We start from the raw sequence: 121,810 nt of genomic DNA on the forward strand, positions 1-121,810 counted from the left end.
GTCGTTCTTCTGAAACTAGCTCTTCTCCCCCTAACGAAGGAAAAATTGTCTCATTAAAATGATAATATGCACAACGTGTCATTCTACCTTTTAAGTATATAGGTAGACTAGTCACTAAATAAAAACTTATGGTTTTATAATGTACATCCATATGACCTTTTACCCTGGGGGACTAAGTTGGTCTTACAAGATTCTTCTGAATCTATCATCATATAAAGTGTCCTTCACATAGAATCAAATACTACTAGTGACATATTATAAGCTCTTTTGGAGCCTTTAATTAGGTTTCTATCACCTAATATAGTATTAACATTGTTTGTCATCAATGTTGTGCAATTAATGAGACAAAAGTTTCATCAAAGTAACAAGTCATAAAACATTGTCATAAAGATCTCGTCTTTATAGAGTTGAAGAAATATTATTATAAAGAAAGAGTTAAAATAAATAGAAAAACTGATTGTAGTGATCGATCAATAATTTTATTCCAAATATTATTATAATCTAAATCAATGTGCAAAAATTAATTCATAAATCAAAATTTCAAGAGAACATATCATGATTTAAAGCATCTTGTTGTCTCAAAACTTCAATTAAAATACTACAAATCCATGTGAACATATATGTAAAGATATAACATAATATATTGAGAACAATAGTTGAACCTATTGTAATTTCAAATTTGATTTGGATAATGAAATTATTGCATTAATAAAAATACCATATGTGACAACATGCAATAATCTATGTAAAATTTTCTACTAATGACAGTATGACTTCTAATAATAGAAATTTATAAAAACTATCAAACGCTTACCTAATTGTATAACTTTATATACAAAAATATTAATCTTTTGATAATATATAAATATTGTCTATATGCTTGTGATCATAGCCTCAGGCTATAATATATTTCATTATAACATTTGGTTATATAAATTTCATAAAGTTGTACAAAATTGTTAGTTAACAATTTTGTTCTCCATAGCTTCTAGCTATAAGAAAGTATATACTAACTACTTTGGCATAACCTTTTATTGGCACGAAGAATATTAATTTTCTTATTTTCATAACTTTGGGTTATGAATAATAATATTTATATAACTTCTAGTTATATAACAAAATTAAAAAAATTATGTATACATAGTTGTTCATTGACAATTTTGTTTTGTATAACTTCTGATTATACAAGATAATTATAAATTGTATGCATAGCTTCTGGCTATGAAACAATTGTTAATAAAAATTGTTTTCCATAATTCTTGTTGTGAAAAAAGAGTGAGTACAAAATAAAAATAAGAAACCAATATTTTTCATAACTTTGAGTTATGGTTATTTTGTCAAAATAAGAAAATATTCAAATTTGTACATAACTTCAGGCTATGAACTATTTACGTATAACTTCTAGTTACACAATATTATTAAAAGAAATTAAAAGTTAATATCTTTCATAGCTTTAGGCCATGATGATTTTGTCAGAACAATAAAATATTTAAATTTGTATATAGTTTCAAGCTATGAACTGTTTTTTTTTTATATAAATTTGTATATAGCTTCAAGTTATGAACTATTCATTGGGTAGATTTGTGCATAGTTTTGGGCTATGAACTTTCATTATGTAGATTTGTACATAACTTCAGGCTATGAACATATAATTAAAAATAAATAATTAGAGATCATATACATAACTTCTGGTCATGTATCTGTAATTCTGTAATTTTTCCTCATAACTTCTGGTTATAGGAATTGCACATATTTTTCATAACTTCTGGTTATGAATTTACCCCATAACTTATAGTTAGAGGGATTATACATATTTATGTATTTAAATAAAATAAATGAAAATAGAGATCAAAGGGTAATAAAATATAAAATCATGATATAAGTTTATCACTGAATAGAGAAAAATCTTTATATTTCTTCTGCAGAGACCATTCGTGCTGATAATGTGTTGTAAAATTATAAAGTGAAAGGAGAAGAAGACAAGAAAGATAAATTAGAATGTATGAAGAGAATATAATATAATTTTTACTAAAGGTATCTCCCTTTTATAGGGAGTCACAAAGAGATATACATCAAAATGGATGATCATCCATAAGTTCCCATAATCCGATAAATTCTCATATTTTATAACAAGTTGAAATATTTTTAAAATTTTTATAAATAGTAAGGGCAAACACAAATAGATGATGAAAATCAGTGAGTCTTCTAATTAAAATGTAGATTTATGAGAAAACAAAGGTTATGCTTAGTTATGAAAAACACCCAAAAGAGGGGGGGGGGGGGTGAATTGGGTTTTTAAAATATTTTCAATCACAACAAATTCAAACATAATATAGGCAAAATAAAGAGATAGAGTTTAGAGAATTCAAACTGAGGTTTATAGTGGTTCGACACTTCCTTACCGACGTCCACTCTCTTCAATCTCCTAACTGAGTGATGGTTCCACTAACTTGAAGCTTCAACCGAACTTCTAATTTTCTTACACTTGGATTCCGGCTCCAATGAGCTCTTACACAATCTTTTCAAGATTCAAACCTCTTAAAGGCTTTGACACTCAAATTTTTACAAGAAATGATCCCTCAACCCAGCTTAAGGATAGCTCAAATACAGGACAAAGCTAGGATGACACACAAGAGTGCATTAAAGGATATGCAAGTGGTGATTTGCACTATGAAAGAAATGAGAGCTTTTTGATCAATAACAGGTAGGTAGACTATTGAATGCAAATGTTCTCTTGTCAATAAATGAAGTGGAGCTCTCAATTTATAGGTTTCTAAGCTCGGGAGTCAAAAACAGCAAAAGGTAACCTCGTCCGATCGAGTTAGGGGTTGATCGGTTCACTAGTTGTTGGAGCATTTAATACATGACAGGTTACCATTGCCTCGACTAGACCTCGATCGGTCCTCAACCGGGAAGAGAAGACTATTGGGAGAGAGATAAACTTTTTGGCCTCCCTTGACCGGACGAACACAATCGATCGACCGGTTCCTCAATCGGTTGAGCCGGTTGGCCATAGCCTCAACCGATTGAGCCTTTTTGGCCCTAAAAACCTATTTTTTTTAATTCCTTTATTTTCTAACACTTAGGCAAGGTCTTTAGGTGAATTATTAAGCCAATTATAAAACATTTTGCCTAAGGTACATTAGTTAAAAACTCGAGTTTTAATGAAATCGAAGTTTTAAGGAATAAACCGAGTTTTATAAGTTGCATGAAACGTGTGAAAATCCTAAGTGCATTCATGCATTCATCTTACATTAGTTTCTTATGATCACAAGTCTTCCAAGCGTCTCGATTTTGTATCCATTTGGTCATTTGATGAATTTTCGAGTTTATACTTGAAATTCTTAATCAGTAAACCAATTAGTCACTTAACCATGGTTTATTATCATCAAAACCCGATTAGGAGAACCTTTGGGCTAACAATTTAGCTTATGTCTTTAAAAAAATTTAAAATTTGAGATGAATTTTTTTTTTATTTAAAATTTTAAAAACCATTACCTTCTTAATCTAAGTTTTTAAGAGTTATTTTATTTCAAGTAAAAATTATTACTATTTTTTTTATATTTTATTCTAAAAAACAGGAAGTATTTGTTTACAAAATTTTATTTTTATTTTTATTTTCTTTTAGTTTCACCTTGGCTCATTTTACGTGTATATTGATGAAGATTATCCATTTCCTTACTGGCCCACATGCTCGAGGCCCATTAAGAGCCCAGGCCCAAGAAAGAGGAGAAAAAACAAGGGATCAAAAGCCCCAAACGAAGAATCTCTCACTCTATACTTTCTCTCTCCATTTTCTCTCTCTATCCGCTTCCTTTCCCCAAATTGTCTAACAGCTCATTCTCTCTGCAAATCTCGTAAAAAAGAGAGAGAGAGAGAGAGGGCGCCCAAAAACCTTTGCGGTTTCGAAACTCAGATTTCAAATGAAACGCCAAATCTTCTGCTGTTTGCCCAACTGAGATTTCTACTGGAGTTAGGGTTTTTCAATTTTTCCTAATATATAAAATACATACATTTCTGGTGCTTTCTCAAGCGTTGATTTCTCGATCTGTCAATGGACTCGCGAGATACATCGCTATCATCCGCTGCCACCAGGGACGGCGCTTCTCCGGACGACGATGCCGGCCTCTCCGTTGCCGCCTCTCTAGCCAAGGACGCTGCGCTGCTCTTTCAGTCTCGGAAGTTCTCTGAGTGCCTCGATGTCTTGAATCAGCTCCTGCAGAAGAAAGAGGACGATCCCAAGGTATTTTTCTCTTTATTCATTTCTCTATATTTCTGCTTGTCTGTGTTGATATTGTTTGGATCTTTTGCTGATTGTTTTGGGGGTCTAGTGTTGAGCGTGTTCTGATTTCTGTTTTTCAGTAAACGAATCGATCTTTTTTGGCGGTGAGTTGTAGGTTTTTTAGTGTTGCGCTTTGATAGATAGGTTTGATTGATTTTAGCTGGGAAGTTCGGGTTTTTTTTTTGCGATTTTGCATATTGTGAGAACATTTAACTGGTTCTATATAGTTTTGTGGAATTAGACGGCGCCGATTTCTTTTTTTTTTTGGTGAAAAGACGAAAATGAGGTGCCATTTATTGTGATGAATATGTAATTTTCCACATGTCTCTGTTTGGCTGCCCGCGTCTTTTATCGCTTACATGCCATTGCAAGTCAGAGGTTATTTCCTAGTGAAGACTCGTGTTTGGGTTGGAAAGTGGACTGCAATGGACTGAGCTTAGTATTTTTCCGTGAAATGGCTATGATCGGATTTGAGTTTGCTTATTCATTTTTGGTAGCTTGGAGGAGTTGTTACTGCACCAAGCAATGGCCCCTGGGCATCTGCCAGTTTCAATGCAAAAAGAAAAGGAATGACATGGTTAAAGATATGTGAATAGTTCATAAAATTTAGGAGGAGCTTCATGGTTGAAAAAAATGAAATATTGAAAGGAAATACTGGTTGTTTAGATCTGTAGAATGATGGCAGTGTACAATATTGGTTGCAGAAGAGGATTGGGATAAGCTTTGTGCTCTGACTGAAGATAAGACTCATTTATATGTTGGAATGGAGGAGAATATCGAGGCTTTGTAAATGTGCTAAGTATACTGGAGCTTGGAATGGATCAAAGATCTATTTACTGGATGAGTAAACATCTTTCAGCACTGAGTATCTGCGTTGACAAGACATAGAATAACAGCTGATTTTGCATTGGTTTGCATGAAGCATGCCTAGTTCAGTCATGGAAATTTGTGAGCAAAATAAGTAAGGGTAGGTCTAGGGTTCTGATTGTGTAGTATGAGGGAGTCATTCTATATTCTAATTGATAACTTCCTCTATGCTCACTGGTGGAGCTAGCTTAGGCCCTGGACTTGGGCCTAAGACTCATTTATATGTTGGAATGGAGGAAAAAGTTAAGGCTCTGTAAATGATCAAAGATCCATTTACTGGATGAGTAAACATCTTTCAGCACTGGGTATCTGCATTGAGGAGACATAATAACAGCTGATTTTGCATTGGTTTGCATGAAGTATGCCTATTCCAGTCATGGAAATTTGTGAGCAAAAGAAGTAAGGGTAGGTCTAGGGTTCTGATTATGAAGTATGAGGGAATCCTTTTATATTCTAATTGATAACTTCCTCTATGCTCAACCTCCCCGGGCCCCCTAGCGCCCAGCCTCGAAAAATAAAATGAAATGGTGGGATAGATCCTTTCACCTCATGTACAAATGAAAAGCAAGCTTTCCATTGGATTAAATACCACAATCTCCCCACTTCTTACCCCTCCTCCCCAAAATATTTCTTCTATATGTGCCCCCCCTAGACTCCATTTCTGGCTCTTCCACTGTCTATGCTGGTGTACTAATAATTTCTTCCTTTCCATAGAAGGTGATCTTACGGATTATTTTGGAAATATGGGATTTTATTTTTAGTTAATTGATGAGAAGATCATGTTTGCTGCATTCTTTGTTGCATTGTCTTTGTGTTTTTCAAGAACTTGACTACTATATGATCAACTTATATGATGATGAAGGCATCAAATGGTTTCAATCTATTTGCATTCTGTCAGGTATTTCTCCTAGAATATGGCTAAAGTTGTGATTTGAAGATAAATGTCCCTTAAGACTCCCCATTTGTTCTAGGGTATGACAACAAATCAAAGTTGGGGCTGATGGGGCTATGACTAGGAAAATTATATCACTACTGAACAGGATTTGTGATAAACGTACATTTTAGTACAACATTACATGGAAATTGTTAGTTAGAATCTCCAACCATAACTTTAAGCACTTTGCACACACATTTCATTTGCCTCCAGGAACTATTTAAGCAATCCAAAGGACTTGATATAAAACTTTGCCTTTTCGTTCTGATTTTTGTTATAAAATGATTGAGATGTTTGTTTTGAATTATAATGTTTGATATCTGAAAATTTTAAAATACATGCAACATGCATCAAGTTAATTGGCATATAAATTATAATATTTTTTCTTTCTCTCTAGCATATCATTTAAAGCTTTGAATGTAACACAGGTTCTTCATAATATTGCTATTGTGGGATGCCTTTGGGATATAAATTTTATAGTAATTCAAGATATCAACATTTAAATTTTATGATAAACTTTCTTTTCTTTCTAGCACATCATTTAGAGCTTTGAACTATATGGGCATGTAATTCAGGTTCTTCATAATATTGCTATTGCGGAATACTTTCGGGATGGTTGTTCAGATCCCAAGAAGTTGCTTGAAGTCTTGAATAATGTGAAGGTATGTTATGTATATTTATATTGGATATCTACATTATGCGTAGGTGCATGTACCTGTATTCACATATACTCAATATCTTGCCACCTAATTTTCTTCTTAGAAATTAATTAAGCTTTATCTTATCAATAGTTATGAGACATTCCTTTGAATTTTACTTTTTTTCTTTTGAATTTTACTTGTTTTAGAGCATCACTTTTTTTTTTAAAAAATTGTTTGGTAATAATCTTACTTTATTGAGAAAGGTAAAGCAGAGATGCCCTCTAAGTGAACAATTTGTTAAGAATAAAATGAAACAATTAATAAGGGATGATGCTAGATAGGCTGCCTAAAAGCTTCTCAAAGCACTTTAAATAGTTGGCATAAAACACATTCTTATAGAGTTTTTTAACCAGTTTCCTGTCTCAGTCTTGTAATTTTATTTTATTTATTTATTCTTAAGATAGTGAGCTCTGATGAGTGAGTGGTGCTCTTCTGGGCTATTGATCAGAACACCTTTGTATAAAGGCAACTTACTCTTTGGTTATGAGACAAAGACAAGCTACTTTTTATTTTTATTTTTTATAAATCCTTGTTGCATAATGTAATATATTTTAAGCATGGTGCCTCACTCTGCACCTTATTTTATACTTGATAAAAAAGATATGTTTGATGCTTGTTTTTGATTGAAAAAGAAACACTTCCTATATTTTACTTTTTACTGATTGTTAAAGTAAAATATTTATGTAAAATGATTCTTCTTAATAGGCAAATAATAAGATTTTATTAGTTCCAAAGAAACAGTGTCCCAAAATACACAAGATGTATATAATGCGTGTCAAAGGTACAAAAAAAAAAAAAAGAAGGAAGAGAACACAAAAACAACTCTGTCTCTAGTGAGAACCCAACCAATCAACAAAATCAATTAAAGACATAAAACCTATATCTATCTACATCTTCACCATGAAAACAAATTTTTAAGCAAAGAACTTTTTAAGGCTTGATGCTATTGCTCTTTATTTTCAATCGACCTCCAATTCCTTTTTCTTTTTTCCATATGGTCTAAAAGATGCACAATAGAGTCACTCTTCAAACCCTCTTGTGTCTTTTGCCCACAGAGGATCCATGCCATCTTAAAGAAGTTTCTTGACCATGGTAGATTGCACTCGAAAAATACCAAACAGAGTGAAAAACAATTGCCTAAGGACCCATGTCTTGGCATAATGAAGAATAATGTGGTCTATGGATTCTTCAACCTTACAATTTTTTTTAATAGGTAATTCTTCAACCTTATAATGAAAACATCTATTGACCAACAACCACCATCTCCTTTGAAGTTGATCTAGGGTTAACACTTTTCCCTAGTTAGCTTCTTAGTCGAAATAACTTGCTTCAAATGACACTCATGGATTCCAAATTACACCTAACAGAAAAGAAAAATAGAAATCAATTCCCTTGGGCCAAGGCAATATTGACCAACAACCACCCTCTCTTTTCAAGTTGATCTTGACCTTTCTTAAGCTAGTATATGAAGAGCGCCAAAATGCAAGAGAGGTCTCCCAACTGACACAACCTTGTTCACATTTTGCTATCTGACCAGGGCTAACAAACCAACCAGAAAAACAAGCAAGAATAGCTTGCTTCTCCAAATGCCACACCCCCAAGCCACTACCTAGCTCACTTACCCACCACCCCTTGAAAAAACAAGCAAGCCAACTATTGTGAAGCCCTTACACATAAAGAAGAGAATGTAAATATCCTTTGACTCTACACCTCTCGTCCCCACAACTTATCTCTAGCCTAGGCACTTAGAGACCAAATCCCACCCACACTTCCTGCACCTTCTCCTTTTTCCCCTTGAAAGATTTTAGTTAATGGAGAATTCCAACTTTCAAAGTTCCCTTTCAAAGCGAGAAGCAGAGAAAGGCCTCCTCTTAGAACTTGAGCCCTCCAAACTACAACTCTTTTCGGCTCCAATTTTCTTGACCATAGTTTTAAAAGGCATGATTTAGGTGCGCCTAGGTGCAAGGTGGCGTATGCCTCACTTTATTCTTGGCATAGCTCGTTGAGGAAGGCATTGCTTAGGCACGAAGCTCCACAAAGGTGCACTTTTCCATTTTTTTTCTCTCTTCTTTTTCTTCTTCTTAGTTCTCAGCAATGTTGGTATCACAATTTTTTTTTTGATAAGTAAAGTATTTTCATTAAAGGCCAAAAGGCAAAGGAAAGAGTATACACGGAGTATACCAAGATACAAAGAAGCAAAACACCAAAGGGCAAACAAGCCTTACCCTTAAGTGGTGGCTAGCCAATCTACAAAATCTATCAAAGAGAAAGTGTGTTCCTTTATATATATCCTAGCCCAATTCACAAAAGTGTACAAAAAAATAGACTTAATATCTTGCTCGTTCCTCTTAATATCGTTGAAGACCCTCCTATTCCTTTTTTTCCAACTCCAAGCTTTCTCTCTTTTCTTGCCCACAAAAGAACCATGCCAACCCAGGAGGTTCTTTTTCACAGAGGAGTGCATCACCCATTGCACCCCAAAGAGTGAGAGAATCAAAAGCCATAACATTATGGTCTTTTCACAAAACAAAAGAAGGTGATCTATGGTTTCCTCCTGATTTTTACACAAAAAGCACCTGTTGGGAATGCTCCAATCGAATCTCTTCAGACGGTCAGTGGTGAGCAACCTACTCCAAGCCGCCTCCCAACCAAAGAAGCTAGCTCTAATTGGGACCCAAGGCGTCCAAATAGTTCTGGCCGGGAAGGGGGTTTTGATATCCCTTGAAAGAGAGCTATAAAAAGATTTAACTGAAAAGGTTCCATTCTTGTTCTCTTTCCACCGGAGCGAATCGTTCACACCTTTTCTAATGGTCATAGGGAGGAGCTTGCCTAACAATCTAGTTGCAAAGCCCAGGTTATGGTTTTTTTCTTTTTTCTTTTTTTGCTTTTATTTCATCCACAACACTACGTTTTAGGTGAAATAAAAGCGAAAAAAGCCCTAATTTGGGCTCTGCAACAATCATGATTCTTAGTTTTTTTATGCTTGAAACTTTTTTTTTTTTTTTTTTTTTATGTTTTTTTGTTGATTGGGTTGAAATTTTGGATAATATTTGATGATATGTGTGCTTAGGACAAATAAATGGATATTAAATTTAATCGTATTGTATAAAATTATGTATGTAAATTAGGGTGTGCCTTACTTCACTAAATCCTGTGCCTTAGGCTGCACTTTGCACCTAGTCTCTTAGAGGACTTTGCGCCTTAGGTGCGCCTTGCACTTTTTAAAAATATGTTCTCAATAGGGATTGCACTCCATTCTCAAATCCTTCCACATGCAAACCTAGGTACTCGCTGAAGAAGACAAAATTCTTGAAAGACAAATCAGTGAGGTTCTCGTCGGACACCACATCCTTCACACCCACCGAGTTTTTCTTGGGGCAACCCTTTCTTAAATCAACCTCTTCATTGCATGAAGCCTAACCCCATAGCCACTTTTGACTTTACAAGATTCCCAACCTCCATCTTCCCCCCTATATTTTCCAGTTATGACATGTTTCTGGAAAGCTTCTCTTTCGGTTGCGTATTGCCAGCTCCCTTTTACAAAAGCACCTTATTAAGTGAAGAATTAGAAATTTCAGAAAGTAGAAGTTGAGCAAACAAATAAGCAATTTCTTGAATTGTTGCAACTTTTAGGAAAATTATTTTTAGCTCTGCTAAAATAAAAATCATCAGTGACATAAAGTGAGCATTTGATATTCTTTAATTATGAGTCTCAAAACTTTCAAAAGTAGTACTTAAATGTTTGGTAAATTTTGTTACTAAATTTCTCTGAAAATATGTAGTGACTGAAATATGCATGTAAAATTTATTCATTTTTCTCTATTTCTATACAAAAATCGACCTCTAATTAAATTAAATCATTGAAATGAATATTTCTTTTTCTATTTATATCAAATTATTTATAATAATAAATTTTTTTCTTTTACATTTCATAACAAGGAGTGTGAGTGTCAAATGTAAGAAGGATAAGAAGAGAGAATTGGAAACATAGTGCACATGAAGATTGGAGCTTAAATCTGATTATTATCCATACAAATATTGAGGTGTTATGAAATGGTTTATGTTGATCCACATGCATGACCTTAAAGATGACAAGAGGGAAGAACAAAACCTTGTGCTTAAGGTATTGTGTGTGTGTGTGTTCCGTTTTGTTTTTTGGAAGTCTTTTCCCCTTTCAGCATTTAGGATCACAAACTTGAAAGGTTAGAACTCTGTTTTTTTTTTGATAGGTAAAGACAGGTATGTATGAATTAATAATAGGACTTAAAAGGTTAGAACTTTGGACAGTTGGACTTGATACAAACACGTCTATGTCAATAGCCTTACGACCATTGTTTTCTTGGAAATTGTGGCATGACAATGATTATTAATAGACTAGTTGGAACTTTTTTGAATGTTTATTTTGTGAAATGTCCCTAGACTATTTGAATGAAAACATCTGTTTTGTTAAGTTAATCTCATTAAAACTATAAGGGGTAGTTAATGCTTTTCCATCGCATGGCGGCTACCCATCGTAGAATCAATCATATGGACAGAATTAAGATAAATAGGATGTGGCTGACTGAGGAAAAGGATGTGAGAGAAGGGGTAGTTAATGCTTTTCAACACTTACTCACAGAAAATTCAGATTAGAAGGCAGATATAGAAATGCTGCAGTTAGAGCAAATTAGTCAGCAAGAGGCAGAGAATTTGGAGCACCCTTTCTCTGAGGATGAAATCCATAGTGCCTTAATGGAGATGAATGGGGACAAAGCCTCAGGACCGGACGGTTTTACTATGGCATTTTGGCAAAGCTGCTGGGCTCTAGTTAAAGAGGAGGTCTTGGATTTGTTTAAAGGGTTCTATGAGCAAAGTGCCTTCATCAAGAGCATCAACAATACGTTTCTGGTATTGTTACCCAAGAAGGGGGGGGGGGGGGGGGGGGGTTGTACAAATTATTGGCCAAGGTGTTGGTCAATAGACTCGAGAAAGTGATAGGGAAAGTGGTCTCCATTGATCAGAATGCATTTGTAATGGGCAGGCAGATCCTTGACGCCTCTTTAATTGCAAATGAGGTAATTGATGCATGGCAAAAAAGGGAAGAGAAATATAGAGAAAACCTACGACAGCTTAAATTGGCAGTTTTTGATGAAAGTCATGAGAAAAATGGGGTTTGGATCAAAGTGGTTGGGTTGGATGTGGAGTTGCATATCCACAACCAAATTTTTGGTGTTGGTGAATGGAGTGCCAACCGGTTTCTTCCCAAAGTTCTAAGGGGTTGAGGCAAGGAGATCCCCTTTCTCCTTACCTCTTTGTAATGGGAATGGAAGTGTTGAGCAATCTCATTAGGAGGGCTGTTGAAGGGGGATTTCTGTTAGGGTGTAGGATCCAAGGAGGAGGAAGACAGCCGGTGCATATATCCCATCTGTTATTTGCTGATGATACAATAGTTTTTTGTGAGGCTAGGAAAGAGCATCTAACTCATCTGAGTTGGATTTTGTTTTGGTTTGAAGCCGCGTCAGGGTTAAGGATCAATTTGGATAAAAGTGAAATAATCCCAGTTGGCGAGGTGGAAGAGATGGAGGAGATGGTAGCGTAATTGGGCTGCAAGGTGGGTTCTATGCCTTTTGTGTATTTGGGGCTGCCCTTGGGGGCTCCTAATAAGAATACCTCCATGTGGGATGGGGTGGAAGAGAAGATGAGGAGAAGACTTGCGTGTTGGAAACGCGAATATATTTCCAAAGGCGGGAGACTCATTCTCATTAAGAGCACGATGGCTAGTATGCCATTGTATCAAATGTCTCTTTTCCGTATGCCCAAGTCTGTTGCGCGGAGGTTAGAAAAATTGCAAAGGGACTTTCTTTGGGGAGGAGGAAATTTGGAAAGATATGGAAGTCTATACCGTTGTACATCTTTTGGACTCTTTGGAAGGAAAGAAATAGACTAGCTTTTAAAAGGGGAAAAGGGGGAGGGGGGAGGGGGGGGGGGGGGGGGGGGGGGGGTGATAGCTATTCAGAAATTAAAAAATTCTTCTGTTTGTAATTTATGGTGTTGGGCGAGACTGTATAGTGGAGAGAGTTCGCTGTCTCTTATAGGCTTCTTGGAGTGGATAGCCTCCAGATAAGGGCTGGTGGGGTTTTTTTGCTTTCCTTTTGGTTGTGAGGCTTAGCTAGTTTGTATACTCCCTATATACGTTGTGGCTTTCTGGCCTCTTTTCAATATATTTTTTGGTTGGAGCCTCTTTTCAATATATTCAGCGCTTATCTATAAAAAAAAATCTCATTAAAACTATAAGGTTCAATATTTGTAGATGGATGATACTGATTGACCATATTTACCTCTTTTAACCTTTCCATTGTTTCATGAAATTGGATTTGGTTATTCGTTTTAATACTTTATTCTTGCATATAGGCATGTTCAATGTATGATTTTGTGTACTTTGTACTTTTTTTTTTTTTTTTTAAATGTGTATGTATATACTTTCTACATGTTTTTCAAGATTTAAAAGAACTTAGGAGACATGATACTGAATAGGAAAAGGTATATGGTCTGCAAATATTAGTTGAAATCCATGAATAATATCCTTGATTTCTTAAAAAACAAAGTATGATTGTGGTTGATGATGTAGCAATAGGGAAGAAAGAATTGCAAGGCAAAATGTTTAATTAAATTTGAGTTAAAAGTGGGAGCTACTAATGGGATGGTCATTGGTTTCATCTTTTGTGGTTACTTAGTCTACTGCTGCAATGAAACACAGTTTTTTTTTTTTTGATAAATAAGCACAAAATATATTAAGGGGCAAAAAGCCACAAAACATACAGGGAGTATACATAGCAGCCTAAACCAAAAAACACAAAAAACAAACAACCTCACCAGCCCTTAAGTAGCTGCTAGCCACTCTAAAAAGCCTAAAAGCGACGAGGACTCCTCTCCGCAATGAAACACAGTTTTTATGCTACTCATATTGGAATTGTTACATGTCTCCATTTATGAATTGGATGTATTTGACATCTATGCAGGAAGAAGCATTTTTCTTTTATGATAAACAATTGTATTAGAAGCAACTGATAAGAAAACAGGGTCAACACCTCCTTTAATGAATTTTATTATTGCCTTATAAAAAAAAAAATCCAAGAAAACAGGGTCAACAGCCAGGTATACTAATGACAAAAGAAGATAATTACTCCCTGGAATACCAATGACACAATGAAAATAATTGCAATTTACGCTAAGGGAGTTTAGAAAACCCCGTAGAAGAAGTCAAACCCTACATCCTCTGCGACCCTTTACAAAAATGGGTATTTGCTATACAGACTTTCTGCTAGATTGCTTTCACCCTCAATTATCTGAAGATTCTCCTGGTTCTTTTCTTCTAAATATTCTGGAGATTCCATGTGCATCCCTTCTTCAAACACAACCAAATTTTTTAGGGATGACTTCTCATCTCCAACCCAAAAGAAACTTCATTTTTTGACATAGGCATAATCCACTGGATCCTCAAATCTCAGTGGAATTTTTTTGGAGTGGAGTGTTCTTAGCTGCTTTACAAAACAACAATCTTCTCAAGTCTCAGTTTTTATGATTGAGGAATTCATTGGTGGATGGGGAATTTGTCGCTTCTAATTTTATTGATAGATTGGGGATAGGGTTAGCCCTTCTTAGTGTCTGTGGTTTTTTTTTCTTGTTTGTTATTTCTTTCTTTCTTTCTTTCTTTCTTTTTGTTTTGGTTTCTTAGTGTACTTCCTATGTCCTCTGTTGCTAGGCTCTTTCTATTTATTTATTGTTCTTTCATTTTGTTTTGGTTTCTTCACATACTTCCTGTGTCTTTGCTAGGTGCTTTCTATTTATTTATTTATAAGAATCTTCTATTTATTTTTTATGGGAATCTTTTGTTCATTTATGATATTCTTCTTATTTGCCTATATAAAAAGAAATCTTTCAAAGCAAAATTGTGATGTAGAAAAAGGTGATTGGTCAATTCTGCTGCATTCTTATGCATGATACACCAATCAAGAATAACTCAATCCTACTTATTAAATGTTGCAAACTCAAAACTCTTTTCCAAAGTCCCCATGTAATAAAAGTGACTGTCAAAGGCATTTCGATGCCTTTTTAGTGGGAAAACCTCCCGCAGCACCATGGGTTAGCATCTCAATATTAGATCTTGCTGTAACCTACCATTTGTACTAACAGGTTTAACTTCTCTAACTTCTAATCCCTTCAATTTAACCTAGATCAAGCTTTGGATGCAAATTGATCTTTGCTGCCAATGGTGGAACCTTTCATTCAATAGATCCAATGGACTAGAGGGAGTGCTTCAAGGAAGTATATTAAGTGCTGGCATCTCTAACAAATAGATGTTATATGTGCCATGAGAATGAAGAGACCATAGATTACCTCCTTATTCATTGTGTTAAAGCAAGGGTTTTATGGGAGTTGCTCTTTATTATGTTAGGGGTGTCTTGGGTGCTTCCTTCGTTGGTCAGACTGACCCTACTAGGTTGGCATGATTCTTTGTGGACAAAAAGCACAAGATGGTGTGGAGTCTGGCTCCCTTGCACATCTTTTGGGCGGTGTGGAAGGCAAAGAATAAAATGACCTTCAATGATGACATGTTTTCGATCTAGAGACTAAAAAGTTTTTTTGTATACTTCCTTTGGTCAGAGAACAAAGTTGTTTATAGATGATTATCCTTTGACCTTAATTAGTTTTGTTGATTGGTTGAGTTCTTGTTGAGGTTGTTTTAGCCCCTTTTGTTTGGTTGTTCATTTTCCTCTTTATGTTGCTTTGGCCGTGGGTGTATAAGTATTGTATACCTTGAGTAGCCCTTTTGGCGTCTCTTCTTAATATATCTTCTCCTTTATCTATAAAATAATAAATAAAAAAAATACAATAAACACAAACATTGGTGTTTAGTGTTGATGTGAACTTGGGTTGCCTTACATGATGACTCCCAAAATGCAAAACTTGGGAACATGTCTGCTTGTGCGTGCATGCGTGCCCATACACACTTATGAATTCAAAGTCAGTGTAAAATCTAGTACGTGGTAAATTTTCACATAGTAAGAAACTGGAAGAATGCAGTATCCAACTAGAAGCATTCACATTTTCCTTGCATAATGCAAAAGGTAAATAATGCTATCAACATATAGAATGAAGGTTTTTTTAAACTTTTTATTTTTATTTTTTTATCAGAAACCCAATAGATCTTTCTATTAATTGAAAAGAACAAAATATAGAGTGAAGATTCTCTACACCAGAAATAACCAAACAGTGAGAGGTCAAAGCCAAATAGGTGCACTCATTTTTTTATCTCCATATTTAGATATTTGATGGGTGCTGCTGGAAAGGGTTCATGTTTAAACTGTAAGATGGTGGTTTTTTATGTTCATTTATAGGTAGTCACAATAATGGGACATATGCTTTTGGGCCCTCAATTTTATGGATTGTAAACTTGTGGTATGGTGGAGTTGGGAGAAAATGTTGTTGCTAATGTAGGATCAAGTGCTATTGTTATTGTTAGCTTCTGAGATATGATCTGGGCAAGTCTCTCTTAAAAGGGATAGTGGATATCCTAGGAGAATTTGTGATAGTTAAGCTGATAAATGGATTGCTAATAACTCTGATTTAATGAATCAATGAAGCTTGAAGCTTGTGAACAAAGACCTATGACATGACCATTTTTTGTGGTAAATTTCTCCACTTCTCATAAAAATAGTTCTCATTGGCTAAGGAGGATCTACTAAGGGTGTTCTCAGAGTTCCATAATAGTGGGGTCATCAACCAAAGCATAAATGCAACTATCATTAACCTAGTGCCAAAAAAAGACAAACCAACAAAATTTCTGATTTCAAACTTAAAAGCCTGGTCACGAGTTTGTACAAGATCATTTCTAAGGTCTTATCAAGGTGAATCCGAAGAGTTATTCCATGAAACCATACACTTCTTCAAAAGAGCTTTTGTTGAGGGTTGACAAATTTTGGATGCAGTTATGATTGCCAATGAGGTGGTGGTGGATGAGAAAAGACGTTCAAGAAGGGATTTGGTAGTCTTCAAAATATATTCTACGAAGGCTTTATGATCATATGGATTGGGGTTTTCTAGACCATGTATTAGAGTAAAAAGGGTTTAGTACAAGATGGAGGTCTTGGATGAAGGATGTTTGTCCTCAACAAGCTTTACGGTCTTGGTGAATGTAAATGCCAAAGGATGGATTAAAGTAACTAGAGGTTTAAGACAAGGGGATCCTCCTTCCTTTTTCTTTTTTATTTTAGTAGCAGATGTTTTAAGTTAGATGATGCTAAAAGCTAAGGAGAGTGGTCTTGTAGAGGGATTCCTAGTGGGTAGGGATAAGATTAGAGTTTTTGATTTACAATTTGCAGTTGATACCATCTTTTTCTCTAGAGCTTTTATAGAAGATCTACAAAACCTTAAACTAATCCTTTTGGTTTATGGAAAATTATCAGGGCTAAATATTAATTTAGACAAGAGCACTTTATCTGGAATTAACACAAGTCAAGATTTGATTATTAGATTTGCTTTAATGCTCGAATGCAAAGTTTCAGATTGCCCTTTAACTTAGGTCTTCCATTAGGGGGGAATCCAAAGGTAGTTGCGTTTTGGGACCCAGTGATTGACGGGTTTCGAGGAGGTTGCATGGATGGAAAAAGGCCTTGTTGTCTCTAAGAGGTAGAATTACTCTAATTCAAACTTGTTTGTCCCACAACCTTAACTGCTTCTTTATCTTTCTTCCATATCCTAGTCTCAGTAGCGTATAAGATTGAGAAATTGGAAAGAGATTTCTTTGATCAAGAGTTGGGGAGAGTAGAAAAGATCTTCTCATCAATTGAGACTTAAGTGTGTAAGCCTAAGGAGTATGGTGGTTTGGGTTTTGGGTTGATCTCTATGAGGAATCGTGCTATCTTAAGGAAATGGCTTTGGAGGTTCCAAGGGAAAGTTCTAACCTTTGGCATAAGTTTATTTTGAACATTTTTGGGGCACATCCTAATGGATGGGACGCCAACATTATAGACAAATGATCACATAGGTGTCCTTGGAAGGCCATTGCATTGGTGTTCTAGGTTTTTTTCAAGTTACACTTGTTTTTTGAGCGATGGGGGTGAAAATTCGCTTTTGGAAAGATTTGTGGTGGGGAGATCATCCTTTGTGTCCATAGTTTTCATGTTTTTATAGAGTTGTCACAATAAAAAATCTTACTATTTCAACTATCCTTGGTCATTTTTCTTCATTTTCTTGGAGTCTTAATTTTCGTCGCAACCTTACGGATTCATAGATTGAGGATTTTGAAAGACTCATGTTGTCCCTTACTTGTATGCACTTGTCTTCATCCACCTTAGATGCGAGAGTATGATCATTGACCTCTTCAAGATCATTCATAGTCAAATCTTTCTTTATGGCTTTGTCCGATACTTGAAATTTTGATATTTTCTCTTTAGCCAAATTTATATAAAATTCTAAAGTTAATGTCTTTGGTTGGTTAGTAAATCATAAGAAGGTAAGTACAAACGACATGTTATAGTTGAGAAGAACTTTCAAATCTCTTAGGCTTGATTGGTGTGTTTTATGCAAGCGGAGTGGAGAGTCTATTGATCATCTCTTTTTGCATTGTCTAGTGACTTTGAGGCTTTGGCACCATTTATTAAGATAAGTTAGGATTGATTGGGTTCCACTCAGGAGTATATGCGATATAATGATCATTTCATATAGGGATTCAGGGAGCTCCAGTAGAGGCAAGATCCTTTGGCAAATAGCTTGTCACACATTGCTTTGGATTGTGTGGTGAGATAGAGATTGCAGAATCTTTGAGGATAAGGGAGGGACAATAAAGGGGTTATGGGATTTACTTCACTTCTATTCCACTTTTGGGGCCTTTTGCGCCAAGGCTTTTAAAGGCATCCTTTTTAAGAGTTATCCAACTATATTGGCTTGTGGTGTGTAATTTGAAAGGGTGAGGGGATCCTTGAGAGGAATGACATTTGTAGCCTAAATCTTTTGTATGGACTCCTTGTATGGTAGAGGAGGTCAACCATATTATTATTAGTTTTTTTGTAATCGTAGGGACGACTCCTTATCCTTCTCTTGTTTTCATTAATATAAATATATGCATCTCCTATTTCTGATAACAATAAAAAAGGAGCAATTGGCAGCTAATGTGGAAAAACTTCACACCAGTTTTGTTTTGTGGTGCTTAATATATGCTATGGAGAAGGGGTTGGGATGGGCATGTGGGAGGTTCTTGGTTCAAGTCGCATTAGGGACCAAAAGAATAAATTGCATATTTGAACAAAAAAAGGTACCTGCGCTAGAGTAATTCAAGCTATCATAATTATTTGATTCCATAATTTTGCACATTAAACTTGCTTGGACTACATTATAATGTTTTGATTGTTGATTCATTTGTTTTTATACTTTGGTTAATGTTGTTTAGAAGAGAAGCGAAGAACTTGCTCATGCATCTGGAGAAAATGCGGAGGCTGCTACCAATCTTGGTAATAAAGTTGGATCTAAAGGAACTAATACCATGGCACTTCAATTCTCTGCTGCAAGTAGTGGCAGTATGGTTTACACTGATGAATTTGACACTTCCGTGGCAACTCTTAACCTGGTATGTTCACTTGGATTTTTGTGTAGTTTCTTTGAAGTGCAAGAATTTTAAGTTGAATTTTCTAGGGATCATTTCATGTATGGGCTGTTTGGATTGACACTAAAAATCAAACTTGATCATATACAGGCAATTGTCTGGTTCCATCTTCATGAATATGGAAAGGCACTGTCAGTTTTGGAATCACTATATCAAAATATTGAACCCATAGATGAGGTATAGTAAATGTTACTCTTAATTTGTTTTGATGTTTATGATCCTGTGTTAATTGTTTAGCTGTTTATCTATCTGCAGACAACAGCTCTTCATATTTGCCTTTTGTTGCTGGATGTTGCGTTAGCATCTCATGATGTATCAAGATGTGCGGTGAGTTCAACTTTTAGGAGTGTCACTTGTTCCTTCTGTTTATAATTTATTTGGCATCAGGAATTCTTTATGCATTTGCTTAAAATGTTAATGGTGGTTCACGTTTTATGCATTGAAGTCCTTATGCCATTTTTCATGCCTTCAAACCGTTGGTGGTGATGTACTGAGAATGACATATTCTCAATATACAGCAATCAAACAAAGGAATTGCATCTTTTGGGTGGTAATTTTGTTATTTTTCCTAGGAGATAGGGGAGTAGATTTACCTTCAGATAGTGGTATCTGGTGATATGCTATCTGCATTGAACAATTAAACATAGTAGGTTTTCATGTCAAAATATCGTACTCAGTAATCCAAACATTTTATCATTGTGAGAGAGCGGAAACTGAAAATTTTACAAATGATGTGAAGATATCTGTGGATTGTTTGACTCTTGAAAGGAGTTTGGCATGTGAATTTTGGCTGCCCATAGATCCCTTAGAGAGGATAAGGCTCCATGCTAGGATGAATTTTTCATGATCTTTTGGCAGCATAATTAAGAAATAACCAAAGAGGATATTATTTCTTTCTGTTTTTTTTTTTATTCTTTTCTTTCTGATAATCGAGGAAACCTTCCATAGGCAAGCCCTTAGGACTCTCCATGGGGACCCAAAGCTCGAGGTGCTAATCGCTTCGCAACAACCAACATCGGGTAAATTCAGGGTATCATTTGTGACAGGATTTGAATCTAAGACCATGTGCCACTTATTGGGACCACACTTCTTAGTGTTCACTCTGATCAATTGGGCTATCCCGACGGGTAGGATATTATTTATTTTTCTTATGGAGCTTCACTCTTTTGAGTGAAGCTTAATCGTACATTCTTAATTTTGGTTCCCAAAAAGGGATAGCTAATGCTACAAGGGATTTTTAAGCCTCTTGACCTTGGGGTTAGTGAGGGAGGGAGGGAGGGAGGCTCGTGCCCAATGTTTCAATCTTTGAATTGGAAATCGGTTTACAATTTAATGGTCGGACCATTGGTTGAACCATAGTCAAACCAATGATGTCATAAATATATAATTTATATATTATTAAAAATAAAAATAATTATACAAAATTAGAAAATATATAAGTAATTAAAAATTTTATATAGATTTCATCATTAATATTGTTAACTTTGGTATAAGTTATTCACGATGGCTAATATGGATTGGGTTTCCTTTAGGAGTATTGGAGGTATGATGGTTATTTCATTTAGAGGATTGGGGAATTCAATCAGAGGCCAAACTCTTTGGCATATTGCTTGCCTCACTGTATCGTGGATTGTGTGGTAAGAGCGAAATGTTAGGATTTTTTAGGATAAAGTATAGAACAAAAGGGATGTTGTGGGATCTTCTTCACTTCTACCCTCCTTTTGGGCCTCTTGTATTATCGCTTTTAGAGGAATCCCAGTTAATGTTATTAACTAAGTTGGACATCAGTTTTCAAAAAGGATGGATAACGTTTGATTGAGTTTGATTTTGATTTCTTGTGATATTTTGTACATATCTTCATCTGTAGTTATAAGTGTATAGTGGAGGAGTATAGTCTTACTTTGATCAGGTTTTGTATTTTGTAGGGAGAACCTCTCATCCTTCTCTTAAACTTTACTATTCTTATCAATATATATTTCGTTTTTGATTAAAAAAGAAAAATATTGATAGCTGAGATAAGGATAACACAAAAATTTATTAAATTATTATTATTTTTAATTTTATTATGTAACTTCTAAATATTAAGATAAAATGAGATTCTATTGTTTAAATTAATTTGAATTTCTATAGCTATATATTTTATCATCTTTAAAGTTATTAACTGTTTTATTTATATTATTTTGATATTTATAATAGATAAATCATAAATAATCCCACAGTGGGTTGCTCCTAAGTGGATTTTTGGAGTGATGAATATTTGTGAGAGTTTGAGGCTATGTTACATGGGTTCATGTACAAATGTCAGGTGTGGGTACGTGTCTAGGTGTCAAATCCTTTTGGATCCCAAAATCTTAAGACGAAGAGATTCAACTAAAAAAGATTTCAACTATGGGTGTAGGTACTTGAATCCAACATTAATGAAAAATAAATTAACACTAAATATAAACATGGTAAGATAAGTATAAGTTATCTATTGTACTACATGGTTAATTATAGTTACTAAATATATTTATTATATCGTTTCTATTTTAATAAGGTACCAAGTGTTGTTTTATTGTGATGTTACCACTAATTATACAAAAAGAATCTATTAATTATAGGCCTTTTAATTTAGTGGGATGCTGAGAAAAGTAATTAAGAAAATATTGTATCATATTATTCGTAAACCTTGATTAGTTTAGAACTTTAAAAAATTATACTAAATGTTAGTAAAATATAATTCATATTTAATTTATTATCATATGAAAATTTTGACTTTTTTTTTATAATAATTACTATAATTTATCTTTGTATTTTTTAAGATATTAATTTTGATATTTATATTTAGATTTTTTATGCTAGTAATTATTATATTTATCTTGAAATTTTGTCTATTATAATTTCAAAAAAATAAAAATAAATAAATAAAGCATTTCTTTAGTTACACAAGTTAGAAATTACTTCAAAAATTCTTTATTTTTTATTGCAATTTTTTTCATGCTATTATTTGATATAATTTAAAAAAAAAAAAAAGAGAAAGGGAAAAATAGTTGTATCTAATACAACATCTGATGTAAGTATAATTTAAAAAAAAAAAATTAAAGAAAGAGATAAAACACTGATAAGCTAAAGAGCTATATTTGATGTCATATAAGTGTATCAATATAAATCTCACACCCATAGCTGTGTCTTATTGTGTCAACATGAGTATTTGGCTGAAATTAATGTGTCCATATATCACAAGTTCCAAGGTTGCCTTTACAGCTACGGGGAAGAGGGTTTTTCAAGTAGAGGATGCCTGTGGTGGATTTTTAGTGATGGATGAAGATACATAGATGTGTCTAAATTTGTCGTGGGTAGGAATCCTAGTAAAATACAATGGCATGGAGGTGCTATGAAGGCTATAGGTGGTCATGGGTTCCACGTCCTTTTCTAATCCTTTATGGTGGGCAAACTCGAAGTGGTTCTCTCCATTGAAGGCTGTGGAAACAGTGAGATCCCCTTTGGATCCATTCCATTAAGAGAAAGGAAGTCTTGAGGTTGAAGAAGAGGCTAATTCACATGCCTTGATGTGTGTAGGGGAAGTGGATGGCTCAAGAGCATGTGTGGCTAACTCGGAGATGTTCAGTAAGATTGAGCTTTCTTTGAGCTTCTGATGGTGGGTGGGACTGAACAATTGCTCATTAGGTCTCTAAATGAGTTGGTAGGAGGGTGCAAAAGTAAGGTAGGTGCTATGCCCAATTTGGCAGATGTGCTGGTAAAGTTGGTCTATTGGGCTTGTAAAGGAAAATCTCTGGCTCACATCTGAGTTCCTTTGCCAATGATTCTCAAGGATGGGCAGGCAATATAATTCCTAGATAACTCCCTTGGACTTCATCTAAGTTCAAAGGTTATTAAGGAAGGATTGAGGGATGCCCATTCAGGGGCCCTAACAGTCCAGCAATCCATGGGGGATGGTTTTGGTGCATGGGGGTGGGGAAGGGAAATAGATGGTCTATCTTAGAGCTTTCCTCCTCACATAACACACACACACATATATTTGTGGTTTTGAAGTGGAGGTTTTAGTAGAAGCCTATGCAAATGAGATTATGAGGGTTCTTTGAGACATTAAGGCAAAAAAGGGTTTTAATAGCTCAATTAGTTTAAGAAAGAAGGGAGCTAGAATCAGATCTAGGAAGGAAAGGGAGCTTTGAAAATTATTCAGCTTTGTTAATTATGATGGGTAAGACAGGAAAACAAGTTGAGGAAGCAATTGATAGTTGGCCCATAAAAAAGGTTTACACATGAAGTTGTGAATTCTTACTTGGAATGTGAGGGGGCTGTGTCATCTGAGTAAAAAGAAGGTGATCAAATCCATTATGTGTTTATATAAATCAGATTTAGTTTGCCTACAGAAAATCAAAATCAGTTCTATGACTATTGAGATTATTAGAAGCTTGGGTGTGGACTGGAGCTTGAAATGGACTTCTCTTGATGCTAAGGGATCAGCAGGGGGGATTTCTCTCTTCTGAGATTCCAAAGTTATAGAGTGCATGGGTGCAGAGGCAGGGGGAAACTTCTTATCTTACTAGTTTAAAAGTTGTGATGATGGATTGATTTGGATTTTCTCTGGGATTTATGGTCCTTTGTGTGGGAGGGAGAGTAAAGAGGTGTGGGAGGAGTTGAGCTCCATTAGAGGTATGTGAGAAGAACCCTGATGATTTCCCATTTGAGAAGAGAGATTGCAGGCAAATTTATCAACCATGAAGGCTTTTTTTTATTTCATTGAGGAGTTTGAATTGATGGCTCTTGCCATCATGTAGAGGGTTTTATTTATGACTTAAGGGGATAAAAACATGAAGCTCTTCCATCGGATGACCAATGCCTACAAGAGAGCCATTCTTATAAAGCTTAAAGCAAATGAGATCTGGCTTTTAGAGGAGGTAGAGTTAAAGAGAGGTATAATAGGGTGCAATTAATAAGGAAGAAGGCTCACTGGGTAGGTGAATGTTCTTTGAGAGAGGCATTCCCTCATCTGTTCAGGATTGCCTCCGATGGGAAGGCAGCAATAGTTGACTTATGGGTGGCAAGGGAGGAAGAAGGCTCTTGGTCCCTCCTGTTCAGAAGACATTTTCAAGACTGGGAGTTGGGGATTGTGATGCAATTTATGGAGCTCACATAAGGTGAGAGTGCTAGCATCAGGGGAGGATAGTTTACTTTGGAGGCAGGGGAAGAAGAGGACTTTCTAGGTGAATCTTTCTATAAATCTTTACATGATGAGAATCAAGCCCTGTTTCCGGCCAAGAAATTTCGGGCACTTCTGTCCCTTTGAGAATTTGTTTTTCTTTCTTGGAAGGTTGCATGGGGGAGAGATCCTAACCATTGATGTTCTTATGAGGGGAGGATGGTCGACGACCACCAATAAATGCAACTTTTGTAAGATAAGTGAGGAATCAACAAACCTCACTCTTATGCATAGTGATAGAACCAGAAAGATGTGGGAAAGCTTGTTAGCAATCTTAGCGGCTATAGTGGGTATTTCCAGATTCTGTGAAAGAGGTGCAAGGCATGGACAAAAGATGGAGGATATTGTAGGGGATTGGATGGTCTAGATCCCTGTTAAGGAGGGAATGTGCTTCTTTGTTGGATTTGATGATTTAGATTGTGGATAGTGGTCTTTTGTTGTTCTTGTTTTTAGTGCCACTTTTGTTTTGTATTGATGGCTTCTCTTAAATACTCCCTATTTACATAGGCTGAAACCCCTTACTTGATTGACTCTTTTTAACATATCTTTTTGTTTGTCTATCAAAAAAAGCTATGGGAGGACTGCTTCACTATATACAATTTGGTGTATTTGGAAGGAATGAAATAGGTGTGTTATTGAGGGGTTGGAGATTTTGGGTTTGAATTTGGAACACACCATTTTCAGTTGTTGGTGTGGAATTGGAGTTTGTCTTGATTAACTTTGTTGATAGTTAAGATACTGCCTGTGGGGTTAGCTTGTCCTTGTAGAGTTGGGCTCCTCCTCCTCCTTCTTATCCTTGTAGAGTTAGGCTTGTACTTGTTTTGCTTTGTTTTGTTTTGTTTTGGTTTTTTTCTGCCCCCTTCTTAGTGCATTGATATTTATATTTTTACCTGTTAAGAAAAGACATTTGAGGTGCAATGATGTGTTAGAAGGGAATGCCTGTCTTGTGCTTGTTCAAACATCTTAGGGATCATTTGTATTTTTATTTTATTTTTTGTGGGTTTTCAGAAGGTAGTATAGAATTGATGAAATGGCAAAAAAGCGAGTTTTTGCACAATGTTAAGGAAAGGTGCTATTGTACTTGGTGTTTGAGGGCAAAACTTTAATGTGGTCTGGTTTCCTTTTGGAGAAAGGGGTGACACATTATTTTTTTTGGATAAATAAAAAGATTGTATTAAAAACCACCGAAGCAGTGGCTAAAAGTACAAGAAGGAGAAAAGAAAAAGAAAAACGCCCCACGCTCCCTAGCAGAATGCCAAGGATCGAAGAGCATCCCTACCCACACCCTTAACGGGAAGCCACCCACCCAATAAAATCAACTAAGGTCGAGGGACCATCTTTTATAGATCTCTTCGTCTCCGACCAAAGAAAATAAACAAAAGAAGCCTTAAGTCTTTGAATTGACAGCTCCTCTTCCTCAAAAGCAACTTTGTTCCTTGTATTCCTAACCGTCCAAAAAAGGCACAAAGGACTTGCTTTCCAAACACCCTTCCTCTTCTTTCCCACAAAAGACCCATTCCACCCCGAAAGCGTGTCCTTAACCTTGGCTGGCAGCACCCACTGCACCCCGAACATTGAGAAAAGCAGCACCCAAAGAGTTCTTGCCTTATCACAATGGAGAAGAATGTGATCAATTGATTCCCCATGCCTTTGACAAAGGTAACATCTGTTCGCTAGAGCCCAACCTCTCCTTTGAAGCTGATCCAAGGTGAGAGCCTTTCCCCACGTTGCTTCCCACCCAAAAAAACTCACTCTAGGCTGCACCATAACTTTCCAAATAGCCGACGAAGGGAAGGAGATTGGATGGCCTGATACAAGGGGTTGCACATTATTAAGGCTCACAATGAGGTGGAAGGCCCCTGCCTAAAAGTTTCAATTTTACTTGGTATAATAATTAGGAATGTTCTCTGATATTGAGATTGGATGTCTTAGTTGGTTGGCAAGAGTACATTTATAGAGGTGATTTAGAGTCGTTTTCTATGTCTACATATAATAATGTGTGTATTGTGCTAGATTCAAGTGGCTCTTGGAAAGGGAAAAATACATTAAATATGAAATTTGTGATTAGAGGCGTGTTTTGGGGAGAAAGTAAGGGTGGTGGAAAGTTATTTGGTGGTGAGCCTTGGGAAGGCAAGGGTGCTAAATGAGATCAAGAGATTCGATGAGAAAGGAAATAGGGATAGGCTATTAGGTGGAGCAAGGTTGAGAAGGTGTGAGGCAAACTTGTGTTAAGGGATCTCAAGCAGTAGATTAATCAGTGGCAAAAGTCTATGGTGTTGTGCTTAGAAGAGCGTGACAACTACTCTTAGTCTTTCATAGGGTTGTTGATAATCATTCATATCATTAATTCTGTGAGTTTGCAAGCAGATGGGGACAACTTATGGTGGAGGGAGAATGGAAAGTGAGTTTCAAGGTGAAATCTTTTTAGTACTGCTTATGTGTTGAAGATATGATTTGTTCCTTGTTAATGAGGTTTGAGGAACTTATGCTTCTATGAGAAAAATTTGTTTTTCTTTGTCGGAGATGTTGTGGGTGAAATCTTAAAATGACCTCCTTATGAGGAGAAGATGGTTGATGGTGAACAAATTCAGCCCCCTTGCAAAGCTAGTGAAGAATCAATAAATCACATTTTGATTCATTGCAATTGGATCAACAGCTGAAAATCTTAAAATGACCTTCTTATGAGGTTAAGGATGGTTGATGGTGAACAAATTCAGCCCTTGCAAATCTAGTGAGGAATCAATAAATCACATTTTGATTCATTGCAATAGGACCAACAGCTGTGGGAGTTGTTGAATCTCTATGGGCAGTAGTGGGTTTTTCCAAAGTCAGCCTAGGGAACTTCTGTTGTAATGGAAGCTACAAGGGTTGGATGAGCAGCCGAAGAAGACGAGGATAATGGTCCTCCTCTGCCTATATTTGGTGCATTTAGAGAAAACACAACAATCAAACTTTTAACAAAAAAGAATATTGAGATAAAAAATTGGAGACCCTCATTAAGCCCTGAAATGATCTAGGGTTTCACTTGGATTGGCTAATTGTATACTGTTAAGACATTAGATGGTCTAAACTATGAACAAAAGGTTATAAATATACTGTTTTTCTAGAAGGGTGTGTGTCTTATTCCTTTTTCGTGCCTCTCATATACCCCTCTTGTGTACATATAGGGTGCACCCCATTTTGCTTGGTGCAAATACAAATTTTTAGGGTCCATTCATTTCATATTAAGTACTAGAGGAGGGAATCCTAAATTTTCTTATTTGGTTTACTGTGGAAATGTGAAGGGAAGTCAAATATAGTAAAAGTTGTACATTTTCAAATTCTTCATTCTTCATATAAAAGAGGAAAAAAAAAAAAAAAGAGAAGCATGAGAATAAATTTATTTGAGATCTATTAAAAAAGAAGTGAGAATAAATTTATTTGAGTCTGAACCTTTTTTTTTTTTATTATTCTTCTTCACTTTACTCGGTTCCATTTCCCCCTTGATTTTCTTCTCTTTTATACTTTCCCTCAAAGTTTCAAAGGATCCAAAAGGACACTAGTAATGTTTCTTCTTAGGAGAGGGGATGTTGAGTTACAGACTTCATACCTATAAGTTTGGGAAAGTGTGCAAGTTAAATATGGTTTGACAACACTGCAGACGAAGTATAACCATCCTGTTTGGTCTCTGAAAGCATTATGTGAATATGTTATGCAAGTTAGGTTCTGTCCTTTCGTCAAAACTGCAGACTAATGGGGCTTCTCAAGTCAGGATTTCAATGTCTCTTTAGTTTTTAGTACTCTGATGTTCATGCTCAAATGAAAAGAACAGAAGTTCTGGAAAATGCTCAACTTTTTAATGTGAATATGATCATTTGTATTCTGCCAGGTTTTCTAAACCATATTTTCATCAAATCTTCTCATTTTTTAGTTGGTCTTGTATTATGTTGGGACCAAAAAACTTTGTGCATAGACATCATGGTTGATGTGGTTACTCTGTTTCATTTTTGACTTCCTTCTAAATTCACTTTTATTTTTCCCAGACATGCCAACCCTCAATTGGGATGTTTTGGTTCACCCATTTGCATACTGTATGGCATGGTTTTGGAATGTCTTGCGTTCTTTTAAATCGAAGATCTGCATTCTGTTCCTTTATGAGCTGATTTTCCTCAATATTACGTCTGTTCAGGAGATAATTAATTATCTGGAAAAGGCTTTTTGTGTTGGTTATACTGCTAGTCAAGGTGATAATGTAAGCACAGCGCAGCAACAATCTTCAAATCTAGTAGTAAAATCCTCTTCTATCCCTAGCAATTCAACGGTCCCAGATGCTTCTAATTCTGATTCAGTGGCCAGTCTAAACTCCTCAGAAAATCCTTTATCAAGAACTTTATCAGAGGAGACACTCGATTATGAAACCATGTTTTCAGCTCTGGACATTGGTGGACAGAACCTAACCAGACCGGCTGGTCTTCCATCTTTAAATGATCTTTCTAGGGCCCCTGCAGATCGATCTATTCCTACCGTGGACCTGAAGCTCAAGTTGCAGCTTTATAAGGTTCGAATTCTGCTCCTCACTAGGAACTTGAAGGCTGCCAAGCGTGAAGTTAAGCAGGCTATGAACATTGCACGTGGGAGAGATTCCTCCATGGCTCTCCTCTTGAAATCTGAGCTTGAATATGCTCGTGGTAACCACCGTAAAGCAATCAAACTCTTGATGGCTTCAAGTAATCAGTCAGAAATGGGGATTTCTAGCATTTTTAACAACAATCTTGGGTGCATCCATTATCAACTTGGAAAACACCATACATCAACTATATTTTTTTCCAAGGCACTGAGTGGTAGTTCTTCTCTTAAGAAGGAAAAGACTCCAAAACTCTCATCCTTCTCGCAGGATAAATCTCTTCTCATTATATATAACTGTGGAGTGCAGTACTTGGCCTGTGGGAAACCAATACTTGCTGCTCGCTGCTTCCAGAAGGCTAGTTTGGTTTTCTATAATTCGCCTCTATTGTGGCTTCGAATTGCTGAATGCTGTCTGATGGCACTAGAGAAGGGAGTCCTTGAATCCAGTGGGTCTCCATCTGATAGATCGGAAGTTAGAATTCATGTTATTGGCAAGGGAAAATGGAGACAACTTGTATTAGAAAATGGAATTTCAAGGAATGGGCATGCAAATTCTGTTGAAAAGGGTGATTGGTTATTGGGTGATGATAGGCAGCCTAAACTCTCGATGTCCCTCGCCCGACAGTGTCTCTTAAATGCCTTGCACTTATTGGACTGTTCTGCTTCAAAGTTTGCAAAATTTGGGTTGTCTTCAGAGTCAACACTACAGGAAAATGAATCAAGTGAGGTTGTATCTGCCAAGAACTCAAACCACAAGAACTTAGCTGGCAGTGATTCCAAGGCATCCAATATAACAGTGGGCTTAGGTCAGGTTAATGCAAATGGGGATGCAAAAGAACAGAAGGGAGGGCCTAGTCTTACCATCTTACAAAGCTCCATCGCAGTATATGAAGATATTTGTAGAAGAGAGAATCAGATGATCAAGCAAGCCACTCTTGCTAATTTGGCATATGTAGAGTTGGAACTGCAAAATCCCTTGAAGGCCCTGTCAACTGCCTGGTCTCTTTTGAAACTTCCTGATTGTTCCAGAATATTCACATTTTTGGGTCATGTGTATGCAGCCGAGGCTCTCTGCTTGCTAAATCGGCCAAAGGAAGCTTCTGATCATTTGTCAACCTATTTGTCTGGAGGAAACAATGTTGAATTGCCCTACAGTGAAGAAGACCGTGAACAATGGCGAGCTGAGAAAACAATGGATTGTGAGGAAGTAAATGGGGGTTCATTGACTGGAAAGAACCCTTCTCTTGAGGACTTACAAGGGATTACGTTCCTTAAGCCAGAAGAAGCTCGTGGGACCCTTTATGCTAATCTTGCCACCATGTCTGCAATGCAAGGAGAATTGGAGCAAGCTCGCCAGTTTGTGAAGCAAGCATTATCCATAATACCCAATAGTTCTGAAGTCATTCTTACTGCAGTTTACGTGGATCTTGTGCACGGGAAGACACAAGAAGCTCTTGCCAAGTTGAAACAGTGTAGTCACGTTAGGTTCCTTGCCAGCAGCTCACAATTGACATGTTCTTCTTGATGGTTGTATCAATGGCTTTTGGGTTGGTTGTGCCCTACCCCACCAACAAGTTCAAGTTGCCGGGCAGATTCAGCAATCCTTTTTAAGAGGATTTGTAACATATATATAGTTCAATTCAGAGAATAAATTTTTTCTTTTCTTTTCTTTTCTTTTTCTTTTTCTTTTTTTTTGTTCCTGTTTTTTCCTCTTTTAATATCCAAAAATGTAGGGTTCGATAATCGGCGGTGTGGCTGAGATTATTTTGGTTAGTTAAGTGCAGGTGGCCCACCTTTCAGATTTGAGGTGTAGTTCTGATTCAGATTATTGTGTTTTAGTGGCTAATCCAGTTGGTATTCAAGAATTAGAGAGATCATGAGCTCGTCTCAAAAAAGTGATTGTTCCGGACATTCTGTATGCGAATGCAAAGTCATTTTTCAGTTGAAGGCCTCTTTACCTCTTTACTCATCTCATTTCCTTATCTCTCGTATGTTTAGTTTGTTTGTTTGTTTTGCCGCACCTCCCCTTCCACTAACCTGTAAAATGGATGCAACTCTCTTCTCTACTATGATCTGAAAGCTACCACTTCCTTCTCCAAGGTTGAAGGTTGTAGATTTAGCTGGGGTCAGGTGTGGATGTGTGGTGGGCAGTAAGTAGTTAGTTGCCCTTTTAGGGGCGTTACATGTGTGATTGTGGTGTGGACCACTCCAGATATGTCCAGGTTTCTTTGAAAAATCATATCATGAATATATGATGCAAATGCAACACCGTGTGAATGGGGGGCAGTGCCAGTGCTAGCTGGAGTTGATTAAGAACCCAACTCACTCACTACCTTCCTATTTCATATGCCACATGCTCCATGCTCCTGGGCCTCCTTCCATGTCCTTATGATCTGTCTCACATGTGTTAAATATTAAGGCTTGTTTAAATCATCTTCACAGAATTCTAAAATGATATAAAAGATGCCAGTCTAGACTGAAACTCTGATACACTCCAATTCTCTAACCCCATAATAAATGGTGGGGGGGTGCTTGTGTGAGCCCTGGAAGGATTATATACTGTTTCATTCTGTTGGTCTGTCTGTTGTACTAGAGCCTTGTTAAAGCTTTCAAGGAATGAGAAACCACATTTTTAGCTGCCTATTTTCTAGATTCCCCTTTGGTCCCCATTCCTTTTAAGTTTTAACTAATATTTTCCACCATTCTCCATTTGGCCCCTAAGTTAAACAACAGCATTCATTTGCATTATTATTTAAAACACTTAACTTATTTGTTGTCATCATCTCTTACATTTAAGAACTGATCAGTATCCCAACTGAACTTTGTAGTGTGCCATTTTCCTTACCTACCAAATGTTCTTTACATTTGGAGGGTATTATTTCAAACAAGTTAATCCAATCCACTTGTTTATTAATGTTCTTTAGTCATTACACATAGGGTTAGGTAAAGATGGGAGATGGGAGCTTAGAATTTGTCATTTCATTTTAGACATATGGAACCCAGTGAGAAAGACATAGCTAACTCCGCACATTTCTTTCCTTTCTATGATTGAAATGTCATTCATCTTGAAAACATCCCACCACTTGGAGGGGCTTATTCAAGAGTATCTTATCATGTGCTTATAATTCACACTAACTTCCATTTTTTATGATGGGATTCCTTCATCTCTGCACCTTAACTTCAGCTAGATCCAATAATTTACATTTAACCACACAAATGGGAAAGAAATGGACTTTGGGATCATGGAAAATCAAAGGAACAGTGATTATTCTTGGATATATATGGTTTCAACATGCATGTTAGGTTTGCTGAGAATTTGGCCTTATTCCATTTTCCATAGTTGTTTGGCGTCTGCAATATCATATCAGTAAATGATTCAAGACCCATGAAGACAAGCTTTTAAATGCTTTTAGCTTGATGTTTTAGTAATTTACCTCAAGTTGGTAAGAGCACTTAGATTTCCAAATTTTTGTCTCTTTCATCATATAGTATTAAACTATTAATTAACTCAAGCTCTACATTACCCACCCTTTTTCTCATTCAATAAAAGTTATGAATCTCCTACCTCTACATGTATTAAATACAATCTTAACCAATCTTTCTTGGGGTTCCTGCCTTATCTTTTAAATTTTTAATAGACTGCCTATATGATATTTTCCCAGAGGACACGAAAATATATGGGAGGAATCTGTGGATGTCAAACAGCAGGAACCCCATCAACAGACACCACATGTGTGGATAGGGAAGAGACAAACAAAGTTCATGTGCCTTGGGTATAGATGGTCCCTACCCCAACCATACGCCATTTCTCAGTCATATATGTGCACCTTCCCTTACCTCTCCATTTTTTATCCCTGGGTTTTTCTTTTTCTTTCTTTCTTTTTTTTTTTCCACCATAAGAGCTTGAAAAAGACATGGGTATCAATCCCAAAATTTACCTCCAACAATGAGAATATCTCCTTCTGGTAAGTGGAAATTTTGGGAAAGTAATGTGGATTCTTCATCAAATCACAGAGGCATGGAATTGTAATGGTATGTGAGTTAAAATGTTGGTAAAGAAAACAAAATCAAAATCACCTTCCTGAGGGTCCCATGATCATATTGCCCATAAGCCCCTTGATTTGACATTGGCCTGGTGATTCTTGTCCTAGGTGGAAGTGGAACCCATCATACAATCCCCCCACTACTCACACATTGATTGCAGCATTTCTTCAATAATCTATATTTAATCTTCACGGGTATATCAACTATCAACTTTTTTCCATCATGAGGCATTGAACATGGGGTGCTTTGGATTATGCTTTCGGCCTCCCCCTTTTTTTTTTTTTTGAGGCCATGGCCTAACTAATTTAAACTAATCACTTTTTATATGACGTGACAACAATTTTACTTTCTAGTATGATTCTTCAAAAAAAAAATGAATATTAATTGTTTGTTTGTATAGATTTTCTGTTTTTTTATTTTAAAATAAAAAAATACCAACAACTTTTACATAAAAAATAAAAAAATTTAGACACTTACTAAAAATATTAAAGATTTTAAAAATTATTTAAACAAAATAGAGATATCAATATTATTATTATCATTTTTTGTGAAAATATTATACTTTTATATATATAAAAAAATATTTTAAAAATAAAAAGCATGCATGAAGTGTACATATCTAAAATGAGCATAAGCTATCAAATTTTCAATCTTAGATCATAAATTAATGAAAAAAAATTTGGTTCTTGTTTGGAAGGAAATAAAAGGAAATCAAAATTTAGGAACTTGTCTTGAAAAAGAATGCTAAAGGAGTGTGGACCATTGAAGTTATGCAATGAAACAAGAGCCTAGGGTTTATATGACCCCAATTCAGTATCACATTCTTCATGGATTGGAGACTCGGGACATTGCCAGTTGAATGGTTTAAAATGAGATTAATTAGCGTGGAGTAATACACTTTAGGCTGGTGCTTTATGTTCATGTTAGGTTTTTGAAAAGATTAACCAAAATGTTTTTTTTTTTCCATCAAAATTTAGTGCATAAATGCCCTTGAATCTATTGGAAAAACAGTTCTCAAAATATGTATTTTTCTCTAGTAAATCGTTTAGTTTAAATTGGGTGGTAAATTTTCTCCCTCCCTCCCTCCCTCTCTCTCTCTCTCTCTCTCTCTCTCTCTCTCTCTCTCTCTCTCTCTCTCTTTCAGTCTCTCTCCAGTAAAAGTTACTATGCTCAATATATTGAAATCTTCCATCAGTGACAGTACTTCTTGTGAAGATAACCTTTTCATTGGAAGGTGGGGAGTGCCCCTAGGAAGTTCAACTGTTCAAGACAAGAATTTCTGTTTCCTTCCACCATTTAATAGCTAGGGTTTGCTTCACTTTTCTCTTTTAAGAGCCATAGCTTTTAAGTATCATCATACAGAGAAGACCAAGACACTCCCATGTGAGGAATCTTAGAAATCAAAGGTTTTTTCCTAATGCTTTCACATTGAGTTGGTAAGAAGGACATGAATCACATAGATTGCATGAAAGTGGGAATCCAATTAAAAAATTACAAAAAGAAAAAGCATCCTTGTCTTAGACAAAACACACATTGCGACAATCTCATAAAAACAAATGGTGTACAGTAGAGCCAAACATTAGCTAACAGTACCAATCAAGAAGAGAAAAAGGAGTAAAGGAAGAGAGAAAGAGAAAGAAGATAGAAAGAGGAAGAGAGAGAGTTGAGTGAAGGATGATGGTTGACATCCTCTCATGTCCACTTTTCCATGCATCCATCAGTCTAGCAACCTGCAAATCCATACACCAAGAAATCTAATCAGCAAAGACTTTCTACCATCTATAATTCAAATGAATTGCATTCAAAGAGAAAAGAAAGAAAGATGAACAAAAGTACTGAATGCAATTTGTTGTTTGTGAGGGAAGGAGCTTTTAGTTAGTGGAAAAAAGATGAGATGATGCTACATTTTTGGGCAGCTTTGCCAATTTGAGGAACAGACCAAATGTAAAATCCTCTGATTTTACAAAAAATAAAAAATGAAAATTCTTCTACATGTCAATAAATCAATTGGACAAGAAATTCAGAAAAATGAAACATAAAATTAATACTCATATTTTATGATCAATAACATGAACAAAAAGAAAAGATGGTCCTTTCAAAGAAATCTATCTTGCAGCATCAATTAAGATAATAAAAAATAATGTGAATTTAGCTTAAAATCATATTTTGAAAAAAGACATTTCATTTTCAGATGTGAAATCCCCTTACTATGACTTTGAAGCATAAAGGGTTAAAGCTAAATTATATGGACAATTGCAGTGACCACTAGGACTAAAAGCTAAAAAACACAGAGAATGCTTGAAAATTAGGTTTAGGGTTTTGAGACAGTGATGCAGTGCTACTTAACTTTGATCTAAACAGTGCAGGTGTAACCAGGAGGGGGTGTCTTTCCACAAGTGATAAGGAGTTGAAGAGCAAGTGGGACATAGATGTTAAGGTTGAGTAGCTTGATCTTGAGAGTAGTGCACAAGCAGACAGCAGCTTCCAGCTCAACGAGACCTGAAAGAACCGGACAGCACTCATTGGCGACAGGGTCTCCAAGACCAATGTGCACCAATCCGCCAAGAAGATCCACACAAGCACCCAGCTTCAATGTGTCAATTGGGCACGTCGCTGAGGCAGGTGGCGGTGGGCAAGGCGTTCCCACCGGTGGTTTATTCACTGGAGGAGTCACGACCGGAGGGACGGTGATCGGTGGCTTAATAATGGGAGGGACTGTGATGGGAGGGACTGTAACGGGAGGTTTAACAATGGGAGGGACAGTGATGGGAGGGACTGTAATGGGAGGTTTAACAATGGGAGGAACAGTGATGGGAGGGACTGTAATGGGAGGTTTAACAATGGGAGGGACAGTGATGGGAGGGACTGTAATGGGAGGTTTAACAATGGGAGGGACAACCGGTGGCAGGGTGATAGGAGGCTTAACAATGGGAGGGACAACCGGTGGCACGGTGATAGGAGGCTTAACAATGGGAGGACGAGTAATGGGGGGCTTTCCTTTGGGTGGCTTGTGGTGGGAAGGGGGCTTGTGGTGGAAAGGGGGCTTGTGCTGGGGAGGGGGCTTGGAACAAGGGGCACAGCCAAGAATAGGGGTGGCTGAGGAGATGAAGAGCGTGAAAATGAGGAACAGAGCTGAAAGCTTGGAGGAGTCCATGATGGTGTTTAGGACTTGGTAAAATTTGGGAAGATGGGTGAGTAGTTATATAGAGTGAGTGAGGAGTGCAAAAATACAAAGCCCCTACAATCACTTCACGTGAACATGGGCTACCCTCAAAAGGCAGCTGTCAAACCTTGCTAGTTGGCAACTACCATACAAATACTCTAATCCATCTCATTTTATTGTTATACTCATCTTCTTATCACTATGACCATTATCTTTGCTGCAGCACCTAGCTAACTTTTTATTGAGAGAAGTGATATTGAGGATTTCACCCTCCAAGGGTAAACCTTCAACATTAATGTCTTTGATGTTGAAGTTTTTTATTGGGTCACTATTTAGAATATAGGCCAAATTTATATATATACTTTCTTAATTATAAGTATGGTTTTCCTTAAGCAAATAGTGTCATTTTACATCAAAATGACAATGACAATGACAATGTCATCTATACCAAACCTATTGGAAATTGTATGTTTTTGGATGCAAATTAATCAATGGATTTGGACATCATGATCCAATGCTACACATCTCCTAATTAGCTTATTGTTATAGAACCTTCCTAAAAATTGATTGCATACTATGATATCATACATTTTAGAAGCAAGCGACCAAGACATATCCTCCTTTTCTTTTCTTTTTTTCTTTTTGAGAATTCGTCCTCTCACTGTTAATTCACTAATCTTAAAGTCATGTTAAGAGAATTGCTTGGAATTATTTTCAACCCTTTATTGACCAACTCCAAAACTCCAAAATTTCAAATGATTTTGGCTCCAATTGTTTTTCAAACTATAGTACTATATGTTGGAATGGAAAATTTGACTCAAAGTTTGTCTACTAACTGCATATACAGTTAGCTAGTACTTTACGCAACACTTCTATAATCCTTTTCCTTCTGAATTTCCGGGAAATTTCACCAATTTATATAACTGTGTATGATTCGCTAATCCATGTGCTTGTGATTGGAGTAAAATCAGCTAGTGTGACCCCATCACATCACAATATGAGGAGCTATCTCCGTTGTTTTGACCCTCAATTTTCTGCTACTAGTGGAAGTTTGTGAGACTGAGTCTTTAATTAATCTAGGGTCCACTATGGAGCCAAAAATTCACCAGAAATGCACCAACTGCTTCAACCAAACTCAAATTATGTGCCAGTAAAAACGAAGAAGAAGAAGAGATTAGGAAATGAAAATTTTTGGGTCTATTTGGCATTTGGCCTTTATAATAATTTTCTATTGTTTAGAATAAAAAACGAAGTAAAAAATGAAAAACACGTTTAATAATTAAAAAACTATTTTTTCTTTTTTATTCTTAAAAATAAAAAATAATATATTTTATAAAACATTGTTTTAATTTGTTTTCACTTTTTTTTTTATAATTATTTTTAAAAAAATTTTACAAACATGTAAAATAATTAAAAATAAAAGGTAGATATAATTTTTACTAAAATATATTAAAAATATTTCAAATTTATGCTTCTTCATTCTTGGACCTGGAGGTCCCACATGAACGCCCATTAATTGGGTTAGGAAAAGAGGATACAATTCTCTTAAGATCATTTGTTGATGGAGTGGGTTCATGATTTAACTACTTTGCATTATTTCTGCTGAGGGTTCCACCATGCACGCTGCCTACAAATCCCATTCGAGAGAATGAATTAATGGTAGAGGCTAATACCTTTGCCAAGTTAGTCCATAATTATTGATGATTGATTGGAAATTTCAGGAGGAGGTAACTTGTAAAATGGTGAAGTGAATTAGAAGTGGGAGAGACAAAAAGGAAAAGGGATGTCGACCATTGCTCATATCAACACAACCCACATATTATTGCACATGTTGTCATGAGATGTTCTGTCGTTTTCTCCATTTAGAAAAACAAAAAACCAAAAAAGAAAAATAAAAACCATCCCAAATTTTGGAGGCTTAGTGAAAAAATGAAGGAAAGAAAAGAGTTGGTCCAAGTACTCTCTTAGTAAAAAAATCTCAAAATAATTGAATGTTATGGAAAAAAAAAAAAAAAAGAGGGGAAGGAGAAAGAGAAGGAACAGCAAGGAAGCATGTGAAATGGGGACATGGGGTCCAGGGATGAGCAGAGGTTGGTCCGTGAATGAGCAGATTGTAGATGAGAGGCTGTCTTGTTTTTGTTATTTTGCGGATCCGTGATTCTTCTGCTTTCCTCACCTTTCATGTCCTCTCTCTCTCTCTCTCCCACCATTCTCTCCCTCTCTCTCTCTCTCTCTCTCCATATTCTTATTACTTTCTTACCTTGAAGCTTTTCTTCCACTGCTTTCACACTTCACATCATCTCAGCCCTTTAACGAATCCTTACTTGTATGGCTGTATCCAACTAGGTAGATATTATCACCTCATGATTTTAAAGTTTGTGATGTCTAGTAAAAAAAAAAAATATATAAATTTCTTAATATTATATAAATATTAATTATTTTAAATCCAAAGTGAATGATATTTATATGAGTTCGACCCGAGTCATTACATATGTCTTCATTTTTTAATTTAATAAACTCATTTTTTTTCCTATATCTTACTAATTGTTTAAAATTTTTTATTATACCTAGTATGAACACATTGGTGGCATGTACAATAAATTAAAGAATAATTAGGTCTCTAATATTATATTAAGTTATTAATTTGATTCAAAAGTTTATATTATTACCTAATAATTTATAATAATTACATTCGAGAAGTAATATTTTTAGAAACGCTTTATTATTTTATTTTTAAATTAAATTTAATGAAACATGTTTTGGTGTTTTTTTTCTTTTTCTTTTTTCCTAATTGACTTGTGTTTGTACAACGTCAGGAGAAAACAAAATCCGAAGAAAGACGTAGAAAACCACACACAAATTCCACCCCCTTCAACCCAAGAATTGGACATGTGAAGGGGAGGAGAACCTATTTAATGGTTTTTGTCGTGTGTGATATCGCCATACAGTAACACATGGTGGAGGCTCAGTTCCGCAGTTAAATCCAATGGTTCAGATATCCTTCCCAAAATGATTGGCTCTCGATGTAGATCCCTATCACGATGACCTCCACGGGAGTTTTGATCTCGTGGCTCTGCTTGCCTTTAGGATTTGCCTTCCCATCAAGTACAGCCACAGAATCTTTGTACTTTCTTTTTTTTTTTAACTTTGTTTTTAAAAATTATTTTTAGATAAAAATAGTCAAATAATATTAAAAAATTTTAAAAACAGTTTTATATTTTTAAAAATAAAAAATTATTTTTAAATCATACAATCAAATAGAATATTATTTTTTTCATTAAAAAAATTAAATATTTTCAATGAAAAACACTAAATTAAAAAATCAAACACTCTCTTAGCAATGAAAAGTTAAAAATAGTACTACCATGGTTAGTAACAAGGTTTTAAATGGAGTTTGTCCGGAGATGGAACGTGATGAGTTAATTCAAATGTATTTTAGGTATAAGTTTTTATTTCTAGAAAGGGATGGCAATTAATTGATTTTGTTTTTGTTTCAGCCTTCGTCCTTCTTGAAGTTACTAGTTAACTACCATTGCTTTCACGAGAAGTGATTTATTTTTATTTTTACATCATATATAAATAAATTTGAGTTACTTTTAAAAATAAATAAATAAATAAAAGTATTACATGAGATTTATGTTGAATTAGTTAGTCAAATTGTTTTGTCAAGAGATTTAGGGTCTATATGGTAACTGTTTTAAAAAATAATTTTGTAAAATAGTTTTTAAGAATAGTTTTTAAAAATTATTCTTTGATGTTTTGTAAAATAAAATTTTGTTTGAAAATTTAAAATGTTTTTAATTTGTTTTTATTATTTTTAAATACATTTAAAAAATAATTTTTATGTTTAATATTTTATTTTTAATTATTCTACATTCTACATGTTTGTTATAATTATTTTTTAAAATAATCTTAAAAAAAATATGTGAAAATAATATAAAATAACTATAAGATGTTCTTTGAAAATATTTTATCTTTTGTTTTTAAGAACAAAAAATAGAAAACAAATTTTGATTACTAAACGTTTTTTTTTCTAAAAATAGAAAATTATTTTACAAAACAACTACCAAATAAACCCTTAATTTTTTTTTTAAATTAAAAACATATATATTTATTTTGTCCAAAAAGTAACATGCTAGAGATAATAATTTGAAAATATGTATATTTTTATAAATATTTCTATTAATGTGCGAAAAAAATTAATATAAATTTGAAAGTAATTTTTCAACAACCTTTTTATTTATTTATTTATTTTGAGTGTGGAGGGATTTTAACAAAATACGAGAGAAAATTCTTGAGTCCCACAGAGAAAGCAGCCAATTTTGTCACGTGTTGTCTATTTGAAGTAGTTTTTTTTGCTTTTATTGTGGGCCCTGTTGAAGTGGCCCAAAAGGAACATGTCTGCCAAATGGGCCTAGTGATTAAAAAACATTTGGCCCACTGATCGGTCTCTTCAGACATTTCTAATCCATGCCAGCTTCGAACTTCCATATTGGCTTGTCTCTTTCCATGAACAAAAAAATCATTGATTTTTTTTTTTCTCTCATTAATTCTCACAACTGATTTTCTACATCCTTTTTTTTTTTTTTTTTGTCAAAACTTATTTTCGTGACTTAGTAAAAAAAATTAAAAACGAAAAAGGAAAAGGGAAGGTTGAATTGACGCGTTTGCATGAACGACGCTTGTTCATTTTTGGGCTGCAACAACTCTAAATTTGTTCCATAAAAACTAATATGGTCGCTTGCATTTCCACCTTCCAAAGTGATCATTATTGAAATCCTTAAATCCAGATTGAGAATGCATGTGATCATCGGCTAGAGAAAGAGATCATGAGATGTGGATAGAATGTTGCATGGTGGGTAGAGGACATGTGGTACTAGCTAACTTCAGCGGGACATCCACGAATGCGAGTGTCGTAGCTCGGCAGATGCCGGAAAATATGTGAAAAAACTCTAGGTGATTTTGGATCAATTTTCTTCTGTCTTTTATTCTCATCGAGTTGGACCCTCCATCATCTCCTTTCTTCCCATCACTAGCCATGATGATGTATGTTTAGTTCACAAGGGCTCTCATACCATGAAAAAACTCTAGGTGATTTTGGATCAATTTTCTTCTGTCTTTTATTCTCATCAGTTGCAAATATATATACACAGAAAAGAGATACATCAAGACTCCTAAACAAGGAAAACTCCTAAACAAGGTAAAACTAAACAAGGAAGAAAATATGTACAGATTACAAACACAATATTTGCCTACCAAAATTTACGGCTTACCAAAAAGATCATGCCTATAATCGCTAATAATATGACAGAGGGTAACACAAATAACCACACTTCTTTCTCTCAAGATCGCTATCTATTTCGCGTCAAGAGGACAGATGGCCTCACCCTTCTTTGCATGGCATCATCACGCATGGTTTTCACTTCAATCAATTATTTTTTCATACATGGTCCATAGTTTTTGCTTTGTTTCCCTCCCCTCCCCCCTCCCCGTATTTTAGCTGTTTGAGCATTTCTCTAGCATATATACAACATACCAGATTTTACAATATTTAAGTATAAATTGGTGGTAATGTTGTTTATTTAGATTGAATTATTTGAGTAGCATGCATGCATTTGGGTAGATTGATCATGCTTATTTTTATATTTGTTGAAATATTGCCATGTGTTTGGGTGGGTGACAAATGATGAATTGGAGTTTTTGAGCATGGCTTGAGCTCATATATGATCGGCTAAGCGAAGGCTTTGAACTTAGGAGGCGAAGGTTAAGCGGGTTTCAACAACCGGCTACACCACATTTGGGGTTATATATGTATAAATTTATTTTAATTTTATTAATATGTTTTAAAGTTGTGAAAGCCTCTTTGACTCATAATGAACAGTATGTGTGTTACAAATGCTTCAGATCGAACATATATGTATGAATTTCTTTTAAATTTTAGAAACATGTTTTAAAATTGTGAAAACCCCTTTGAACTATTTCTTTTATTTTCCCATTAGTTGACCAAAAATTTGATCAACCATATTTGACAGTTGATTTATAATTTACTCCGAAACATCAAGAAAGACACTCTAGTTCATAACGAGTACTCTCAAGTGGATAAAATAATGAGTGTACTTGAAACTTTGGTGCAGGGAGAATCCCCTTTGCATTTCTTGAAGATATTCACCAAAGATTTGTGAAGACCTATGGTCGAGCCATCCATCCAGCTCCAGCCTACGCCATGAATGATGAATTCTCAAGGGTCCTGAGTCAACAGATGGATCATTACTCAAATGACCCAAATGCAGATAGGCTAAACAGATCGAAAGATGAAATGAGTAAGGTATAATCTTGCTTCAAACTCAAAATACCATATCCTTTAACAGTATAGTCAATCTGTCCACAAAAGACTAACATTAGAAAACAAATTTTTGGTTCTGTAATAATGGCAGGTGTAGAATGTCATGATAGAGAATATTGATAAAGTTCTGGACAGGGGTGACCGCTAGTTTGGAGCTGCTGGTTGATAAAACTGCTACCCTCCAAGAAATACAATCCGCTTCAGAAAGCAGGCTCGCAGTTTCAAAAATACTCTTTGATGGAGAAATGTGAAGCTCATGTGAGTAAGCTGAACGCAAGACCCTCTTAGTGATGAATCCAAAGGGGTTTTCTTTTTGCCCTTTTCTCAATCACGCTAGCGTACTGACATTGTGTTGCAGGGTGGCAATGGTACTCATCATTTATCGTGTGCTTGCTTTCTTCTGTCGTGACCTGTTGCTTCCCTCCTGCTTGAAGTAAACATATAAACAGTGAACAGTTGGGTAGTATTGCCTATACTTGCAGCTGATTATTCTTCAAAATTAACTCAACTCAACTCAACAAGGCCATGATCCCAATTATTAGAGGTCATGATCAGCAAGGTTCTCTCTGTGGCATTTGTTTTCTCAGAATCTGTAATACAATATCGGTTGAGAAGCCATAAAAATGGCAGCATGTTTGGGTGTGGCATGTACAGTGACAAGGCTCGTGAAAAGTGATGAATTTTTAACAGCACATATGAGATGGGGTTTGGCATAGTAACAACCTGAAGAAAATAAAATAGTTTAGAAAAGGAGTTTAAGACCAAAATAATCCATTTGTAAAAAAAAAATGGTAAGAATATTATCCATCTCAAAATATTTGTTAAGTAATTTTTTGTATCCACGTAAGCATCCACATGGATTTCTTTTTTAAGTGTAAAAAACCACCGTTGGTAATTGTGGTTTTAAAATTTTCAATAATATCTTTAAAATCACAGTATGTAATTGTGGTTTTACAATTTTCCTTAAAACCACAGTTACTAACTGTGTTTTTAAATTATTTTTAATCCACCCCGTTTGAATGATATTGTGATTTTAATATTATTTTTAAAATATTATTTATCATAATAACCATAAAACCAGTAACCGTGGTTTTAAAAATATCTTAAAAATCACAATTACAAACTGTGATTTCATACTTATTTTTAAAGGGAACTCATATATGATATAACCATACATCAACTAAAAAAATATGAGATTTTAGAATTTTGTTTTTTTATTTTTAATTTTAGTGTAAATTATGAATGTATCAAAATTTCTTAACAATGTATTAAATTTCCTTAAAGTTCGTTTCGGAATGGAGAAATTTTTTTACAATTTTTCATTGTCAATTTAAAACTATTCTTTTTTTACAAATTATCATTAATAAATTTTTTCTTTACGATTGTTTTAAAATTATATATATATATATATATATATATATATATATATCTTTATATATTTATCTTTATTTTTTGTCATGTTTTCCTTGAAATTTTGAGAAAATAATTTCGTCTACATGCATTCCCATAAAAATTTATATATTTATGGTAAATAAAATATTTATTTATTTTATAAATTTGATAACATATGAATTAAAGAAAAATATTATTTTTTTCATATTATTTTAAAATTTTAAAATAATTAAACAAATTGTTTATATTATTTAAAATTTTATATTTTCATATAAAAAATAATGTCAATGATTATGATTTTAGGTTATTCCTTACTAATTGTGGTTTAATGGTTATTATGATAAAAAATATTTTACCATTAAAATAAAAGTAGATTAAAAATAATTTTGAAATCATAATTAGTAAGTATGGTTCTAAGAAAAATTGTAAAATCATAATTTGTAATTGTGATTTTAATGATATTTTTGAAACTTTTAAAACTATAGTTATTAATAGTGGTTTTTTATACTTAAAAAAAAAAAAAATTCATGTAGATGTTTACGTGGATACAAAATATTATTTTGACAAATATTTTAAAATAGGTAATATTTTTACCATTTTTTTTACAAATAGATTATTTCGGTATTAAACTCTTAGAAAAGAGCTTCTACACATGAATTCAGGAAACAATGATTCTACACATGTGAAACCAAAGCTACAGTACTAGTACTAGTCCTGGTCTTGAAATGACAGATGAATTCTTAGACAGAATGATTCCTCACTTGCATCTTTGACACTAGGTACAGTAATAGTCCTTGAATTGGTACGACTGCAGAGTAATAATCCTTGAATTGGTACGACCGCAGGGTCTTGTCCACGTTATGGGTAAAAATTCAGGAGGAAATCATAGTACACTGTTTGAAAATTATAGGTGAATTGAAAACCTAAGAAAGTGGTCCATAGCAAGTACATTTTTTTTAAAATAATCTTCAAATCCTACACTAAAATAATAGCTTACATAGAATAATAATTTGTATGTACTTGGAAGACTGTAATATACTTTTTTACATTCTCAATAAAAAAAAACATTAGTTTTTTTTTGTTTTTGAATATCAATAGTGAAAATTATGAATTTATATTAAAAAATTTAATATAAATATTTTAAAATTTTAATTTTACCTACTTTCAAATTGAATATTCTTAAAGAATGATCGTTGCTAATTTTTTATTGAATGATATTAAATGTAAGTTAATATTTTTTTATATTATTTTTATGTTTTTACTTTGAAGAAAACAAAAATAATATATTTTTTGTTTTTATTTTGAAGAAAACAAAAACATATGTAGTTAGTATTTTTTAAATTTAGATTTAATATTCTATAAAAATATAAAATATAAAACATGAGATCCATAATATGAAAATTATAAATATAATAATATTATGAACACGAAACAAAATAAAATAATATACATATATATATGAAATCAATATTATTTAAAATATTAGTATTTATTTATATATTTATTGGATTATTAATTATTATAGGTGAATATATTTTTATATTAAAAAATAATTTATTTTAATGCATTAATTACATATGATGTTAAAATAAAAATTTAATAAAGAAAATGAAAAAAATAATGGTTAAATGAATTGTACTTTTAAAAAATAACTTTTACTTTTTTAATTAATTAGATTTTAAAAAATAGGGGAAAAAATAAGAATTATTTTCAAAAATAAAATCAAAATTTAAAAATGGTTTTCACCAAAGAGCATAAAGAGAAATGAAATGGAAGATAGTTGACATCTAGGACTAGAAGGAAAACTGATTAGATCATAGACTAATGGCCACTATGGTCTAGTCACCTAAGTTGAACCATTCTTGGATCAAACTAGGGTTGAGCCATTCAAATCGTGCTTGGTTCTTTAAGGACCACTGCAAGCCTATTTTGTGCAAATTTTTTTAATATTTTGCTACTTGTCATTGGGCCTATTGCTAGCCCGTAAGAAGAATAGGGCAAGCCTTCATTGCGCCTATTGCTTTTGACTAATGTCCAAGGGCTATTTATAGCTACCTGTTTTTCCACATATCTCGTGAGTTTTTGATGTGGGATTTATGTAGGAAGTAGAAAAAACTTTTGTTTGCCTAAGGACTGGACCCTTGGACCTTTAGGTTATCAAAAAAAATGGTTAGACCTTTGGGATATAGAAGTACTTCGTTAATTATTATTGAAAAATAAGATATATTAAAGTAATACTTCCTTCAAATTTTTATTATTTAAAACCTTTAAATAATTATACTTATTATATAATAATATTTATGAAAATAATATAATGTTTTAAAAAATTATAAAATAATAAGATATGCAATTTTGGATATATATATATATATATTTAAAATATTATATGAGTTTTATTTAATAAAAATTAAAATATTACTATATTTATATTTGTTATTACCATTTAATCAGGTAACATCAAATATAAAGAATAAATAATTATTATTTTTTAATCTTAATTTTTATAAAAAAAAATGTTAATTTTGTATAATATATAAATTATATATTTATTACACCACCATTCGACTATTGAACCATAAATCAATAATTTTTCTATTTCAATGACCGATTTTAAAAATATTGGTAACAAAATTATTATTTATTTATAACTGATATTTGTTGTAGTGACTGTTAATAAAAACTATGTCATGGTTGTAGGTTCTAATTAAGGCTAACTCCCAACTAGTTATGGATCATTATCTATAGCTAAAGACATTTAATTCTGATGTTAATATAATTAAATAGAAAATTTTTAATTGTTAAATAATCTTGATCATTTCATAATTTTATTTTTTCATTGTTGAAGAATTTGATTTAAAATACTTAATTAAAATAATAATAATTTGGTCATCAACGACTTCTTTAGGACAAATATATTTTAAGTGAGGTACACTAAAAATATTTTTATGATTATCTTGAATATAAGATAAAGTTAATTTTGTTATGTAAGTAGCTATCAAGCCTACAAAAATTTTGGCCTAAGTAGAGGAAAGGCTATGATAGTAAGATCTTCATAGATATAAAATTTTAAAATATTGCCTATTCCATGACTCATGTAGGAATATATATAAGGAAAATATTTATTCAATCACCATTTTTATGGACTAGGAGATGAAATGTAATCATTGAGTAGTCAAAACTTCTATATTTAATATATGTTAATAGTAGAATATATATATATATAATTTATTATAAAATTATTTAATTTGACTATAATATTCAAAAATTGAAAAAATTGACTCAATGTGGAGTCAAAATGAGGGAGAAATTATTAAAAATCAACCGATTAAAGGCAAATGGAGTGAGAATATGACATGGAAGAGAATAAAGTGGAATAAGCAAAAAAACAAGATCGAAATAGAATTTCTAGTATTATTATTTAAGATACCAAATTGGTACCTATTAAACTTCAAGTTTAGATTTGAAAGCATATGGTTGTGGGATCTTCCCCAAAAAGTGCCACGTGGCTCCCTCTCCCTTGGACACGATGACGATCCCCCTTGCGACACGTGGCATCGCTCATTACACCCGGACGGGAGACGTTCCACCATCTCCAGGTATTATACAGCCAGCGCCTTCCACCGGATGGGAGAGGAAGGCGATTCAACTTCCCCGGGCAGACATGTCCTGATCCTCCGGTAACGCTTACCCGGAGAACATCTGCAGCCGACGATTTAGCTTCCCCGGGCAGCTTGGCTCGTCAGACACTCGTGATTCCCCGGATCCATTTCCGTCCACAATCAAAAAGTAAACTCCGACAATACTGACGACCAAATCTCCTGAACTGTCACTCATCTTTAATGCAAGATACGTTCGACAAAACATTCCCAAATCTTCTCATATTACTTGACGCATCCCCGGTACTTAAAATCATAAATTGAGGCGACATCCGTTGCCTGAATACCCTCCTGACAGCCGTCACCTCGCACCACACACGTTATGATTGCTTCGCCACCCTATGAGCTGTAATCATAACGATGGGACCCGCTAGCACAGCGAGGCCATACTCTTTGACTCATATATAAACTCCAAGGAGATTCTCAGGAAGGTAAGGATCCTTGACAAAAATTGTGGAGCAACACTCCCAAAGGAAAACTCCACTTTCTAACAACTTCTAGAAGACTAACTTAATCATCGGAGGGTGTGTCCGGACAACCCATTCGGACATATTTTTTACAAAAGGAAGGAGAAATTACTACAACGCGTTGATCGTGATTCTGTTGCTAGTGATTTCTATTGCAGCTGGGGAATTTTGCCATCAACAATGGTGGTATTTAAGCTATTGAAGAAAGGTATGAATATATGCAATCATGGTATAAATACATGATAGCATGCAAAGGATTTTGACCAAGGATAAAAGATGAGCCCAAAGTTTAGATGGATGAGATTAATGTACAAAGAGTCAAATCCTTTACTCTATATGATATAAACAAATGAGACTCGAGTCCAAAGCAATAAGACTTGAGTTACAATCATGCCCTCACTTGAATGGTGACATTTTCTTGATAAGTACAATTTTGTACTATAATCAGACTTCATCAATCGAATCGGTTTGTGATTTATTAAGGTAATAAATAATGAAAATTTACTTAATTTGAATACAATCAATTTAATAATTATGTTACAATGAGCTAACACAAATATGACCCATTTATTACTTGTAAGTTGTAACACAAAATGATACATTTAATAAATAAATTAAGTTGAATTGTGTACGAATTACATGAATAACTTATTAACGTGATTTTAATTTGTCAAACACATTACCATGATTATAACCCGTTAAACTCATTGACATGATTTTAAACCATTAATTTGATTTTAACTCGTTAAACCTTTTGACACAATCTTAACTTGTTAATATGATTATAACCCGTAACCTATTTAAAATTTTAAATATATTATTTTAAAATAATTTTTAATTGCTTTAATGTTTAACTTTAAATTTTCAATCATAATTAATTTAATTATTTAATTTTAAATATAATATGTTTATAATATAAAAACTATATTAAAATTTAATTTTACACTTCTCTATAAGTTTATTTAATATTTTAATTGTAAATTTCTTTTAATATCTATAATGAAATATATAAAATTTTAGTTAGTTTGTTATTTAGTTTTTTCAATTATATGATATTTATAACTTAATTTATTTATTTAATTTTTAAATATATAAAATTAATTATTTATATACGTTAAAAAGGATCATAAATGAGTTTAGTTTTAAATAGGTTTTCAAATTGTACCATCCGGTCATGTCAAAATTAGCAATGGTATTTGTAAGCTTATCCAAATCACTTATGAGATGAAATCAGAAGCAATCACTGTTTTTTTCTTTTTTTAATTATTATTATTTTTATAATAAAATTTCCGTTTCGTAGTGGAAGAATCTTCGGTTTCAAAGTGTAATGTTCGGCACCATCCAAAAGTGTAAAATTGAGACGACCCCACTTAAGGGAAGTGGACGTGTTGATGGTCTCCATCATCAACGTACAGTATTTTAATTCACCGCTGGCTCTCTCGAAATCCCGATCCAAGCAGATCATGATCGCTTTCCATTAAACGCAACTTCGTTACGTTCTTCCATCAAACTGCCGCCACGCACCCTCCTAGGGTTCCAGTGATCCTTGATCTCTCTTCAAATCGCTTACCGTTCGACTCTCTTTACTGGATTTCACACATTTCAAAGCTTCCGCAATTCCTAGGGTTTATGCGTTCTTCCTAGTCCTCCCAATTTTCTTTCTCAGGTTAGTGTTCAGCATTTTATTTTCATCGGTCTGTTTGGTTGCCGAGACACCGTGGAAAAAGGGATGAATTTGGAACCTAGGACTTATTTTGAGGGTTTGAACAGCCATTGACATATTCCAAGTTTTTTCTTTTCTTTATAGTGCGAATTTTTTAGCAACCAAGTGGAATTTAATTTGATTTAGTATATAAATGTCTCGAATTTGGATTTGAAGCTAATTGTTAAAGGACATATAAACGATATATTCCGAGTTTTTCTTTTATTTATAGTGCGAATTTTCTCTGCTCCCATACTTAAGAGCGCATAGGACTCATTCTTTGATGGATGTTTTGTGGCAACACATGGGAAAACTTTCCCATGTCTCTTCATCTGACTTAGAGGAAAAAGATTTGATTTATGCTTATAATTTATTTTCTCAATAAAATTTTCCTGAAAAAAATGTTCATTTTGGAACAAATGGAATGGGCCTATAGTATCGGCTTAAGCTTTTAATTGCCATCGACTTAGCTTTTAATTGCCAAAGCTAAAGCTATTTCTATTTCAATGGTTGGAAATATCAGGAATTTGATTAGAAAATTAATTGCATTCCCATTCTTGTGCTTGGTTTGTGTTGGATTGGTGATCCAAATCTGTCCTAAGCAACTTCCATATTAGTGTTTGTAAACATTGTGAGTTTGATTGGAAGGTTATTTCCATTCCTACTCTTGCGCTCAGTTTTTTGTTGGAATGGAAATCCAAAATTGGGCAACACTAGTTCTGTTGGTGCTTTTAATATATTCTCTTATTTATAAAAAAAAAATCCAACTTGCGTCAATATATTATTATTGATGATTTGATAGGCAAACTAAGTAAATATATTATTAGAAGGGCATTACACAAACGGGTTGCAATCTCACATACACATGATGTATACAAGTTGAGCAAAAGAGAAGGAAAAAGCACTAACCTCATAGTAGCTACCTAACTCCACACTATCTAGAAAATCAATAAAATAAGAATCAACATTCCCCAACAATTTACCCACATGTACAAATCTTTTGGAAGCAAACTCTTTGCAACCAAAACTAACCATTTTACTTTCAAAGGTTCTATGGTTATGTGCTCTCCAAATAATCCATTTAGATGCTCTGATAACATTATCCATCCAATTAAGATATTGGAAGTATCTCATCAAATAAAAAAAAAAAAAACAGAAAGAAAAATTAAGATATTGGAAGTATGGATGTGAAACCTAATTATAGTATAACATTTATTCTTATGAAAATCAAATTAGTTTGGTTGATAAAAAAATTATATAAAGCCATCAGCTAATATACAACTCCACTGCATATATTGATTATTCTTTTACTTATTTTTACATTTTCACATTTTCACATTTTATCTTCTTTCTTTTCTTTTCCTTTCAGTGTAAGTGAACATATGCCAACATTTATTTATAATTCTGAAAAAAAAAAAAATATAACATGTAGATTCAATTATGATCTTCAGAAGTACAGGTGGAAGCAACTTTGCTTTTTATGCCATTACAAAATTACATAAAGTATTCAATTATGATATTTATTTAAGAAAGCTAAAGGGGTAAATAACAAGGAGGAAGACAAGAAACATTTGACAAGTCTTAAAACTGGAAATTTCAGCAATTAAAAACACTAGAACAATCATGCTGTTTTTATAAAAATGCTCAAAATCATAAAACCATAGCTCAAAACATCAATTCAAGCGGACACTTAAAGCTCACAATGTAACAAGTATTTATCTCTAACTTTGATATGGTTGGTGTTGCTTGGGTATCCTGAAGTAGCTAAGGATTGGAGGTTTCTTAGGAATTACTTTGGTACCATGATAAGAATATTCTTTAATTCTATAGATTAGGGTTTAGCCAGAGGTAGTGATTTAGTCTTTTTTTTCGGAAGGCTTATTGCATCCAATTCTTCAATCCCCTAGTAGAAGAGGATTTTATCACATTATGGATGACTAAGAAAGAAGACCATGGAATTTTGATGGGTGGTTGTGCCAAATTGTTTATATTTCTTCAAAATTGATATGTTTCTTCTATTGGGTTCATCACTTAGGTTATTCACAAAGTGTGGTGTAAGACATTTGGTTTCTTTTATAATATTTTACTTCCATGAATTATAGGAAGCAATATCCCAACTCTTTTTACCTATGCAAATGAATTCACCTTTTTGGACTAGTATACCCCTATTTCCTTTTTTATTAGACATTTATGATGGCCTATTTGAAGGATTTCTCATTCTTCTTTTTTACTTTCGATTTCAATGCAATGAAAGAGTTGTTATCTCATAAAAAATGGATTTTGGTCCAACAAATATACTTAATGATTTCTCAAGTATAAAAAATAAAATATATGAAAACCAAATAAAAAAAAATAGAATTGAAATAATACATTTAGGTTCCTTTACAAATTGATAAGGAGGAGTTTCTTTCATAACCTTTATGAGATCTAACTTGGAGCATATTTCTTCTTAAAAATATATTAAAAATAGGAGGGATGTGCTTGCTGTTTTAATTATGTTGAAGAGACAAATTCCAGTGTTTGAAAGCCCATCATTCCATTTAGTTTTCACAACCCATGTTTTGTGGGTTATGATTTTTGAAGAGGAATATATTCATAAGTTTAAGATAATGTCTCAATCAATGAATTATCAAAATGGGGATATAGCATCCATTTCCAATACTCATTTTTGCCTATTCTAGACAATTTGGAAGGAATGTAATAGAAGATCCTTTGAAGGCATGCAACACACAAATCAGTCTCTTAAGATTCCCTTACTTCTAACCTACACTTGTGGATCTTTTCAAGATGATGTTTAAGCTAGTTCCCCAATCTTGATAGATTTCATCAAGTGATTGTGTTCTGAGTATTAAATTGTTGCTTTTTGCTTTTTAGATGCATACTTCCTATATACTAGGTGTGCGACCCTTTTTTGATTAAAGCTTTTAATATATTCCTATTTTCTTATCAAAAAAAGAAATCAGTTTCCAATATTCTATTCCATGAACTAAACAATGCTTAACTCACTTTAAGGTAGAAGAGGTTCGAGAAATTCTTTTTAGTAAAGTTGGGTGTGAAATGCTTTACAAAAAGACGTTTCAAAATTTAAACTTTTTTTACATATTAATCATTAATCTCTTTACACATTTTGTTTTTTAGCGTCACTTCACTAGAGGTTAAAGTTGAGCCAAATGAATTCTTGAAATCTTAGGGAAAGCTTATTGTATTTATATAGGTTTGGGAAAAATAGATACAACTTAGTATTAATAATTTCTCAATAAATATTTTTTCATTGAAATAATCTACATTGAAATAAATAAAGCCTTGTAACAATTTGAGTATGACAGATAAAAAGAATAAGGACATGGAGAGGGAAAGAGATGCCAAAAAGGTGTGCATAATAGCTCCCCTCTATTTGTTTTGATTCAACTAGAGAGAGTGCAATGGTATAACTTTAACAGAAGGGGAGCACTTTCGAATCTTTTCTTAAAAACCATTTGGGGTTGGTATAAGATCCCTTGGAGGTTTATATCAAATTTCATTAATAGGTTAGGTTTATTCATAACCTTTTGATCTCTCTTCTTAGGCCTTTTTATTTTCATTAGCACTTCTATATACTTGTCTATTTTTTTTTTCTATCAGAAATAAAATTGTATTAAAATAAATAAAAATACATAAGAAGAATGAGGAGTCCTCCCCATAGTTACAATAATTGATAAAAAAAAGGATAAACTCTATCATAATACAAGGAGACTTAGCCAACCACTATAGACTAAAAAGAAATACAAAAGCCACTCTTCTAGTCCACACAAAACTCCTCTTGTTGCTATTCAACCCCTTTTGTTCTACATGTTGAAGATCAATCAAGCTGAACAACATTGAGAGGAATGTCTTTGAAAAAAAATGTACAAGAAGCCTAGAATAAGGTTTATTGGAATTTTGAAAACCTTGAAAATTTTGATCTTGAACTCCTCTGGGTTTTTGAAAAGAAAACTAGATATAGAATTCTTCATTTCAATCAACAAAAACATTCGAGATTATACAAATCGAAAAAATAAAAACCTTTTTACTTGAACTTATCAAAAAAAAAAGAAAACCTTTTTACTTGAAAAAAGATAAAAGTTTATATTTTGACCTTTTCTCTCTAACTTCAATGAAGATTTGATGCTAAATGAATTCGCAATTTTTGAAAACATCTTAGCCCCAATTAATCTTCAATGATTTTTTTCTCAACCTTTGTGCACTTGGGAATTTAGGTTCTCCAACAACTATTTTTAAAATTTTATTTTTGATAATCAATGAACCTTCTATGGCCAAGCCTTTAGGACTTTCCATGAGGACCCAAGCCTCGGGGTGTTGATTGCCCCACAACAACTAGCATCGGGTAAATTCAGAGTATCATTAGTGGCAGGATTCAAACCCAAGACTATGTGCCCCTTATTGGGACCACACTTCCTAATGTTTGTCCTGACCAATTGGGCTACCCTGGTGGGTTCCCTAACAACTATTCTTCTTTTGAAAAAGAATGCTATCTAGTAAAGTCTTATGGAAGACTAGGGTCTATGAGAATAAGAGAAGAGAGAGCTTAAGGTTTGTTTGTCGAGAAATTTAATAGGCATCCGTATTTTCTCTTTCCACATACACCTCTTTTTGTTTTTTCCTTTAAATAAGGTGGCTGTAAAGAGAGAAAAAGTGGATGCATGTAACATCTCTCTTTTTTGTCCTTTAAAAAGAAGCATCTCAATTCTCTTCCTTGTAGGTATAAGAAAGAACAACATAACCTTAGTTACTTTGATATCTTTCCATATCTAATTATGATTCTAAAGTTTTTTCATATTAAAAAATATGAATTTTAGAATATTCTCATAATATGTTGGAATACTTGTTATGATATTTAAACCTAAAATCAAAGTTCTCCCCAAATTAAAAGCTGATCTTGTGCAGTAAGTCAATGTTTAACTTAATCTTTGTAAAAGTAAATGATTAATTTCTTCAATGTCTTGTGCCTTTCGGTGCTTGTTGTATATGTCCTGCGTACTATTGTGCGTCGTCTCTTTGGAAAGTGTTTATAAAATCATATTATTTGCTTATAAAAAAAATATTTCTTCGATGTCTTAAAATCACATCCAAACCCAACTTAAATTCTATGGATGGAATCAAAATGAAACAATGATCTAAACAAGACTCATATTTATATATGGAATCTCATGAACGAAATACCAAAAATATGCTTAAGGGCAAATTTTACGTGTGTGTTATAAAACCTATCTATTGTGACCGAAACCATTCCTTAGTTACCTTTGTTATTCTTTAAGCCAATTTTCATTGCTAATTATTTTTCCTAAACCAAAAGAAAGGGTGTCAAAGGTTCATAAGAAGCCATTACTAGGGTTTGATGGTCATGCTACCATTTATCTCCTTATGAAGCATACTAATGTTCTAACCAATCTTTATCATCTGGTTGGTGGTAGCAAACTATAATCATATCCCATTGGTGGTACCAAGTTATAGGAAACATTGTTCTAATATCCAAAACTTGTTAGACAATTTGCAATTGAACACATATATTCTTCTTGGATCCTTAATCCATTCACATATGATCACAAACTAAAAGATGTAAAAGCCTTTTTTTTTTTTTGATAGGAGACGCAAAAGCCTTTTATTAAATGACATCCTTTTATAATATATAATAATAACAATTAAAAAAGATTTTGTAAATCCTTTTCTTTAGATGAAATCATTAAGTTCAAATTTTGTGATTACATATAGCCAATCAAGAGTATATTTTCTATATAGATTCCTTACTTGAATTAATATGTCCACAAACTCAATATGTCATGTGCCCAATTTTTTTTTTTTTGATAAGTAAAAAGAAAGTATAATAATAAAAAAGAGGAAACACAAAAAAACCAGTGCCCTCGAAGTATACAGGGAGTATACACACCGCCTTCCCTTACTAGGAGCCTATCCAATCTAAAAAACTTACAAGATAAGAAGGACTCTCTACTAAGGATATTTCAACCTTTGAAGCGAGAGTTCCTCATTCCCAAAAGCTAGTCTATTTCTCTCCTTCCAGACTGACCAAAATATACATAAAGGAACCATTTACCAAGCCCTCTTGCGCCTTTTCCCCACAAACACTCCATTCCATCCAAGAAGGGTTGCCTTCACTGTACATGAAAGAGTCCAAGATACACCAAAAAGGGAGAAAAGAAGGTTCCACAGGACCTGCGTCTTAACACAATGAAGTAAAAGATGATCCATCGTTTCTGCTTCGGATAGACAAAGAAAGCACCTGTTTTCCAAAGAGAACCCCTCCTTTGAAGTTGCTCCAAAGTTAAGACTTTATCCCAGGAAGCCTCCCAAGCAAAGAAAGCTACCTTTGGAGGCACTCTTACCCTCTAAATTCTTTCGCTAGGGAACATAGAAGAACCCCCCCGCTCCCACATAGAATAAAGAGACTTAACTGAGAAAGCACCATCAATTGAAGCTGTCCAGATCACTTTATCTTCCTCCTCCCTTTGAACCTTGAAGGCATGGATCTTCTGCAACAAACGCTCCACCAAATCGATCTCCCAATCATGAAACGCCCTTGCAAAAAGAGGAGTCCAGTCATCCCCATCTCCAACGGGGTTCCAAACCTCCGAAACCCAAGCATTCTTAGACATGGAAATGGAGAAAAGAGAGGAGAAGGATTCACAAAGTGGCCCATCTCTGCACCACTTGTCTTTCCAGAATCTCACTCTTTGCCCATTACCCACATGGTAAGCTAACCTACCATCTAACAACCACCACTTCTTCCTGATTGCTTTCCAAAGCCCAACACCGTTTCTCCCAATTACATCCTGAGTACGCCATCTCCCCTTCACTTCGCCATACTTGAGGCTAATTACACGCCTCCACAACGCCTCTCTCATTAGCATACCTCCAATTCCATTTGCACAAAAGGGCACTATTCATCAAAGCTAAATTTCTCACACTTAGCCCACCTTTCTTTTTTTCTAAGCAAACCAAGTTCCATCTGACAATGTGATGTTTTTGGACGAGAGCTCCCCCACCCCACAAAAAATCCTTCTGAATCTTCTCCAATCTCAACCTCACTTTTCTTGGCAAGTAGAAGAGAGACATAAAGTAAATAGGCATGTTAGAAAGAGTGCTACTAATTAGGGTGAGTCTCCCCCCTTTAGATATATACTGCCTCTTCCACATAGCAGGCCTTTTGCGAAAACGCTCTTCAACCCCATCCCACACAGCCAATGAATTGAAAGGTGCCCCTAAAGGCAATCCTAAATAACAAGAAGGAAGCCCACCCACTTTACAACCCAACTTCAAGGCCAATCCCTCTATAGCATGCACCCTTTCCATCGGGATCAGCTCACTCTTCTCTAAGTTGATCTCAACCCTGAACACGCCTCAAACCATATGAGAAGCCAACTTAGATAAGTCTTCTGATCTAAAGACTCCTCACCAAAAACCAACGTGTCATCCGCAAATAACAAATGCAAGAATTGAAACCCCTCACTCTCCACCCAGATAGGAAGCCCCCACTAATTGCCCTTCTCAACATACTACTAAACACTTCCATGGCTATCACAAACAAGTAAGGGGAGAGGGGATCTCCTTGTCTCAACCCCCTTGAGCTTTGAAAAAACCCGGATGGAGAACCATTAATTAAAACGGAGAATTTCACGGTGGAGATACGCCAATCTATCCACTTTATCCATCTCTCCCCAAAACCCATCTTTTTAAGAACTGCCAACAAAAAGCTCCAACTAACATGATCATAAGTCTTCTCTATATCCAACTTGCATAACACCCCTTCAACATTGTCTTTAAACCTTGAGTCCACAGCCTCGTTTGCAATCAAAGCTGCATCCAAAATTTGTTCACCCTCCACAAAGGTATTTTGGAACTCTGAAATCACTTTTCCCATCACCTTTTTAATTCTATTGGCCAACACCTTGGCCAACAACTTGTAGAGGCTGCCTACAAGGCTGATAGGTCTGAAATCTTTCAGATATTCTGCATCTCCCTTCTTTGGAACTAAGACCAAGAAAGTTGCATTCAGAGATTTAACAAATTTGCCCCTCTCATGGAATTCCTTGAAAAAACCCATTATCTCAATCTTCACTATGTCCCAACAAAACAACCAAAAAGCCATGGTAAAGCCATCCGGAACGGGGGCTTTATCCTTGCCTAGATCTGAAAGTGCCGCAAACACCTCTCCTTCCGCAAAAGGAATCTCCAGCCCCTCAGCTTCATTGCTAGCTAACCTCATGAAAGACAACCCCTCAACACCAGGACGCCACCCCCCTTCTTCGGTATACAGCTTTTTAAACGCCCCCACCCCACTATTTTTTAAATCATTCTCCTCCGTATGCCAACAGTCATCCACTTTCAACTTGTACAACCAATTTCTTCTACTATGCACATTCGCCATTCTATGAAAGAATCTGGTGTTATTGTCCCCCTCCTTCAACCACAGTTCCCTAGACTTTTGTCTCAAAGAAATTTCTTCCCTCAACACCCAAGTCTTATAAGCCTCCTTGGCCTCCTTCCTTGCTTCACAATCCTCCAGACTCAGAGTTGAATGTTTCTCCAATTCATCCCAGTACTCCACCTGACTAAGAACTTCATTCTTCTTAGTTTCAATTAAACCAAAAACATCTTTATTCCAGATCTTCAAAAACTCTTTTAAGGCTCTTAGTTTTGCATCCAGAACAAAGCTGAAAGACCCAGCAAAAGATAAACTCCCCCACCACTTCTTCATCTGATCCATGAACCCCTTTTCCTCCAACCACATGTTCTCAAATTTGAATGGTGAAGGACCCCTCTTCAAACCTCCACCTTCTAGGAGGATGGGGAAATGATCAGAGATTGGTCTAGCAAGGATCCCCTACATGGCCTCATTGAACATACTGTCCCAATCATCTGTCACTAAGAACCTGTCAAGCCTAGACTGGGACTGGTTATTTAAACCACCTGGCCATGTGAAAGGACCCCCCTGTAAAGGATAGTCCCTTAGCTCTAAATCCTTCATCACTTCTGTAAATCTCCTCATTGACGCAGAAAACCCACCCCCCTACTACGCTCTTCTGGGTATTTGACCATATTGAGATCTCCCCCCACACACCAGGGATCTCTCTATAACCCTTTTATTGACCCGAGCTCCTCCCAAAAATCCTTTCTATCCTTACTGCACACCGGCCTATAAACTCCAGTGAACACTCACCTCAGCCCATCCACACAATTCTTAAACTGACATGAAACTTTAAACATCATTTCTTCCACCTCCAACAATTCAACCACTCTGTTGTCCCAAAACACCAAAACACCTCCAATTGCCCCCCTAGAATTGATTGCTCTCCAGTCAAGATGTCTTCCCACTCCAAGACTGCGGATAAGCCCCGTACTCATTTCCTTGATTTTTGTTTCCTGCAGACACACTACATCCATTTTATTGGATTTTATGACGGACTTAATGACTTTTCTCTTATCACTATCGTTTGCCTCTCTAACATTCCATGATAAAATCCTTATCTTCATTTGCACCCCAATCCAGAAGCCCCTCCAAACTTGCCTGCATTGGTAGCCACTCTAGCTCTTTTATAGCTTACTGTCCACTCCAATCTCTTTAATTCCCTATTGGATTTTGAAGCCGAAGACTTCGTCTTTCTATACTCCCAGTCCTGGCTCTTTTGTTCAATTCTCCCCCTCATTCTCCTCAAAAGGTACAAAATTTCCTCCTCAAAACCTTCTGTCGGCATACCCATACAACGACTGAACTTCGCAAGGTAGCTGGAACTCCATCCTTCCTCTCCCTCCCCCTCTTCCAGCTGAAGGGCCATCGTTTCCGCTAATGGACTTTCTAAATCCACTCCAAATGGAACTATAGCTAGCTCAGACCCACTTGCACTGCCACTCGCAGCCCGCGGAGTCAAGTTCCACCTTTCGCAGGCCAAAAAGACTTCCAACCTCTCTTCACGCAAAAGAGCCCTACTCCTTGCTCCTTCCGCTGCCCCACACATCCCATTGGAAACCCCCTCCTTCCCCAACACAACAACATCGGGCCCCAAGAATGGAGTAGAAGGAGAAGAAACCCCAAGCCCTAAAGAGAGAATAAGGAGTTTGAGGTGAAGGGGGTACCTGGATGCTTCATCCAAAAGCGCTTCGTCGGTGAGCTTCAGACGGCCAAGAGACGAAACCTTGTCGCCGACGTCTCCCACTGCCAGGAGCTCCTGCTCTAACCCCGCATTATTCCCGACAAACTCAGAGGGAGCCCTAGAAGGGACGGGCTCCCCAAAAGGACCCGAATGGGCCTTAGGATTCAAAGACCCAAAAGGCTACTTTGACACTTTTCCTCAGCTCGAAACCGCAGGGCTTAGGGAAGAAAGGCCCTTGGCCTATCCCGTTGCTCCTTTTAAAACCGGCCCACTTGTGCCTTTTAAAGACACCCAACAACCAGACTTGAGCCCAGGCCCACTCGCTGAGGAGCCCGCTGTAGGAGTTACTGCTGGCCTGCCCCTTACATTGTCAACAGTCCTCAGTCCATTACCACACGCCACCTGCACATCTGACCCCCTGTTGTGAAATTCAAATTGAGGCTCCCGTACTCTAGCTTCAGCGCATGAAACTCCCCCACCTTCATCCCTAACCTCACACCCTTTTCTCATCTGCAACCAGGAACTTGACTCACCCTGCATCACCCGCGGTGAAGCTTCCCACCACAAGCTAAGCTCCCAACTAGAGTTACCAGCCTCCACCTGCAGAGACCCTGGCCATTTCTTCCCTTAAACTTTGACCAAGATTCGAGCCCATTGTAGCTGGGAGAAGAAGGCAGTTTCCTCATCCACAACTACAAACCCCCCACAACACTCTCCAATTCTCTTAAAAACCTCTCTACTCCAAAGATGAAGAGGAAGTCTTACAACCCTCACCCAATATAAAATGGTTGTGGATCTTAGGACTATACATATGACCAAATCAAAGTGCATAAGGCCAGAACCTTGAACTCATTAATCCTTTTAAGATTGAGAGTACTTGCTATTTAACAGACTAGTTGAACTTTTTTTTTGATAGACAACATAACATCTATTAAAAAGCGCCAAAAGAGGGGGCACACTCTCTGTTCACAAGCAGTATACACCAAGCACACCCTACGTTCACAAGTAGTACACACCACGCACCCTATGAACAAGTGTCGTAACCAATACACCAAGAGACCTAACAATCTAGTTAAGCTTTACATTTTATGATGATCATTTAGTTAGCATAAATTGTAAGCTCAACAACTCTAATGACCAAGTCAAGCCATACTACCAATGTAGTAACTATCGATTGTAATGGACCAAATGGATGGCCCATTTCCAATTTCTGTTTCGAACTAAGTTCTAGTTTGGAGGATGCCAATAAGCATATACTCAATCCTTTGCATCATGTTATCTATACTCCTAGCCTTAAATATATTAATACACTACTCATATTAAATAGATACAACTTATTCAAAATATGCAATGAAATTCATAGTAAACTATTTTATTCATAAGATAAAATATCAAATAGAGTGACTTTTGTGGCATACAATCCTAACACGCATCACCCAATTGGAATCATTATGCTCATAATGAGTTTTGAACAAGTTGCTAGTTGCTTGCCATATTCCATTATAACAATTCATTCCTTGCTACCAAATTGAATATAACTGAGAACTAAAAAATTCTATACTAGTTAAGTGTAAATGAAAAAAAGATGCAATTTTTTAAGTACCTTAAAATTATGATTGGCCCAAGAATTTGTTTCATGAGAAGGATGTGTGTGCGTATATATATATATATATGTTTTTATTCAAAACAAAACAAAACATCATTAATATCGAGTTAGAAGTGTATGAGAAGGATGAGAAATCCTTTCAAAATATATTGAATTTGAATTAAAGATTTGATGTATAATATGTCTCCTATATATCTCTCACAACTTAACAAAATAAGTTAGGTTCTATTCTCCTTAGAAATTAATGCATCTACAAAAGGAGGCTGCAGGTCACTGCCTTAACTCGTCTTTTTGTTCTTCCTCATGTTCTAGTTGAGTCTTTTAATGTGTGCATATTGATCATATTAAGATGTATCAAGATTGAAAACAAATTTTTTGAGTTACTTATATCTTTAATGTGCATTCTAATAGAACTTTGTACCTTTTTGGAAAGTAAGAAAAATATCAGCTCTTTTTCATTATCCAAAATCTCTCTCAGGTAGTTAGCATCCCAAAAGAATCAGCCCCTTTGTTTTTCTTCCGTTAACTCTTGGGTTCCATATCTAGCGGGTTTCTGAATTATGAAAAGAAGTATAAAATACGTCATATAGTGACAGTGTTCGTGATGCCAGTATCCTTCCCTGGAGGTAGATGCTGGTTCGGTGTCGAGTTGAAGACGTTTGAGATTAGCATAGAGGAGCACAAAGGAAAAGTGCATGGGGAAATCTGTGAAAGAGGCCCTAAGTTTTCTTCATGGATCAGATTTGTCTGTAATATGTGGGGGTGGGCAAAATTGTATAATGGTGCGGAGTCCCGCTCCCTTATAGGTTTCCTGGAGTGGATAGCCTCCAGTTGAGGGCTGGTGGGTTTTTTGTTGTTTCTTTGGTCCTTTGTTGTGAGGCCTTCGTCGCCTCGTATACTCCCTGTATGCTTTACGGCGTTTGCCTTTGCTAATATATGTGTGCTTACTTATAAAAAAAAATGGATCAGATTTGGGGGGAAAGGTCTGTCCCTACTGTTAGAAGGGGTTGAGTCATGTTGTGGGCTAAAGGAAAGAGTTCATTTCAGGAAGTTTTGGTCGGAAGGAAATAGAGGCTACTATCTGGAGCTCCGTAGAAACAATGCAGGGCGTTTCTTGTTTTGTGTTGTTAGAGATGTAGAGAACAAGAGATTCTCCTTGGTTTTCCCTGAAGGAAGAGGGCTTGTAGGAGGATGGAAAGTTCTTGCTAGTAAGCTGAGAAGCTTGGGAGTCACTCCCTTGCAGTGGAATGGAGCTCTGATGGAAAACCTCACTCCTGTTCAAGCCTCTAGCAGTAGTATAATCAGAGGCTCTTCCTCTCTGTAGGATTGCCCTACGTCGCGTGACGCCGTCTGGATAGAAGCTGAGAAAGAAGCTCTCGTTAGAAACGAGGAGTTGCTGGGCAGGTGCCTTGTGAGCTTTTGGGAGGGAGACTATGACCGCCTCCCTGACCTTGCTTCCTTCGGGTCGTGGGCAAAAAGCTCTTGGTTCTTGGAAGGGAACCTGTGGCTGTCAAATCTAAGAGAAAATCTCCTGCTTCTGGAATTTGAGTTTGCGGATGAAGCAGAGAGGGTGTTTCAATCAGGAGCGAGACGCTTCAGAGGAAGAAACTTCTACCTAGAAGAGTGGAAGCCTTCTGTGGGCTGTTTTGAGAGAGACAGAGGGGACTCGCGCCTTGTTTGGATCAGAATTCTTGGCCTCCCTCTGCATCTTTGGGGAAGAAGTCTCTTCAGAAAGTTTGGAGACTCTTGCGAAAGGTTCGTGGCTGTGGATGAAAACATAGCCGAGCGTCGGAACCTCAAGTGGGCCAGAATCCTCGTTGAAATCAAAGGATGGAATCACCCAAGCTCGCTGCAGGTTGTAGCTGGTCCCCTTTGCTACGCCTTGTAGCTCTGGTGGGAAGACGAGGCATGCATCTCCATTGTGCTCCCTTCCCATGGAGCCAGTGCTTGGAAGCTCGAGGATGAGGAGGCGGCCCCGTCACGCGCCAAGGGGAGCGTATGTGCCCAACCCTCACCTTCAGTCACACCGCAACCTGAAAAGCTGCTCCCACTGGTCATGGGAAGTCGTGTTCCTCCCTCGGACATGACTGGTGCAGCAGCCCTCCCCTCCTATGCCTGCGACGTGGTCACAGGCCGGCGTAAGAGCACCATGGCCCATTCGGGCTTGGCCTGTGCCTTTCCTCTTGGGCCTGGGTTTGAGAAGGCCCAAGCCTCAACCTCTTTGGGATCACTTAATCCCCTCGGCTCAACCCCTTCTCTTGTCTTAGGGCATGAAAGCCCCATCTGCTCGCTGCGACGAAGGAGAGGAGCCCTTGCTTCTTTTCCAGCCCCTGCTTCATCTCTCGTCTCCGATAAACGCCTTCTAAAGGAAGTGCCACCCCAAATGGATGCGCCGCCGCCTGCAAATGGGTCCCCCCCCCCCCCCTGGTCGGAGCTCGCAACCCTTAAGGTACGATCTTTCTGCCTTCGATCTCCCTGAGAGGGGAGTCCTCTTCTTCTACTCCTTCCTGGGGCTCAGGGCTTGAGAGGGAAAGGGATTCTTGTCCTGGTCTACTAGAGCCGACGCTTAGAGAGGCGGAAGCAACGCCGATGAAGGATGGGTCGATAGAGATCCCGAACCCTGATCTGGAACAAAACGAGGTGAATCAGAGAAACCTATCGACTGCTTCTCCGTGTGCAAAAGGATGGTCAGAAGGGGAGCTTTCCAAACTTTACCACTTCAATAAAGTCTTGAGAATGCCTGTCGAAGGGCATGAAGTTGAAATCCTAGCCCTGCTCAAGAAATTGAAGCTGAGAACTGGAAGTAGCACCTTTCACAAGAGAAGGAAAAAGAAAAAAGCTTGTATCACCCGCTTCGAAAGAGAGTTAAAAAGATTGGAATGCTCTGTTAGCTATGGGGGGACATCAGGGACAACCAAAAAATCAGGCCAGAGCTCCAGGGTTTTGATTCCAGTGGATTAATGAGAATCAAAATTCTCTGCTGGAATGTCCGTGGGCTTAATGATCTTGAAAAAAGAAAGCTAATCAAGGGTGTGGTGAGGAATCAAAAACCGGATTTGGTTTGCCTCTTAGAGATGAAGGTGAAAGAAATGTCTCTGCAAATGGTAAAAAGCGTGGGTGTAGGAAGATTTCTTAACTGGGCGTCAGTGGACGCTAGGGGTGCGGCAAGAGGCCTCCTTCTCTTCTGGGATAACAGAGTTCTGGAGAATTTGGAGGTTGAAAGTGGAGGGTATTCCATCTCTGTTCGATTTAGAAATTGTGCTGACGGCTTCTCTTGGATTTTCTCCGGAGTGTACGGGCCAGTGATTGGTAGCGAAAAAGAAGATTTTTGGGAGGAACTTGGAGCCATCCGTGGCCGCTGGGATGACCCTTGGTGCGTAGGAGGGGACTTCAACTCTGTAAGATTCCCAGAGGAAAGAAGGAACGCCCCTAGCCTCACAGCTGAAATGAGGAGATTTTCAGAGGTGATAGGGGAGCTAGGGCTAAGGGATTCTCCACTGACCGGAGGTCCCTTCACTTTGATAGGGGGTTTGAACTCTCAAGCTGCCTCTAGGTTAGACCGCTTCCTGATTTCGGATCAATGGGAGGACCACTTTTCAGCCATCACTTAGTCAGCTCTTTCTCGTTTGGTCTCCGATCACAGCCCCATAGTCCTAGAAGCTGGAGGTTTCTCCTCAGGAAAAAGCCCCTTCCATTTTGAAAATATGTGGCTGAAAATAGACGGATTCAAAGACCTAGTAAGGAGCTGGTGGAATGGGTATTCTGTAGAAGGCTATAGCAGCCACTGCATTGCTGAGAAACTCAAAGCACTTAAAAAGGACCTGAAAATCTGGAATAAGGAGGTGGTAGGCAACGTCTCTTCCAATAGAGTAGAGGCCTTCGCCTGCTTGCAGTATTGGGAAGCCAAGGAGAAGGAGAACCCGCTTAACCCTGGAGATATGGAGGCTAAAAATCTGTCTCTTGAGGACCATAAGAAATAGGCCCTTATGGAAGAAACTTCTTGGAGGCAGAAGTCAAGAGAAATCTGGTTAAGAGAAGGCGACAAAAATACAAAATATTTCCACAAAATGGCCAATGCTAGGGCAATGAGGAATTTCCTGTCTAAAATTAGAGTGAATGAGGTGACTCTCTCTTCCAGTGAAGATATAAAAGATAGTGTTTGCAGAACCTACCAGTCCCTCATCTCAGAATCTGGGGATTGGAGGCCTAGTATTAATGACCTCAATTTCAAGGAGCTGGGAGAAGGAGTGGCCAGCATCCTGGAAGTGATGTTCTCTGAGGAAGAAATCTTTGCAGCCCTTAGTAGCTGCTGTGGGGACAAAGCACCAGGCCCGGACGACTTCACAATAGCATTTTGGTTGTTTTGTTGGGACGTTGTTAAACCAGAAATTTTGGGTCTCTTCAAGGAGTTTTACCTCCACGGAACCTTCCAGAGAAGCCTAAACTCCACCTTCCTTTTACTCATTCCCCAAAAGGAGGGGGCCGAAGACCTAAGAGATTTCAGACCAATCAGCCTGGATGCCAAGGTGATTTCTAATTCTCAGCAAACTTTCGTCCAAGGGAGACAGATTCTGGATGCCATTCTTATTGCTTACGAAACCCTTGATTCTAGATTGAAAGATAACAAACCGGGTCTCCTTCTTAAGATGGACATTGAGAAAGCTTTTGACCATGTCAATTGGGACTTTCTCATGGAGGTGATGTCCAAGATGGGATTTGGGCATAGATGGATTAATTGGATGAAATGGTGCTGCTCTACGGCAACCTTCTCGATCCTCATCAATGGGAGCCCTTCGGGTTTCTTTCGTAGTTCTAGAGGATTGAGACAGGGGGGCCCCCTTTCCCCCTATCTTTTTCTTTTCGCCATGGAAGCCCTTAGCCAACTATTGTCTTGTGCAAGAAACGGGGGCTTTATTTCTGGCTTCAGAGTGGGAGGAAGAGGAAGAGAGGGGCTGATCATGTCCCATCTCTTATTTGCCGATGACACCTTGATCTTCTGTGATGCCAAAGCAGATCAGCTACAATATCTTAGCTGGACCTTCATGTGGTTTGAGGCGATTTCAGGATTAAAAGTCAATCTGAGCAAAACTGAGGCCTTTCCAGTGGGAGAAGGCATTCCTATGGCGACCCTCGCTTTGATTCTGGGATGCAAGATAGGGAGTCTTCCTACCACCTATTTGGGCCTCCCCCTTGGAGCCCCCTACAAATCCACCAGGGTATGGGACATAGTGGAAGAAAGATTCAGGAAAAGGTTGTCTCTCTGGAAAAGGCAATACCTCTCCAAAGGCGGCCGTCTCACTTTGTTAAAAAACACCCTCTCTAGCCTCCCAACCTACTTCCTTTCCCTTTTTGTGATCCCTAAGAAGGTGTGTACAAGGCTTGAAAAGATCCAAAGGGATTTCTTATGGGGCGGTGGTGCCTTAGAGAACAAGCCTCACTTAGTAAGTTGGAAGGTTATCTGTACTGCTAAAAAGGATGGAGGATTGGGCATTCGCAATCTAGCTATTTTCAACAAAGCCCTTCTTGGGAAGTGGTTGTGGAGATTTGCTAATGAGAATGAGTCCCTATGGAAGCAAATTATCTCTAGTAAGTATGACCTTCAAGATGGGGGATGGTGCTCCAAAGGCGTAAGATATCGTTATGGGGTGGGGGTTTGGAAGGCCATCAGAAATGGTTGGGAGTGCTTCCGTTCTCACTCCCGCTTCCTTGTAGGGGATGACACTAGAGTGAAGTTCTGGAAAGACTTGTGGTATGATAACCAATCCTTGGAAGAAGCTTTCCCCACCTTATTTAATCTCTCTGTCAACAAAGACAGCTGGGTTGCTGAGGCTTGGGAGGAAGACGAAGTTGGGGGAAGCTGGGCGCCTCGTTTTAATAGACACCTTAATGATTGGGAGGTGGGAGAAGTTGAAAGCTTGTTAGGTAAGCTCCTCCCTATCACCATTAGAAGAGGTGTGAACGATTCGCTCTGGTGGAAAGAGAACAAGAATGGAACCTTTTCAGTTAAATAATTTTATAGCTCTCTCTCAAGGGGTATCAAAACTCCCTTCCTGGCCAGAACTATTTGGACGCCTTGGGTCCCAATTAGAGCTAGCTTCTTTGGTTGGGAGGCGGCTTGGAGTAGGCTGCTCACCACTGACCGTCTGAAGAGATTCGGTTGGAGCATTCCTAACAGGTGCTTTTTGTGTAAAAATGAGGAGGAAATCATAGATCACCTTCTTTTGTTTTGTGAAAAGACCTGAATGTTATGGCTTTTGATTCTCTCACTCTTTGGGGTGCAATGGGTGATACACCCCTCTGTGAAAAAGAACCTCCTGGGTTGGCATGGTTCTTTTGTGGGCAAGAAAAGAGAGAAAGCTTGGAGAGCGGCCCCCCTCGGCCTGATGTGGACCATTTGGAAAGAAAGGAATAGGAAGGCTTTTGACGATATTGAGAGGAACGACCAAGATATTAAGTCTATTTTTTTGTACACTTTTGTGAATTGGGCTAGGGTATATATAAAGGAACACACTTTCTCTTTGATAGATTTTGTAGATTGGCTAGCTACCACTTAAGGGTGAGGTTTGTTTGCCCTTTGGTGTTTTGCTTCTTTGTATCTTGGTATACTCCGTGTATACTCTTTCCTTTGCCTTTTGGCCTTTAATGAAAATACTTTACTTATCAAAAAAAAAAAAAAAAAGGAGGCTGCAACTTTGCTTCAAGATTTGTTGTTTTAAACCTCCATTTACACACTAAGTTCCAATTGAGCTGAATAACACTAAGAGGGATGCCCTTGAAATCTGAAGTTTTTGAGACCAGAAAAAAGGAATAGAAGTGAATTATGTCCCATATCGATTTTACACTTTTTCACTTGTCTTCAAAAATCCTTACATTTCTCTCGTACCATGCTATCTAGATCAAAGTGAGGCAATCGGTTTTCCAAAGAGTTTTTCCTGTATTTGTACTTCTAAAGCCTTTAAAGGGAATGATCATCATGTCACTTATGCTTGTAGGAGGAACCTAATCTAGCTTAACCAGATCTATGCCAAAGCACTATAGTTGTTGAGCCATGTAAAAGGATATTATCAATTGACTCACCACTCATCATACAAATAGTGCAACAGTTAGGACTAAGGGCTTTAGGAGGTCTTATCACCTTTAACAAGTTGTCGGTGTTAACCTTTTTGTTGGCCACTAACTAGGCGAAGGTCTTGGCCTTAGATGGGGCTTTAGATTGCCATATGAATTTTGCCGAAGAGAAATGAACGGGAGCTTCCCTTTTGCAACATCTCAAGCTTCTTTTCTTGATTGTGTAAAAGAAAATGATCAATCGTCTCACCATTCATCAAACACATAGTGCAACAGTTAGGACTAATGGCTTTAGGAGGTCTTATCACCTGTAACAAGTTGTTGGTGTTAACCTTCTTGTTGGCCACTAGCTAGGTGAAGATCTTGACCGTAGATAGGGCTTTAGATTGCCATATGAGTTTTGTAGGAGAGAAATGAACCTGGGCTTCCCTTCTCCAATGTCTCGAGCTTTTTTTCTTGATTTGATGCTCCCTTGGCATCCCTATTTGTACAAATTGGCGCTTAAGTGCTAAATTTTCTTTAAGCCCTTGGTGACAATGAAGATATCTCTTCAACCTCTTTAGAATAAATAAATGAAGATTAAGGGGAAGATTTTACGGATCAAAATGAATGGCTTTGACAAATATGTACTACCTAGTGCTTACATCAATAGATCTCCAATATGAGGAGAAATATCTTCATGATGTTGTCTGGTATGAAGAAAGATCAATCGTCGAATGGAATTTAGATGGATTATCAGAATGTTGGATTTTGAAATTGAATGTTCATAAGGATTTTGAGTTAGCAAAACCGTAACATATGGATTCATTGGCGAACTTAGAATCTTGTGGGACTCTTAATTGTTTAGTGCAAGGATGTATTTCTGTCTAAAGTATATTTAAGACTTGATTTTAATTCTGACTTTTGGAAAGAAAAGTTCTTATCTTGACTTCGCCTTTATATCTAAGCACAAAGGATTAATTCCATTTTCTTAGTATACAATGGGCCTTTAGCTTCAGAGATATGTGCAGAGTGACTATCCTTATGCATAGACTTAAAACTAAAAAAGTAGTTAGCTAAGGAAAAGATGAGTGGTAGGAAAGACCTAGGGGGCTTTTGTGAGCGATTTAGATCTGACAATTTAATTGCAACACCTACCTTTAAAAAGAGGGGTAAAGTATACCAAATAAGGAGGAAACATTATAGAAAAGGAAGAGGATGGTATAAGTTGCTTAAAGCAACCTACAAAACTTATGAGAAAGGGTAAAGGCCACTTCTAGTTTGTTTCAAGTGTGGAAAAGTTGGTCACTACAAAAATGTGTAGAACTAAAGAGAAAAAATAGTAACAAAAATAAATGAATTAAGTATAGATGAATACCTAAAACGGCAATTGTATCAAGTCTTATTAGAAGAGACTTCAGAGTTTGATGATGAATGGCAAGTTGCTCTAATCAAGGATGAAGAGCTCATTAACATATCTCAGTCTAATTTGGATTCCTCAGAGAGAGAGAGAGAGAGTAAATGTGGATGTGAGTGTGATCTTTATAAGTCTATGTTAAAAATTAATGGATTAGGCCTTAATGTATAACCATAGAAGGGCTAATTTAGAAATAATGGATGAAATAGAAGATCCTTACATCAAAGAAAAGGCTTTAAAGAAATGCATGGAGCTTTGGAGAACTCCAAGAAATAATATAGTGACAACCAAAAGAGCCCTATGGCTTCAAGATTATCATATATAATTCTAGCAACAAGTAGCTTAGAGAGACCCCACAGTCTAGGAACTATGAAAAGAAACAAATGAAGTAACAGGAGAGATTAAGAGTCTTAAAACCAGGATCTTAGTATTGGAGCTCTACAACCAATATCCTGAAAACGAAAACTGAAAATGACAATGTTGGTGTAGAATTTGGCAATCTTATCCAGGAGGAGCAAGAAGAGAACGAAAGAGTGTTAGAAGAGAATCTCTGAGCCTTCTAAGAACCTGGAGTGACTAGTAAAGCAAAAGAAGAGGAGAACATGACAGAAGAATAGGTAGCGGGACTACGGTTTATCAACCTTATTGATTAGGTGAGAACCTAATGGTGGTATACCCATGTAGATAAAGTTAATAAAGAAGCAGTGGTCCTTATTGATTCAGGAGCTGATTTAAACAGCGTGAGGGACTTGTTCCCATAAAATATTTTGATAAGACTACCCCGGTTCTAAATGTGGCTAATGGGAGAAAGATGATGATAAAATTATAAGCTTTTATTCTATTTTGTGTAATAAAGGAGTATGCTTCCAAATACCATTTATAATGGTAAAAGACTTAACCTGGTTTGAAATATTGGGAATGTCATTCCTAAATATGTTATATTCTGTTCACAGTTTGGATAAAGCAGGTATAGGATCAATTGTGAAAGGGTCTAGGGTAAAATTTGAGTTCATAAAAGAACCGAAGACCAGATTTATTGACAAAATATAACAAAAGCTGAAGAATAAACACAAGTTTTATATTTTGTGAAAGAGGAAATCCAATAACAAATTGGTAGAAAAGAAACTATAGGATCCTCAGCTACAAGCAAAAATACAAAAGTTCCAAAAGGCTTTTGAAAAGGAGGTTTGTGTTGAAATCTCAAATGCCTTTTGGAATATAAAGCAACATCAAGTGTGACTTCTTTACGAGGAAGGTTTTAATGAGACAATAATACTATGAAGGCAAGATCTATTCAAGCGAATGTGGGTTACTAGATATTTATAAGAAATGGATTCAAGATTTGTTAGACAAGAAACTTATATGGAAAAACTACTCACCTTGAGTTGCCTGACCTTTTATGTGGTAAAGGTGGCTGAATTGGTAAAAGGAGTGCGTAGGTTGGTAATAAACTGCAAACCATTTAGAAGGCCCTAAGATGGATTAGGAATCCTATCCCAAATAAGAAAAACCTTCTTTGGGAGATTATACAATGCAATAGTCTTTTGTAAGTTTGACATGAAATTTGGATTTTGGCAAATTCGTATTGCAAAAGAAGATTAAGACAAGACTATGTTCACAATACCTTTTTGGCATTATGAATGGAACATGATGCCATTTGGACAAAAAATTGCTCTTTTTGAATTCTAGAATGTTATGAATGGAGTATTCAATCCATATACTACATTTACTATTGTGTATATAGATGATCCTTTGATGTGCTCTGATTCTGTTGACTAGCATTGGAAACATTTGAGAGTATTCTTAAAAATTGTGAAGTGTGTAAAGCTGGTGTTATTAGCAAAAAAGTTGTTTAAGATGGAGGTAAGATTTTTTTGGCTATAATATCCACAAGGGGGCTACCATCCAATCGACAAGGCTATTGAATTTGCAAACAAGTTTCTTGATGAAATTAAGGATAAGAAACACTTACAAAGGTTCCTAGGAAGTTCAAATTATATCTTAAGACTTCCGTAAGAACTTAGACAAAGGTTGTGAGCCCTTATATAAGGTCTCAAAAGAACCCAACTTGGTTGAACAAGCCTAGACAATAAGGAAAATTAAGTTAAAAGCAAAAGTTTGCTTTATTTAGCAATACCTCATCAAAAGACATTTAAAATAGTCAAGATTTGGAGGAATTTTTTAGTAAAGGATTTATGATAGAGAAACATTGATTAAGTATACATATGGGCCATGGAAGCTTGCTCAATGAAAATATTCGACCATTAAAATGGAGATTTTAGGAAGAATTCAAGTATTGCTAAGTTTGAGAGTGACTTAATAAATTGAGAATTTCTCATAAGGGTAGACTGGAAGGCTACAAAAGATGTGTTATACTCTCAACTATTAAAATGACTTATTCGCTCATAGTTGGTTCATGCAATTCCGCTTAGAAACTCTTAAAGAAATCTCAAATAGGGGCAAATTAAAGATATCCTTCTTTATCCCTTAAATAAATCATACTCATTGTTCTTTTCTATTGATAAGCGAATTACTTCGAGGCAAATTCTTTTTTGGTTCTTTGTCTTATATGATGTTCCTTAGATTATGAAAGTGGCTTATTTTAGCCCTAATGAAGATGATCTATAGGATTATATCCCTTTCTTAGAGCAACTTATTTCATTCTAGTGGTAGGATAAATACAAATTTTCCCCTTAATACCTTGATAAAATTCCCATTAAATCAAGAATATCTATTCTCCCTTCTTTAATATCGTAAACTCCTACCCTTGATTTGAATGGTCCTTTAGCACCCCAAATTAAAGTTATTTGTGCAAATCAAGGGTCTTTGTCTGAAGCAAAGCTTAAGTGCCAAATTCTTTTAGCCTTTGGCAACAATTACAATATTTCTTCAGCCTTGATCAAAATGAAGATGATTCTTTTGGGATTGCTTTGCATGCAAGTGATAATTCACCCCACCATTGAGGTTGCAGAGATTTTGATGTTAAAGATGTACTAAGGCTATAAGATTCCAAGCTTAAAGTAGAATCTATCTTTGGAAAAGCTGGCTATATTCCAAACTCCACTTATCTAAGGGCAAGTGTCCTGTCCGAATAATGATTGTTATCTAAGAATCTATCTTTTAAATTTCCTTTAGATTTTTTCTGTATGCTCTTTATGTTTGTATAAACGAGGGGTCTTGTGTTTGTAAGATGCCTTGCCTCTATCATATGTTTTAGTGTGTTTATTTTGAGTGCTTAGAGTGTTTTTGAAAAGTGTTCCTGGTGTTCTTTAGCTTGTAGTTTGTGTTTTAGTGTGTTTGCAACTTATGTAAGTGTTACACGTATAAGAGCAGCTGACCAAACATAAAATGGCAAAGACGAAGAATAATGATAATAATAATACTAATACTAATACAAGAAAGATTGAGAATAAGCATTTATATATCTGATAAAAAAATAAGCATTCATATATGTAAACAACTTGTAGAAACAACATACAAACTTGAATCAATACAAGCTAAGTTGTAGTGATAGTAGACAAGAAATGATCAATAAGAAACTCACAAAAGCAAACTAAGAGGAAAAAAATGTCTCTTACACATAGTACCATTCCTATTTAGAGATACAAGAAACCTAAAAGAAAATAAAACCAAATCTCATATGACCATTGATAGATTTTGGTAAGATTCCTCATTCTACTGAGGACATGTGTTTTAGAGAGGTGGAGTTGTTCTGTCATCAACAAGAATCTTCAGCCTTAATTTGCCTTTTGAAAAGAAAAGAAATCTTCAATTTTTATTTTTTTTAAATAAAGGAAATTTTGCAGTTTTAATCATATGTGTACCCTTTAGTAATCGGTAAAGAAATCCTAGAGCAATCATCATCATTTGGTAGAGCATAATCTTCCTCATCCTCTTCCATTAGACGTGTTTGTATTATCATCTTCTATCAAAGCCATTAAATTTTTTTTTTTTTGAGTTCTTTGGTCATAGAGTGTTATTGAGAATAGATTTCTATAATGTGGGTTGATTGGAACATTTGCTGGTCCAGACATCACTAAGTCCATTGATGAAAAAGAAAGGAGAAATAGAATAGATTTTATAGGAATAACCTTTGGGTATAAGGTCGAAAAGTTGAACTTTTCCTACCATTTGACTGTAATAAACCGTTTGAGATGAGGGACATAAGCCTAAAGCTCCTTGTCATTAGGAGTGGCTCCATAAGTCCATTTTAAAATCCATACACATATAAAATGGAGAATTAGAGCAACAATTGTCTGTTATTCACTTGCTTATTAAGATTTAAACTTATCAAAAGATTTCTTTAAGGGTTATGGAAAAATATTTTCGATTGGTCCCCAAATATTAAACCAATAGTTAAATCAATGTGGTATCTCTTTTAAGGATTGAAACTAAAATTGGACATACAAGCTACGTGCAAAGGTGTGCGAGATTGTCAACAGTAGAGTCTCTTTTTCTGTGGGCAATGGGAGGGGGTAAAATTTTGGAAGGATAAATGGTTTGGAGATAAGCCTTTGTGTGTATCTTTCCCTCCTTATTTGCCATAGCTAGTTCGAAAGAGGTGTGGGTGTAGATTTGTGGAATTAGTTCGATGAAAGGGGTTGTTAGACTCCTAGCTTCTATAGGGATCTAAACAATTAGGAGATCAAGATTGTGGAGCCTTTCTTTTTAAGGCTTCAAGGAAAGGTAGTGATTAGAGAAGAATGTAAGGTGATTTGGTTGAAGACAAAGAGCGGAACTTTCTCCATTAAGTCCTTTACTCTATTCTAAAGCTTGAGAGATTAGTGCCTTTCTTAGTAGGTGTTGTTTGGAATTTATGGTCCCTCTAAGATGAGTTTTTTTGCTTAGGAGGTGACTTGAGGGAAAGTTCTGACATTAGATCAATTACTAAGGAGAAGGTGGACGTTGGCTAACAGATGTTTCTTTTATCATATCAATGAGGAATTTATTGATATCCTACTGCATTGTGGCAATACAAGGGTTTTGTGGTAGCTTTTGTTCTTGGTTTTCAGTGTATCTTGGGTGTTACCTTTCTTTGTAAAAAAGATCTTGTTAGGATGGCATAACTCCTTTGTTGGGAGGAAACAAAAAATGCTGCAGGGAGCAACTCCTTTGTGTTTCTTTTGGACAATTTGGAAGGAGATGACTAGAAGATTGTTTGAAAATGAGAAGCTTTCCAACCAAAAATTGAAAAACTTGTTTTTTTGTAACTTTTTGTTTTGGACAAAGTATATTAGTTAAAGGCCTAATGTCCTTATTTGACTTTAGTGATTGGTTGGGTTCTTTTTAAGGGTAGAAGTAGTTTTTTGTTATCCCATTCCTTTTTTTTTTTTGACTCTTTTTGGTGACCATTGTATATGTCTTATGTACTTTGGTGCACTTTTTTTGACGCTTTTTATTTAATACTATCTTTATTTATCTCTCAAAAAAAATTTCCCCTTGCCCTTATATGTTCAAAATAAGTATATGCATAGGACCTAGTATTAGAAAGTTCAAAGCCTAAGGAATCTAGGCTTATGTGGATCAAATCCTTAGTCTTTATAAGGGATTACATCCAAAATCTAGAGTTTTGAGATTGTTGTAATTCCTTCTTTATTACTTTAATTGTGATGAATGTTGATAGCTCGTGCATCCATAAATATTGCCTCATAGAAGATTTTGTTCCTTCCTTCGTTATTTTTAATTATTATTACAACCTCCCTAATTTATGAAGAGGGCCTTTGCACCTTAAGAAGAACTAGGCCTTTTGACTTGTAATGGAGTTGCCTAGGGTGATATTTTGATATGCTGGAGAGGTCGTTTTGATATGGCGTGAGGTGTTGTAAGGCCCTTATAAGGGCTTAATACTTTTTTCTTCTTGTCCCTGCAAGAATTCTTGAGTTAGGAAGTTAGGTAAAGGATTGGTTTCACCGTTAATATGCTCACTTTTGAAATCAAAATTAGAGAGAATGGCCTACCACTTGGCAAAGATTTGTTTTGATGGACTTTTTTTTTTTTATAAATATTTTTTTCTAAAATGTCTTTGGTGGCTTTGTAGTCTATCAAATAAGAATCTCTTATTTGAGAAGGTCACTCTTAAACATTGTGACACTATAGGCAGTGACTAAGATCAATTGGTTCACTTAAGTTGGTTGCTTATATGGTTTGAAGTCTTATTAGGACTTCAAATAAACTTGGATAAAGGTGCATTGATTCCTATTAGAGGGCTTGCAAAAGTAGAAATTTAGCAATGGAGCTGGGTTGCAAGGTGGGGGGGTGGGGGGTGTATTCCATCCACTTACCAAGGTTTGGCTTTGGAAGCCCCTTTCTGATCAACAATAGTATGAGATGCCATAGTTTTAAAAGGCACAAGGCGTACCTAAGGCGTAAAAGTCTCCTATAATTTAGGCGCAAGATGTGTCTAAGAGAAGTAAAACATAACCTAGAATGCATATCAATTTTACAAAATATGATCCAAAATTTAGTTTAATCAATAAAAAATTTAAGATTCCCAAAAATTTAAAAGAAGCATTTTTTTTTATTGGAAACGACATAGAGATATATAGATAGAAAAAAAGAAGTACAATAAGAAGGATGAGAAATCCTCCCGCCAAAGAAACTAAACTACAAGAAATTACATTGTAAAACAAACGAACTCTCTACAATGGACCATTCCTTATGGAGTACACACCGCTAACCAGTCAAGTTGTAACACATTAAGGGGAGTCCCCTTAAAAACCTTGGAACAGAAAGCCAAAAGAGAAGTAAGGAAAACAATAGAGTCCCAAAGATACTCTGAATTCTTTGCTTTATCCTAAAAAATCCTTGTGTTTCTTTCCCACCACACAACCCGAATTAGAGTGATGCTCGCAGCTTGCCACAAGACTATCCCCCTCAAAATTTAAAAGAAGCATTCAACAAAAAGGTAATGAAATTATATAAATTTTAATCTACAACTAGAAATTTCAAGACTAAAAGTGTTGGCAAGCGAGACGTGTGCCTTGGCAAGTAAGGCACTATAAATAGGGAGTGGTTGTGCCTTCGGCCTAGGCCAGTTTAAGTGTACCTTTTAAAACTATGTTAGACGTAATGGAAGAAAGGTTTTGTAGAAGATTGTTGATGTGGAATAGACAATATATTTCTGTGGGATTGGGGGGTTTACGCGGAGTAGAAGTACTTTGTCCAAGCTACCAATCTATTACATGTCTTTGTTTGTAATCCCTAGAAAGGTTAGATTGAGGTTAGAAGAGATTCAAAGGGATTTTCTTTAAGGAGGTGGGATTTTGGAGAAAAAACCTTATTTAATTAGTTGGTTAGCTGTTTTCTCAGATAAGAGTTAGGGGGGTTTGGGCATTAGAAGTCTTTTTTTTTTGAATTGGGCCTTCCTTGGTAAGTGGAGGAGATGTTTTTAATGAGAAAGTTTTTAGAAGCATATTATAGAGGGGAAATATGGGAAAGGAAGAGGCGGGTTAGCACTCTTGTAAAGTTAGGGATAGTTATGGGGTTAGTGTTTGCAAAGCTATAAGGAAGGGTGGGATCTTTTCTTTATTAGAACCTCTTTTGAAGTAGGTAATGAAAGGAGGGTTAAGTTTTAGAAGGATAAATGGCATGACAAAGGGCCCTTGTGCATTTCATTTCCATCCTTGTTTGTGTTGGCTTTGTTAAAGGAGGCTTAGTTAGTGGATTTATGGGAAGATTTAAAAGTTGGGGGTCATTGAGATCTGTGCTTCTCTAGACACTTCAATGATTGGGAGCTAGACGTTGTTGAAACTTTTTTCTCAACATTGTTACTGAAGATAGTTAGAAGGGAAAAAAATGATACAGTGATTTGGAAGGATGCGAAAAAGGGGTGTGCTTTTAAGTCAAATCTTTTTATTTGGTCTTGGAAACTGAGATGTTAGTCTACTTTCCAATGAATATTATTTGGAATCCATGGGCCCTGTCCAAAGTGAGTTTTTTTGCTTAGAAAGCTAGTTGAGGAAAAGTTTTGACTTTAGATTATCTTTAGAAAAGAGGGTGGGCACTAGCAAATAGATGTTTTCTTAACTTGAGAAGGGGTTTATTGATCATGTTTTACTTCATTGCACAAAGGCAAGGATTCAATGGCAATTGTTGCTCTCTTTATTCAATGTAGTTTGGGTGATCCCTTCTTTGGTGAAAGATACTTTTGTTAAGTTGGCATAGTTCCTTTGTAGGAAAGAAAAGAAAAAAACCGTGGAGAGTTGCCCCCTTTTGCAAATTTTGGGCAATTTGGTGGAAATGAAATCAAAGAACTTTTGAAAACAAGGAATGAACTGGTCAAAAGATAAAAGATTCATTCCTTTGTAATCTTTTAGCTTGGTTTAGCATGTACACAAGAGAAAGCTCAATGTCTATGATTGATTTTGTAGATCAGATGGGGTCGTATTGAGAGTAAGGGTGGTTTTTTTGTTCTCTCTTTTGAGGCCTTCCTATAGGTTCCTCTTATATACATGCTATGTATTTTTTCTATTATTAATTTATACATACCTATCTTTACCTATAAAAAAAGATTTCTTTTTTAATAGTAGAATAATTCTATTAAGCTAGTTTCAATGCCCTTAAAATATATTTGACTAAATCTTCCTTGTCATCAATTTTTTTGCTTAAGGATTTCCCTCAATCCTACTAAGGCATCTGTCTTTACCATTTTGAAGGCTTTGGGATAATGGATGGATAAGTAGGGCAATATTTTTGCCTTAAGCTTATTATTTTTTATTTTCCTTGGTATGTTCTTTAAACCATGTAGAAGGGTTCTTCATGAGCCTCTTATATAGAGGTTCACAATCTTTTGCTAGATTCTTATAAAAGTAAAAAATATGATTTAGGCTGCCTAAGAATCTTTGAAATTGTTTTCTATCTTTTATTTCATCTAGGAACTTATATGTAGACTTAATTGCCCTATCTATTGGGACAGTGTTTTCCTTGTAAATATCGTGTCCTAGTAATTTGACCTTTGTTTGGAACAATTTTCTCTTTTAGTTGAGACTAACACACTTGCGTTTTTTACCACTATGAGAATCATATTAAATGTTTTCAATTTTGATTAATAGAGTTAGAAAATATAAAGACATAATTAATGTAAATGATTGTAAAGGATGTATATGGACGAAGTATGTTTTCATAATATTTTGGAATTTTGATGAGGCATTTGTTAGTCCAAATGATATTACACTCCATTCATGGTGTCCAAAAGGCAACATGAGCACTGTTTTATATTTATTCTCTTCTGCCACTTGGACTTGCTAGTACACTGACTTTATATCAAATTTGAGAAAATTATGGCTTTATGAAGTCCATATAATAAGTTTTTCTTGTTTCCGATTAGGTACCTAATACATCTTAAAGCCATGTTGAGAGGTTTATGGTTCATCACCAATCTTGAAACACCTCTTTCCAATTCTACAACCTTCTCAACATTGAAAGTTGGACAACTTTAGGGAGAATAACTTTTTCTAATGAGATTCTTTTCAAGCATGCCCTAGATTTCATTTTTGCAAATCTCCAATTGTGGAAAAATTGAGAAGAAAATCTTCTTTGTTCTAAACAGAATGCTCATTTGGTTAATATACAAAAAGAATAAGCCCTAGGAGTGTTATAGAAAACTAAAATTATCTTAAAACCAGATCCTTATAAATCAGGGATTAAATCCCAAAAAATCATGAATTACATTATCTCCTAGATTTAAACCTATTTATATGACATATAAAGTCAAAACCCTTTAAGAAACGTGTTTCTCCACACTCCCCCTCAAGCTGATGAGTGAATATTATGCATTGCTAGCTTCTCAATTATTGCTTGAAACACAGTATTGTTCAGACCCTTGGTAAACACATCTACTAGTTGATTGCCTGAAGAGACGTATGGTGTGCATATGAGGCCACTCTCCAATTTTTCTTTGATAAAGTGTCTGTCTACCTCCACATGTTTGGTCCGGTCATGTTGTACAAGATTATGTGCAATATTGATCACTAATTTGTTGTCGTAGTAGAGTTTTATAGGCGCTTCCTAGTTAATCTTTAGATCTTCTAGAATTATTTTCACCCATAGTAGTTCACAAATCCCAAGTGGCATTGCTCTAAGTTCTGCCTTGGCACTTGACCTTGCTATTTCATTTTGTTTTTTATTCCTCCATGTTATCAGGTTTCCACCAAGGAATGTACGATAATATGATGTTGAGCATCTATCAACCGTAGACCTTGTATAATTAGCATCTATGTAGGTTTCAAGCATCAAACTTGTTCCTTTCTTGAATAAAATCCCTTTACCTGGTGTTCCTTTGAGATAGTGTAGTATTCGGTGAACTGCTTGGAGATGTGCTTCCTTAGGATTGTGTATAAATTGACTCACCACACTAACAACATATGCAATATCAAGTCTTGTGTGTGATAAGTAGATCAATTGACCCACTAATCTTTGATACTTTCCTTAATCCACACTAGCATCGCTATTATTATCACCAAGTTTATGATTGGGCTCAATGGGCGTGTTTGTTGGTTTACAAGCTAACTTCCAATTTCCTTCAGTAAATCTAACACATGCTTCTATTGGGATACAAAAATTCCTTGTTGTGATTGTGCCACCTCAATACCCAAGAAGGACTTCAATTGGTTTAGTTATTTAATCTCAAACCCTTTCATCAAACACTTTCTCAAATTGTCTCTTTCCTTCTTATCATTCCTAGTCACAATTATATCATCCATGAAAACTAACAAGGCTGCAATTCCTCCTGAAGTTGAGTGCTTGATAAATAAAGTGTGATCACCTTGACTTTGCTTGTATCCATTGGTAATCATCACCTTCGCAAATTTTCCAAACCAAGCTCGAGGAGATTGTTTCAAATCATACAAAGCCTTCTTAAGCTTACACACATTTCTACCTTCTAGATTTTTGCCAAATCTAGGAGGAACTTCCATATAGATTTCTTCTTTAAGATCCCCATGTAAGAAAACATTTTTGACATCAAATTGTTGTAAATTCCATTCAAAGTTGGCAGCCAAGGATAGCAACACCCGAATTGTATTCATCTTTGCTACAAGTGCGAAGGTCTCTAAATAATCTACTCCATAAGTTTGGGTATATCCCTTGGCAACAAGCCTTGATTTGTACCTCTCAATTGATCCATCTGCCTTGTATTTTACAGTAAAAACCCACTTACAACCCATCGGATTCTTTCATTTTGGCAACTCCACTATTTCGCATGTTTTATTTTTTTCTAATGCTTCCATCTCAACACTCATGGCTCGTCTCTACTTTTCATTATTTAATGCCTTGGATAGGGTTTTAGGAATAGTAACAGTGTTTAGTTGGGTAAGGAAGGCTCAGTAAGAAGGTGATAGTTTATAATAGGATATAAACTGAGCTAATGGGTATAAAGGGTGTTTAGCACACTCTCGTGTACTTTTCCTGAAAGTAATGGGCAGATCAAGATCATTATTATCAATGGTAGCACAAAAATAATCAACAGAAGATTTTGGTAAAGCACTGACCTCACTTCCAAAGATTGGTTTCAACTCTTGGATTTGCATAGATTCAACAACAGACTCTTTTCTCCTTGAGGATACCTGTAGTGGTCCAGTAGGATTGTGAGTTACACTTTCCTTAGTCAATGAAATGGGATTAGAAGAGGATGGTTCAATAGTAGGCAAAACAAGAGGGTGATTAGGACTGATTGTGGGTTCGGATGAGGGAGATTGTGAAATGGAAGACAAGTCAAGTAAGAATGAATAATCCTTGTCCTTGTCTTCCAGGAATGATGTCTCCCCATGAAGATAAGAATAGGTAAAATAAGAGTGCGTTTGGTAGTGATTCTAGGAAGTGTTTCTAATCTTTCTAATACTTGAAAAATAAAAATTTCCAAGTATTAGACATGGTAGAAACACTTCCTAGAATAACTGTCAAACGCACTCTAAGTCTCTCTTTCAACAAAGGCCACATTGGCAGAAACAAAAAATTTCCGAATAAGGGGATGGTAACATTTATAACCCTTTTGTGTTGAAGAATATCCTATAAAAATGCACTTAAGTGCACATGGATCTAACTTTCCCTTGTTATGATCATGAATGTGGACAAACATGACACAACCAAAGATTCTAGGAGTGAGATTATTTGAGGTATTGAAGTTGGGGAAAAACTAAGAGAACAATTGCATAGGATTCTTGAACCCCAAAACCCGAGAAGGTAACCTATTGATAAGGTGGGCAGTTGTAAGCACTGCCTCCCCACAATAGTGTTTAGGATCATTTTTTTTGGAATAAGAAGGCACAGGTAACAACAAAAAGATGACCATTTTTTCTTTTGACAACCCCGTTTTATTGAGTGACTTATGTTGATTTAATTGATATCCTTGATTGTAAATAATTAAGCCAGGTTCATGTCTAATTTCTTCATTTTCTCTAGATGTAGTGGGTATATTGAGTGTGTATTGCTTTATGCCCCTCTTGGCATTATTTGCTCACTTGCAGAAAGAAAATAGACAAGGTTCTAAAGCATCTTTCAAGCCTTACAGCTCCATTCTAGTATGAGCTGTTTCTGGGTTGGCATTATGGTTTTTTGGGAAAGAAGTGTGGAGTCTAGCCTCTCTTTGCTTGTTGTGTTACTTGTGAGGAGTGAAACTGGCAGAATTTTAAGGATTCAGAGAGCTCGGTCATGAGTGAAAGATTTTTGTCATTAAGTTTTATTTGCTGAGTCTGGGAGATGGTTGGGGATGGTATTGCCTCTATTCTAGACTTCATTGATGATTTGGCTAAAGCCTATAGCTGTATTTGGCTTTGGTTTTGTTTGTTCTTTCCTTGGCTATTGGTGCTCTATGTATATTTTTTTGTGTACTTTGGTTGCACTCCTTTTTTTTATGATAGGAAACGACAAAGGGATATATTGATAGAAAAAAGGAGTACAAGAGAAGGGTGAGGAATCCTCCCACCAAAGAAAACTAAACTACAAGAATACAAAAACAAGAAAATAGATAGTAAAATCAAACAAACTCTCTAGATTAGACCAACCCTTTGGAATTGCACACCGCTAACTAGTCAAGTTGTAACACATTAAGGGGAGTCCCCTTAAAAACCTTGGAACAGAAAGCCCAAAGAGAAGCAAGGAAATGAATAGAATTACAAAGATACTCTGAATTCCTTGCTTTATCCTAAAAAATCCTCGCATTTCTTTCTCGCCGCACAACCCAAATTAAAGCGATGCTTGCAGCTTGCCACAAAACTATCCCTCTCTTAGATGAACCAAAACCATTATAATTGATGGATAACATGTCGAAGATGCTCCTTGGGGGAACCCAATCCATCTTGGCTAATTGAAATAATTTGTGCCACAACCCCATCGTCAAAGAGCAATGTAGGAAAAGGAACTCATCTGAGGAAGCGGAGAAAAACCCAAGAGATTTTACACCATGATCAAATTGGAAGTAAATGACTGAAGCAAATTTATATGGATAGAATAGTTTATCACTTGTTTTTTCTGAAATTTATTAAATTTCTCCATAGCATCGTTGAGGTTGTTTTGTTTCATACATATCCCATTAGTGAGTTCTCAAATATTAGCCATATCCTTCCTAAGTTGGTATGAATAGAGTTGTGTTGTTTTCAGGGATTTCACAGGGCTGATATGAGCATGGCCATTTAACATTTGAGTGTTGCCAGCCACATTTTGGGTTACTTGGTTATGGAGGAATGCTAGGATCTTCAAGGACAACAATATATATTTAGCTAAGTTTCACAATAGGATTCTAACTTTTTTTTTCTTTTTAATTTTATTTTTGACTTCTCTTTAGGTCTCATTGACTGGAGTTTGCCGGCATTTCTTTTAGTATGATCTCATTGGTTGGGCAGCCTGCTTGCTGTAATTGGGAGTGATGGATTCTGTATTTGACAGTGTCTGTCTTTGGCTAAGATGTACTCAGGTTTGGTCTAATGTGCTGTTAGGGTGTATTTTGGGTTAGGTTTAGTTGCACTTCCCTTTTTTCTCAAAGGATATCTCTTCCTTATTGGCATTTTTTATCCTCCCTTCAATAATATTTCCCAATTTTGTATAACATGAAGGGGAAGAAGAGAAGAAAAAAGAGCAGTGCTGCTTTAGCAATCATCTTGTGATTAGTGAAACACCAGTTGCACCTTTATGAATATATTTTTGCAAGGTTGGGGTAGCTTTCATTTAGCTTGGGCTCTATCTTGTAACAACAATCTTATTTTTGTAAAAGCAAGCCACTTAATGTGTCCAAGCATATAGGAATTAAGTTTAGTAAACAAAATATGAGTACGTGCACATTTAACTCAGACCCAAATCTCAAAATCCATGTCTGATGAGCTTTTGAGACATGTCTCTGGACAATTGAAATTGATGGGAGAAAAGAAATTTCTTGAAAGGTTGGTAGTGCATACAAAATTAATTGGAAACCCCTTTCACAAAAGCTTTCTTTTCTGGAAACTGATTCCTTTTCCTACTGTTTCTAGCACAAAATCCCAAATATGCCTTGATTTAGAATAGAAGACCAAATGAGTACATTGAGGGAAATAATTTTGATTCAGGCATTGATTGCTAATGCCAAAAATTTATTATGTCTTGACAATAATTGGAAGGTTGTGTGTTATATTGAACGTTAGCAAAGCTAGGACTAGGAGAAATATATTTGGTTTCCTTTTGGGAGATTTTTGTTTCCTTGATTTGTAGTAACTAGTAAGCATTGTTCTAACCATTTTGACTTTGCAATGGATTTGCCTTTTTGGATTAGTAAACAAATGTGGATCAGACTTTGTATAGAGGATCATGTACTTGTCTGGAAGGTTTCTCATCCATCTTTGTACTTACTACTAAAATGCAATGAAATGGTTGTTTCTAAAACCCCCCATCCCCTACCAAAAAGAGAGAGAAAAAAAAATTGAAAAAATCTGAAGGTTAGACACTTATTGGAAACATCATGGGATGGTCTTCACTTAATAGTACTGATCTGCAATGCTGAGGTAAAATGATGTATGTTCTGCACTCCTGGTGAGAAATAATTGCACCTCATGGAATAGACTTGAAACCTGAAGAGAGACACCCTTCAGTTGCTCTGTGGGGGATGCTAGTTAGAACCTTGTTGAACTGGCTGAGGCTCTACTGTGATCCTTACATCACTAAATATATTGATTTCAGTTCTTTGCTTAGACTAGTTCATATTGTACATGAACATCATATTAGGTTAGGCTTCTCAATTTGATTGGTCTAACCTTATAAAGCTTCTTGGATGGAAAATTTAGGTTAGGCTCATTTTGAAGACTGGTTGAATTGGGCAACCAAAGGGGGGGAAATATCTGTGAGGATGAAAGAACAAACTTCCAAGAGTTTTCTTAGAATAATCAATCTTCTTTTTTTTTAAAAGATTTTTAGGTAACTAGACATCATAAGAATCACATACTGTGACATTTAATGAAGAAAAATTCCTCTTCTTTTCCTTTCCTAGGCAATCAAAAGCTTTATCTTTTCCTGTTTCTCATGCTTCACATTCTTTCTGTGGGTGTCATATCTCCCCTCCTTTTTGGTTAAATTTTAGTGTGTTATTTATTTATTTATTTGTTCAGAAACGAAGACAAATTTTATTAGTAAAAGAAAGAGAGAAGGATGAGGGGTCCTTCTCACAAACATACAAATTTCAGTTTTTTATTATCTATACTGACTAGACAAAGGGAGATGGGTTTTGAGGTGAAGTTGTAGTTTCCATTACTCAACTGCTTGTGTGACCAAATGATCATATCCGCTAGTTAGTGTCAGAGAAACTTAAAGTGATTTCTGAGAAACAAAGTAAATTATTTTTTTGGGCTAATTCTTAAACATGAGAACATTATTGGTTCAGATTCACTGTGTCACCTTATTCATCACTGAATCCTTGTTTACTTGGCAGCTCTTTGTTTTGTTGTTTTGGATGCAGATATTTGGTCAGAATGATTAATTACACAAGTTGAAGCTTGTTGAGGATCAGATTTATAAAATATGTGGCACAAGAAACAACAGAATGTTGGTTTACCAGGTCAGGTGAGGCATCCTGAAAGGATTGAGGGCGTTCATCTGGAGAACAAAATTCTCCTAGCTCAATCAGGAAGTTCTGATACAAATTTTCTGTCTGAGTCATCAAGGAAAAGGAAATCAGAAGCTTTGGATCAACAAGGCATTGTTTCTGAATCAGTTCTCAAGTATAACTTTTTTGGAGAGTCAAATTTGCAGCACAAGGCTGGTTCACTTTTTGGGATGAATGTACAAAGTAATGCTTCTGTGTTGTTTTCTCCCCAGTCCACAGAACCAATCAGGCATCAATCTGAGAAACGTCAATTTCATGGCCAGAATGATCTTGCAGTAACTCGGCAGGTTAAAAATGTGAATGATCATAAACCTGGTATTGAGAAAATAAGCAGTTATTCTGTAAGTGTACCACCTCAGTCTTCCTGTCAAAAAGTTCCTTCAACCTTGATTGAGATGTTGAATGGGGAGACCCTGAAGGTACCAAATTGGCAATCCCAAGCACGTTCATTTTTGAATTCATGCAACACAAGCACAGAAAAGGCAGCAGTTAATCCTGGTCTTCAAGATTTAACAGGTTTTTTTGGGCACAGGGATCATGTCATCACAAACTATTCTCCAATGGAATCGTACAATTCACCATCTGAAAGTTTGAGGCCCTCAGTACTAATGCAGCAGAGTCTCGTTAAACCTGATGGGTTTTCTGTTGATGGGAAGTCATCCTCTTACAAATCCAGTAGGTTAATATCTAGTGATTTGGAGCAAAGACAGCACAGTTCAAACACACAGGGGCCTAGTGATCTTATAAATGTTGGATCAGCCTTTATTGGGGCTTCTACATGCACGAGATTTGAACAAAATGAAAATTGTAGATTATTGCAAAATGAAGTTCAACCATGCAGTGCTGCCAAAGGTAATGATGTTGGGAGAGAAGGTCAAGATCATGGAGATGGAATGATCAAAATTATGAAGAAAACAGAAGGATCTGATATTGAGAACCCAAAGAATTTGTTGACAGAGAGAACTTCAGCCAAAAATGATGATAGTTTGGGTAATGCAGTTATTAGACCATGTCAGAGAAATGACCAATGTTATGGTTCTATTAAATTAGATGAAAAAAGTAAACCTCTTGCTGGAAAAGTAGCTCAAACAGTTGCTGAGAAGCTCTGGGATGGATCCCTTCAACTAAACTCTGCTGTAACTGTGACTACAGTTGCCTTCTTCAAAAGGTTCTTCCTTTGCTTTGGAAAATTCAATTTCTATATTGATATTTTGGTTCATTGGCCGGATCCTTTTAATATATAGAACCCTTGCTGATCTGCAAGCCGTTATTTGTAATTTAGCATCTCTGTTTCTCTTTATTTTATACTTTTTTGCTAGGTATAAGGGAAGTTGAGGTTCTGATTCTCTTTATTTATTTTTTATCGGAAACAGACATATTTATAAAATAAGAATAAAAAACATGAAAAGGATGAGAAATCCTTTTCATGAAATACAGACCTGATAAAAAATAGCTAAGTAAACCTCCTCTATACAAGGCGATATACATAATGTACAAAAGCCTATACATGATTCTCTTTATTGATTTATTTGTTTAGTTTCGGTTTTTATTCTCTTTATTCATTTATTTGTTTAGTTTCTTATAAGAAACCAAATGATCCCTCAGAATAGCCGCAGAATGGAGACGATCTCTGCTCAACAATAAGCGTAAGAAAACAGAGAGGGAAAATGAAAGAAGAACAAGGACAAAGAAAGAAATAATTCCCAGTACAATGGAACAAAGAACTGTAAAAGAATTTAAACTATGTGCTTCAGAATTTCCTTTAGTGATCATTGAAATGTAATAAGAATCCTTAGAACAAATTTCCTACAGTATCTATGATCTGTCCAATCTAGATTTCTATAGGTGCAGATTATTCTTGATTCTCTTAACTCTTAGCTAAAGTCAACAACTGAAATACTATATTATGCGATTTAGTCTCTTTGGTGTCCCAATTAGTAGAAAACTAGTAGGTTGTTCATCTTTTTAGGATAGTAGGCTGTTCATCTTTTTAGGACTTGGCTCTACCTGCATGTCTAGAAGGTTGATAGAACCATGATCTTTGCATCTCTCACCCATGCCAATTTGACTAGGGTTTCACAAGAAGGCAGCAGTCACCCAGCCATATTAAAATTTGAAATTCCATTGCAAGCACGATGTGGAGGTTTCCATTGAGGTTTCACCAAATCCATATGGTAATTCTCTAGATTTATCTGTGACCAAAGCCTAGAAAGATGTATTAGTTTCCACTTTTTATAAGTGATTTCCTCCTGTGAAAGTTCCTCATATTCCTTTCCTTCCATGTGGACATAGTTACTGCCTGCATAGCAAAATTCTATGTAGTTTCCTCTCTTTGACCTCAGCATCTTGCTGGGCAAAAAGTTTAGATCCAGATAAAGAAATTCAATGGAGAAAGGGAGCTGATATACTCTGATAGCAATGCAGAAGGATGGAAAAGGTGGTCTAGTAGCTTAGCATCAGATTTGCAGATGATTTATTGACAAATTGCTAAATCCTAGAAAGGTTTCTTCCACTTTGAACCATACTGCTAGGATCTTCCTCACTAAGAGCAATTGACCAAGCAGGAGGTTGGGATTTAAGGGCCATTTTATTTGGAGATATGCCTCTATAAAACTAAATAAAGGCTTAATCCCAACTACTTAGGACTGGATACAAGAATCCTGTTTTGTCACTTAGATTTAGTCAGGATTGTATCATTTGTTAATTCCTTGACAATCATGCTGATAATTGAAAGCAGACCAGGAAGGGGAATGGAAGAATCTGTTTGCTCATTGCTTAGTTTACATCTGAAATTAGAATTCCTCACACAGCAGCTTCTTGGCCTGTATTCACAATCACACATCAGATGCTGGTCTGGTATGAGAAGGGGAAACTAATATCCAAAATGGAGGCATATCGGAAATTAGTGCGAGAAATGACGGATATGAAGAAATAGAAGGGTGTTTTCCACCACAAGTCAATCAAAATTTGATACGATCCACTTCATAGCAATGTGGTTTGCATAAGTATTGAACAACTTAAATAACCATGAGATAAATTAGGACTAACATTGATGTGTTCCTTCTAGCTGAAAAAGTAAGTTTAATTATTTGATTGATTGTCATACTTGCTAGGAAAGTCAGGGTGTCGACAAATTTGAGGCTCTATTAGAAATCTTCACAAGTGAGCTTTATTCCTGGGAAACAAGTTTCTGATACTGAGACCCAAGTCCTACTGCTCACTTGTGTGAAACCAATCCAACTAATGATCCTTCTGGGCATCCCCAGAATTGTCTCATGAAAGTATCATTGAAATTTTGGTTGACAAACGCAAATAAAAGTTTAAACATGGAAATACAGTATGAGGCAATCAGTACTTGGTGGGAGATGGTACAAAAACTGGCCTGTGGGAGGATACTTGGCTAGGGGAGAGTCCTCTCAAGTTTCAATTTCCAAATTTGTTTCAAGTCATAAGAACAAGGAACCTACCTATTCTCTCTATTATCGATCAGTAAGAGGAAGGTTTTGAAAATTTCAATGCCTTGATTTAAAATAAAATTTTAAATTCTGACTAGTAATTAGGTTTTGTATTTAGGCCTACCACTTGTTTAATTAATTATTATGATTTGATTATTCTGGTGAACATAAATTTGGTGGTCCAGTTAGAATTTGTGTTCAATTATCACTTTAGAGCAGCAGATAGCATCATTTCACGCTATTCTTCATGTCAAACATCATCAGACCTTTTTTGGGACATATGCTTTAATTTAACAAATTATTCATCTTGTGTGTTGGGATGTCAAAATAATAAATTTATTTGTTAACCCTGTGATGATTTCTTTGTATAGTGGTGAGAAGATTCCTGATGTCAACTGGTCTGAATTTGTAGAAGTTAAAGGAAAAGTAAAACTGGAGGCTTTTGAAAAATATATTAAAGATCTTCCTCGCTCACGCAACCGAGGATTGATGGTAAGCTATTGCTATTTTTATATAAGCCGTATAACTTAGGATAAATCTGTTTGCATCCACTTTCAGCTTCTCATACAAGAGATCCATGGGTCTTCTTTTTCTCTTTTCCATGCATTCACAATGTGTAGTGCAGGAAGATAGTTCCATCTTATAAATTACTGAAACTGTTTGACTAACCTTTATGAAAACTTGTCTTCCTTATGCAACTGAAGATTGGTGATGAAAAGATATTTTTAGGCAATTTGAAATGGCTTTACGTGTTTGCCTAGTTGAAGAAAGAAATAACTTACTGCATCTTATGTAGTTGAAGAAAGAAGATTGGTAGATCATTGATTTTGTTCTCTCTTCTTTATTTATTAATTTTTATTGAGATCATGATTTAAAATTTCATAGCTGTGCAGGAAAGTTCAAAAAATGAGGAAAGACACTAAGACATGTTTGGAAACCTAAAAAATACATTTGTGGTGATGAATGTAGTGCATTTCTAACTAATACACTCATGATTGTCAAAAACTCAGGATACCATAAAATACATACAGTAAATACAATCTATTTTTTTACTGATCGGGAACCAGGGAAAATTATATCCATTGAATAGGTAGGGGGAAAAAGTACAAAGAAGGAGATCTATCCTTTTAAAAAACAAAATAAAAGGCATGTACATTGTGGAAGGTTTTGTTGTCCTTCTTAGTTGTAACAGATTAATGGAAACGAAATGTTTGTTTCTGAAGGAGAAAAAGAGTCCAACCAAAAGAACTACTCAAACCTCTAGAAAAGTCAATAATCCTACAAATCTCAAACTACAATTGCCAAAGTCCCCCTTAATCCTTGAGTACATTCATGAGATAACTACAGCTGAATCTCCATTTGGAGGTTACCAATACTTAATGAGGCACCTCCATCAACCTGCCCAAAGAGCAAGACTACCTTAGTGGTTGAACTGCAACCAGCAGGTTTGTAAAAGGCTATAGCCAACCACTTCTTCAACCCTGTTTGCCCTAGGTTTTGTAATGAATAACCATTAAAATTGAGTTCAAGCCACTAAAAGGGTCAGGTCTACCTCTTGAGTTCCCCCTCCCAGTAACACACCCTCCTTTCTGGTCCAGAAAATCATATTATGGGAGTATCTCTGAACTCTATGGACATATACTGATATACCCACAAAGAGAGAGATAATGAATAGAATCCCATGAAGCATCTGGGGTTCTCCATCTATGTTCAAGGATCCTGGCATTTCTGTCTGTGTAGATCACCCAAAGAACGAGAATATTAAAAAAAAAATGAAGAACGAAGAAAGATCACCCAAAGAATGGCTAGCATAATCCCCTGTCACATGGTTTGACTTTTAAGATTTCTCCTAAAATCATGGATACAACAAGGTACTAGACATTATTTGTTTAAAACGATATATATTGTCTACATGTGTGGCATCTTGACTCTGTTTAAGATACTGGCATGATACACAATCCATACAATCCATACCACACATGCACATATGCCTCAGTTAATGAAAAGGTCAATCCTAAATTTTCTTAAAATATGATTGTTCTATCACATAAAATGTACTTTAGGGTTAAAATAAAGCATTTGAAGATTATATTAGGATCAAACTGAACTCTATTGTGTTTCAAGAGATTTAGGACTTGTCTCCCTTCTCATAAATGAAAGTATTCCTCTGTGGGAATCACTAAATCCAATTGTGTTCTTTTTTCTACTTGTTCTACATCCAAAAAAAGAGTGGTTTGATATACTTTTACAAGGTATGAAGATTCTTCATGTTACCATCCCATAATCGATATAATTATATCGTTGCACATTCTCCATGATATCTTATTAGTATAATGGTTGGAGATTATTAATTGGATGTTGGAACTTCAGGTGTATTAGTAGGTAATGGTAAACTGCTTGACCTTCTCTCTCTCTCTCTCTCTCTCTCTGTATATTTTGTCAAAACCTTCACTTGGTTAGAGACCAATGATAAGGCCAATGCTAATGGTATGCTGTAGTTTAGGGTGCCCTGTAAACCCTCTTTGTTTTACCACATGAAGAGTGGGGATTCAGCTAAACATCCCTTCTTCCACTGCTCCATTGTGTTGAAGTTGAGGTTGTTCTCTTTCATTAGAGTTGTTTAGTTGACCCTAGGAATATCATGGTTATGCTGGTTACTTCATTCAAGGGGTTTGAAAGGAGCCATAAAAGGAGATTCTTGTGGCATGTGGCATTGTTAACCACTCTGGGTGATGTGGCTTCAATGGAATTGATAGAATCTTTGAAGATAGGAGGATTCCCATCAATTTTACCTATGGGATGGTATGTGTTTTACTTTTCTTCAGGTGGTTGTCACTGAGGGAGTTTGTACATGTCCCATTAACATTACTCTATTTGGTTGGAGATCAATTTATTTCTCACTAGAAGGGAATGTTAACAGGTCTGGGTGAATTCCTTTGCTTGTAAGTGCCTTAAGTCCACTTTTATGGGCCCTTGTTAGATGACATGCGGATGGGCATTTAAGGTCTTTCCAGAGAGCATAGGAGTGAGCTTGCCAGAACTTTTTTCTAACCATGCTAATGCCATAGTTTTAGAAGGCGCGCCGCAAGGTGGCGCGATGTGAAGCCCCAGCGCCTTGCCTTACTCAAGGCGCAGCCCGTTGAAGAAGGTGCTGCCTAGGCGCGAAAGGCACTCACCTTCGGTCTGGCGTGAAGCTCTAGAAAGGCTCACTTCTCTATTTCTTCTTCTTCTTCAATCAAAACAAAAGAAAACACCCAGATTAGGGCTGGAAATGGATCATGGGATCATGAGAAGAAGAAGAATCATTTTTATTTTTTTTAACAACAAAGGCCCCAAAATTAAGGCTCAATAGAGAGTAGAGATTGAGAAGAGGATAGAAAGAAGAACCAAGGAAGAAGAGGAGAAAAAGAAGAGAGGTGCATACTTGGTGGTTGGCCTTGGCGCAGCTTTGATCCATCACTAAGTCTCTTTTGGGCATTTAAATTTGTATTTTTATATTTTTATTTAACTATTATTTATTTATTATGATAATGAAATTGTCAAAGAAAAGTTAAAACTACTTATTTATCTAATTGTTATTTTTTTATGCATTTTTATATTTTTATTTATTTAATTAATTAATTTATTATGATAATGAAATTGTGAAACACGGAAACTACTTTTTTATATAATTGTTATTTCTTTTATGTATTTTATATTTTTATTTAATTTATTTATTTATCTATTATTTGTTTGTTATAATAATGAAATTGTGAAAGACGGAAACTACTTATTTATCTAATAGTCATTTTTTTTTATCTATTTATTTATGATGAATTATCTATTTATTTATGATAATGAACTATCTATATATTATAGTTATGAAATGAATACATTATGTAATATTTTTATTTTACTTATTTATCTATTTATTATGATAAATGAAAGAATCATGATGCTTAGTTTTTATGATTAGAGCTATTTTTTTTTATGTTTTTTGTTGATTAGATTGAAATTTTAGATAATATTTGAAGATATATGCACTTAGGATAAATAAACAATTATTAAATTAAATTTTATTATATAAAATTATATATGTAAAATAGGGTGCGCCTCAATTCACTAAAGCTCTTCACTAAAGCCCGTGCCTTAAGTGTGCCTTGCGCCTCAGGCTCCAAGAGGACTTTGTGCCTTGGTGTGCCTTGAGCCTTTTAAAACTATGGCTAATGCCCAATTTCAAGGTCCACAAAAAGTTGTCCTGGCAAGTATCCTAAGCTCATGGTGGAGGGGGATTCAACAACCGTCTAAGCCTAGGTGTCACAAGAAAGCAGATGTCCCTAGAGATATGACCAGTTTTTGCTATTAATTGATGGTCTCATGTCTCTAGTAGCTTGGGTTGCCCCTCTGTTGAAGTTTAGATTGGTTAACCATGGAGCTAATGGATTGGCCAAGTGGGGAGCCTTCTCAATTGGGCTTGTTATTGGACTTCCCCTCCCATAGGCCTGTTGGACTTTTTTTTTTTCTCGGATTTTTGGGTGGTGGTTTTCTTTATTTTTGTTATTGGGAGCTGCCTTCTTAGGCTACAGTTTACCTTCTTTGTCCTGCCAAAAGGATCTCTCATCTTTCTTTGTGTATGCTTATGATTCAAATGATAAAAAAATTAATGTGCAATAACTTGTCTCTTTTCATTTCAAAAACATGTAGAAATAATCTTTTTTTAATGTCAATGCTAACATGAATTGGACTTGGACTCTAAAGATCTATATCATTCATAACATTGTTCATGCAAAGAACCAATACAGTATGCAAGAATGGACTGATACATGTTAGGGATGTGGTCTCTCATACGCTGGGCACAAAACATTTTTTCATCCAAGCAAACAAATGGATTCTCTCTTCTTGATTATTACCATTACACATGGCATTTTTGTGTTTTTATGTACATATTTTTAGAGTAGACCATTTAATCTTAAAATTGTCCACAATTTTCATGCTCTTGACATGAAAAATTAAAAGAAATAGGTTATAAAGTGTCAGTTGGAACTAGTCTCCTCTACTTCTTAATTTTGGATGGCCATCTATGTTAAAAAAATAAAATAAATAAATAAATAAAGGGATAGCAATGGGGTGGGTTATTTGAAGTAGCCTTGACTCAATCCTATTAGGATGGGTATGGGTGAATTCTCAACAGGGTAGGGGTAGGGTTGGGATGAAATGGTTGAACCTGGCTCTGATCCAAAAAAAAAATGGTTGAACCTGGCTTGGCTTTGGACCTGGATAAGGTTGCACCTTGTCCTGTCCTCTAGATATAATGTAGTTCTCTTATACTATCCTTGTATTGATAAGATTACATAGCTGCTATGTTATAATTCTAAATATGAAACCCTGTTTCATTTTGTCCCTTTTCTATCCTCAATTGCTGCTGCTGTTTTTCTGCAATTTCAACACTGGCTTCCCTTGCACATTGTTGCCATTGTCACATCATTTTCTGAGCTTTCATTTTTACTTATTTATTTATTTATTATTTTTTCTTGCAATTGGTAAACTTACTATGAAATTAGGTTAAATTGAGGTTTGAGTTTTGTTTTGATGTTGGACTTAACTAGGCTTCCTTCATCTTCTGTAGATTAGATAGTTGCTGTTGAAGATTAAGTTTTCCTTTTACATTATTATATAGGTTTCCTTTTTCTTCTGTTGATTAGATAGTTGCTGTTGAACATTGAGTTGTCCTTCTACATTATTATATCTGAAGCATTAAGTTTTTTGTTTTTCCTATTAAGCTTAGGTTAAGAGTTAAAAGATGATTGCTTTAAAAAAAAAAAAAAAAAAATTTCTAAGATTGGGTTGACTGGATTCACATTGTCACATATTAAGGTTGAGGCCTTTTCCCCCCCTTTTGGGATTTTTATTTCAGATTAGATTTGTAAGATTTAGAAGACCGAGTTTTTATTATTTATTTATTTATTTATTTATTTTTATTATTATAAGAAAATGGTAATATTTTTATTTAGTTTGGTTGTTGAGAAATAGAAGAGGGAAACTTTTTTGGATCAGTACTACATATATGTATTATATTTTTTTTTTGTTGTATTTTTTATTTATTTTCATTTTCATTTTCTCAAGAAATAAGTTGGTTTGTCATTTTACTATTTTTTTCATCTATCTGTTATTGTGACTACCCCAACCTTGGGATAGGACTCATGCTCCCACCTTGCCCCAGGTTGGAGCTGGGAATGGGGTGTATGATTTCAGGAGAGATGTCCCTGGTCCCATGTCCTCCCCATTTTTGTCTTTAGTGGGGACAAGTTTTTATAGAAACTTGAACATGCTAAAAGTGGGTCACAAATTCCAATGCTTTATATTTTAAGGAGAATTAGAGCCCTTATGAAAAGGCAAAGCTCAACTTCAATAAAATTTTGGAAATTTGTGGAGAATTTGATGAAATTGAAATGATGATAATTAATACACCATATTCATAGCAATGAGTTCCAAGTAACTATATATATAATTATTTGGAACTCATTGCTATGGATATGGTGTATTAATTATCAGTATACATATATAGCCTTTTGCTGGTTTTGAGGTCAAGTAGGCAGTTAAAGTGGCAACATAATGATTGAAGGTGGCATGGGAGAGAATATTATTGCATAATTAATAAAAAAAATTATTTTAAGTTTTGGAATTACAAGCATGCTCTTTAAACAAGTTGCCAATGCAGTTTTTCTCTTTATATATTTAATATATTATTAGATGGTATTCTATTGTTATTAGCTTAAATTTATAGTTCGCACAATGCATAATAACAGCTTTGGAAGTTGATATATGAAATCCAGGTTTTGAGTGTTTTGAGCTATTTGCATGGTTTTGGGTCTGAGTTTTGGATTCAGGGTATATGTCTAGGTGTCTGATTCTTCACAGCTCAAACTTTAGGATACGAAGACTCGGGTAAAAAGGATCCAAAAAAGGGGTAGGGGTGTGATACGAGATAATAAAAGATAAATCAATTAAAAATAAATTGGAAGTGAGAATATCTTTTTCAAAAGCTCCCATTTTTTCCTTCCAATCCCTCTAAATATTTTTACAAAAATTCATTTTTCAGTGAACTCTTCTTTTCTCTATGTAATTATTAATAAGAAAGTTAAAAGAATAAAATGATATCAATGCAAAAAACATCAAATAACCTCACTCAAAGTAAAATAAGAGTATCCAACAAGGATCCCATACCCATACTCATGTCATGTCATGTCAACACGAGTATAGGGTGAAAATAAAGGATCTGGGTATCATAGGTTTTGAGCTTTGTAACTTGTTTGAAACATGGTTTACAAATAAAAGATTATTATTTTCAAGGCTACTCTTCTTGACTATGAGGCTTTATGATTATGTAAATAGACTCATACCATCTCTAACAAAGTCAAGTTCAATATCTGTGGGGAAGCTCCAAAAATGTGTGCTTTATTCTTTTGGCTGAGGTTTACAAATGCCTTAGTCTTAGTGGACTCCTTTATAAGAAATGTGGCATTGGTTGGAGTCCAAAACCTAAAGAATACCCACTTGAATGCCTCATGCCAAGGTTTTTGCTTCACAACCCCATCACTATCCTAGACCAAGGGATATTGGTGGGTATTCAAGAGTGAGAATGTCATAATTGTCTGTCTTTCTTACAAGGATGATATTTTTTTAATTTCTTGAACTTTGTTGCTTTGAAGATAAGGAAAAATGAAAACTTAAAGAAATTTAAGGATAATCAAGGATGAATCACAGCTATGCAAGGTTTAAACTTAGTTACTGGATAACTTTGAGAAAGTTCAGTGAAAATTCAATTTTAAAAGCATGTTTCCTTATCCATTTTCACTACTCATAGCTTGAAATCAGTACTTGTTTTCTTAATGTAAAAATGAGCTCCTTGAAAATGGATGAATTTGAAATTTCCTGACTCCTGAGTTATGTGTAATCAATGTTAATTTTCAGCCACCCTTCTCCAGTTAGAGTGAAGAACCAAAGAATTTTATCCCAGTGGAGCTCCATTTGAGAATTTAACACTATCTTTAGCCCATTGATATTAGGTTTTGTTTGCATAAGCTGTGTCTCATCATTTACAAATAGAATAGGTAGATCTCAGTTATCAAAATCTATCAATTTGAGTTCAATATGCCTACAAAAATCTTTCTGAACAGTTATCACTGTCAGAGAAAAAAATTGTGAAGGGGGAAAATACAAAACATTTACACATAGAAGGATTAAATTGTAAGTGTGCATCTTCCCTGGTGACAAGAACGGGGGAAATTGAATTTTACTTTTCTTGGTAACTTGAAGAGGAATAATATTTAGGAAGGCATACAAGAAGAAAAACTGGGTATATGCTGTATATTCAAGATATACTTGAGTACAAGATTGGCAAAACAGAAGATAAAAGAGGAAAAAAATTTGAAGACTCCAAAGCCCCTATACCTCATCTCCTGTCCAAATCATCAACAAAATCCAAAAAAATTCCCAACTACGACCTAGAATCCAAAGTCCATCAGTGAAGAGAATGTGATACAACTTGTTTAAGATTTCAGCTTAACTGCTCCATGCCTGAAAGGCTCTTTTGTTTGATCTTTCCACAAGTTCTCAGGTTTCAGTCACCATACTTTTTGTCAATAGATAAAGGCATTGTAATTACATCAAAGAAACACTGAAGCAGGGCAACCCATGTAAACAGAAAGGTACTGATATTACATTAAAAACAATGCTAAACAGGAAAGAGAGAGAACATAAAGAAAAGCTTGTTAATCATTAGCATTAGAGCATGATATCTATTGTGAACACAAATCCTGACAGTTTAAGCATTTAGGAAGGTTGGTAATTCAATATGGTATGGGACTGCTCATGAAGGTGTTGGTGATACATAATGGACCCAAATAAGGGGCAAAGTGCAGCCTCCAGTTGAATTCAGGTTTGTAACTAGGAGCTAGGGTTTCGAGATTCACTAGAACACTTCCTCCCAATAGATCCTCCCTCTGTCCATAATTGCAAAAAATGCAGGATTACTTATTTAGGCTTGGGATTTCGGGCTTCTAACTCTTCAAAAGTCCTCAAATTCTTTTCTTTGCCAAATACACCATGTCAAACAAAAAAGGACGATATGTACTCTTTTGTTGCCCTTCTTGATAGAACATCTGGTTGGCTAAGGAACATCTTTCTCGCTGTGCAAGGAAGCACCCATGATATGTGGAATAAAGAGACAATAATAACGTGTAACTGCTTTTGTTTTCTTGTAGTTTAGTTTTCTTTGGTGGGAGGATTTCTCATCCTTCTCTTGTACTTCTTTTTTTCTCTCAATATATCCCTTTGTCGTTTCCTATCAAAAAAATAAAATAAAAAAAATAACGCGTAACTGCTAGATCACTGGGCAGTGAATCAACAAATGATGCACTAATTCATCATTTTTCTTGCATAAACAATGCTAAGTAGCTATACACCATTGTCTCAACTCAAGAAGGTTAAAATTGTCTCCACAAAGGAATGAAGATACTTTTGGCAGAATAACCAATTTCCAAGTCTGCGCAGTTAGGAAGGTGGATCTTAGATGGGGGCTTTGACCGCATGCCTGTTGAAGAATAAGACAACGACTCATAGGTAGTGGCTTGGTTAAGGGAACCTACTAGAGCCAATGGAGATGGGGTAGGGCTGTAGCTTAGAGGATTAGAGCATGTGGCTATGAACCATGGTGTCGGGGGTTCAAATCCCTCCTCGTTTACAATTGGCCCAAAAGGAAAGGACCTTTCCCTTTGAGGGTAGGAAAATCATGATCAGGACAGTGAACCATGTTAACAAAGTTAAAGAACTCCACTGAGAAACCCCTCAATTTTAAGTCATCCTTTCTTTTCAACTTATCTTCCCTATCCCTAAGGGGAATAAACACTATTAATGACTTGCAAGAATTTTGCCACCATCTCTAATTCCCAATTGCAGAATGGTTTCATGAACCTTAGATTTCATGAGGCTTGGCATTCAAATGACTAGGATAATAAGCTTTCAAGGCATCCCCTATCATAGTCTTGGGATTCAAAACAAAGAATCTCTATTCAAGTCAAAGATCTCAAAGATATCTTCTCTAATCATCCTACAAAAAACTTCACTTTGTGCCCATTACCTAATGAAAAGCAAATGAGCCTGGGAAATTCATTCAAGCCATGCCAATACCCATCCCAAAACCTTTCTCATGAGAACCCCTCACCATGGTAGTGCGTTACAATCTCACAAACTTCCATGCTAGCTGGACATTATCTGCTCTATGGTCTTTAGGGTGGCCCTTCAATGCATTTTGCAAAGAGGAGCATTTAGTGTTAGGAATATCTAGATACTCCATTCGTGTCCTTGGACTTGTTAGGGTGCATGCTATTTTTCCTATGCCTCTAGATCCTAGCAACAAAAGCATTAGAGATATCAAAGTCTTTTAAGGATCTAGGGTTTACTGTCATAGCTGAAATATGAATGTTCCTAGATTAGATCTTATTGGTGAAGAGTTGCTGAAAGACACTGCAGACGGTGTAGATCTTTTAGACACAACGATCTTTTACCATGATAACTCTTCCTTGAATCCAAGCATAGAGATGGTGGAGATCTCATGAGGGTGGTTGCTAAAGTTTTCTCTCTTTCTAAAGTAAACAAGAAACAAGACTAAAGTCTTAGCTCATTGAGGGTGGTGGGGGTGTTTATAAGCTTCCAATGGGCTTAAGTGACTTGAGCGCATCTTAGGCTTATGTGACTTAAACTAACCCACTTGGGTCCTAATTGATTAACCTAATTGGGTTTCAATTAATCAATTAGTGAAGACCAGAGAAACCATTCACAAGGTCGTGTGCAACCTTGTGTATTTATCAAAATGTCCTTATTGCACACGAGTAAATAAAGAACTCAAACATCCCTCTGTGTCATTAAGGAATATGAGTTTGAGCGAGGACCACTAGAACCTATAAGCAAATACAATATTTCTCAGAATCCAATTCTAAAGTTGACTTCACATCTTACTATAGAGAATCAATTGCACTCTAATATTCTATGTATATTAGAGTAAGATTCAAGAATTTAGGTGTGTGACTTACTAAGCATTAGATGTAGGCTCTCCATGAACTGGTGACCGTAATTTAACATAGTGAATGCTATCAACCTTTTAAGATTAGCTTTACAATCCTTGAGTCTTAGATCCTCCTATTGTATGATCAATTGACATATTTTAACTCATAAAGAGCATATGTCAAGTTCCAGTTAAAGTACTACTACAACCATAGATTTCCTGAAAACACATCCTTAAGATCACCCAAGGGGACATATTGTCTTAATCTCTATGAAATATCATGGTGTCTCTATTAAGAATATCTATTATCATTAACCTCCATCAACAATAACCTAATGCATAAGAAATATATGATCGCCTCAAGGTCCTACCTATAGGTCAAAGCCACCGTAAATTTTAGCACAAGTTTGGTATTCTTTTAAGGTTAAGAGACTATACAGTCTAGTAGTAGCTTGGTGAGGCCATGATTACTCGATAGCTAAATGTCATGACACATCATGGGTCTTGTCCAATGTGTAACTATTTTTTTTTTTGATAGGAAACAACACATGTGAACTTCATTCTGATGATCAAAACCAATCATCCCCTCCAATTAGGAGGTAGTACACTACAACCTCAAATGGACTACTTAAGTCTATCAACCTACTATGAACTAATGATATACTTGCAAGGAACTCTTGACGTGGATGTTTCATACAACTTCTAATGCATCTAAATCATGTACAATACAAAGATGTTAGGCCAGAATGTTCATAAAGCGTAATGTATGGAATGGATAGATAGACAAGGAAATTGGAATCTTTACTAAATAAATAATAAATCCATAAAATGTTACATCATGTCATGCTATTAATGGCCCTTAAAACAAATCAGGAACACATCTGACACTTATGTTATCTCTACAATGATCAAAGGCTCTACCCGACAAAGTCTTTATGAAGGGGTTTGCCAAGTTCTTCGTAGAAGCTATTCTCTGTCACTATATCACCCTTCTATACTCTCTCAAGAATCAAATAGTACTTCCTCTCAATGTACTAACCCTTTTGGTGGTTTCCTAGGTTGTGTCACCATCCCACTTTGTCACAAAACAGCGTCATGGGTGGTACAACCAAGAGACGTACCCCAAGTCCCATTAAGAACTTCCTAAGCCATTGACTTTCTTTTTTGTTTCAGAAGTTGCAACGTACTTGGCTTCGATGGTGGAGTCAACAATGCAAGATTACTCCACACTCCTCTAACCAATAGCCGCACTACCTAGGGTAAATACAAAACTAGAGGTAGACCAATGGGAATCCTTATCAAATTGAAAGTTTGAATCTGTGTACCTAATGGGTACCTACTCGTCACTCTAGAATACAAGCATATAATCCGTTATGCTCCTAAGATACTTTAGTATATGCTTCACGACTGTCCAATGTTCTAAGTTTGGATTATACTGATATTTACTTATAATAAGTACATCAAAAAAAATATTTGGTCTAGTACATAACATCACATACATAAGGCTATCCATTGTTGAAGCATAAGGTGCTGCTTGCATGTGCTCTTTCTCCTCATTTGATTTAAAATTCCATTTTCCTCAAAAAAATTGCCCAAAATGTTATTAAAATATTTAGTGCCATTATTGATACGAAACATTTTGATACTCATTAAATTGAGTTTTAATCATGGAATAGAAAACTTTGAAAATATGTTCTGCTTCATTTTTTTCTTTCAATAGATACACCTAACAAACCCGTGTATGATCATCAATAAAGGAGATAAACCATTTTTTATTAGTGAGAGTTTTGACACGAGATGGACCCCAAATGTCACTATGAATCAACGTGAATGGTTTGGAAGCCCGATAAGGTTGAGGTGGTAAAAAAACATGTTTGTGTTTGGCAAATTGACAAATTTCACATTGAAGTGATTCATTAAAATTCTGAAATAAGGACTGAAACAAATGTTTCAAGTACAGGAAATTTTGATGTCCAAGCCTACAATGCAACAACATTATTTGTTGTTTTGGAGATAAAGAGGGATGACCAACAACAGCATGAACTTGACCACTCATAGATAAATCCTTCTCAAAGTAGTAGAGACCATTGACCTCCTTAGCACTGCCAATCTTCTTCCCGAAAATCAAGTCCTGAAAAACACAAACAGATAACGAAAACTGAATCACACAATTCAAATCTTTTGTAATTTTGCTAACAGAAAGAAGATTGTATGAAAGGCTAGGCACATGTAGGACGAATTTAAGAACTATTTTGGGACTGAGTCTAATGGAACCTATTCCAGCAACAATCGAATAAGAGCCATCAGCTACTCTAATTTTGTGATTTCCGGGACTTGGAACATAGGAATAAAACATACTCTCACAACCAATCATATGATCAGAGGCTCCGAAGCCAATAATCCATGGCTCACCCTGGTTTGTCGTACCACCAAAATCTGTCAAAAATGTACCTTTTTGTGCCATAAGAGAAGTGCTAGCAAATTGATTTTTGGTTAGCAGGTTGCAAAGTTGTTCCATCTGCAGCTTTGAAAAACTGGTTTTGTCATTTGTTTTTCTCTGTTCCCTTCATGTCCTTGTGGTCAATTTGGAACCCAGTTTGCAGGTTTTCCATGAAGATCCCAGCACTTGTCCTTGGTATGATACGACTTCTGACAATGGTCACACCAGGCTTGACTTCTCTTTGCAGGAGGTCGGAAATTTCCACGTTTGGTTGAATCTTGCACGACTAGGGCAGAATTTTCAGTGACCGGAGTCAATACCTCACCAAGCACCACTTTCCTTCGATATTCTTCACGACGGACCTCGGAAAATACTTCATCTATGACTAGCAGAGGCCTTATCCCGAAAATGCGCCCTCTCACTTCATCAAGATTTCTGTTGAGACCTGCTAAGAAATCATAAACACGATATTTATCCACCATTTTCTTAAAAAGAACCTCATCCTCAGGATCTTTCCATTCGCATGTGTTAAATAGATCCAATTCATGCCATAATTTTTTTAGTGCATTAAAATACTGTGTGACATCGGAGTCCTCTTGCTTGAGATTTTGTGCCTTATTCCGCAACTCAAACATTTGAGAAGAATACTCAAAATCAGAATAGGCTAATGAGACAATGTCCCAAATCTCCTTCGCAGTAGGATAGAACAGATATGTATCTCCAATGTTATCCTCCATGGAGTGAATCAACCAGGCCATCACCATCGAGTTTTGAGTATCCCATGTTTGGTATGAGGAATCACTCGTTGGTGGTTTAGGAATTAATCCATCCAAATAGCTGATTTTGCCCTTGCCACGAATCACCATTGAAGCCGAATGGGGCCATTGAAGATAGTTTTTTCCGTTTAGTTTTTTGGTTATAATTTGCAGGGATGTGGAGGAATTTTTGATTACCATAGTGGGAATAATTATAGAGGTAGACGGTGAGGTTTGATTAGAAACCTTAGAGTGATCGCCTCTGCTTATTCCAGGCATTTGTTTCTCTCAACTTGTTTTTAGCCTTTAAGCTCTAATACCATAAAAGCTAAGAGAAGAAGAGAAACAATTAAGCATTGCTGTATATTTTCTGAATAAAAATTATAGACACAATACACAATATTCTCAGTCCTATATATAGAGGAAACCGAGGAAAAAAGGAAAATAACAAATCCCTTAAAATTAGGGATGATACAATTCTATTTTCTGCAACTAACTAACAGAATTAATCTAAGATTATACACAACTACTAGCAGAATCAATCTAAGATTATATACAACTAATTTGCCTACTTCTCTTTGGGGTCTTCTTCTTATTGATTTATTTTTGGCTTGATTTTGTCTTTGTGATTATCACTTTGGAGATCTTCTTGCATCACACTTGAAATATAATCATTAGTTCCAAACCTTGTTTTGTTATCATCAAAATCGATATTAACCAAACCTTGGTTTCACAACAATGACCCGATTCATAGGGAATATATGCCCATCTCAGGGTCTCACCCGTAGGTCAAAACCATTGCAAACTTTAGCACAAGCTCAATATTCCCTCAAGGTGAAGAAACCATATAGTATTGTAGCTTGGTGAGGTCATAACTACTTGATAGGTACACATAATGACACACCATAAGTCCTATTCAATGTGTAACCATACACACTAGTGCACTCACCATGGAAACTCTATCCCGATTATCAAGACCAATCATCCATCTAATTAAGAGGTAGTGCACTACCGCCTTAAAAGGATTGCCTAAGTCCATGGACCAATTATGAACTAATCATCTACTTACAAAGAATCCATGACTTAGATATTTGATACAATTCCTAATGCATCTAAGTCATATACAATGCTAAATATGTCAGGTCAAATGCTCATCAAGTGTAATGCATGGAACAAATAGATAGAAAAGGAAATTATAATCTTTATTAAATGAATAATAAATCCATAAAATTTTACATCAGGTCATGATTTTAAGGGTTCTATCTTAACATTAAATTGTATGTCATGTGTCACACCTTGGTTTTTCAAACTTAACAATTGATACTCAAATACAATATAAGTGCTCTAAAAAATATGTGGATACAAAAAATTAAATGTTGAGTTCCTGCTTTATTTTGTGCATAAAGAGAATATGAAAACCTGTTATAAAGAGGTATACATCCTGTATTAAACTTTGTAACTATTAGTTAACAAAACATGATTCGTTTCACAAAAAAAACTTGTACTACGTTAATTTACATATACCAAGACCCCATGGTTCACTACGGGTAGCCCATACTACAAGTGTACATAACAAATATACATTACATCATTTCTCAAAAAAGATTTAGTCTTTAATACAAAGGCAAAGCCTCAAAACATTTTCAATACGAGCAAACAACATCCAATCAACAAAAAGGCAATGCTCAAGCATTATTTCTAGCATAGGTCTTCTGACTTGCATCTAAAAGTGGAAGGGATAGGGTGAGTTCACAATTCAGTAGAAAAGTTTATAACCATCCTAAGCATACCCTTAAAAACCTTGAATTAAACGTATAACAGCATGCATGATAAACATTTTATAACCATTAACAAATATGTAATCATGTCAAACATGTATGCATGTGTTTGTTGGTTTCATCTTTGTTTTTCCTCATCCATCATTTCACAATTGATAAACTGCTAACCCTCCCCCAATCTACACATCAGATATCAATACTCCACAAGATACTCGATAAATATAATAATGACTATTCCGGGACATCACCCAAGGGTAAGTCATACCCCGTGTCTTTAGGGATTAAAACCCAGGGGCAAGACCAACCCCATACACCCACATCGGAGTGTCTTGCTCGAGGGCTTTAGGGACTTTCACCCAAGGACCCATGGTCCCACATAAACAATATGTCAAAGGATAATGCCTGTAGCATCACATAAACACTTCCCACCAATCAATTCTCTGAATATCATCTGTGATCATTCCATATCCTTCTTGTAATGCAACCACACCATGAACCATTTCCACAACACAAAACCATGAATCTTCATACCAATATACGTTCCAATATCGTTGTAACATTTCAATACAATAAACCGAGATGCAATGATATATTAAAGCATTTTATGAAATCATAGAAATGACATGAAATTCCAATAAATGTTTCAAGGAAAGAAATCAGGTACACCATGGAACAACATAAAATTCCCTACCTTACACCGACTTCCCCTTTGTGATTCTTCTATGTAGGTGATCTTTACCTACTACAAGGAACTGAAATGAAACACATAATTTAGGTTTCCTAACCATGAAAATTTATTCAATTTACTGTTGCTAATTTTTAATTCTCATATTCTCTAATCTACATGCCACAGGTTTTCAAATCAAATTTTAATTGAATTAAATAATATTTACAATGCATATTAATATTCCCCAATTAATTACCAAACATTAATTATTTTGATTTTCTTAAAGCCTAACCTATTAACAAATCCCAAGTGTCCAAATAACCTAATTAATCACATGCTTTACTAATTTAATTTTTAATCAAACCAAACTAAACAAAGATGTATGTTGATCTTACCATTAATAAAATACATAAGCTAAAACACTTTAATCCTTAATTAATTGTGATTTTTAACTAAAACTTGTTTATAACTAATTACACTCAACTTTTACACAAATTTTACCTTTAATTTGTTTCAACATACCATTAGGAACCAAAATATACCAAAATTACTAAATTAAACAACTTCCTTACCTCAAATCTTCACTTTCTCTCTCTAGATTATCTCTCTAACCCAGGTTGTTGCAGGTATAATGGTGCAAAACGAGCTGCAAGCCCTTATAAAGGGGCAGGCCACATGACTGCCATCAACTCCAACTTTCCAATTATTGCAAATCAGTCCTCCAAATTAACTAATATTAAACTTACAATTGCCCATTAGTCCTTTAGGTTTTCATAACTCTAATCACTCCCTAAGAACCTAATAAGCACACTTAAGTCATTAACTAATCCCACTTAACCTTAATCAAAGTTTAATTCATAATTAAACAAGATTAGCACTAAACTAGTTTTAACATCTAATTAAGCACGTTTAAAGTTAAGTACTAAGATAATCATTATTGCCTATTTAATTCATTAGTACTAGGTATTACATCATGTGTCAGTAAACAATGATGCAATGAATGATTTCCAATTGTTCCATCCATTTAACACATACAACACCAATTATGAATAAGTTTTCCTCTTCTAATTAGGTAGTCTATGGTTGAAATCTTTAGCCAAAATAGGTACCCGGTCATTAGAAGGAAAACCATCTCTTGCTTTCTCACCACCTTATAAATAGAGAATGTTTATCCTTGGTTAGCCTCCACTGCATTGTGTCTCTCTTACCTTCCATACTCATTCCATAGATCCCAAATCTTAGAAACTTCTGAGAAGAAAATCCAATAATCAACCACTCTAGCCTCCCCATTAGCTAAAAAAAAAAATTTTCATGCCACAAAAATTGATAATAATACTTAGTGCCATTCCCAACCTTGCATTATGATTATTCATGAACTGGAACTTCCCCTTATAATGCTTTTCTAAAGCTCCATCTTATGAGTACTCACACCTCCTTGGAACATTCGAGCTCCCTCCCCTTTCCTATATTTAATAGCCACAATTCCACTACAACGACCCTCTCTCTCTCTCTCTCTCTCTCTCTCACTCAATTACAAATATCCTTAAATCCTTATTCATCGTCCTTCTCTGCCAAAAGATCATGGTAAAACCTTCTGGTTCTAGGGTCTCTCTCTTTCTCTTTTGACTACATATACCCTTAAAGCCTTATTCTTCGTTCTTCTGTGCCGAAAAGTCATGATGAAACCATCTGGTTCTGGGGCCTTTTTATTATCAATCCCTTTTAGATCCTCCACAATCTCCCCCGTACTAAACTTCCTCTCAAGATGCTCTGTTTCCTCCATTCTAATAGGTCTAAACCTCATTGGGTTCAGCCTTGATCTCCAAGACTTTGTATCTGAACATAACTCCTGAAAGTGGTGACCTGATTCTTGGTCTTGTCATACTCCAAAAAGTAGTACCCGATTCTTGGTTTTGTCATAACTAGTCTTTCATTCCCCATTAATCACTGATCTTCTATTGCCATAGGATGAAAAAACTGTGCTATGCTATCCTTCATCCACAAGGCTCTAAATTTCTTACACAGTTATCCTTTTCAACTCTGCTAGTCTACAATCGACCACCTTCTTATTTCATTCCCCCACCTCCTCCATTGAGAAACCCCTGTCTCTCTCCTTGCCATCCTCCTTATGTCCTGTGCTCTTGCTTTCTGAACTGCAATATTTCCAAGTCCTCCTCCTTATTCTATATTTTTTCTTTTTCTTTTCCAGGTCTTCCTTGAGTGCTTTTATTTTACTAATCAATGCTCAGGGTTAACTTTGCCACACACGCCAATTCCACCAGTTTTTGACAATTACTCCAAACTCCTGTTCTTGGAAACCCTCCCATATTTGAAATCTGAAGAGATGGTTAACTCTTCTCAAACCACCACATCAAATAAAATCAGGGGATAATCTGACACAAGTTTAGAAAGAATGCAGTGCTAAACATAATGCACCTCCTGACCATTGATTGCCTCTCCTGACTACTCTGAGGGAAATCCTGCCCATCCATAGGCAAATCAATGTGGCCATACACAAGATCCAAAAACCAGTTCATATCGGAGATGTTCTATTACAATTAATTAAGTTTCTCAGATGGAAATCAAACCATGGAAAGTTACACCAGTGCACCATGATTTTCTCATGGGCCTTTAATAGCCTGAGTTCCTTCCATTAGCCTCTCCACTCTCTAAATGATCCCTAAAACTTAAAGGACACCTGTTAGAATCATCCTCTACATCCGAAAGTACGATACTGAGAATGCTCTAACATCTGCTTTTTTCCTGTGATAGATATTTTTTTTTAAATGACTAAGAGGACCATGCCAAATCTTCTATACCTTCTAGAACAACTAAAAGGCATCTCTTTCATTTATCAGCTAATATAGGAAGGATGGGATATATCCCTTGGTTGTTTCTTCTCATCTTTGTGTGGTACAACCTCCTGCCCTCCTCAGGTTGCAGGCTGGAGGTTCCTCCCTTTTTCATGACTACTGTAACCACTCCATGAATGATTACATGTCAGATCCAACCTAACCCACCTGGAGAAACTTCTTCCTCTTTCCATGATTCTTGAACCGCCTCAACCACCTCTGAGATCCTTGTGAGCTCAAAGATTTTGGAGTCTTTCTGCCTAAGCCATACCTTCAAAGTAGCTACATTTTTCTTTCTGTTCGTCCTTATGATATAGGTGTTGAAGCTCAAGGCCTAATGCTGTATGACTACAAAAATATAACCAGCATCTTGTAACAGATCTTAGGGCATATTTATTTAGTAAGAGGGACTTTCCTTCAAAACCAGCTCTTCAATATTCAGTCAGTGGTGGCTTGGGTCATTGCATAAGTGCCTTCTCAATTAAGGAGTATAACAAATGTTTGTGACTTTTACTCTAATATGACAGTAAAGCTACAAAATTTTAAGGTGATGGAATAATGGACATAGGTGAGCTGCCCAGCTGTTGGGACATGGTACAGAATTTAATTTAGATGATGAACAAATGTATCTAAACTAATGCAATCTTAGTCTTACAGAAATGCTATCAATAATATAGCCTCAAACCCTTTCATCAAAATAGGTATATATAGCCTCAAACCCTGTGATTTGACTGGTGCTTTCTGGTGGAAATCATCTTCCATCTTTAGAGGAATTCGAATAGACCTTGGGGTGAAGGAACTAGGAAAAGTCCTTAGGTTTCTTGTAAAATGATCTGTGTTAACAAAGAAAAACACTCACATGAAAGTTGTCAGGAAGTTATAGTTGGTTTAAGGGAAGGTCTAATTAGTCTCAAGGAGGGCTATTCCTATTGACTTCATTAACATGTCCATATATGTTCATCTTGGCAAGGGATTCTTGTGAGTGAAAAGATCTAATCATTCCCATCAAATAAGGAAGAATCTAATCAACCAAAAGGGATCATTTAATCATTTTATGAACAAATATTAATCTGCAAATAAGTCTAATTATAAGAAACAATGTTCAGTTTTGGAATTGTTTGACAGCATGCCAGAATTATCTTAATTTAGAAAGAGTTCCATTTCTGCCATTGCAGTATCTGAAAATCTCACTCGATCTAAATGGCATACATTTATTTAGTCTGATATATAAGAAAATCTATTTTGGAAGGCAGGATGCAAGACAAAATTATTATTATGATCCCTTAAATTTTAAGCCTACACCATTTTGGGGGGAAAAAAGAAGGAAGAAAGAGGTTTTTCATGTATGAAACCAAAAATAAATAAATAAATAAAATAATAATAAATAAATAAAACCACAGCAATTGATTGAGCACAAAAACAGCACTGGATTGAAAAACACTCCAAGGACTCATTGATTGATTGGTCTTGTGATATATCCATCCTGTTTGAATTACAGTCTTCCATGTCCGAAGATTTTAATTCACCTAATTTTCATTCATAGTGGGAGCTTTTAATTATCATATATCCCAAGTCAATAAGAGAGCTTCCCTACTACCACAGTTTGGTCATCATCTGCGAGAACAGCATGGGTTCCATGATAAATAGAAATTTGCATGTGCTAAAAAAGGCCCATGTGGAAGTTTTTGAATTCTGAAAGTAACCAAAATGACATGTATAATGGCATACAATTTTTGTCACCAATTCCACCCTAAAAGGAAAGAATAAATATGTTACTGAAGCATACAAGTCAATTCTATGCTAACTTTTACAGGACTCAAGGATCTAAAGTTAGTAAAAAAACGAATTAAAAAAAGTTGTTTAGAAAAAGACAAATTAAGATATTCAACAAACCATGTCTCCTAAATTTGGGAACATAATTTTTTACTATAGCCGAGTTAGGCATCTAATATTTTCTGATGATGTATTTTTCAGGCATCTAACGTTTTCTGATATTGTGCTTTTCCCATCAAACTTTCTTCAAATTTAATTAATAGAAATATGAAAAAGATAAAAATATCCTCCTTTAATTGAGGATAAGGTGACGTCAGGTTTGAAGTTTATTTCATTTTCTTTCTTTTTGTTCTCCAATTTTTATCTTCTTCCCTAGACACTTTCCACCCAAACCTTAATCCTCATTGAAAGTTCAACTTCATTTGTCTCAATTTCTAAAACCTGGTTAAACTATCACCCCTCATTTTTAATTACAAACAACCATGATCAAGCTGTGTGTTTAAAGAAAATGGAATGCAAAACAAATAGAATGGGAAAGGGAAAGGAGAGAAAGGGCTGGGCTTTTAACGATTTGAGGGTTAGGGATTTGGAGATTGGGAAAGAAAAAAAAAACAAAATTATGGACTCATGTCTACATGATGAAGAATAACCCATGACTGCTTGTGCCCATTTAAACAGGAAAAAGAAAGAAAGAAAGAAAGAAAGAAGATAGAGGAGATTAATGATTAAAAAGTGAAAATATTTAAAGAAAATAAAAAGAAAGAATATGAAACTCAACCCACAAGGCTCTATGGTTGTGACAAACTTGGATTTCTTCATATAATTGTACAATGAAATTCAAAAGGACAAAAAAAAAAAAAAAAACCTATAGTTGTGCAAAAAAAAAAAAAAAGAAATAAAGATTGAAATTTAAGGATTAGGGTTTGTTGAAGATGAAGAGGAGTTCATTAAATGTTAGTTATGATTGGAACTGATTAAGATGAATTTAAGAATATATTTCAAGTTAATGTTGGGGTTTGGGTATAAAGGTGGGAATGAGAATGTTTGGGATTAGAGTATTTGGTATAGGTAATGTTAGTATTTTTCATAAAAATTTTAGATGATATTGTCAATTTATATCAGCAAAACTAAAAACATATTGACAATCAGGAGGGTTGTGTTACTTGATCAAAACCTCAAAGGAGATCATATTGTCAATGTAATTTCCCCTACTAAGAATTTAGTAATGACAGTTGTGAAGCTAAATTATCAAAATAAATGAAGTCACAGAAACTCCATGCAAAAATGCAATATTGTTGGGATGCAGGTTATACTTAGAAGGTTGAAGTGGATTTTGAAGATGTTGGCACATGTAGATGGGAGTGATGTTGTACTCTTTGGAGAGGTTGAAGTTTATTCTGAACACCTTAGTTGTATACTTATGCCTGCTTGTGTATACTTAAGAGAGACTGGTGTTTATAAAGGGCTCTCACTTGCCAGATTTACCCAAACTAGAGGCTTGTGTCTCCAAACTTCTTATAAGTCAAATTAGTTTAATCAGAATAAGCAAGTTCTTGGGTTTATGTTGGTGAGAGCGGGAAGCTATTATAGAGAATTTTGAGAATTAAGAGTTGCAAAGAGACAATTGGTGTGAACATGATAGACTGTGTGAGAGGGTTGGGAATGACAGATAAAGAAGAAAGCAACGCAAGACATTAAGCATTCACTAATGTTTAGTTTTCTGGCTTGATAGAATGAAAAGATGTGTAGAGGATAATATGAGAAGTTATTGAGATGATTTGGTCACATGTAGCTAAGGCACAGATTTATTAGAAGGTAACATGATTCAAGTTGAAGCTAGTACAAGGACGAAAGGAAGTGAAAAAGGAATATGGGTTGTGGCCATGAAAAACCTGACATGATTTCCAAGGGTTTAACAGAGGATATAAACAGCCAAAAAAGTATTCAAGAAGCTGACCCAAGTGGTTGGGATTAGGCTTTGTTGAAATGAGCTGGGTGCAACGGGTGAGCAAAAATTAGCTCAAAACAATAAAAGTAAGGAAATGTTTTTTTTTTTTTCTTTTTCTTTCTCTTTTTCTCTCTTTCTTTTCCTTTTTGGGGTTAACATTTAGTTTTGTTGCTGGATAGAATAAAAAATGTAGGCATAGAGGACAATATGAGGGGAAGTTACTAAGATGATTTGGTCATGTGCAGCCGAGGCACAAAGGTATCAAATGGTGACATGATTCAAGTTGAAGTTAGTCTAATGAATAGGAAGGCAAAAAGAAATATGGCCTGTGTTCATGAGAAATACAACATGATGGCCAATGGTTCAACAGAGGATATGGCTAAAAAAAGGGGATTTATGTAGCTGACCCAAGTGGTTGGGACTAGACTTAGTTGAAATGGGTTCAATTTATGTAGAATTGTTTGTCACTCTCCTTGCCTGACTTTGAGCAAATCTCACTCTATCCTGTCCTGTAGATAGCTCTAGATCGAGTTTAGATGGGGGAACTTATGTTTGTTCTTTTGGCAGACCTGACATACATGTAGATTGTCTACCTCCTTTAGTTAGCACTAACCCAACTCTATATGTCACTGTTGCATCTTTTGTTAAAGCTACAATGGGATTGAGAGGAGAAAAATGATTATTTGTGTTGAAAGATTCCCTTCTATGATATAATTTCTTAGAAAAAGAGATGTTTATGCAAACATGCTGATCTTTAGAACTCAAACTACATATCTGATCCTGTTTTAATAAAATGTGGGTATTAGATAATTCAGAAGGCAACTGAATAAAGGCTAGCAAGTTTGTTAAAGATACTTTCCTATATAACTAATTTCATAAATCAAACTATGTTTTTATGCTAAGTGATAAATTAGGTTAATTGAACTAGTGAATGGTGAACTGAACTCCCAATGTCTCTAATGTTATTCAAAAACAGGTGAAATGCTGAATCATGCATAGCTGGCTTCATCTTAGAATATTACTGTCTTAGATACAACCAATTCAACAGTATAATGGAAACTTGACTATTTTCCAAGATATAATGCTTGCATCCTTTAAACTTATTTTTCAAGTGAAATTTCTTAAAAATTTTAATACCTTTATTATCAGGTTGTCTCACTTCACTGGAAAGAAGGATCTTCTGCTAGTGGACTTGCAGGCATGAAACAGGTGACTGAGTTAAGACTAATGAGAACAAAAAACAAGTTTTACAGCATTTAACCTGGTTATGAAGAAATCGCATGACCAATTTTTGTTTTGCCAATGAACTGATTTTGTTGTTTCTTTTCATTTCCATGACAGGTTGCAAAAGGATATAAAGAAAGGGAGAGGGTTGGGTTTGCACATCTCTCACCGGGTACTGATATTTACGTCTGTCCTCGCAGTGATGCCATAATCACAATACTTGCAAAATATGGTTTCTTCAAGGGCATGGCAGCTGTTGAAGACAATCAAGACTCATTGATTGGTTGTGTTGTCTGGCGGAGAAACCAAATACCTTTGAATTCTGTTGTAAAAAATTCTGAGGGAAAGAAATGCTCCTTGTCAGAGAGGCCTCTGAATTCTCCTGATTCTTCTACCCAACCTTCTGAATGTTCTTCACAAGTTGCAGAAAAAAAATTGTCCCTTCCACAACCAGCTAAAGATCCACCTGCATTAGTAACAGGCAGAACCAGTCTTCAGAGTTCAGGAGACAATGATACCAAGGGCAAGATTACCAAATCTACTGAAGTTCAACTTGAAGTGGGGAATTCTCAAACTGGGGCTGATTCATTGCCAAAACCTTTAGTTCCAAGCAAATCCTCATCCACTTCAGGGGTACTTCAAACATCCTCACATCCCGATTCTGCCTCTCACCAGGACCCCATGGAACAGCTCTTGGATGTTGAAGACACTCTTGTGCACAGCTCAGAACCAGAGAAACTGAAAAAGAGTTTAGAACTTCAGAAGCCTGTCCAGCCTCTTCCACCTGGTGCAATGAAGCAACCTTTGCCTACTGATGATGATGATCTTCCTGAATTTGACTTTAGAACTGCATGTGGGGCTTCTCAAACTCCAACAGGCAAGTCTTTTGATGCTATGGCACTTGAAAGGAGGCTTCCGCCTGAAGGATTTAGGAAAATGGATGTGTCAGTTCCACTAGTCATACCAAATTTGCAATCAATGCCAATTCTCAACCAGAAGAGCTCTGAAAATCTTAGTTTTCCAAGGCTTCAAACTGATGCAGATCAGGGCATGCCTCTACCAAAGAATGTCTGTCATCGTGACTTCCAAATCCCAGTCCAGCCCATTTTGGGAGAGAGGTACAGTGTCCAAGGCAGAGCTACATTGTCACCTGCTAATGCTACTACAATTACTTCATCAAAGAATCGTTTTGACGATGATGATGATGATGATGATATGCCAGAATGGTACCCCCCTAATCTACAGGTTCACAAGCAGCCAGTCGCCGAAACAACTCAGCCATCAACTACTGCTTTCCCCTCTATGGTACCAAACTCCAGATTTGAAAATTTACCCCCATCTCTGCCGAGGCCTACACTCTTCTCTCCAATCACTGCTAGTAGTCACCTGCCATTTCCTTCCCTATCTCATCCTCGTGCATTTCATGGCCCCATAGCTACAACTCTGAATCCAGCACAGCTAGGACCTGTTAATGGATACATACAGAGAGGTCCAAATCCTATGAGGGGATTCAATTCTAGCCCAGTTTTAAGACCTCCGACCAACCCACATGTCAAACTTCCTATCCATCCTACCAATAAGAGGGGTTGGAAGCCATGAACGGATGGAGAGCAGGGAGCTAGTTGGTTGAGACCTCAAACCAGTTTGTGAACTTGGGGGTTAAGAATCTTCCTTGGGATGGAGACAGAAGTTTGAAGAAATGTAATTTTAAAAAAGAAATCCAATCTGTAAATAAGTAGCGTTTGGAGGACCTTGTGTAAGGAAGTCAGTTTTGAATTAGTGTGGTCAGTTTGTTTCTACTTTTAGTCTTCATGTTTTTAGTATACAACACTACAAAGGTGAATCAAATTCTCATCATCCTTGTTCACCTTACAGGAGCTAGTAAGCATTTTAAGTTCATATATTTTATATTCAGTTCATATATTTTATAGTCGGTTTAAAAGTAAATTAGTCAAGTAACCATAAAACATTGAGTTTGCTATAAAATTAAGTATAGATAGGCACAATATAAAACCTTTTAATAAATATAAATTACAAATAATTATAATTTTGTACAATAGGGTTCATGCCCCTTTTGCCAATAAAGTCACAATGTCAACCATGTATCTCTACAAGGATGTGGAGCTATTGTGATGGAGTTACCTAGTAACTAATTGTGAGTGCTTTTAGATAAAAATTTATATCATATGAATTAAGGGCTTTTGTTGTATCAGAAAGGTTTGTTCGTTTGCCACTTATTTATTGCACTTTTTCATTGATCTATCAAATATAATAGAAGAGTATAAATAACCATAATGCAAAAATATAATCCAAGTCAAAAGTAAATTACCTAAGTTGGATAATCCTAAAGGAATAGAGTTGTATAAATTTTCTATAAATTACTTGAGAAATTTAAAGGAATTCTTCATACTTAAGTTCTGATAAATTTTATAGTCTAAGTATATATATATATATATATATATATTTAACCTTATATCAAAATTAGGCATTAATAAATTCATCTCGAAGAATATCCAATTTTCATTACTTAGATTGGTTTAACATTGTTTTCCTAAATGATTATTCAAATTTCTTTTCTAAAGAATTTAGGCTAATGTTTTTTGGCATTTCAACCATCCAAAGTATTTATTTAACACGTTATTAAGATTAATTCTTCTATACTTCAAATGTGCAATCTCCATAAACGAAAACCTATTATTCTCAAAACCACACCAAAAATGTTTTTGTAACTTACATGGCTTTAAAAAATAAACAATTTGTATATATTGAATATTTTATTAAATGATATTATTTATTAGTATTTTTTTAAATATTAATCCAACTTAAAGTAAAAAAAATGTGTGTTCTTAGAGCAAAGTTTAATTAAGGGTTAATAATCATTTATTCTCAACCAAACTTATGAAGAACTTTCTTGAGTATATTTTGAAGAACAAAAGAAAATTCTTTGAACTCGTCTTGATCTTCGGCCTTGAAGATAGATGAGTTATATATTTGTATCGTGTTTGATATTTTCTCATAGGCTTATAGAAGAATGTTTTAACTTGAGACCTAATTTCAATCCTATGGTGGTAAACATGTGTCCTTGAAACATAGATTAATCGAGAGTTAACGATAATTTGGTCTTAAGTAAACTCATAAAGAAATTTCTTGAATGAGTTGAAGAACATAAGAGAATTCTATCATTATTTTCTTTGGCCTTGAAAGTAAATGAATGTCACTTTTTTTTATCGTGCTCGATATTCTTTCACAAGCTTATTGAAGAATATTTGAAATTTGGTCTTGATTTTTGAAGCTTTGTTTTTTATTGTGAGTTACATTATTTTTTTTATAATGTCTTATTTTGAAGGAGACACATTTGGAGAAGTTTGAGAATTTAATTTAGAATCTTGGTGTAGACCTCTATTTAGGCACGGGTCACCTTTTCTCTATTCTTGCAGATCACATTTTAGCCAGGCGTCACTACCCCAGCGGGCCACGTGTCACATCCTTAGTGACCGTGAGGAATCAACCTCGCTTTTTGAAGCTGCAGTAAGACTTCGACACGCAGAGAATACTTTTAGCTGGCAGCTACAAGAAAAGGGGGCTGCAGAAGGAATGTGTCAGGAAAAAAAGGTGGCTACAGCAGAGATCGTGGGGAGGACAAAGGAAAGGGAGAACAGATATGAAAAAGAGGAAGATATTTGTTTTTTCTAAGGAAGATATTTGTTTTTCTGGAAAAAGATATTTTTTTGGAAAAAAAAAAAAAGATATTTTTCTGAGATTTGGAGAAAAGGGGAAGGAAGGAGCCTTTTCCAAGGACGGTGGAAAAAAAGAGGTTTTTTTTTTAGAAAGAAAAAGGAAGAGGAGAGTTTTTTTCCAGGGTTAGAGAGGGAAACTCATTGAGAGAGCTGAGATTTAACTTCTTTTTGCTTGAGGAACCAGATATGTACACAGTTTACTCCTCGTCTCTCATTATTCATTGATTTTCCATAGCTTAATGCTGTTTTGGGTGGATGTTGAAGGCCACTAACCTGTTTGTTGATATGCATGCCTGCATGTGTGTAGTTTTGTTCATCTTTTAATTTGATATGCTCCTGTTGTGGTTATGAAATGCTTGAGAATTAGGAGGGTGGCATCAAATATGGTTTACCCACCTACTCAGAAGATTCATGGATGATTCATGAAGTGGATTTTCTGAGATTTTCCTTTATTCATTCATCTTTTTTTTTTTTTTTTCGCGCTCTGTTTCTTTTACTTCCCCTATTTCTAGATATTCGTCCATGGTATGCATCCATTTTCTCCTCTCTGTCCGAAAAAGATCCTAAAAAATCGGGAGTAGTTGTCGTAGCGGCAAGGTTCACCTCATCAGCATCCCCATACCCCTCGTCAACCTATCCACCTCTCTCTCTGGGTTGTCATACCCATTAAAACAACTCACCCAAGTCCCTGTATTCATACAGGTTATACCTGTCTTGCAGGCTACCCATAACAGTGTTCTACCTCATCCGGGTGTCTCACACCCGGAACCCTTTCTGCGCCGCCATGTCAATCCAGGTGTCTCACACCCGGATCCCTTTCTGTGCCGGCCATGTCAATCCGGGTGTCTCACACCCGGATCCCTTTTAGCGCCGCCATTTTCCATCCAGGTGTCATACCCGGAATCCTTCTGCGCCGTCATTTTCCATTCGGGTGTCACACCCGGAATCCTTCTGCGCCGCCATTTCCATCCGGGTGTCTCACACCCGGAATCTCTCTCCGCCACCATTTCTACCCGGATGTCTCACATCTGGAAATTCTGTCCGCCCGACGTTCCGCCTTTCTCGGATATCTCACATCCGGAATCCCATTTTGTAAATTCTTTTAAATCCTGGTGTCCAAATAGTCCTAATTGCCTCATACTTCATCCTTAGAGCTTCTTTAAGTTCCAAAATCACATTTTTAATAAAGCTTTGCTGCCACTTTCATTTTTGGCAAGCAATTTTCATACTTCCTCTGTTTTTTAAAACATTTTGAAATAAGCAAGAAATCAAGTTCCGTAATTCCAAACAATGGAGTCATCGGAATTGATTCCGGCAAGATAAAATAGGCTCTGGTGGGGGCCCTACATATGTGAATTCATGACCAATTGACTGATTGACTTGGTTACCATACATGATTTATTTATCCTGCTCCCTAACATACATGCGATTACTCCTTAACTGTGCACTAACCTTACTTCCTAATAGCGCTTTATTGGATCGCTGCCCAAGTACGCATCCACATCCATTTTAGTAATTTTCTGTGCATGTTTTGATCCTCATATGTGCATGATATTTCCAAGTATTCATTGATCTCCTAATTAATTGTCATGATCGCTTCATTTTATTAGTAGAGACCTATTTTAGGGACTGAGAGGGGTGCTACGGTCTGTACCGTACCTTCCCGATAAGTAACCTGACCCTCGAACCAGATCCGGTTTTTCACAGACCGACCTTTTCCAAAACAAGGAGTCACACTTAGGGTTTTTCTTTCTTATTTTGTTTGCCCTTTAAAAATAAAACAAAAATAAGTGGCGACTCCAAGTCATTCTCTTAATAAATAAAAATCCACGATTTTTTCAAATTTAAAATCGAGAGCTCACCATCGAGTAGGGAACGCATTTGAGCCGAAATGCGGGGTCCACACTTGGCTTCTTTAGTTTAAGGGATTTGTTTATTTGGTTTAAGAAATTAATTTTCTTAATTTAAAAAAATTATCAATAATGATTTGTTTTCTTTAGCATAAGTTTGAATTTTCTTTTAATCTTACAGCTTAAACTCTCATAAGCTAAGAGGAATATGCAATTTAGGTTCATGCTTTCAAAAGCATCACTACTTTTCAACTTTTAGTTGTATAACATAGTTGAAGCATATTTATAGGTTTCACATTGTAAGTTGTTTGAACATTTATAGAAATAATTTGTTTAAATAAATAAGAGTTCAAATTATGAATATCTTGTGTCCATTCTTATTTGAAAGACATTTATTTATTTATTTATATGTTTTTAGAGCACAACAATGTGTAAAGATTTGAAAATAATTGTAGTCAAATGTTGCTTTTATAGATGATATAATTGTAAATACATTTATTATGTTGAATAGTATACAATTTCAAGGGATTAAGTGTATACATTAAAAGGTAACTAAATAAATCTGGCATACAACAAAACATGATTATAATTGTTCACTAATAAATTTTAGGGTTGAACTATTATGTATCCCTGATAGGTACATAACTTTATAACTCTCAAATTGTAGGTGTGCTCACATGGTCGCATGACCCATTTGCTTGTATAAATGACCTTCAAAATATGAATAGAATAGACTTGGATGTTATTGATTGGGATATATCATTCCATCTTGTGCAAATGGGAGATGTTGGAGTTGGATGGGTTGACCTGATCCGATCCAACAAAACGAGATATAAGGAGGGAACAATTATGGGAGTTGAAATTACTTAAAAATTGTCCCTATATATAACAATAGAATTTTTTTTTCTCTTTCTCACTTTTACTCTCTCTAACAAAAGCCAAAAGGACACTCTGTAAAAAAGTTCTCTCTTGAATTTTCATCCAATTTTTCTTCTCCATAAAAAGAAAGTTAAAGGCATTTGTGTTGTGAAATAAAGTCGTTCTCAAACTTTATAGTTGCATTCATGACTTGGGGCAAAGAATTCATCCACGAAACGATTAATATGGATTTTGGGCATTTCAAAAGGTGATTTGAGACTTTTTTTTTTTTTTTTGTAGTACCTTTGTCCTAAGCCATGAGCAAATTAAAAAACTTTGTCTCAGTCTAAAATTGGCTTTTTAATTGCAATGAGATTATCACATATATTTTTTAAGTCTTTTAAAAATTCTACACTTTCTTGAGAGTCTGATAATATTTTTCAGATTCCTTTCTTTTTCCACTATAAAAGGAAGCAATTGTTCTTCAAGGGACATTCATACTTCATATGTTGTTTCAACACCAAAGATTATACTCAAAACGTCTTCTTTCTAAGTTCCAAGAAACCATGAAATGAAATGTCCATCATTGTTGATCCACAGTTGATATTGCGGGTTAGGATTTTTGTTTTCTTCATTATCCTTAATTTCTTCAACAAGTTTTTTCCTATTTAATAGATAGTGAAGAACATCAAGGCCACGGACTAAGAGAGTGATTTGACTTCATCGTAGTGGAAAATTTGTGGTGTTTAACTTGATAGAGATGAAACAAGAGCATTAGTGAAATGATTGAATACGGAGTTTAGATTTTATGTTTAGGAAAGAGGAAATAAAAATGAAGACATATTTTTGGATTGCAAGTTTATGACTCTGATACCATGTAAAGTTTGATAATTTGGAAATAAAAGCTATATTTTCTATTACTTCCTTTGGAACTTTATACAAAAATATAGATGAATTGTATATGGAAAGAAATAAACGATATGATTAACATATATGAGAATATCTAAAATTAGGAAAATCAATGAGTGTCTTCCTATCTTTTGTGCACCCATTATTCTGTGTATTAATTCCCTTAAATATTTCCTTTAACAATGATGATATTAAAAGCTTTAATTTTATGTAATATATATATATATATAAGGTTTACAACTAATAATGATGCTT

At 35.6% G+C, this 121,810-nt stretch overlaps 4 protein-coding genes and 1 pseudogene across 4 annotated transcripts; 4 read left to right on the forward strand and 1 right to left on the reverse strand.

The window, feature by feature from the left end:
* Positions 1-3,762: 3,762 nt before the first annotated feature.
* On the forward strand, positions 3,763-31,179 carry LOC100252496 (uncharacterized). Its single transcript, XM_002282372.4, has 6 exons — positions 3,763-4,243; positions 6,659-6,745; positions 19,212-19,388; positions 19,515-19,601; positions 19,680-19,751; positions 28,796-31,179. The coding sequence occupies exons 1-6, from the start codon at positions 4,055-4,057 to the stop codon at positions 30,755-30,757; spliced, it is 2,574 nt and encodes an 857-aa protein (XP_002282408.1). The 5' UTR covers positions 3,763-4,054; the 3' UTR covers positions 30,758-31,179.
* A 3,558-nt stretch (positions 31,180-34,737) lies between these two features.
* Positions 34,738-36,578, reverse strand: LOC100257854 (36.4 kDa proline-rich protein). Its single transcript, XM_019223168.2, has 2 exons — positions 35,624-36,578; positions 34,738-35,006 (listed from the first exon to the last, which is right to left on the reverse strand). The coding sequence occupies exon 1, from the start codon at positions 36,428-36,430 to the stop codon at positions 35,630-35,632; it is 801 nt and encodes a 266-aa protein (XP_019078713.1). The 5' UTR covers positions 36,431-36,578; the 3' UTR covers positions 34,738-35,006; positions 35,624-35,629.
* Positions 36,579-41,291: 4,713 nt separating this feature from the next.
* On the forward strand, positions 41,292-43,258 carry LOC100247383 (vesicle-associated membrane protein 711-like; annotated as a pseudogene).
* A 6,407-nt stretch (positions 43,259-49,665) lies between these two features.
* On the forward strand, positions 49,666-116,073 carry LOC104880668 (uncharacterized). The gene is made up of 5 exons (XM_010658173.3): positions 49,666-49,963; positions 86,122-87,436; positions 90,095-90,215; positions 114,127-114,186; positions 114,319-116,073. Exons 2-5 carry the CDS (start codon positions 86,184-86,186, stop codon positions 115,798-115,800), a joined length of 2,916 nt encoding a protein of 971 aa, XP_010656475.1. The 5' UTR covers positions 49,666-49,963; positions 86,122-86,183; the 3' UTR covers positions 115,801-116,073.
* LOC104880683 (uncharacterized) lies at positions 63,831-65,727 on the forward strand. Its single transcript, XM_010658202.1, has 3 exons — positions 63,831-64,156; positions 64,656-65,300; positions 65,391-65,727. The coding sequence occupies exons 1-3, from the start codon at positions 63,831-63,833 to the stop codon at positions 65,725-65,727; spliced, it is 1,308 nt and encodes a 435-aa protein (XP_010656504.1).
* Positions 116,074-121,810: the final 5,737 nt, after the last annotated feature.

The sequence above is a fragment of the Vitis vinifera genome, chromosome 11 (genome assembly GCF_030704535.1).
Source record: "Vitis vinifera cultivar Pinot Noir 40024 chromosome 11, ASM3070453v1".
NCBI lineage: Eukaryota > Viridiplantae > Streptophyta > Magnoliopsida > Vitales > Vitaceae > Vitis > Vitis vinifera.

Bases quoted from the DNA above. Each gene is read 5' to 3' on its own strand.
- LOC100252496 (XM_002282372.4), top strand. From the start codon at position 4,055: ATGGACTCGCGAGATACATCGCTATCATCCGCTGCCACCAGGGACGGC. The intron at 4,244-6,658 runs GTATTTTTCTCT...CATGTAATTCAG, and splicing joins AGAAAGAGGACGATCCCAAG to GTTCTTCATAATATTGCTAT. The intron at 6,746-19,211 runs GTATGTTATGTA...AATGTTGTTTAG, and splicing joins AAGTCTTGAATAATGTGAAG to AAGAGAAGCGAAGAACTTGC.
- LOC100257854 (XM_019223168.2), bottom strand. From the start codon at position 36,430: ATGGACTCCTCCAAGCTTTCAGCTCTGTTCCTCATTTTCACGCTCTTC.
- LOC104880683 (XM_010658202.1), top strand. From the start codon at position 63,831: ATGACTGGTGCAGCAGCCCTCCCCTCCTATGCCTGCGACGTGGTCACA. The intron at 64,157-64,655 runs GTCCCCCCCCCC...GGGGGACATCAG, and splicing joins GCGCCGCCGCCTGCAAATGG to GGACAACCAAAAAATCAGGC. The intron at 65,301-65,390 runs GTTAGACCGCTT...CTCCGATCACAG, and splicing joins AACTCTCAAGCTGCCTCTAG to CCCCATAGTCCTAGAAGCTG.
- LOC104880668 (XM_010658173.3), top strand. From the start codon at position 86,184: ATGTGGCACAAGAAACAACAGAATGTTGGTTTACCAGGTCAGGTGAGG. The intron at 87,437-90,094 runs GTTCTTCCTTTG...TTCTTTGTATAG, and splicing joins ACAGTTGCCTTCTTCAAAAG to TGGTGAGAAGATTCCTGATG. The intron at 114,187-114,318 runs GTGACTGAGTTA...TTTCCATGACAG, and splicing joins GACTTGCAGGCATGAAACAG to GTTGCAAAAGGATATAAAGA.